The 144,179-nt window shown below is 37.3% G+C and overlaps 2 protein-coding genes across 2 annotated transcripts; one reads left to right on the top strand and one right to left on the bottom strand.

Annotated features, from left to right (window-relative positions):
* Nucleotides 1-45,099: 45,099 nt before the first annotated feature.
* On the bottom strand, nucleotides 45,100-107,444 carry AHR (aryl hydrocarbon receptor). Its single transcript, XM_054639574.2, has 11 exons — nucleotides 106,960-107,444; nucleotides 99,038-99,225; nucleotides 68,512-68,627; nucleotides 64,870-64,959; nucleotides 62,952-63,075; nucleotides 58,627-58,757; nucleotides 57,573-57,775; nucleotides 55,836-55,945; nucleotides 53,477-53,618; nucleotides 51,422-52,700; nucleotides 45,100-48,213 (listed from the first exon to the last, which is right to left on the bottom strand). Exons 1-11 carry the CDS (start codon nucleotides 107,013-107,015, stop codon nucleotides 48,058-48,060), a joined length of 2,595 nt encoding a protein of 864 aa, XP_054495549.2. The 5' UTR covers nucleotides 107,016-107,444; the 3' UTR covers nucleotides 45,100-48,057.
* A 457-nt stretch (nucleotides 107,445-107,901) lies between these two features.
* Nucleotides 107,902-126,151, top strand: LOC143691902 (uncharacterized). Its single transcript, XM_077175366.1, has 6 exons — nucleotides 107,902-108,123; nucleotides 108,256-114,580; nucleotides 119,057-119,205; nucleotides 123,414-123,553; nucleotides 124,359-124,638; nucleotides 125,560-126,151. The coding sequence occupies exons 1-2, from the start codon at nucleotides 107,902-107,904 to the stop codon at nucleotides 108,976-108,978; spliced, it is 945 nt and encodes a 314-aa protein (XP_077031481.1). The 3' UTR covers nucleotides 108,979-114,580; nucleotides 119,057-119,205; nucleotides 123,414-123,553; nucleotides 124,359-124,638; nucleotides 125,560-126,151.
* Nucleotides 126,152-144,179: the final 18,028 nt, after the last annotated feature.

The following is a 144,179-nucleotide window of genomic DNA, read 5'->3' as shown; positions in this document are numbered from 1 at the left end:
GAATCACATATTATAGCTACCCATAGCTAATTGCTGTTTAGATGAAACATGTGCATCTGTTTTCAGCAATTAGTGAGGAGATCAATAGAAAACATATATATTTAATTAGGCATATGGTTCATTTTACTATAATTGGAACCCCATGTCACTTCTGGCTCTCCATATGCAGTATGGTCTAAAATGTTTTCTGGGGTATGTTTCCATCATATGGAAGGTGAAGCTCAGACACCAGCTGATACTCAGACCTCATTGTCTTGTGGTGCTGTTAAATGTAGGCATTTACGGTGATTTAACCAGACCAGAAACCAATAAAACTTTGATTTTGAATGTCATTTAACCCTTTCCCTGATGACTGACCACACTGCAAGTCTTGTAACAATCATAACTGCTAACACCACATCTGTTCACCAGTATTTGAGCTTACCAGTATTTTGAATTAGGCCATTTCACAAATCACTAAAAATTAAAGAAACTTTATAACTTCTGAGAAACAGATGCATTCAGAACAAGGAATAACGGTCATGGAATTATGAAATTTTACTCACTGAATGTCCTTTATTCAGTGATTTCAGTCAAAAACTCAAATCAAGCCAAAAGAAAAAAAAATTGCAAAGATCTTCAAGCAAATTCTGAATTGACAAACCTACCCCAGCTCCCCAAATGTGTGCATTTATATAATACTTGTTACTGTATGTCAGTCTCATATATATTAAACTGTAAATGAGGGGAAGCTTCCTCTGCAGATACAAACAGCAATAGAATGCAGGAGGGAATTAGTAAAGCTTATTCTCAATGCCCATATTTTCTGTAAATGTGTGATATCATAAAATGTGTTCATAAGCATTTTGCCTGTTTTGAAGCTTTATTCAATGGCAACAATACTTAGAAATCCCCATTAATAAGGAGCATAGACACTGGAGATACAGTGTCTATCCTAGACTATTTTATTTGCTCATTTAAATATTCCAGTATTGCTGACCAGATATTTTTAATAATTTAGCAGATATAAAATGAATTAAACTGGAACAATTTAGTGAAAATCAGATCAGTTCTTGCTCAGAATGCCTCACATTGTAAACATCTGCCTGGCACAGGCTAATGGATCTATTTTAAGCAGAACTAGCTAACAGACAGAGCAAGAAAACTCTCTTGGAGGGGGTAAGGGAAATGGCAGACGGAAAGTTGCATCAACAGTAGTTGACTTACATGTTAAAAATTCTGTGCTAGGTTTAATAAAGGATGCAGACACCAAAAAATGCAGCAGTGAAAGTACTCTTTGAAAGACAAATGGGTATGTATGACCTGTTTAATGACCCCACATCTAAAGCATACAAACAGAAACTAAGAGCTGAAGTAAATCAGATCTTTCATCTGGATGAAAGATTTCAAAACCCCATATCGGGAGAGCAATTTTGCAACCAGATATGGGATATTCTGGGTGAGGGAACTTCCTGGTTTAGTGCTCTGATAAAGTCAGGAAAGTATTGCAGTTTCATGCGCAGAGAAGATGAGAAAAATCATTAAAGTACTGTATTTTAACTTTGGATTCCTTATATCTGCATTTTCTAAAGTGAAAAATTCAATGTGCATAAACCATTTTGTTTCCAAGAATGGTTCAATTCAATGTGCATAAACCATTTTGTTTCAGGAATGAGTATCTTTGAACCAAATGTTATAAACACTGGAGTCAAAAATTATTATTTCCTCCCAATGCACTTCACTAGAATATTTGACCACATGCACTAAAAATGTTACTTTTCAGTCTAGCATGAGTATAAACAAACAATGGCTTCACTTTTCCTTAATGTATTTGCCTAAAAACCTCAGCAGTTGCTCTGCAGCCTTTTTTATATGAGGTAGAAGACACAGATTTCACACTCCTCAAGCTGAGGAAAAATGTTAAACTTTCTTTCCATTTCTCAGGGAAACATTCTAAATTAGTATTAGGCAACATTCACTATTTTTGAAGTGAAGTCTGGTTTTGCCAGAGGAGGTCTGGGAAATTGTTAATCTCAGGAAAATTAAATTAAAAGATCTCCCTAATTAATCTGGGGACAAATTAGACAAAACAGTCTTCAAAGCAGAGTAAGGTTGGATTTTGAGTACCTGAAGAATGTCAAAGAGCAAAGCAGTTGTGGATTTAGAGCAAATTTATCACAAGTTTCTAGGCTGCAATCTTGGGTACAGATCCTGAAACTCTGTCTATATCTCCTTTAAAAATTTAATTCCTTTTCTTTTTCTTATACACATCCCTCTTCAACTATACAAGCTCCCTAAGATATTTTAGGGCTCCCTTTTCCCTGTCTTTATTCACTCTATATTGTTAGAGGAGTCCATTGACCCAAGAAAACTTTCTTCCTAAGGCAATAGCTGTATAAAGACATATTTCCAGCAAACAAAGGATTTGCTTTTTTTTTTTTTTTGTCAGAGAGTTGTTCTTTATCTTAATTACATAAATGGGCTCAGAACAGGCCAGCCAGAGAACAAGTGCTAGGAAAGCCAAGGAATATAATGTAGTTTCTTTCTCATGCATTGCTTCAGAGATCCACTTTGTCCCGCTTAATACTTTTTTCCTTCTTGACCCTTAAAAGTGAAAGTGTCCAGAACAAAAGTATTAGTCTTGGACTCATGCCTATGTATATTGCCAGTAATTGCAGGAATTAATGGGAATTTTTAGGTATTGTTGCCATTGAATAAATTGGCATCATTGTCTTTGTTTTACAAGGGGAAATTTCTCTCATCAATATCTTGCTTACCTCATGCTGCCTCGGATATTGGTACTGGACAGGGGCCTGGGCATGGAGTGCACTGAAGGCCAAAATAAAAAGGAAAACAAAAGAAGCAAAAAACCCACCCCCGTCCCTCTAGAAATCCATTGAAATTGAAACAGATTATGAAGTTTTGTTTTTGCAGAGTTGGCAGAAGTGTGGCTGGTTCAGCCAGGGAACAGAGGGAGCTGTGCTGGACTCTGCTGTGATGTCTCATCTGCAAGGGGAGGATAGGGACAGCTTGCATGACAGTACCAGTCCACTTTGTGAGAGGTGCTAACAGCTGATTTCATGCTTCCCTGCTTTATTCAAACTGGTTGCATAACTCAGGATAGCATCAGACAATTTGGCTGACAAGGCCAGGTTTATTGCAGGGGACACCTGGGATACCTTTGCACCAAGGGCATGTCCCCATGCCCAGTATTTGCTGGGCTGCCCAGATGCATCTTGGCTGCACAGTAGAATGTATCCCACAGCTGGTAGACATTATAAAAAAGCATAATCAGGCCAAGATACATGAGCAAGACTGTTTTTTCCAGACCTCAGGTGGTGACTACCTCAGCGGTGTTGATGAAAGCACTGCATTATTTTGGAAGTTGTTTCAATAGCAAGCCATTTGGCAAGGCAGAAGGGCAGTTTCTGTGTGAGCAGCACTGCCAGTGTCTCTCTGTATCTGCCAGGAGCCTGGGCCCTCCAAAGACTGGTTCAACACCTTCTGTAGCTTACCACTCACACAGAGATTATGCCTCTATTCAGACTAAAGTGATTATGTTTTATCCCACACTCTGCCACGGAATAGGTGTTGGCAAATAACTGATTTTTGTGCCTAGCCTTACTCTTAAGAATCAAAGAGAAAATAAGTTTAAATAAAAGTTTGTAACACAGTCATGATTTTTCACATTTCATGTGTGAATTGTAAACTTTATAAGGGGTAATGAGCTTATCATCTTCTTTAAACTGATTTTAAAGTCATTTTGTCATCAGGAGAGTAGGACAAGTCCAGGTACATGTTTATGGACATAACTGCATTGCCTGGAGATCAGAGAGCAGTACCAGGGAAAGCAAAACCCCTGCTGGCAGCTCAGTGAAAAGCCCACTGCTTGTAGCCATCTCACTAGCAACTTCTGGAAAGTCTTAGCTGCTCCAGGGAAATGGGAAAATGCCATCTCCTCCCAGCCTGCAGTTATTTCAATGTTCCAGTGTCAACCAATATTATACTGCTTTTATATTTTCTCCATTAGACAGCTGCTGGATCTGCCTTTATGAGAAAGCCACCCTTGAAGTCACTTGACCTCTTGGTGCCTCAGTCAACACAGATGGAATACTGAATAACACCAGGATGTTGCTAGAAATCATATGACTCACTTGAACCAGGGAGGGAGGCATTTTTGGGAATTGGTTGGTTTTTTTTCCTCCTTGGGCAAATAAGAGTTTGGCTTATCTAATTATATGCAAAGGTACACAGATTCTGTTTTGCAAGAATGTATTTTCACAGTCCAGCAGTCATCTTTAAAAGGTCAGCAGTTGTATAAGAAAAAGCAGCACACATTTTGATTTGAAGCAATATCCTGTACTTCTATTCAGATCACTGGGCCACAGGATCACTGCATGGGAAGTATTAGCATATAGATGATACCTGCTTTATGTATCAAGTCAAGACTTATTTTATAAGTCTATTTAGAAGCATAACTGAATTATTGTTACATATAAAACAATTTAAAAAATGGAAAATACAATTTTTTCTTAGAGTCAAGATGCCACAATTTACAATGATGACTTTTTTTGCTATCATGATCCAACAGCCTCCCCAAAGAGCTGCCAGCAATTGCCTGGAGGTCATGAGCTTGTTTCCTTCCCTTTTTTTCTGGCCTTCTGCCAAAGCAGATTTGTTCAGACATCAAAACCAGCTCTACTTGCTGCTTCAATATACCAGCAATACCTAATAATCATCCTGCTCTGCCAAATCATGGAGTGGATTTACTAAAGTACCATGGGAAGTAGGACTAAAGATACCATGTTGTAATGATAGTCATTCAAATCACAAGCCCTGGCAACACAGGTGGAAGCAGTAAAGCTTGAAACCTCAGACTGGAAAAATGAGTACATTATCTATTAATCCATCAGAAGGACAGTTTTTAACTGTTTTCTTCTCATCTTTTTGATTTATATCACTTAGGCATTTCATTATAAAGTACCTTACTGCAAAGCAGAGGCATTTGAATATTCAATTTATATGAAGCTGTCAAACAGTGAGCAATCCCAAGAGGCTGAGTCTTGCATTTAGTTGTTTGCAATGCAGACTGAAAAGGAGTATAACAGGAATTCCAGTACAACCTCAATTTTATGTATCTGGAAACATAATATCTCTGCTTGCAAGCAAAGATCAAAGTGGTTTTGACTGGAATGCAACATTCTACCATTCTTTATTATTGTGACACACTGCTAAGCAGCGCATGGTCAGAAGTTTCCCTCTCAGGATGCCACAAGTTCTTTCTTTTATTTTGGTGAAGGGAGCCTTTTTCTCATCACTCTTGATATTTTTATTTAGCTTTCACATTTAATTTCAAGATCAGCAAAGGTTACATTGAAACCATGACATTTTTACAGCTGCACATGTCTTTTAGGACTACTAATACATTATGAAAGGTTTGTGAGCTTAATGGGTCAGTTGATGGCCCAAGTCTGCACTATCTTCTGAACAGGAATATATCAAATGAGGATGATCTCAGGATACCAAAATATCTCTGATGCCATGGGCCTCTTAAAATTCTGACATCCATTTATTGGGAGAAATTAACTCCGTAAGAATGGTAGTAAAATACATGTCTGCACACACACTATGAGAAAACTACATATACTGTGTAACTTGAAAGTTCACAAAAGCAGCACAGAAGAAACAGATGCATCAGTAAATCAGGAAATAAAGGGCAACAGTCAATTCTAGAGGACGGGATACAAAGGCAGTTTAAAGACATGGCTGGAAGCCCAAATTATAAGAGAAAGCCTTTGTAGAAAGGGTGACATTAGTTAGCATAGCTATAAAGTAGGAGTTGTGTTCAGTTGTGGGGTCTACTGGTTTCTGCTCACAGAAGGTGTTGATGGTGTCACTGAGAAGGGACCAGCCCACTAAGGGGGACAAAGAACAGGCTTGCAGCTGGTGCACACTCCAAGTTCACACCACAAGCTCTGGAGTCCTGGGAAGCATTTTAATCTCGCCAAACTCCTTCAGGGAAGGTGTAACTCAAGATGGAGCTGTGCCTAAGCACAACAATTAATCTCTGTCTGAACATGACAGATAATCTTTAAGTTAAACATGCAACACAAATTGTAAGGATAAGGCTGCTTGTTATTTACAGTGCACTCCTCTGAATCCCAGCTTGTCTCAGTTAGTGATGTGTCCTGCTAAGTACCCTATTCATAAGGCAAATAAAGTTATATTGACTATGACCACGTGTTTGTTTCATAACCCGTTGCCTATTGTGTAGCACTGGTAGAGCTGTGTAATCCAGAGACCTCCCTCTTGACCTACTTCAGTGATAGCTGCTTTTTGTTCCATCCTTTGATAAACATTATTTCACATCTGGAAGACAGCCCCAGATATTTTAGTATCTGTAACAGATGTTTTGTATATAATTTAAAAATAGTGCTTAAGTGAAAGTTTAAAGAGCTGCTGCATATCAGTTTTATTGTTGTTCTTATTTAAAACAAATAATTTGTAAGTTTGCTTCCTCCATCACTACAGCAATAGAAAAGTACAATGAAATTCATTTAAGTACAATAGATTTTACCAGCCAGCAAAAATAATTTCAATTTATTTTTTGAATAACACTATTATTAATCAGCAATGCAAAATCCTGCTGCAAAATTACATCCCACACACATATTAGAAGTAATTATCTCACACTGAATCTCCTTGTAAGTTATTAAAAGCATTTGTACTCCTCACAATCTGTAGGTAACCAAAAGTAACTGTTTATTTACAAATTTGAAAAGCTGCTTAAACTCTGATGTTAATACTGTTACAGGGGTATTTTGTGTGCAGACATGCACTCTGGACACATAAAACCTCCAGCAGATTTCACTGTCCATTCTCTTTCATTTATATTGTCTCTCACTAACTTTTAAACCCTTTTTTTATGATTTTGCTTCAATTGTTATCAAGGTATAACAGAAATCATGCAGCAGATGATGCCAGCAGAGCCTTCTGTTTGAAATCTCAAGGATGGGGTAAGTGTGGAACAGCAGTATTATGACAGACCTACTTGCTCTCCATAAACCACAGCTGGATCACACTAATCAGTGGCTCTGTTGCTTCTGCTCTGGCTTTTGAAAAGAGTTTCAATCCTCAGTGTGCTATAGGTGACAGGCATTTTGAGTGAACTTTTGAGCAAACTCATTCTCACCCAACAGCATAAGAGTCAAGAAAAAATCCTCTCTCCATGTTAGAAGCAGCTAAACTTTGTTACCTTAACACCAAATAGGTTTGTTCCCTTTATCTGCATCTCTGTCTCCACCCAAACATATCTCTGCAGAAATTTCTGGTTCATAAAGTTGCTGCATTTTTCATTGAATTAGTCAAAGTGATTCTGAACTTTATTGCTAATGGGACTGAAATATTCACAATCCAAATATTGACTTCCTCAAAAAGAATAAGAAGAATAAAAAAAAATCTTAATTTTGCAACAATAACAGCATGAACATATGCTGGGAATTTTATTACACTATAAATCGCTGTTACAAAAGAGTTTTCTTTGGAACAGTTATAAAATAATTTAAAAAGACAGAGTGATTCATATGTTCATGTGAACTCTACTAAGCTACTTATGAAGTGAATGAGGATTAGTGGTTTGTAAAAAGTCTCTGCTTTCTTAGCTACGAAATTTTGGTGTTTGACAGAAGACTCCAATTGAAAATAATGACCTCATCCACTGATTTACAATTGGCCATTCTGTTATTAGGGATATAAGGAGGCTTTCTGCTAATTATAGTTTATTTGGGCTCATTAGGTAGAGACTGACATTTCTCATACAATAAGAGGGTATGCTGGAGACATGAATGTCTCAGCTATAGTCTGGAATTCTGGTATCATTTGAGGACTGCAATTTTGAAAAATAACTGGAGACCTCATGGGCTGCAAAGAGGAGGAAGCAGACAGTATAAAGGCTGGGCACAGTGCCACAGTAAATACAGAAGTGTTTGCCATCCATCACACCACTGGTCTGGGCAGTACCCAGAGAAATGTCTACAGGCCAAACTCAAAATCAGGTTTTGTGGCTCTCAAAAACAGTTAACTGAAATAGGTATTTTTTTAACCCTTTATTGCTCATGGATCTTATATGAAATGTGTCTGCAGATGAACAAAATCACAGGTACTGATGGATATTCATGTAAACTAAGAAATTGGAGTGCAGAAAATGTTCAGATTAAGAGCTGTAGTGATGAAAAATGTTTCTTCCTACATGTGGGAAGACAGAGTTAAAAAAGCAGGAATATTGCAAAGAGCCTTCTAGAATCTATTATAAAAATGGTGTGAGGTTTTCTTTTAATCTTCTGATTTCATAGGCTTTTTGACATACTTCCAAAAGTTCTGCAAGCCCAGTGAAGTCAATAAAGTTTCTCAGTTATAACTGCTTTTAAAAAGAAATCTTTTTGAGCTCGGTCGTGATTTCTCTTTTGAGAGTAAACATAGACAACCATGATTATCAAAAATTCCTGTCAAACTATTTGTATATTCAAATGTTTTTGTAATAGCTGCAAACAACTCTGTGAAGTTTTGGGCCTTATTTTCTTCTGATGTTGAGGAATGGTGCATACATAAGGTACAAATGTATCTCTCCTTCCTTGCTTCTGAGTAAAACAATGATTAACCATACATTCCTTTTCCTAACTGTGTAGAAAGAATATCTTGGCAGATTTCCCACCTTCAAGCATTTGTATGTCTCAGAGGAGGCATGTGGTCTGAGAGCACCTTTTAATGTTAATATAAGCCTTGCCATAGCAACGTGAGTGTTGCCACAAAAAGGTCACTGCAATCACTTAGAAAAATAATTTGAATTACTGTGGGGAAAATTACAGATTAAAACCAGCTTTCCAAAACTGTGTAGCACACAATTGTGTAACACACAATTGTAGTTTCACACTCTGGCTCGGTTTTGCATTCTCTGTCCATTTGCAAGGAAACATGGCTTGATTTTTCATTAGATATAAATAGAAAGGAGTAAGAATATATAGGGCTCTAGCTTTAGTTGCCAGTAATTTGCAGCACTAAGGAGTGATTTATACTGAATACAGATAATCAACAAGCTTTTTAGGCCCAGACCCTCAGAAGATGTTCTTTCCTGTCATGGCAGCTCTCAGGAAAGTGTCTGTAAGGGTGGTAAACCTTCTCCAAGTGTTCAGGGCTTTGGTGAAGGAAGGAAAGAACTCATCCCTCAGAATGACTTCAGTCACATGCAGAAATCAACTGGTTGCAATTGTCACTGCTTTAGGCTGATCCATCTGATCCACTGTAGGACACAGAAGACAGAATTCATAATAAATGGAAATTTATTGTGCACCAACAAATCTACCAGTGCAGAGCTGAGATTTGTGGCAGGCAACAGACAGTTCTTGAACCCTCTAAGTGTACCTGATTTTCTCCTCACATGAAAGCAGGGGACTGATCTTCTCCTATGTGAGTCTGGCCACGTTTCCATTACAAAAGCATTAATTATAGTGGAAAAGGATAGCACAGGTAGATAATGAACAGTTAACATATTTATTTTAATCTGTCCCTTCACTCACTGTTTGTTCTGTAAATCACTGGCACAAGATTTTCCACAGGAAAAGTTGAGTTAATAGGCAAACTCCTTGACTTGAAGAAAAATACACTGAAATTTTCCAAACCATTCCTAATCACTCCTAGATACTCTGTGATCTCTTAGTTCAGGCCAGAAGACAGACAGAAATAGAATGAGAAACTATCTCTGGTTAGGCCACACTGTCATCCCTTCTTCAGACCACACTGTTACTCCACAAGCTAAAGTAATTTCAAAGGAATATCCACTGTGCTTTTGTCTTAAGTTTGACCATGTATTAAAAACAAGAGCAGAGGAGATATAAAAACCCATAATGCCACTCCAGCTGTACTCTGAGATCTTCTGCTCTGAGGAAACAAGTCTTTTTGTGCTTTTTCTGGGAGAACTCTAAAGAAGAATGAACAAACTTGTTTTTAAATGAGATGCACCACACAATTCAGCTCTTTTTTTTAAGCTTTACAAAAACTCAAATACTTTCATAAAGAGAGAAAAAAATTCTGGGCTTTTCATGTACAGAGAGTAGATTTAGATTAGTTTTTATGAAAAAATGTTTCACTGCATGTGTGGTGAGGCACATGAACAGGTTGTCCAGAGAAGTTGTGGATGCTCATTCCCTGGAAGTGTTCAAGCCCAGGTTGGATGGTCTTTGAGCAACCTAGCCTGGTTGAAGGTGTCCCTGCTCACAGCAAAGGGTTTGAATATGATGATTTTCAAGGTCCCCTTCCAAATGAAACCATTCTATGATTCTGTGAGTCTATCCCCATTGCTGTAGTCAGCACGATGGAAGAGCCAATTGTAAAAGCATTATTATCCAAGGAAATATGTGGAGACCCTCCTTTTGAGGGACCTTGGTGTTGAAAATTTTCCTAAAATGACCCTCAAATGACTAAAAGAAAGCATCATCCCGAATCTGTTATAACACATAATCAAAGAATCACAGAATAAATTAAGTCAGAAAATACCTCTAAGATCACTGAGCCCAGTCTATGACTGAAAACCACTGTACCAACTAGACCATGGCAGAGTGCCACATCCAGGCTTTCCTTAAACCTCTAGGGATGGTGACTCCACCATCTCCCTGGGCAGCCCATTCCAATGTCCAATCACTCTTTCTGTGAAGAAATTCTTCCAATTATCCAACCAAAACATCCTCTGGTGCCACTTAATGTCCTCTTGTCCTGTTGCTGGTTACCTGGGAGAATAGATCAACCCCCACCTGGCTACACACCCTTTTCAGGCAGTTGTAGAGCGTGATAAGGTCACTCCTGAGCCTCCTTTTCTCCAGGCTAAATTGTCAGTGCTCCCTCAGCTCCCCCAGCTGCTTGTCATCCAGCTTGTGCTTCAGACCTTCTCCAGCTTCACTGCCCTTGTCTGGACATGCTTCAGCACCTCAAAGTCCTTCCTGAACAGGGGTCCCAGAATTGGACTCAGCACTTGAGGTGTGACCTTACCAGTGCCAAGTACAGGGATAGAATCACTTTCCCACTCCTGCTGGCTGCAGTGTTCCTGGTACAAGTCAGGATGAGATTGGCCATCTTGGCCACCTGGGCACACGCTGGCTCATGCTCAGCTTCTCTCTACCAGCATCCCCAGGTCCTTCTCCACTCAGCCACTTTCCAACCACTCTGCCCCCCGCCTGTAGTGCTGCATGGGGTTATTGTGTCTCAAAGTTTTGTCCTGAAAAACAAGCAAGCTAGAAAATGAGTGAGCTGTGATGTTATTAAGGATGCCAAATGAATCATGCAAAAGAATAATGTGAAACACACACATCACCACTGAGTACGGTAACAGGGATTTTAACAAACTAGTTTAATTGCTTCCAAGAACTGATGACTTGACAAGTGTACAGGATGGAAATGAAACAGCTCTGCTGAAGTCCAGATCCTCCAGTCAGTTGAGACTTAGGGGCACAGAGCTGCCTGTGCGCTCCTGCTTCAACTGAACTGGGAAATATACTGAGGTATCCTACATAGGCACTATGGTCCTAAGGAGTACAGAAAAAAACAATTCTGTCCTGACTAGAATTTAAACAGTTTAGAGTAAAAACACTAGGGACAATACACAGAAGAAACTGATTTTTATAAACCAAATTACCATTCATTCTGAGCATAGGACAGGGCAAGGGTGGTCCAGGGTCCTATCTTGATGCATAGGCACAAAAAGTTGGATTGTTGTCACAAAGATAGCCCCTAAGTCTATTCCCTAACTTCTGAATTATCTAGCTTTAGATAATTTGGTTTTTCAAGATAGGCTGTGTGTTTATAGTTTTACTACAGAGCTGCCAAAGAATTCAAATGAGCAGATACACCCTTTCTATAAACCTGTGGAGAATTTTTCTCTTCATTGAAACGCACAAGACTCTTTGCCATAGTTTTTTGTTTGTTTGTTTGTTTCAGTGTCAGTTTCTCACTAGAGAACATGGCTAAATCAAGACATCTTTTTCTGCTATATATTGAGTCTGGGAAAGTTTGGAGAGATTGATTAAACTTACCTTTCTGTCCATTCACCTCATACTCCTCCCTGACTTGCCTTTGATACTCACAATTTCCAGGGCCTAAGTTCTTGCATATTTCTGCCTAAATCTTGACCTCATAAAATGAGTCTGTAACTCACGACTAAGCTGTAGCACGTTACAAAAATATCTCAGTTTGCCTTTTGTCTCAACTTTTAGGACTGTGAGTGATTCTTTTCAAACAAAGCACACTGATTCAAGTCTGTGTCTTCCCCTGTCATTCACTACTGAGAAATCAATGTTGGGAGGGCTTAGGCAGGGTGGAATATCCAGCTAAAGATCTTTCCTCTGTCTGATCTGTGTATAGGATTTATTTAAACCTAGGTCATCTAACCACTGCAAAGCAAAGCTAGATGTGTTCAGTTCTGATATCCTCTCAGTCTCTCTTGTCCTACTGTGCAAAACCACTTAATTATTCATTGAGCTTAGAGAGAGTGTAAAAATTACTATATTTAGATCACAATCTCTGCTCATACATCTACTAATGTGTGTGTCAAGTGGATCACCTTCAGCAAACACACACTTTGCTCAGTTTATTCTAAGTGTAAGGCAGCTCTCTTGGGAGGAAAACAATTTTATTTCAAGGTGTTGCCCTAAATCAAATTTATGGGGACTTGAATTTTGGGATTCACTGCTTTGAATTCAGCTGGGATAAGAGACTTCCTCTTTTGGCTTTTTTTAACATGCTTTTGCATCTACCCTACTTCTGGAATTGATTTGTAGCTGTGAAGAGTTTGTTAACAGAATTCTCTGCCCCTCTATTAAAAAATCTGCAGAAGAACTACCTTTTAAAAGAGAGCTAAATCCTGCTCTTGCCTGGGAATCCCTGTTGGCCAGCTTAAGTTACCTCACATACATCTGGGTGTTTTTTCTGAGCCTCCTGGCTTCAAATATTTAAATGCACTCTATCAATTGCCTGGCACTAATTTGGCTGGTGAGAATTGCCCATTTGTACAACTGGGATCCATTTCCCTGTGTGCTCAGGCCAAACAGGGGGAAGGGTGATGGCTCCAGGGCCTTTTGAAGGCTGTGGGGACAGCAAGAGGGACACTGCCTCCTTGGTGGGGTGGAGAGCCTGGAGACACTGGGAAAGTTCCACTGGGTCCCAGGCCAGGGGGTGGGCACAGCCAGCTTCTCTCTGTGACACCACCTGGGGCAGAACCCAGCCCTCAAACTTCAGGCAATTGGGCAAAAGCCCAGGAGAAAACATATGGAAAGAATGAAACCAGGGAACCTTATAAAAAGACTGCACTTAGAAAGAGGAAAAACATGGAAAACAACCTGAGAGGCTTTGCCTGAAGCAAAGGCTGTGGGTACTGCCAGCCTTTTTCTGTGCAAATAGAAACCCTTGGCAAAGATTTGAGGTATGAGGTAGTTGTTAGCAATGTTATGGTTAACCAGTATCAGATTGGTACACTTACAATATTCTCACTTTAGAAGGCTGAGTTTTAAGAAATGGAGTGAGACTTCCAGAATTTCTTGCACTTGATAAATCTAGTGAAAATAATTTGGATTCCTCAGAACTGAGGAATTCACAGTTTCCTCTCCTGTACCCATCCCTTCACAGTCCCATAACAAACTGTGGTTTCCTAAATAATTTTCCATATGAAACCTTCAACTCAGCCCAGGTAAACTCTGTCAGGATATTATATCCCTGTTTCACTTGTTATTTCTCATTCCCTTTATTTGAAGATTGAGAGGAGTGTGTCCCCATGTGTCTTGCCCCAGGGAAGCTCCCCACCACAGTACAGCAGACAGACAAAACAATTTGCTGACCCATCATTTACGGCGGTGTGTCTTGCACCTCTTATGGTGATCACTGGCAAAATAAGAGATGACAAATGCAGTGTGCTGTTCATGGCACATGGGCAAGCACAGCCATCTTCCATGTCCATGAATGTTTTGTTCTGTGTGCATATTGCAAATATGGGTGAGGAAGTGTCCTTCTTTGAATATGATTGTTTGTCATCCTTCAAAGCATAAAAATGTTTTGGGATGGAGTAAATTGTAAGCATACAATTAACTGAATTATTTTTTTGCAGCTCAGTTGCTGGTGGGATTTCATCCATGCTTATATTGCACAGGCTTTCATTATTTTGCTTCCTGGTTTACCTTTGCTTTATGATCTGTAAATATATCACAAGGAAGACTGCTGCCAAGGGATACATCAAACTAAGAATTTCTAATTAATAAATTAAGAATCAATAGCAGGTTATACCTAATCTTTCTGAGAATTTGACTTGGAACTTTTAAAGTTGGCAAATGCACAACATCAGCGAGCAAAGCTAACAATGATTCATTCTCCTCAAATAAATCGTGTTTCTCTTCCATAGGCAAATGTAAGAACTTTGCTTATATAATAAGAACCAAGGAGAAATTATTTATGAAAAAAAGATTGGTTTTTGATAAAATACCACACACAGATTAAAAAAATGAACTCATAAATGAACATATGTTAAAGAAAATGTAGATAAATTACACACTCCACCCCCGCTTCTCCAAACTATTAAAATTGGTAATAACTTGTTCAGGCCAAAATATATTTCAGTCCTATTCTGTAGCAGACTCTAAAAGAACTGGGTAGTGTCAACATTCAGCTTTCAGCTGTTGCACCTGAAATGCAGAAAAAATATTTTGCTATTATCTGTACCTGTCTGAACTTGCTGTACTTGCTACTCCAGGGCTGCTTTCCACACTACTATGTCTGATCTCTCTGCTCTGAAAGAAGCAGCCTGTGTTGTGGGAAATAAACAAGTCTGTGGCACACCTACTTAATTCTTTTGTTATGCCTGCATAATTGGAGAAGGAATGTACACATTACAACCTGTCCTGTTCTATGTTAATGTAGAGTGACTATAGAATTCTTTTTGGATTACTCTGCAATCTGCAAGAACAAGCAATTACAGTAGGTACCAAGTATTACCTTTCAAACACCCTGTACCTATCATGTAAGCACTGAAGGCTTACATGATAGCCTTACTCTGTTAATTACTTATCTAAAGCCCTGTTAAATGTTTTAAAGACCCTTTCACAGGGTTCCCCACCAGTATAAAAAAAAATTTCAGGAGATGATATGTCACAGCCATATTTTTAGCAGGACTGGGCTCTGAAAAGCATGAAAGATAATGGTTTCTGAGAGAGGACTACAACAACTCTTCAATTAAAAGCACAGTGGCCATTCTACTCACTCAATCAAACTAAAACAAAAACATTTGCATCAATAAAATAATTAAAAACATTAAAAAAGGCAAGTTAGCAATCTAAAATGAATGCAAGCCATCTTTGATTCTCAGTTGGACAGTTTAATTCTGATCTAAATTATACTGGGACACTTATTTTTTGTACACTCTACTGTTTTTTTCAATTAATTAAAAATAGTCATTAATAATCACTTTGCATGTTGAAAGCTGAGTGTTTATTCTTGCTTTATAGCCAAATCCTTATTCTCGAGAGAACTTTACCATTTATGCTGCTGACCCTTTGTTGAATTAATATTAACTCATTACCTTTAAAATATTTCTCAAAGGGTATTTGATTATTTATAGGCTATTCCATGATTTTTCTCAGCCACCTGAGAAAAAGCAATCATTCAGCAATCATATTTTTGTACATATATTGAGATATGTCTGATAAATTGAGCTTAATTTTCCATATGTTTGAGATACAAAGAGTAGTTTAAACACAATGGACAGACACGGGGCATGCACGAGGGATCAGACACATGTAAAATCATTTTTCTGCTGTCCTAGGAATTGTCAGAGCTTCTTCTACATTTGTAACTCTTTAGAGCTGGGACTGACTAATCAGTATGTCTTCACACAGGTGTATGTGCTCTGGGACTGGCAAAGGATTGGGCACAAGGAACTGAAAGATGTTCAGACAGAGAAGAATAGACTGAGGACAGTTTATCACATTGTCAGCAGCTTGATCTTGATCTTGATCAAGCTTGATGGAAAGCTTGATCTTGCCCAAGGAGTTCTGTGTCCCCTGTAAGGTGCAGGCATAATACAAAATATAATGAAAAAATGCATAATTTTCAACAGCATATGATGCATAAAATACCTATTCTTGAGACTCCATTGCATAAAATCCTAAGCTCAGATCTCATCTTTATCTCAGATGAGATAACATCTGTCTTTCATTATCTTCACATACAGACTTCCCTCTGACGTGTTTGTGAACAGGTCTTTTTTTTTCTCTGATAAACCTAACATTACAGGACTCTCACTTACATTAGAAAACAAGGGTTCTTTTTGTTGAATTACTAGTAGTGGGTCTTTCAGAGTTATGTTTTTAATGAAAGTTTCCATAGATGGTGGATTTTATTTGGATGGCATTGCACTTCCATAAAAACAGTAGGTCTTTATTGTTTCCATGTATACCTCTTATAGCTGGTTTTTGACCTGGTCACAGGGAAAGCTGATGTCATGTAAAACTTCTATGAAGGGACCCTTCCAAAATTTTTTGGATCATTATCACAGACACAGAATCAAGAACAAAAGTTTCTGAGAGGCCAGAGGAATTTTTACCAACCCACCTTCCTCGTATTGAGGTACAAGGCTCAGCTTAGCTGTTCTTGGCCATCCTTACACTCACATGAGCCACAGAAACACCAGTGAGTGTGGTGTTCTCTAACCATGATTAATTTTAGGGCTAGGATTTAATTTCACCTGTAGTGTGAAGATCTCTACATATAAAACTTCCAGTCATCTACAAATAATTATTTCTGGGACAATGTTGTTATGTTTCTAGCACAAACATAACAGAGACCAAAGTCCCATCAATTTCCTATCCCCTTGACTAATCCCAGGATGAGTTTCAGTTGAGCACTAAGTGGGTGTGAACTCAACTCCATGTATCTGGAGAAGATATTGAAATGGTTTCAAGAGTTTCTGAAGATACTAAAACAGCTTCATAACATAATTTTGATGTTATTAGGCAAGGATAAGAATTGTCACAACAAGCTGAAAAAAGTGACATGAATGAGACAAGTAGAAATGCTGAGTATACCTTTTCCCTATCCTTGAGATGATGTTATATACATAGATAAATATGTGTATACTTCAGCAGGAGTGTTCATGGTACTTTGCAGACATAAGAGAGCTCTTTGAGATTTTACCATTTAAGGTTTTTTGTCATTGCTTTACATGAAACTACTAAACTTGGCAGGATCCATATTCTTTTCTAACATTATGAGGGATAAAATAAGCAGCCAGGGATCCCATAGACTGAGTAATGCTAAAAGAAGGTGTTTTATACTGTAAATCTGGCACCCTCCACTTTGTATCTGGGTGCATCTGGTCTCAAGATGGGCTGGAGTGGAAGTGGACATCATGGTCATGTAAAAAATTCCTCTATCTCAGCTTGAGAACTTGGCTGCTCCCAGGCTGCAGGTGGTCCTCTGCTGGGGACACTGTCTCTTGCCAAGAGCCCTTAGCTGAGATGGGAGAAAGGAAAGCTCCAGAGTTTCCTGTTTTTTTGAACTGAAGTGTCAATGACCATTATTTATTAACTGACAAAGGGGCCTTTTTTTCCTCTCTTTTAATTAGAAACTACAACAACTTGCTTTTCAAAGCTGAAAATACTTGAAATGATCCCAAGTAATATTCCAAAATACTAGCCTAAAGCTGGCAGTTAGAAACCTAATGAAATTTGATCGACTGGCTGAGCCCTCCTTTTCCTACACACATACTCACATGCACACACACACTCCCCTTGCTCCAAAAACACAAAAAAAGACCCCAGACAAGGCAAGTGCATTCCTTTTTAACAGTCATCTAAATTTGTCACACATTTATTGGACATTTTGGGATCTCTCCAGGACAGATTACACTAACTGCTTTGAGAGGCAAAATCTCCTTCATGAAACTTCCCAGAGCAGAGTAAGAAAAGTACATTCATTTCACAGGCTATATTTAATTTCATTCCAGGCTCATCACAGGGCTTTATAATCCTCTTCTGTGCAGAATATCTTCATGGTTTGAACTCCTCTTTAGCAGGATAGATTTAGCATTTGCTGTGGGAGGGGGGGGAAATCTAAATGAAGCTGTGCTGAGTTGCAGCAGCTGCTCCACCACAGGTTCTCTTCTTCCCCATTTAGCATGATCTCTGTTCCAGCTCAGGCCTCTGCAGCACACACAAACACACACACCAGCTCACAAGATGTGAGGGTTTTGTCTTTTAATGGCAGAGTCTGACAGGCAGCTTGCTGCTGAGGTTCAGCCAGATACAGCTGGTCAAAGCAATGCTGCTCATTTACATCTGCCTCCCATGCACTGAATTCTGTCAGAGTTTATTTGTCATGGACGGAGTTAATTGTGAAATGCTCAAAACTGAGAGAATATGGAAGATACAACATAAAAAAAGCATCTGTTCTGTGAGAAAAATGAAATGCTGACACAAAGCAGAGCTAAAGCTCAAGCAGTTTTAATGGTTGCATAGGTCTCATGTATTTGAGGGCTCCAGGATTATTTAGTCTGTCTCATTCAGTCCCCTTCCTAGTAAGTTCTTCTGTCACACCCTGCCCACAGAAACAGCTTTTGAGTCTGTATTTGCACTGTTTTGAATCTCAAGATGGGCTTGAAGATTGTGATTGGACAGAAATAATTAGGACTATGTCACAGGTGTATAAAGAGCAACTAGCTTAGAGATGCTGTATGACTGAAATGGTTTGAGGAAGGAGGACTTGGGATGGAGAGTGGGCAGAAACTGGGGAGCTGGGAGACACATCAGTAGTGCAGATGTGTAGGGGCTTCTTAAGTTTGGCTTGAAGAATGCCCACATCACCTCAGGCCTGTCTGGTATTGCTGGCCTGTGCTTCTTTTGCAGAGGAAGGCCTGTCTGCAACGTGCTGATTTAAACTCATCAGATCAGCTGTGTGTTGTCCACCTGTTTCTCTCCAGCAGCAGCACTTGTTAGCTGGTCACAGAGCCTTCATGATATATTTGCCACCAAGCAGAAACTAATGTGTAAGACTTTTCTGCAGACATTGTGGAGCCCAGAAGTTTGCACTGAGAAAATACTCATCTCTCTGAAAACATGGGAAAAAAACTCTTCTCTATAGATCTTCAGTCAATGACTGCCTCCAGGAAATGAAGTTGTGCAGGAGTATAAAACTGACATGTGGTGCTTTTTACGCAGTATAGAGACTTTTTTCAAAAGAACAGATATTTATGAGAAATCATGTTTCCTTTCCATTTGCACAATGTTTTATCATGTGTTCTCTATAGCTATGTTTGTTTACTTATTTGATGTCTCCTCCCATGAAAAAAAATCTCAAAAACGAAATTTTCAAGGGTAACCCTACTCAGTATAGTTGGGATATACTTTTTCCTAAGCTAGCTTTTATATAGGCACAGGAACATCAGTGTTTTCAAAATATTCACAACACATATTGCAAATGCAAAGAGATACATTTAAAGCCTGTTGATTCAAGAGTGATTTCAGCATTGTAAGTTAAACACACACTTAAACTCTTTTCAAATGGTGCTTCAAACACTTGCTAAAATCTCCCTTTTTCATACCAAAGGGTCATAATAACTTGGAGCTAGTGCTGCCACTCTGAGTACTTTGATCTGTGCAACAAACTCTTGTTGTCTGCTGCCCATCTGTTCATCTCCTCACCCTAGTTGCACTCCATGAGAGCCTGTGGGCTTTCTGAAGTCTAACTCATTTAGGTGGGATACAGCAGAAATTCAGTCCTGATCCACCAGGAAGGCTAAAACATTGATGCTCTTGAGTCAGGAGTTAGAAACTGTATCAAATGTGAAGAGGAACAAACTGCAGCTAATTGTAGAAAACTATCAATCTGTGGGAAGAGGCAGAACTCAAACAAGAAATTCTACAAATTTTGGGAACCTCAGAATTCCTCTTCCCCGTGGTGTCTTTACAGTCTTTCTCTAAACTCGTTCTCCTGTCCTTTCAATGGCCAGTTAGCTAGCCCTTTGCTCCTTTTGTGTGTATCATCCTTTGCCTTTTTTTTTTCACAATCCCTTTCCCATCCTCCTCCTTACCTCCAAAAATATACAAACAGATAAATAAGCAGTGACTGTGACCTCTCCCTGACTTTGCTCTGCTTCCAATAGAAACATGGTGCAGGTCGATGCTTGAGCAGAATTCATGATAATTTTAATCCTTTTGAAACAAATGTTTCAATGTATTTGTCATCTGGAGCCCTGGGATAAACTTTGGAACAAGAATTTTCTGTCTATATTTGTTTGCATAATTTTCAAGATCTTTATGTTTATTTGGTTTTTATTTGTATACAGTATGGCGTTCACTACCAAACAGAGACAGTGGAGTCTCTGTGGAGTCATAGCTATCTGAGGAAAGTCATTCAGAAATTTGGAACAGTCTTCCATGTTCAGAGTCAGACCACTTCAGTAGATCGGCATCAGCCTCTTCCAGGCCATAAAAAGCATTATTAAACCCGTGATGATCACTAGCTTTTCTAACAAGAAAAGGTTTGTCCTTTTTCTTTGAACTGTCATCATATGGAAGTCTGTATAAAGAGCAGATTTTATTTCTAAATTTTCCCATTCCTTTATGTCAACTATTGTCCATCCTTTGTATTTATATTTCTCTTACATCAGCAGTTCCAGAGCAACAAAATCTGCCTATTGATATGAAAAATTTTGCTTTTTCACATCAATCAAGCACTAGATACATGGTAGGTAGACAGTGCAAAAGATGTTATACACCAAAACCCTGTGAATGAGCAAAAGGCTACACATATTTCCATTCTACACAATTCAGAACTTCATTCCAAATGCAATTAGTAACTAGCTTTGGACAATTTGCCATGTGTTTTCCAAAGGAACTTATGGATTGGCCTGGAAGAAGTGAACTGAATTGCTAGACTATATAAATTATTGCTTTCTATAATCCTGCGTTGGAGTCCACATTGTGAGTCTATGCTTACAGGTTCTGCTGTAAGATAAAGGAAGGCTAGGTCTCAGCTTGTCCAGCTGGTAAATGTCAATATTTACACCTTTTTGTCTGCATTAAGAATTCATAGCATTTTCATTTAGAGAACTTTAATGTAGGTACCCAATATGTACTGATTTCTTTGGGCCCATAAATACCATTTATTTTAAGAAAACGGAAGGATTAAATAAATACAAATGTATAAATGTGTTTGAATTTTCCCATGCTTGAATAGTTGAAGAAAGAGCTTCAAACATGTAGTTATTTCTAGGATTTGCAATACCAAGTCTGAGATTAAGCAATTTTAAAGAACATAAAATTTATTGGAACCACATTGCGCTTGTTCTTAAAAAACAATATTTTGGCTTTTTTTGTGGGAAATTAATGCTCACTGCTAATAACTGGATACCATTTCTAAGAAATCCAGGAACAGCCTTCTGATAAAAAATTAAAGATCATTTGTGAATTTATTGCATGACCCAGATTTAAATTTGATCAGGCTCTCTACTGTCTTCATTTGCATTATTGAAAGTTAATTCTAGAATTAAGTGGCTTAGTTAGTTGCAAATTTTTGAAGGACAGTGATGATGTTGATCATTGTATGAACAAAGCCTAGGATTTTTGAAGAACTTAGGGGAATTAAAGACCCGGCTTGCAGTGGAATGTAGACACCTAAAGTTCCTAAAGCTTATTTATATTATGACTAAAAGATGTTTTGTTACAGAGTTACCTCCTTACAGATTGTAGCGCTAACTCTTGGTTTAGTTTTGACCTGAGACCTCTGTTGTAGGCAAGAACATGAGAAGTGCATGGCCTGCATGTAGCACCGCTCTTCTGGGCCTCCAGCCACCACCCATTAACAAAAAAATTTCCAGGCAAGGCAATGTGAAGAAATATCCTGTTTCAGGGAAAAATCTCCTTTTTTTCACATCATGCTGTCTTAATAAATCACAGATATGAGCAGAACAAGGATATCAGAGAAGATGAAACCTCATGGTAATGGTCAGTGGGTGAACATGTCAGTTTCTGCCACTTCAGTAATGGTGTTAATAGTATCAGGTTTTAGAACATGTTACTGATATTTCTCCCATCCACCAAGAACTGCCTCAAAAAAACCTTGGGATGAGATAGAAATGAGAAAATTACTAGTTTAAATAATTAAACATGAGGGACTGTATAACAAAAAGGCCTTCAATTTTCCCTTTTCATTTGACATGCCCTTGTGAATCCTTAAGTGTTTCTTTTAGCTGAAAACATGGCACTGTGCAATCCTGTGTCTTGGGTATTTAAAAAAAAAGAAGGTTTTTTTTAATATCAATTTTAGCCAGTTTTAGTAAATCAATCTGTGGCATTTCTGTCTGGAATGTTACTGCAACAGCCTTCTGCACACCAGTTTGTGGTGCCTTTCAAAGCTCTAAAACACCATTCTCCTAAACTGTGCTGGCCAGGGCAGTGGGAGATGCAGGGTCTGGAACCTGATAATGGCTAGCAATGCATGTGATGGACAAGACTAAAAGAATAAAGGTGTTCTTCCAGCTGTTCCTCTGAATCTTGGATAGCCAAGAAGAGACACTGCTTAGGGAAGTTCAAGGTCAGGCAACATTTCAAAATGTGGGGATCTGAAGTAGAGAGGGAAAATTACTTCCATAGGAGAATAAATTTGGTGATTGCAGGCAGGAGTGTGAGATGAGTCTTCCCACTGCCATTTAGTATAAAACTTTTTGAGGAGGGCAAGCTGTGCAATGTACTGCTTACTGCATTAAATTTAGTGCTTAGGTTCACTAGGATATCATATGTAAACTTATGGTATTACTCAGCCTACACTCTCCCATAAAAAGAGACTTTTTTTAGGTGTAACTAATAATTATAGAGCATTAACTTGGAGTTCCAGATGACAAGGATCTGCTAGCAGTAGCACCTTATGATTTGGCCTGGTCTGTGTTACTGACTGAAAGAATGAATAGGCACAACCAGTGTTTTAGACACATATTTAGATCATGCTTGGAAACCTCCAAAATGGTTAACATACACGCTCTCACTTCAGATTATGTTTCAAATGGAACTGACACCTCTGTCTAGCCATTTACTTTCAGAACAAGTAATAAATCTTTGACGTCTCAAATGAAAAACTGGCTAGCCCTATTATTTTTCTTGAGATGAAAAAAACCCCACAAAACAAAACCTAATTGCCAAAACAGAACCAGTTTAGTTGCAATACAATGAACTAATTTTTTGGCTGTAAACCCTACTTGTGATGCACTAGAGTATGCCAATAACCTCCTTGGATAAGACAAAAATGTATATGGTTGTTCTGAAGCATATACACACAGATAAAGTCCCAAACCTTATTCATTTTGGCAGTATTTGTGCTTATCTAACCATAAACTATGGTTAAAACTATTTTGGCAGTGTTACAGTGCATTATATAGTTTATTGCTTTTTGTTTTGGAAACGGAAAGCTGCTAAGATATTGTGGTTTGGAAGCTGCTTGCAGAGCATATACAGTGCTTCTCCCAGGCACACACTTTCACTGTATTTTTGTTTTGTCAATGGATTACAGACATCTCATACAGTTAGGCTTTTATGTACCTTTTCAAAGACCCTTAAAAAGCATAGGTGGACTCTCCACTCAGTTTAATTTGAATCACTCCTATGGTATTAAAAGAGTTATGTGTTATATCATAGTAAATACAATAAAAATGCATTACACCACCCCAGAAGTTGTTGGTTTTTATGGACTATTGTACCAGCTTTTGATTTCTTACTTGCTAACTTAATTTTTATTCACTTTGCCTTTCCTTAAGGAAGGTTTCCTACCTATAAAAATATTTCCCTTTCTGAAACTTATTGAATAAATAAAAGAGAATGGAATTCCACACTCTTTTTTTTTCCTGTTGTGTGTACTGTCTGATGCCAAGACACACACAGAAGTAGTAAATAGATATGTAGGTGAATAAAGAAAAGGAATTAGAGGGGAAATGATGTCAGGGGTGTGTGATGGGTGCTGATTCTGTGGGATTGCAACAGCAACAGCAGAACTAGGTTTTATATTGAGAAGGATCACAGTGTTTATAGTTTACGTCATTTTTTGAGGACACTGAATGTACAGAGAGATATGAGGGCTAGTATCAGGATAGAGGTGGTGCTTAACATTTAATTGGAATTGAGAAGTTTGTTGAGTACCTTTTCACATAGAGACACTGGGGCCATCAGAGTTGCACCAGTCCTGCTTTACCTGGAGACCTGAAAGGTGGCCTGAGGTTACCACTGCAGTGTTGATGGATTGTATACACTGTTCTCACCAGTACTTTCAGCTCTTACACTTGTGTTGTAATTACCTGTCATCTTTAAATCAGGATTGTTCCTCCATCCACTGTGCTGGGTGGAGATGGAGAAACTCCTCTATTTTGCTGAAAATCAAACCAAGTGTGATGAGATTGCAAGGATTATTAGGGTAAAACCAAAGCGTTTCTGTCTAAAGGTTACAGCAGAGATACAAATCCTGTCAGGGGTCCATGGGCCAGATCTCTTATTTCCCAGTATTTTCCCAGTGGTAATTCCTAACCTGACATACATAAATAAAATTTGAGGAAAGTTTCACAGAGATTTCTGTGTTTCCTCCCTTTTACAAATAAAATGGCGAACTATCATTTAAGTCTATCTCAGTGACTTTTTCATCCTTTTTACCTTCCACTTGTATATCACTATGAGAGGAAGAGTAGCTTAAGCATAATTAACAGCTTTTAAAAGGGATAAAAAATTTCTTTCTTTGTTTACTTTTATCTCTGGACAGAAAGGCTGATAGAAGTACAAGGAAAGAAATGACTAACTTATTAAAGTGCTTGTCAAAGAGAAGAGGTTCCATTTTGCGTGGTCCAATATGTGAGCTGAGAGGAAGTAGGGAAATATTTTACTAGTGGAAAAATACTGTCTCCAAGTAGTCATGACAGTGAGCAGAGGCTGAGTGGTGCCCAGTTTCCATCATCCTCCCACCACAGCCATGTCTCCCAGACAGCTTGCCTGGCTATGCCTGGCACTGTTCAACCCAAGCATGCTGGGGCAGGCATCCCAGATTATGGGCTTCAGGTATGGCTGGAGCCACATCTGCAGGCACATGGCACATGGAGAGGAGTCTGGCCATGAAGAAATGCCTGATGCACAACATGCACAGAAATTCAGAGCTAGAGGAATCAACCTGAGGATACAGGTTAAAGACCACAACACATGGTGAAATACAGACTGCATTTATATGTGGTGAAGTAAAGCACATAGTTTATAAGATAATCAAGGAGCTATTGCAGCGACTGTACCCAAAGTGGTTCTCACACTATTCGTTTTTTATTGCCTTCTGTTACTTGTAATCATGCATTGACTTACAACAATGGTGTAATAAATATTAGGATGCTCTCATTTATGGCATGCTGCTGAAGGGACTAAAATCAATATAAAAAGAGATAAAAAAGCAAATTAAAGGCTGAAGCTATAAATTCAACATTGTGCAAAGTACTGGTCAGATTGATTTCATGCTTTTACTGTAAAAATACATAGCAATAGGAATTGGCTTGCATGGGACAGAATAGCAGGTAGGGCACACAACCATATCTTTGATTTTACTGCCAAGGTCTGCCCCTGACAACACAACTGTGCTCTGACTTACTAAAGGTCTCCTTTTTTATATTAATGTATCTTCCATCACCCTGACACCTCACCAGGGTGGGGGTCCCTGGCTGTGCATGGGGGTCAGCAGAACCCTGGAGACTGCAGAGAAGATGGCCTCACAGCAGTGCTTGCAGGCCATGCTGCCAGGCTGGTTCACCCTCAATTTCACAAGAGCCTTCTCCTCCCTGTCTCCACCATGGTGTAGATGTCCAGATTGCTCCAGGTCTGTATCACACACTGCTCCAGGTGAGGCTTCTACAACCAGTGGGGCCCACATACTCCTACAAACTGGATGCAAACTTATTTCCAGCACCTTTTCCAGGAAATACAGTTTTCCTGCTGACTTGACTAGGAAAGATAAGTGTAGGTCTGGGTTCCCAGATCCTGCAGATGGCTGCTGGGGATGCAGAGGTGCTGCTCTGCAGCTGGGGTGAGCTCTTTATGCCCTCAGCGAGCGAGAGAGCGCTGCCAAGGGCCCCTCCGCTGTGGCAAGGTTTAAAGGACGTGTCAGTCACCAGGGCCTTCAGCCTGCTCTGCAAATGCTTCTCCAGCCACGGGATTTAGGGGGAGGAATGCCTGCATCCCCAGCTCCCAGCTGCTCAGCCCTGTCAGAAATGGGCCCGTTCTGGCCCCGTGCTGAGATGTGAGCCCTGGCCCCAGGGAACTGTGGCGAAAGAGGAAAGCAGCTCTGGTGTTTGTGTGTCTGCAGGCTTCTGCAGCAGCTGTGTGCTCTTATTTGGTGCCTCATGCTGCATTCACCACTCCAATTCTGCTCGAGAGCCCCAGGGTGTTTCTAGGGTCTGGATCAGCCCCACTTGAGGTGCATTAAGTGGCACACAGAGTAATCCCTGCTCTTTCTAAAATGGGCTTTTCTAAAATGGGTATTTTCTTCGCTGTCTGTTTATCTTCCTTTGTCTCACCTCTTTTTGACTCCAACCCTTCACCCAGCCCCTAAACTGGCCCTCCTCTTTTGACCTGCAGGTCTGGTCCCATCCTGACTGGTCCCAGTCCAACCTGCCAACGCCTTGTCCAAACCCAGGTTTTTCTCTCAGCCTCCTTCTCCAGGGCCTTTCTTGGCTCTGGCCAGGCACCACACCTGTGGCTGCTCTGCCTCAGACTATTCCACAAATATCTCCAAGTTTCTCTGAGGCTGCAGTCAGGGTCCTTCCATGATATTCCAGTCCCAGTGACAACAGCGGCTCTTCACCAAAACTGTGGGGCAAACTTTAGTTTCCATAAGAAGAGGATGATTTTATGTGTGAACTGTAGGTTTTTTTTGAAATATTTTTTTCCTTATTACTTTCTTCCTGAAAGTCTTCTCTGTGAAGGTGCCCACAGGTAACACACAACGGTGCATTACATAACCTGGTGCAATTATGTGTTTGGTCTGGTAAACAAACAGGGTGTAGAACCCAGCCAGTTCCCAGATTTCATACTTCCCCCAAATGTTTTCACAGGAAAGAATTCACATTTCACTTCCTCTGTTATTGCAAAGGTTCAAAGCATTCATACTTGGCATATGGTTTTATTTTATTTAGAGCTTTATTTATCCTTGTTTTCCCTGAGTATAGAAGCCACCATAATGAAACTGTTCTGTAATTCAAATATATGTATAACTACATAGTGAAAAAATGAAAAGGGAATTTAAACAAAAAGTAAGTGAACTCAGTACTAAACCACAGCATATTTCCAGATGAAACCCCACAGAATCATTACATTGCCTGTGTGGTGGGATAAAATGAAAATAACCTCCATGAATGTTTTTTGGCAAAATGACAGCCACGATGATATAAATATATTTATAGACATATATATCGATATATAGATGTAACATATAATTGACTAATATCACTTGATCTTTATCCCTCTCTAGAATATTCTTGTTTACACAGTGATTACCTGGAATTTATATCAATCTGAATGAGAAAAGGCATACCTACCATTTACAGACAGTCAGACCGTCATAATCTTAAATATAACCCTGGTAACAAGCATGTTTTCCATTAATTTTTTCTTCTTATATTGAAAGTTTTACTTTGTATTTATCTCTGTTTGGATTTTTTTTTTCTTTCAAAAATTATTCTTATGTGGGAAGATTGACTGAGCTAATTTCAACTGTTGAAATTTTCAAAAGCAGAAAAACATTCATTATGTATTATAGCTTTGAACAAAACAGATGATTATGTCCAAAGTTCATATTTCTGAATTATTTGGAAACTGTATGTAGCACAAAAAAATCCACTTCAAACAAGATCAAAATAGATAATCCCACATTTTACCTTAGATTTTAAATTTAGGGGAGTCTCTTTGTGAAGTGAACTCCATACATTAGAAAGAGAATGGTTTTTGGTTAAAATGACATTAGACATGGGATTTATTAGTGCAGGCAGAGATCAGTCATTTACCCTAGTTATTATTACTCCTTTGAAACTAAATGCTCAATGTAGATTAATAGAATTCTTAGCAGTCACAGAAACCACCACTCTGCAACTGGAGAAGAAAATATTAACAAAATATAGGAGTGTCATAGTTAATCTCATGGAGAACAATGAGTTCTTCAATAAAAAAAAGGGAGTATCTGCACTGCAGTAATTTTATATCCACCATTTAAAATGAAATAATGATCAAACAATTTGCTGTGCAGATGCATTCTCCTTGCATTAATTGTGGCAGGGTGAACAAGTTCTAACAATATGGTAATTAAAACTGATCATATTTCAATCCAGAGCTGGAAGGTTTCAGTAGATATGTACTGCAAGACAGCATCTTTCATCTTTTTGTAGCTGGCTGGAGTAACCCAAAGGTTTTATTGCCCTGAATAAAGATCTGCTGGTCTGTTTTCTTGGCAAAATGAAGGAGCAGTTTCAGTTCCATGTACCAGTGCAGCTCCCACTGTCATCAGGGGCTTTGTGGCTATCCCACCACATTAGCAGGAATTCAGCATTCAGGACTGTGAATTTAGACCTGACCCCTAGGAATATTCAACTGAGGGACAGGTTGGGAGAGCTTGCTGTGGGAATGTCTGCAGGAACAGACAGTATTAAAGTCACCTGGGGTACATTAACATGTGAAGTATACAAATTGTTTCAAATACTTGTACTTTTTTATTTGACATGTTGCCACCTGCTACAGAGCTGCTGCAGACCCGCTGAGCATCTTTAGAGGCTGCAGGAAATGTGCTTACTCTAAGTCACATGCTGCATGATCTTAACATCAAACTGCACAGCATAGGAGGACTCTGCTTTCTCTGCATCTTCTGCACTCTTTTTATTGGTGGGTCTTTTGTAAGAGTTATATTAACACTCAGTGACAACCTTATACTGCTTGTGTCTGAATTTGAACCAGTCAGGAAAATGTCTGTGCTATATTTAGAGAGCAAGCCTCGCTTTCTTTCTTTATTAATGTAAATGATTTTGCTCTGAGTCAAGAGCTGCCAGACTTACAGGAAATGATAAATAGGCCTCTGCTTTACATGCAGGAGAAAAAGGCAAGAGGGAAAACCCCTCTAATTTGTTTGTATGAATGATAGTGTATCTCTTTTGCATAGTGCTCGAGGTAGTCTCGTTGAGGAACTGATGATCTAGTTTTGGAAATAACACTCTGTAGTGAATCTAGGCAGATCTACAAAGACCTACAGGGCTGCTGGCAAAGAGAGGGATGGCAGTAGTGCACATCCCTCTGTGCAAACTGGTACAGGACTCCTGCCTCAGTAAAACATAGTCTTCAACATGGTGGACTGACTGAAACAATTTTTTCACCTGATCTTGAATCGCCCAGGGCTATGTAGATGTTATTGTTCCTACTGAGAGCTTCTCTGTGGGACTGCTCGGGCAATTGCTGAGTTAATGAGTTAAATCTGGGAAATTGAAGCATATAGTCAATGCAACAGAGAGAGTGCAGGTCAGACTCAGCCTGCCTCTTTGAGTAGTCTAGACAAAGAGATATATAAAACCAATTTGGAGTGAGAGGGAATTATTTTCTAATTGTTCTGGAACTAATCAGTTACATTTTTGGGCTGCATGTCTGATACTCATTTTCTTCTAGCTTCAGTTTCTGTAAATATCTTCCCAAACAAACAAGCTTGTATTCCCACAGATCTAAGGATGCATTCAAAGAATTACTGAAAAACATCACTTGTGGAAAGAACTGCTTATGACCCTCTGCCCTCCAACTTCAGTCTGAATATGACCCTGCAAGATTTTCCCATGTGCTGAGAAAATCAGAATGTTCTAGAGCAGACTGCAACTTGCCCTTCTGCTTTTGTCTGTATCACACCACACCTTGTGCCCGAATGACCAAAGTGGGGCGGGGGCTACAAAGTTAATCCTGTAAATAATATATATCTTGCAACCATCACAGGTAGGAGCCTTAGAGACAGACTTTCACTTCTGCCCTTGAACAGTAGTCAAAGAACAGTTTGGAAAAGACGATCTACTTGACTACTTTCAAAGTTCAAAATGTATTTTTGGAGAGTTGGGAAAAGAATAATAATAACTCCAGGAAATTTAATCTTTTGGAATATAACCAAAGCCCTGAAAGTCTTGAGAAACAAAGATGTTTAAAAAAATAAGCAAAACTGATACAGAAATATTTTTGGAAAGTTGTTTCTCGTGCTACCAAAAAAGATAAGAAAATCAGAAAGTCACCTTCTAGCAAGAAACTGCAAATTGATGAAGACTTTTCACTCTGAAGGAGTCTGAAGATGCCTTTTTATTGTGACCACAAGAAACTTAACCTTGGCAGGCACGAATTTGATTATAAGAAAGCTGACTAAAAGGCAATCAGAACAATTAAAAGGACACAAATTAGGACTGTTCTTGCTGCAAATTAACCACATTTGAAACTCTAATGGATTCTGGTTTGTCCATAGTGTTGTGAGCAAGCTTGAATTGTAGTGTTTTATTTACATGTAATAGCTCTTACAAACCTAACATGTAATGGTAGGTTAAAGTTATGTGTTTATTAAAATAAAAGCTACAAGGCTCAGCCAATATATGATTGTCCTAGATAAAAGCTGATTCACTTTGGCCCAAGGGCAGAATCACTGGGCTAAATCCTACTAAGCATTAAAATCAGAAAGAATCAAAGCTACAAATCTGGCATGCAAGAGCTTTAATCTAGAAGCACTATATACATTGTGTTATAGTTTTGATTTTAATGTACTCATTGCTTGAGGAAAAACCATCTGCTTTACATTATGCCTGCGGCACAGAGTGCATAGATTTCATCACATCTCTGTACAGAATAACAATAAATGGACTGTGAACCATTCTTCAAATATCTTCTTTAAGAATATAACAACCAGTATAATATTTCAAGGTATGAAAACACAAAGAGAATGAAACAGAATAACTGCAAAAATTCACTTTGAAAGAATGTTTCAGAATGGTCTTGGTCATGTTCCCTTCATTTTATTGTCTTTTTTGACAGTTGGCCATCTTCAGCTGTCACTGAAAAGATCGATTCAAAACTTTCACTTTATTCTTGCTTTAGAGATAATAAAATAATAAAAGAGTTATTATACTTGGAAGATATATTTATCATCTGAAACATGAAAAGGGCTGGACATGTTCTGTGCTTTTTTTTCCCCAAGAAAATTATTAGTTAAAACACTAAGGAAAAAATGTACAGTACTTCAAATTTTCAAGAATAAATGAAGACAGAAAACTTTTCTAGGCTTTACAAATAGCTGGGTTTAGTAAAATTATCAGGTTGATTTCTGGAATGGCACTTCTATAATAAAATAAAACAACCCAAAACAAACAAAAAGCATGGTGCCCAGAAGTATTTTCCAAAAGAAGTCAGTACCCTGTTTTTACACATAAGTAAATCTAACTATCAGGAACTGTCAGAAAAGCAGCATAGATGTGATGATGATCATAATGCTACACAAGTGTGCAAACATTACCTACAGCATAAAGTGACATACATGGTCATTATGGTCAGCACAAATAAAATGCAAAGGATGAAGCAATGAGGTGAAAGAAAAAACAAGTCAGCAGTGCAGTTTTCTGCTGTTTTGGTGAAGAATGTACACTTGCTCCATGCAGTGCAAGGCAACAGTACTACAGCAGGAACTCATCCAGAGCTGATGTCAGGTAAGAGCCTGAAAGATCAATAGCAGCCAAAACAGAACTGATCTGGGATTATGGGACTGCATGCTGAGAGGAGCAGGCCCTTAGGTCCTGTTGTTCCATCACTGTATGATCTAGATTCTCCTGCTTTGGTGGATAAATGATCATTGCCCAACCACAGTTAGGCCAGTAATTAGAAAATTTGTCCTAGCTATCAGAAGAATGCAGTGGTGCTTGATAAATTTTTGTATGGGATGACATGACCATATTCCTTTACCACCAAAGATCTAGTGCTGGTGACCTGGAAGTCCTTCTCAATTGATATCAGACAGCTGATTACACCAGACCAGACTCCAGTGTCTGAATCACTCTCCAGACTTCACTTGACTGTAGGTTGAGATCTTTGCTGATAATAATAATTGAAGTACTGACGAGTTCACAAGTAGATTCTAAAATTAGGCTGGTGCTGACTCCACACCCTTTCAATCTGCTGTTGTTTCTGTTGCACTTTTTTAATGTGTGAGTCAACATAGAGCTAAATAATGGCCATGCAGACTAGGTGGCACAGATCATTCTGATTCATCCATGAATCTGTAAATCAAAAGAAGTTTTAAATGCTCAATAAAATAGTCTCACTCATATGCTGAGGTCTGCATACATGGAATATGAAAACATTTTTTTTAACTCAACTTTAATTAAATGAAAGGGACGCATATTTAAGCAGGGACTCTAGAGAGGAGGTACATTTTATCACTGGGGTAATCTCCCCCGCTTTGGGCCAGCCCCATTACATGACTCAGTGCTTCACAAGTGAGCAAGCAAGAGTGCAGGTCTCCATTTCCATCGAGATCTAGTCACACTTATGGGAGAAGGGGAATGGATCACTTTGGAACAAAATCTGCCATTGCAAAGGCAATACAAGAAAACAAGTAACCTTTTCCATGGGAGCCCACTCATTGTCCATGCTCAAATCAGAAAGGTCCATCTCTAGCATCTTCTATGATTGCATCTGACTGTGTCAGGGGAGAATGGACCAGTGCTCTTCTGTGAGTACATCAAAGAAGTTACATTTCTTTGAGTCTATTTTGACATATTTGCCAAGACAGAAAAACCAGGAAATACATAGCAAAAAATGAAATATAGGAAATGGGACTCCAAACTAATTTACATTTACATTTATTTTTTACATTTTATTTTGGTCTGTGACTGAAAATTATTTGGATGCAGGAGATCATAGAAACATATCATATCTCAGGTTAGAAGGGGCCCATAAGGATTATGTTATACCCTAAGCCTTCATTTTTCCTGTTTGTGGACAAAGTACACTTCTTCCACTGCAGTAAGCAGAGGAAGTGACCATACATTCTAGTTCCCTTTTTGGTACCTAAAAGAAGACTATGAAACTAAATGAAATCATGCTAGCACTTTGTCTGATGTGACATTGTGTATATTCTTTTCTTCCTCAATGTAATTCAGTGGTTCTCAGCATACAGCAGAATCCAATTAAACTTAATAAATCATGATAAACATAGATTCAAGTAGGAAAGGGGACTTCCCCAAAACTAATCAAAGCAACAGAGAAAGACTACTTAATGGGTCAAGGGAATAAAGAAAATATTATGCTAAAATTATACTAAATACAAAGAAGGAGTCAGAAGACCTGACCATAACTGGCATATGTTGGGACTCAGATGTCAGAACATATCTATAATGTTCTGCAATGTTTAGAGTCTGGCACAAGTGGTCAGTGGCTCTATGACTTCAAATGACAGTCATCCCCAAGCAAGGTAAGTTGTACAGGAAAAAAACCCTTAAGTAAATGACCTTTCTGGGAAAGATCATGTTGGTATTTCAGGTAAATCAGACCGTGTTTATAAAGAAAAATGCAGTAAAACTTTAATGAATGCCTCTGCGTTTGGCAAAAAGCCAAAGAAAAATGCTGTACCATTGCTTTTCAGAGAAAGTGAAGTTATTATTCACTTCATGGGTGTGGGATAATTGTTCTGCGCTTCTTTGAAGCCAAAGTTTTTCATAGGCAATTTAAAGCATCAACTAAATTGCATGTGTTTTGAAAATAAAATACCTCTTCTATTGACAATACAGACATTTGGCCAGGAGGAATCTATAAAAGGAGCAGATTTATTAGAAGAAGCGATAGGAGGGTTTTCTAAAGATTAGAACTCTATAACATACAATTATTTGTTTTTGTCGATTCTTACTGCAACTATTCTAACAAGATTATTTCAGTGGTAATTTGGTTCCTATGTATGTATGTATGTATGTATGTATGTATCTAACTATCTATCTATTTATTTAAAACTGCCTGATTCCCCTATTAGCCCAGACCTTGGAAAAAGATAAGTCTCAGCCTTATTCACTTCATAGTGGAGATCCTCAGTACACCCCTTGAAACTTCTCTGCTCATATTTTAGCTTTATTTAAAGTTTACTTTTGGATAGATAGTCTGAATGATTTAATCACTTGCAACAACTAACATAAGAGTTTACATTCTGCACATGTCCCAGGTGAGTCTTTTCACATAGTTCTCAGAATTTTTTGATCAGTTAGTTTGTAAAACTATGAGGAATTGTCCACAGAATTTTTGGCCTGGTCAGCAAGCTTGTCTTTAGCCAATTACCTCATCTGCAAACAGAAAGTCTCTTTAGAATGAGAAATAGGAGATAAGAAGGGAACAGTTATGGCACAGGTTCTATTGGAAAAGTGGATGCATTATCTGTGAAAAATATCCAGCACTGTCCCAGCTAGCTGATGCTGCCCAGAAACATGCAAGACATATTCTTAAGGGATTGCAATCAGTTTTAAAAGACTTTGCTTGAAAAATACCTCTTAGAAAATATTCTTCCTCCTCACCAGGCCAGAGATCTGAAGAAAAAACAGTAAGCATAGAAAAGTAAGCTGAGTGCCAGCAATTCCAGCAGAGCTGAAGTGCTGGGATCACTGTATCTGGCTTTCATGCCTGCCTAAGGCAGCCTGTGCTGATTGCTGTAACACCCACTGGTACTGGCAGACAGCCTCATCCCTGTCACTGTGAAAGCTTTCTGGTTGACTTTCATATCCCCTGTCACAGGGAACAGGCAAGATGCCACTGGCAGCAACAAATGGGTGATTCCCAAGGACTTCTGCTCACAGAATACTAAGAAGCAGGATGCAAACTTGCTGAATGTGTTGGATAATTGATACAGTGAGTTTATATCGAAGGTTGAGCACCAGAGGCCAGAACAGATATGCTGTCATGGGGTCATATTTGGACATGAATTCTACACTTTCTGTAGTAAGAGGAGATTGGCAGTTTCTTGTACATAAAAATATAAGTTGCTTCTGCATTCCAGATGCTGTGGTGATACAATTAAGTCTTCCCAATTTTAAAAAGTTTTATCACAACAATATTGACCAGCTATGAGCACAAAAGGACGGTGACCTGGGGGTGGATTAGAACTAATAAGAAATTAAATTCAGTTTTGCCCTCCTGATTTCCATGTCTATGAGATGGTTTGTAAATCAAACTGATTGCCTATTAGCATGTTAAACAAATCCACATGCTGATCATGTCAGAATGTAAAAGGAATGTAATTTTTTATCAACTTTTTTCCTCCTAAGTGCTTCTCAACAACATGCAGATGCCTCAATGTGGTGGTGATTCCTATATCTGTAATAGGCACCAATTTCCCCTGGCCTACCAGCTGCTTCTGTAAAAGTCATGGAATTGCTTATGTAGATATTTTGGATAGCCTATAGCTAAAATGGCACTAGATGTCTGTGTTTTAGTCCTTGAATATCTTCCAGTGTGTCATTCATTGACATGCATAGGAGATTGAATTTAAGAGTTCCGAATTTTAAGATTTGTGTAACCACTAGCTATGTGTACTCTGAGTAATTAAATAGCTGATCTTGATCTTACACCCTAGTCATGCTCTTGATATTCTGTAAAATACAGAATAAAGCTACATCTAGCATTACATCTGGTAACAGATCTGCTCCATTTCCAACAGTGAAGTATTTCAAATAGTCACTTTTCATTACTCTGAGTTAAGAGTAAAGTGGATGATGACACTATCGCTGAGTGAGGAGGAAAAGATGCATACCAGTAAGACTGTGTCAGTAGATTGTGAATTGCTGTTTCAGCAGATTGCAAAGGTTTCAATTTCTCAGTGAAGGACAGGGATTACATTCTTTGAAACTACACAGATGCCAAGGAGAGGCTGAATGGTTGAGAAAAAATAAAATAGAAAGGAGGAACAACACAAAAGCTGATTTCTCCACCTGTAGAAAAGATAATCTTCCAAAGGTGTTTAGAAAATAAACTAATTTTTTGTTCTATTGCCTCAACCTCTTAAAATAGTATATAATCATTTATGAAAAACATCTGCCAATTAGTGGCAGGAATGAAATGTGGAAAGATCTGTGGTTTTGTGCGATTGTCATTATTTTCTACCTTCCCTTCTTTGATGCCAGAATAGTTACAGCACAGGTCAGAAAACTAAGGTTAAAAAAAACCCCACAGTCAATGTTTTCAAAGCTATAAATATTGATTTTTAAAATAGGCATAAGAGCTTTTCCCTGTTTTGCATGAATGACAATCATCTCCAGCTTCAGAGGCAGTAACCATTCCTGCTGGGATGAGAGAAAAGTTGGGAGACCCAGAGGTGACATTCAGAGCCAGAGACTGCCAGAATTGTTTTAGGTGTATATGGACAGTACAGCTATTTTTGCAAATACGTTCTGTATTTTTTCTACACGAACAGGCAGAAGTGATCTCTATCCTGAGGCACAGAGTTCCTGAGTAAGGTAGGCCACTTCTAAACTGACCTGACAACTTTAAACAAGGTAATTTTCTTACTTTGCAGACTGAACTAAATCCACTGTGACTGGGCCTCCAGGTGGAGAAGAACAGTCAGGGTACAGACACTGCCAGGGATAGAGGGGAAGACAGAAAGTAAGCGGGTAAATTTATACTTATCTTTTTGTTTGTTTCTCCCATAGGCCGAAAGGATTCCACAAAACATTGTCAGAAACATTTAGAAGAGGCAGATACAGGATTTCCCTGCAGTTTTTGCAAATAAGCTCAGATAACTTATGCTGCAATTTGACAAGTTCCATAAGGTAAATGAATATCATGAGCAAAGAAATATGTGTGTTCAGCTGCTGTGAAAGCATCTTGATGATAGCTGAGAACACCTGCTGCAGGCTGAGATATGACACACAAAGGCTGTCAGCTAGGGAGTAAACACTTTCCTTCTCCAATTCTTCTGGATGGATTTTGAAATATTTTTGTGAGTAATTTCCAAAGGTTTTGTATGAATTTCAAAAACACATCAAACCAAAAAGAAAACTCAATTTGGCAGGGAGCTATGGGCCCTTTAAAAGCACACGAGCAAGCTTCCACTCTTGAGCTGTGCACACATGTTTCTCCCACAGAATGAAAGGCCCCAGTCATGGACCAAGCAGAGTCATGAATAAAAGATGGGAGAAATCCAGTAAGTTATATAAATTGTTTGCAGAGTACCAGCTAGCTCAGTCTAGATCTGAGTGACTGACACTATGGCACCTCAAACTAACTCCCAAGGGCTGGATGTCCTATTACTCCCAAAGTTTCCTTAATATTTTAGTCTTTCTTCCACAGTTTTATCTAGAAGCTCCCTGTTGCCTCCTCTTCAGTCAGAAGAGATCTCCCTTTTTATCTCATTTTTTGGGAAATGCAGACTGTCAACTCTTCCAAAGTATGAACAAAACAAGGAATTCCTAGTGATGGAGAAAGAGACATTGGATAGGCATTTGACATGAGTTTTCAACATAATGTTTAGCAAAATCAAACCAATATAAATCTGGCATGCATAAGGAATTACCTCATACAAAAAGGAGGCAAGAGATTTTCCCATATATGTATGTCTCTAATATAATAAACAATAAATTCAACTAATGTCTCTTTGTCCAGTGCTGACATAATGGACTACATTCACTTTGAGAAAAAAATAAAAACAAAAACCCCATCCCCGCCCCCCTGCTTGTTGAAAGAAAAGGATTTCAAAACGCAATTAAAACAATGGGCTTGTGTTACAAGGGGAGGTTTTTATTGAAGAATTATCTTGTCAAGAAAAAAATAACAGCCGGTGACCCACCACTTCTGCTGGATCATTCTATTTCTTTTTTACTTTTCTCTTCATACAAATTATTTTATAGCATGGTATATGGAAATACCAGCCCCTGAATACAAACTGTTCCAATTGACCAAGGGTGATCATCAAGAAAGATTTTGTGGTGCGCCTCTCTGAAAGGCAGCTTCTTGAGATAACTATATAAAGACTAGAAGGAAGAAATAAAGAGGAGAAAAATAATAGGACAAATGAAGGGAAATCCTTCTCACAGGGAGAGCTTTTACAGGCCTACTGAGGTCTTGCATGAACAGGGTTTATCACAATCATGTAATCAGACAGATGAAGCTTTTCTACAACAATGAGGAATCCTGTTCTGTCAGTGCGAGGAAAGAGATGATGTAAGAGATCTTTGCATCATTCTGTGATCCATTAGTAATATTTCTGTTTACTGATGCAGTCGATGGAAGTTAATCAGATTATGTACTTCAAGCTCTGTGGTGAAGTAGCCATTTTGAAGGTTCCTGACTGATAAGCAGAGATTGAACAGTTTGATCACAAGCTATAGAAAACTCTAGGTTCATAGCTGTTTATGCAGCTCCCCAGGAAACACTCAGCAGAATGATGACATGACTTTTCATGAGCAGGGGAAAGAGCACAATATAGCTGTAATTCACAGCACCAGACTATTTTTAGTTTCCAGTGCTTAAAAAGCAGGCTTTGAGACATTAAGAATCAAAAAAATCAGAACAGGATGCAATTTATCCTGCGAGGCCAAAAATGTTAGCCTAAAGATCTCTTTAATGTGATCTTAATGGCACTGTACTGACATTCATCTGATGTGAATGATTTTATTTAGGCGGACTAACAAAAAAAATCTTGAAAGCCACAGAGCCTTCACTGTGGTTACAAATGAGTATGATCCCAGAAGCAGATAAGTAGCTGATTTGCTCCCAAATGTGCAGGATCTCAAAATACATTAATGGTGTGTGAGACTTTTTTAATCTCCAGCCAAGAGTTACTATTTTTTCTCCTTCTGCTACCAGGCAAAATGTGCCTGGACATTTTACAGTGTGTCATAAATTAAAGAACACCAAAGGGACCTTTTTTCTTTATTATAACAATCTACAAGAAAACCAGTCTGATTTTTTATTGTAAATAGAACAACATATCTGGTTTCTAATTCCAGCAAGCTGAGCAGCTAGTTGTTAATGTGGCACTGAAAAAGCATTTCATGCATGATTTAAGAAGCTGAGTGTAGGTAATTGTATCTGAAATTATACTGCTAAAAATATAGTATGGTAAATGAAAGGTCAAATACTAGCTCTTGAGGGATGGAAGAAGGGTCCTTCATCATTTATTGCATGCAATTCTTAAAGAAGTGTTTCTCAAGTTTTAAGTTACAACTAGGAAGTTATAAAAGGCTTCAAAGACGTAATGGGTGGAAGAAGTATGTACAAGTTGTATTCCTCCAATGTGGGGAGTGACAAGGGAACATGAGTGGGCTGTAATACTTGGCTGGGTATGTTTATCTTAGCCAGGGAATTGCTACCTACCTCTCACTGCTGGCAGTGGCTTGATTTCTCCTGGGCAGGAGAACTGACTCAGGGCTGCATGAAGATTGACAGCCCAAAATGTTGAGAAAGATTGCTTTGAGGGAAGATGTGACTCAGAAGAAACTGGAAAAGAGAGAGCACAACTACGGCCATGTTCTTAGCATGCAGGGGGCAGAGGAGGAAGAGTGATGACAAGGGACGATCCCAAGGCAGGTATCCTACTTGCCAAGTGTGTTGTAAGACAGATAGTCAATGCCTAAAAAAAAAAAAATCAATCTCTCCACTAAAACAGAATAGAGGACGGATATGAAACAATTCCCTTTCTGCTGCAAAGCAGGAAAAGCTGTTTAAGCTAAAACACAGAAACATGAATGTAAGTTATGTGTGTGATTTTCAGGGCTCTGAGCTGCTGTAGCAGGAACCACTCACTAACATGCCATGGGTAAAGACATCAGCTGCCAGAGCAAGGAACAGAGAGCAATAAGAAGTTGCAAAGAATGGTAGCAAAGAGGTTTGGAAAAACTACAAAAATCAGATAAGCAACTTAACAGCTGTTCAAATTGGGTCATATTACCCAATAGATTTTATCAATTGAGGGCTGCTGCTTAAGTCGTACCTCAAAGTGGACGAGAGCTGACCTAGCAGTTGCCACATCAGAGAAAAACAGATTCTAAAATAGTGTGGTATTTGCTTTAGGCATTAGGTGTTATAAATCATCCTGTTTAACCAACTTGTTGGAATTTTCTTTCTCACCTCCCCTCCCCCTTCCCCCTTAAATAACAACGGCTTGGTGATCTGTGTGTGCCAGCATGGGAGTCAGCTCATTTGGAACATCGAATAATTCCCATCAGTTATTCCAAGTTCCTGGGTGGAAGCTCAGCTGGTCTATTTGTTGTGAGGATCCACATTTGAATGCAGTCCTTCCTGCTGCCAGTTGGGCCCTGGCAGAAGGCTCATCCTAGAACAACAAGGCTGTTGCATAAGAAGGAGTCACCAGTCAGACAAGTCTGGTCTAGGAGCTTACAGTTGGCTCTGGGCCCTGTGGTGTGAAGAGCACTTAGCACTGCAGATCTCCCTGCAATGCCTGTTCAGGAGTTAAGAGTCTTGGCAGCAATTCTGAGCCATATTTGTCCTTTGTATATCCTATTAGTAACTTCAGCTACTGTGCAGTGCTGCTGCAGGAGTCTGGATGCTTTGTTCTCTGACAAAACAGGCAACTGCTCCAGCCATGAAGCAACTGTTCTTGCTCTACAGACTCCCACAGGCTATGTTCTTCACCTGCCTTTGCCATCTGTCAAAGTGATTTCAAGAATATACTTCAGCCCTTACTGCAGAAGCTACACAGTTGTCTTCCTGCAGAACCGGCAGCAACTAAAAACTAATATCTATATCTAAATAATATCTAAACAATAAAATCAAATCAGTCTCATTCTACTGGTATCTCTTGGAGCAGGTTCTGTAAGATTTATATGACCCCTGAGAGTGGGTAGGTAAGTGTGTCCATTAATACAAAAATACTCTAGTTCTATAAATAAATAAAAGCAATGAAAAATGTTCCAGTGGTAAATCCAGTCAGATCTGGATCTTTTGCCACATATTTTACTTTTGTCCAGATTCTAGCAATGGGCATGCTGACTTCAAAGCACTTTGAACTTCTACAAGTTTTGAAGTCACAGCTGAGTCAGAAAATCTGTGTATTTCTCATCTGTAGCAAAAAACATTTTAAATGCTGGTTTTAGATATCTGCAAAAAAAGGAAGGACTGGAACAAACTTGACAAAGTCACTTCAGAGTTATATTTGAGGGAAAAAGCCAGAGCTTAGAAGCATTTGATGAGGTTTATCTACATTCTTTAAACTGATCATTTCCACATTTTTGCTGCTTAATAATAATATTCTTGGTCTGAAGGTCCTACGATTGTTATTTTACTTTGCAATATTAAAATTGAAATACAAAGTTAGCAAAACTTTTCTTTGCCTGAGAACTTCCCTTTATTTATTTTATTAAGAACTATAGAGGGACTAAAAGTAGACTTGAGCCATAAAGCTAAGTACATAAAAGCTCATGTAGTGATTATAAATCTAGGTCTGAAGTTTAACGCAGATCCTTCTTTATACTGAACGAGGTGTCACAGGCTCTTATTAGCCTTTCAAGTTCTGATTAGATGCCAGTATAATTAAAACATTCTTTGGCACATGATCATGTGCCTTCACGATCACAGGCTGCTCTGTGTGCATGCATGTGCACGTTACACAGAGCTGCTGCCACCACCCACCAGGGACTCACAAATGCTGCACCGCTCTGTTCAGCAATTTTGGGTACTTCTGCCAGCAAAGGACTGCTCTATTTTTTATAGCGATTGGCAGTGCTGTGAAGTCCTGACCAGCTCTTGGCACTGCATTTGGAGCTCCACTGGCAGAAAGTCATTCTGCACTTACTCTACAGTTCCATTTATAACTTGGAAGAGCAACTTGCATGTTCTGTAAAAAAAACTTCTGGGAGACAGCTATGATCATAATGTTGAAGAGAACTTTCAATATTTGTGCTTTTAAAAACATGTATGTCAGTATGGACAGCTAAAATCAAAGAGAATAAACTCTCCAATGAGACCATGTGTAACAGATTTCAGTTGCAGAGATCCTTCATCTACTGCAGATGTAAAACCAAGTATGAAGCTAGCTTTTTTTTTTGTTTGCAGGCTTTTATGTCTAAACCTCCATCCAAAATTGATTACATTTCTCCCCTCAAGAGAATGAAAAAGATGTTAATGACAAGCTGAATGAATGTCCTAATTGCTGGGCCGCAGACTATCCTGGGAATCCAGCACCTCCTCCTGAGGAATCCAATTGTCTTAAGTGCATGTCCTAGATCCTAGACCAAAGGATACATCCCTTGCTCTCTCGCTCTCTCCGTTATTCATGAACTACTTAGTCCAAGTGGAATGACTTTAAAGGAGAGACTTTTTCATTTCAGAATATCCTGCGAACCACTGTGGAGACCATTTCTTTCACATCCAAACTCCAAACAAGGTAGAGGATGGAGCTAACTTGTTTTGCTTTCACATTAGCTCCTTTTGGCAGACTTTCTGGCTGCTTTCTCTTGGACAAATTTTCTCGGTATGTTCTGAAAACCCTTGCAGGTTTGGGCCCCACAGAGATGCAGGAAACACCTGACATGCAATTTTGAGGGCTTGGTAGTCACGTAGCTCAGTATTGCCAGGATCTGAGCAGTTATGGAATAATCAAGGCAGCCAAGTAAGGACTCTGAAGATTTAAAATTTGCTCTTTAAAAAAATATGGATTATAATTTAGAAAGTAGAAAAGAATACAAATACCTTTAAACATCTTTTAAGTCCACTGAGAATGACACCATCCTTTCTCCTCCTACAACTCCCCCTCAAAACTTTAATGACAAGTGTCACAAATTATTTTCATAGTTTCTTCTAATTTAGCTCTTACTTTTACTAAAAAGGAGTCAAGTTCTTCAAGTTGTTCATACCATATAGCAACAGAAGCCCACTACTGTGTGTTGTGGGAAGTCTGAATGTCCATAACCAGCAAAAATGAGAAAATTTGATCAAAAATTTTCATTCTGTAAGAATGGGAGGAACTTTTACATTTATTATTATTATTCCTATTATGCAGCATGAAGGATTCCCATTAGTACAAACATCCCTCAGGCATCCTCTACTGTTTTTATAATTTTTTTTCAGTAATGAAACTTCTCAAACTTATTTTTTATAGATTTCAGACATTCAGATGATTATGATCATATACAGCCTTCAAAATGTGTAAAAATATCTGTTGAAGTTATTAATTTTAAGTTATTTTAGTAATTAATACAAGTTATAAGCAATTACTTAGTACTAATACTTATACTAATACTATTACTTAGTACTAATTACTTATATGTTTATTTGCATCCAGGCCGATTCAAATGAAGATAAGAGCCTGTTAGCTTCAGCATAAATCATAAAAAAGTTTAATGTTGAGGGAGCTCTCCTTTTCTCAAAGACTGCCTATTTTGGAAACTAAGTGTATACATCTTTATTTAATACTAATAACATTGTGTGTTGGGCATCAAATAGAAAAGTCAGGTTATTAAGAAGAAAACTCATTATCTCACATGACTAATCACATCTTTGATTTCACATATTTGGTTGGATCTTCGAAATTTTCTCACTTAGATACTGATGCCTTAATACTATAGTTCTTTTTCACTTGTCAGGAAGACAAACTTGAAGAGATAAGAGGATTTATAGAATGTGGGTTCACCAGAAAAATCAATGCACCAGAACTTACTAGACTGAAAGAATGGATGTCTCTCTGTAGACCTGGCTCAGATTCATTGACAAGCAATCAAAGCAAGCATTGCTTCCTGAAGGGAGCAGGAATGAAATGGGTGAAACTGAACAGTGCCCCGCACTGGAAATTACGTGTTGAGATTGTGCAAAGTATACAATGGGTGGAATTTCATCTTTAGTTTTAGATGTCAACTTACATTTTGGATGTCTAAAGATGTTTCGGTCTTGTATTACTTAGTTAGAACTACAAGTGTCAGCTAGTAGGGAAGGATGCCTGGGCAGAGAGGAAAGAAGGCAGGAAGATAATTTGCTAAATTAATAAATGACAGAATGAAAATATTAGAAGTAGAATCGGACTCTTACTCTAGATAGTAGAATTTACTCTACTTAGAAAGCCAGTTCTCAGATAAACAAAACCACCTGAGAATAAAACAGCTCTCAGTTTAAGTGTGTGAGTGGGAAACATGGTTCTTCACTAAGAAGATCTCCAAAATAGCTATTTGGAAAAGCTCCCCTCTGACAGAGCCTTGAGTAAGATTACGACTTCTGTCAACAAATTGCCTGAGATTTTGATACAGTGCCTACTGCTGGTTTGGTATCACTATGGTTGTTAACCTTCATGCTGATTACAGCAAAGAAAAAACTTCATAAATCTTTAAGAAAATGGCTTTCTGCAGAAGAAAGTATCTCCTTCCTTCAAACAAAAGGACAGTAAGGTCCTATACTGCTGGGAACAGGTTGATATGTGGCTTGAAGGTGTACTTTTAATAAATGCAACAGACTACAAAGAAAAGGATAACCAGTGTTGCTTATATTATTGCTTGATTATTTCCAGATGTTACCTTATAGATTTGCAGTCTTGTTGAATTATCTTGTATCTTAGCATGTGTCTTTGTGCAGTGCAAGAAAAGTAAACAATAGTACTGACATACAGAGTTCATAGCCTCGTATTGATTCCGGATAAGACATTTGTCTTAATACACTTTACAAGACAATGGTGTAGTTCCAGCCAATTAAATTATTGCCCATCATGTCACTAAACTGAAAAACTGTTGTAAATTTGGTAAACTGCATAGGGAATTACAGTGCAACATTTGATTTAGCATTACAAACAATTTAAAAGATTATCACGCAAAGCCAAAAGAGCACACAGGAAACAGTAATATTAGCAAATATTATTAGAAATAAACAAATTGTTTTCTTAACTTAATGTCATTTTGAACTAGCAATAAACAGTAAATACCAGTGTAATGTACCAATTGCCAGCTCCAGATCACAAAAAAGAACATGCTTCTTTTCAGCAGCATCAATGCAGAAATCTGTTCCTGCCTCAGCACTGTTCAACTGTTAATTTACTGTGAGTAAGCAATGAATATAAGAGCCTTCCAACTACTAATTGTGGCTTGCTATTTACAAACTTTATTTATAAACTCATTTTCATGCAAGTATAAAATACTAATTCCATGGACAAATACACATTTGTTCACCACTCTAAATTATATACATTGTATTTGCATCTAATATTCAGAGAAGTGCAAAGTCCACAGTGACGTAAAGAACAAGTTTTGTAAACTATTTTAGATGACAAGCTCTCAAAAGATATTAGTAACCATACAATAAGGTATTTTTTGTATACTGCTGAAATCAAATATTTTTGTAGTAAAAGAACATACATTTCAGCTACATTCAAGTGAATATTTTATTACCATGTATTATGTCTTACAAACTTCAGTGGAGATGAGCAAGAGCGCTACAGAACCATACCTTAACGCAAGAGGTGTATTGCATGGTATGTGCAGGCATAGCCAGGGAGAGAGGAGGACTGGAAAGGAAAACAAGGTAGTAAAACTTGTACAAAAATGGACAGTAATACTGACTAACACTGGGTTATAATCTTACTTATAACAGACCTGAAGGGGTAATAGAGATCCAATTCAGAAACACCTGTGCACTGTAGGTACAGTTTGGTGCAGATCAAGAGTGCACTAATACAGTCAACGTTGTACGCGTAAGATAATGCACAAAATACGCTGATATGCATATAAACAACTAACTTGTTTACATTAAGTAGGGCAGCACTCCTGTAGTACTGCATCCTTGGCACTTAGTGATAGGACAACATGTATTTGGTTTAACTAAATTCATAAACAGGATATATAATGGTTTGTAAGATGGAACACATATATTATCCCTTTCAACCTGGTTTTACAGCATTTTTCCAATTTTCCAGTTCAAATGCAAACATGACACACTAGCTAGATATGGAAGACATTTCAGATGTTGGCTTAAAACACCACCTTCAACTAAAAAAAGACAGAATCAAGGATTAATTCAAATTATAGAAAGTGAATTTGTTACTATTGTCTTGCGCAGAAAACAAAATCTGAAACATGGGGGAAAAAAGTGGCCTTATAAAAAAACCGACAATGTCTTTATGGGCTTTTCCTGAATAGTAACTGCTTCCTTAATGTCCCTTTCATATATGCTAATTTCACTTAAAAGAACTGCTGAATTTATTGATCCGAAAAGTTGTAACTGAGATAGAAGTTTGGCATCATGTATCATATCACATAGAATGGAAGAAAATATGCTCTTCTTCAAAGAAAGCATGTTTCAGCTATGAAAGGATTCCAATTTTAAGTGATTGTCCTTTATTAAACAATATTAACAACTATCTGGAGGGAGCCAATTTACTTTTGCCTGTTTCAAACAAACTGGTTAAATTGCCATTTTACATTATATATAACAAATGTAATAAAATTGTTCTTAACATATAACGATGTAATACTTTAAAATTAACTGTTTAAAATATTTTACAAAGACATTTTATTATATATGAACTATACAACACACAAGAGTATGAAATATTTTGAACATATACACATTTCTGTATTTTTCACGTAGATTATTATTTTGCACCAAACATTGGTGTCTGCAATTTTACAGTCCTCAGTTAAAAGTAAAACAAAACCCCAGAATGTTTAGTGGATATGCTTACTTTGGGTTTTTTCCTGAAAATAAAGACTATTGCAAGGAGAATTTCTCTAATGATTTTTTTCTTTCCTCAGTTTCATAGTTTGCACAAAGCTTCCCAAATGGATCAACATACACAAGAAGCATAACCTCTCTGTTCTTTGCAGTGCAATTTGCCAGGGATAAAACTGAAACCAAACTGATACTTTCCCCACTATTAACATTGAAAATTGCAGTCAAAATAATGTCAATGCCAATCACTATTGAGATTCCTTTACCCCTTTCATTGAAAATGCAATCCTTTTCAATATCCATTTTAATGAAAATATTTGCATAGAGCAGCCTTGTATTATTTCTAAAGAACATTATGAGCATTTTAACACAAGATAAGGCACATGTTTTTCAGCATTTATAATCTAAAACTAATCCTGAGGATCTGCTCCTCCCCCTCAGCAAAATCTGCTTTTTTAATATACCCTGTATTACCTGAAGAAAGCAGAAAAGCAGTATAGAATAAACTCAAATTCTTTAGCTGAACTAAATTCAGAACATTAACAACTCCTGATAATAGTGTAACAAATCCACAGATGAATTAAGTCACTTTCTAAACAAATAATTGTTAGAGGGAAAGAAAAAAAGATGCAGCCAGTAGCACTGTTGATGTTAGCTAAAAGTTCACATACTAGAGATGACATTTATAGTGAGTTTTGCTAAAATAAGCTCCCATCAGAAACAAGGTAGCTAAATTGTGAGGCACTTAAGGTTGACATGAAAAGGAGGAATGCAAGGGGTCTGTTTCATAGAAAACCTGAAGTTGCATATCATATCCTTGTATTAAGCCTTCTATTAAAGTGCTAGAAATGGAGACTTAAAACAAAAGGATTCAAATACAAAATAAGTGATTACAGAGCTTAGTATGCATTAAAATTAAGTGCTTTTGATTCTCATGAATTTAGAGCTTTTTAATAGTTTTTAAAAAATAAAGTCTGGAAATAATCCACATGTGAATCACCTTCCTTGTGCCATCAATGCTATTTGTAAAGTGCCCAATTATTTTCTAAACAACAAAACCATTTGCCTTATCTTATGTTGTACAGCATGACATAGTCTGTAGTATGTATGTAATCCATACTGCAAGGACACAGTCAGCCTGATGGAAAACAGCACATGCATACTTTAAATCAGAAGATTTAATTCCGCCTGTCATTCTAAGAAGCCAGGTCTTAAATTACATATCCACCCGTATATAGTGCAACCAACCTCATATTCTCAAAATGTAATTTAGCTGTTCAAGTCTGACACTCAAAGAGAGACATATCAAGCTTTTCCTCAGAGCAACCTGATGCCCAGACAAAATCACAGATGGAGCTCTAGATCTGAATCACATAAATCCACTAGATGCCAAATCTGAGAAGGATCTGGGTTCTTTTGGATGATGAAGAGGCTGAAGATGTGTGGCAGTCTGTGCATTACTGATCACATCTAACTGAGAGGGATATGATTCATTTACATTTCCTCCATTGAAACCATTTTGGAACTGGCAGGAAAAAAGAGAATATAAATGGTTAGTATAGGAAACTAATTTATTAATAAGTATTTAAAAATCCTCCTAAAGACACACTGGATGAAATAATCTTAAAATATATTGATTAGCTTTGTTTTTTTAATGATGATTAATGATAATATCATTTGCATTAAAATAGGGACTGAATCATCAGTGAACTTTATCCATGTTGAAGTCAATGGGAGCCCTACTTCTGGCTAAGCAAAGAAATAACTCTATTATCTAAAGTGCAATAGACTTTCTATTTCTAGAAAGTACAGTTTGAGAACTCCTCATTGTCACATCCAGCTGTTACATTTTAAAAGCAACCTATTTACATCTTTCCGTGCCTGCAGTGGGATCCAGACATAACAGCTCCTCCAGGAATGCACATGCAGTCCTATCCATAAGCTGAAGCATACTGTGAGCAATCCACTGCCTGAAATGTTGCAGGGTGGGCTTTTTGACAGTCTTCATATTGACAGTGCCAAGCAAAAGCAATGAATGGCTTTCATCAGTCTTAACATAATTGTTCATAGGATTATTTTAATCACCTAATGTAATGCTTCCTGTCATGCTGTGGACTTTATCTACAAAATACTCCATTCGGTCATGCAAAGAAAATACAACAAAGTATTTTAAACATTTCCATCATCTCTTTGGGAGTAGCTTATATCATAAGTACTCATTCCTTCAAGGTTTGTCTTTAAGAACATGTCTTACACATTCATTCATCCATTCATCTATCAAATTATGCTGGGTATTAGCTCTTTTTTCTTTTTTCCTTCTATGCAAGCATTGAAATTTGACTATGTGCACAATTCTTTGACTGTGCACAATTCTTCTAACTTTTTAACAACAAGGCTATAGCCATGTGAATTTTGTTTTTAATCAAAGCTGACATACTTTTAAGAGTACACACAAGGATTGTTTCTGACAGAAGCAGGTTATTTCAATATTCTTCATTAATAAGATGACCACACTCATTAAATTTTTTAAGAACGCTCTCAACATAGAATCAAGTACCTAGGAAGGTTTCTCCTGCTTAATAAAGGAATACTGATCCTAAACAAGCAGCCAAATAATCACAAGCCTTTCTGTTGTTCTCCATCACTGAAAGGGATTTCAGACTGCACTGGCTATGCTCCTACCACAATTACAAGATAGGCAGAAAGTCAAGGCACATGACCACAACAGACCCTTCTGACTTTCTAATTCCATTGTCTTTTCATGGAGAAATCAATGGGAGTTAGAAGTCTGAAAAGATACCAATCACAGCTTACATAGTGACATCTGTCCTCTCTCTGGACTCCAACCACTGACAGGGATGTGAGTGTGCTAAACCCAGCCACCAAGACAGCCCTGCTTTGGTTTGGCTGTGTGAATGTGGGCTCAGACAGCAGTATCCTTCCTATCTGCTTAGTCACACAGGGCTTCTGCTCATGCAGTGCTACTCAGCCCCATGCTGCACAGGAATACCCTAACAAGAGGGGCTGAATTTGCCTCTGAACAACTTAAGTAAGCACAATTTTTCCACAAAGTGGCCTTTGATAATTTTGTTTTACAACAAACTAAAAGTCCTATTACTATTGCATCACAGCATGCTAGTAAATAGGAAGTAATAAACATCATTTTTTCAGAGGTGCTGTCTTAATCACTAAACTTTTTATAGATAGAAGTGAAGTAAATGCAGGGAAGAAAATAAAAAAAAGGATCCTAACAAAAATTATTAAGGAAGTGTAACAACAAAATAATCTGCAAAATAAATGCAATTAAAACCAGCCATTAAAAATAAAAAAATGGAATTGAAAATGTAACATTTGTTCAAAACTATGCATCACATTAGTGCAGCTTTTGTGTAAAGAGTAATGCTTTGTTATTATAAAGAAAAACTTGGATGGCCCTGGAGCTGCTCTGAAGCCCTATTAAGAAGCACTGAAAGACTAAACACCGAGCACAGCCAGGCAAGGCACAGCCAAGTCGTGCTCAAGTTTGCACAGTGCAGTTTCTCAAAGTCACTTCATGCAATTTCAACCTCAGGGAGAAGCCATTCATCATGCTGAACTGTGCTATAATTTAGGTAAATTTCTGCAATTCTGCAATTGCATTCTTTTCAGCAGTGAAGCAGTTTTAAAAGGGGAATGTTTCGTACTTGTATTAAGCATGTTAAAAATGGATATGCTCTAATTGCATTCCTCACCTTTGTCTTGCATAGGTTAAATGCCACTTAATACTTTAATTCTGTAAATGCTTATGCATGTGCATAAGCATTTGCAGGATCAGTACTCCAGAACATTAACTCATTGAGATAGAACAACAAAAAATAAGAATCATGAGTCTGTACTCTAGCAGCATTAACAGATATAAAGGGTACCACAGAAAGTACTTCAACAAAGATTATTCAGAATCAGGAACTAGCAATTGAATTTTGTTTCTAAGTTAATTTTACTAATGAAGAACAGTATTTACAACTGCAGTCTGTGCTCCAGCCAGGATCCTCTCTTCTATGACTTTTATTGTGCATTCTCTTGGGTGAAAAAGGACCAGATTATTTTACTGTGACTATAACTTTTTCCAACTCTTTTTTCTTCTGCAGTTAATTTAGACAGCAGCTTGAGGAACAAGCTGGCTTTCACTCATAGCAATATATAAAAACTTGGGTTTTGCAGTAACATTGTGTATAGGAGTGAAACAGTTCATATTTCAGGCCATTTTTATGATACTATAATCTAATGCTTTCACTAATCCTAAAATCATTGAGGAATCTGAGTAGCTAGACAATATTCACACTTCAAAACCATTTTTTTTTGGATCCTTACAACATATTTAATGAAAACAAAATGATATAAGCAAACTCAATTCCTCTATAAAGGGTTTATTAGCAAATTCCAAAACTTGGAATTTGCTAATATATTTGCTTCTATCAGGAAAATTACTGGTATAGTACCACAGACTAGTTAATTCACTCTTGATAAATACTGCTAAAGAGAGCTATGAGACTGCAGGTACACATATATATACACTTGAACAAATACAACTCTCTTCACTCTAAGGAACAAATAAAGCAAAGACATCCACACACTGCTAAGCCAGCCATGTCAAACTCAGCAATTCAGTCACAAACTCTGCCCCCCAGCAGTCACCCAAAACAATATAAACTCGATTCAAAGTGCAAGCAGTGCAGCAATGCTGTTTACCATACCTTGTTCCCCAAGGTTTGCTGCTGTTGATCTGTCATCACAGGATCATACTGCATTTGATCCACGCAGCTGGGCTGTGCCTCCTGCGTGCACGGGTACATGGAAACAGCGCCTGCATAGCATGTTTGAGGAGTCAGCATAACCGACTCAGAGTTTATCCCACACTCAAGGTTTTCAGGGACTTGCTGCAAACAACTGAGAAAATCCTCAAAGTTGGAAGAAGCAGAATAGGTCGATCCGTCAAAACCTGCTGCAGAAAAATCCATCTGAGAAAAATTAGAAAGCTGTGGCATCATCGCTGTGGGTTGCTTGTAAGGAACAAAGTCTTGCCTACACTCATAAGGGGAAGTGTTAACTTCTGACTTGTAAGAGAACTCAGATGTACTGGCATGCATGCCAGGGAACATGTATTGCTGGGGCTGCTGCTGTGAGCAGATAAGAGGCATGCCAGAGCTCCAATTTGTGAACATCCCATTGACTTGCATATGTTTCATCTTTTGACACAGCTGCTGTTGTTGCTGCTGCTGCTGCTGTTGTTGCTGTTCCACAAGCTGCTTCTGGTGCTGATGAAGTTGATGTGGATCTAAGTCTTGCTGTACCATGCAACCTTCATTCTGGACCAAGGGCTGCTGCTGGTTACAGTCTGAATATAAGAAGTCAGATTTATTTAAGGAATCCTGAACATAAGTCAGGATTTCATCAGTTATGTTGATGTCCCCAATATCATCCACATCAGATAACTCAGTTTTAAAAAACTCTTCATCCTGCTGAATACACTTTAGATCTTCAAAGTCAATACCCAGATTTTTCATGATGCTGTACAAATCACTGGTTTTGTTATCCTGAAAGAGGGCTGCACTGTCTTCAGGAAGTGGAACAGTGCTGTCCTGGGAACACTCCATCAGCTCCCGTTTGAGAATGTTGTGATTTCCCGCAGGTAGGAGATTGTCTGTCCAGCCACTGCTAACAACACCACCCAGTTCATCCCTACTGTCTGCAAAGAAATTCCGCTCAAAAGAAAGTTTATGTGAGGCTGGAGGGCAGAGATAAACAGACTCATCTTGCCTTAACATGACACCTAGGAGGGAGTTTGGATCCACAGAGTCATCGTGTAGCGCTGCTTTGGCTCCTTTTCCCACTGTGCTTTTACTCTTCGGTTGAGAGGGGTCCATAAGGCTCGACATAGGGAAAGATACCTCATATAACACAGCCTCACCCGTGGCAAACATGAAGGGCAACTTCATGTTACGCTTCCGTAGATGTTCTGCCCCTTCTTCATCTCTGAAAATAAATCAGATATGTAGCATGGTACTGCAGTAATAAACAGTTATTCTAATCTTTTTGTCCCATGGAATTAACATAAAAAATGAACTATTCTATTTGTAGGCATTTTTCGAATTCCTACCTATTCCAGCTCAACTTAGCTGAGTTAAACCAAGAGGCAGATTATGAAATAAGGAGCTTATGACTGTAATACCACATTTACATATTACATTTGTAATTAAATCTAGACAGCATACACCATTTTCTGTGCATTATGGGCTGAAATGAAAACAAGTGGGCTTTGTTCCATGCATTAAGCTTTTCTTGGTATAGCAAGTAAATCAAAACTTGAAGTATCAGTTTTTCTCCATTTTACAGACTCCTTAGCAAAAATGATTTAATCTATTTAACAAGGCTGAGTTCAATTGATGCAGAACTTTGTTCAGTACTAAAATTCAGGACTGAATTTGTTATTTGTTACTCCTACACAACTGCAGCTGGATTTCTCAGGTTTTGCTCATTGGGATTGAATGTGGTGCATGGAACAACTTCATGCTTCTGCTGCTGACCTTTTTCTTTCTAAGAAATACATTTGTCTGAAGTTTTATGCAAAAGAACTATGCCACAAGTTCTGAAATACCAGAATTTTCTACATGTTTGTTAGCAAGAAAGAATTTGGGGAAATTGGAATATAAAGGGTAATAATTTAAAACCAGAAATGCCTTTGTGAATATAAACAGCCTCAAACTACTTTTTAGTTTGGAAGCATACTACTTTATGAACTGGTGACTTACGTAAGAGGTCTTTGCGTGGCAATGATGTAATCTGGTCTTCCATTTTTGTAGACAAGCCGTGCATTTGCCTGCACCCAGGCCCATCGATTTTCTTTGGTTAGAAGCCTAAATACAGTCATTCCACTCTCACCTGTCTTCATCACTAAAGAGTAAGCATACTGTTTACTGTCCAGCAAACAAATCATGAAAACATGCATGTCATGAAAGAAATCCCATCTGTAGAAAAATTTTACAAATCTCATGTCCTCAATCGCCCAATTTGGTGTGGCACTAATGCATTCCCAGTGATTCAGGATGAGTGATCACTTCAAGATGTCTAATTTACTCATAAAATAGAAGTCAAAACTGCAAATATATCTGCTAGAGATTGGTAACTTTCTATATGGGGCTTTGTCCATTATTTCTTCAATAACAGAAATTAATAAATACTAAAACACGTAAATGGCAAAAGCCCAAGTCTCTCTCACCCTCATAAAGCGGCTATTACTTTAACATTTACAAAACACATTAGTTCTGAATGCAATCCTTTCACATTTTGACTGGTTTATGCACAGGTCAAATGTGCATAAAAATGTAGTTAAAAATCTTATGTTTCATTCCCACTACCACTAACAATGCTTGATAAACATACTCAATTTTCACAGTACATTTCTGTACTGGGTTTGTGTGGCCAGGTTTTGGTAATGACAGGAGTGCTACAGGGGTGGCCTCTGTAAGAAGCTGCTAGAAGCTTCCTCCATTTCCAGCAGAGCAAATCCCTAGCAGCTCCAAGGTGGACAGGTTGCTGGGCAAGTCCGGGACAATTTGTGATAATGCCTCTGTGATAACATTTGAGAAAAAAAAAAGTTACTGTGTAGATACAATTGTGGCCAGAGAAGAGCGGGTTGAGAATATGTGAGAGGAACAGCTCTGCAGACACCAAGGTCAGTGAGGAAGGAAGAGCAGGAGGTTTCAGAGCTGAGACTCCCCTGCAGCCCATGGTGCAGAGGCTTTGCCATGCAGAACCATGGGGACGCAGAGATTCATCCACCTGCAGTCCATGGAGAAGACCCATGCCAAGGCAGGTGGATGCCTTACAGGAGGCTGTGAACCCATGGGAGGCCAGTGCTGGAGGAGGCTCCTGGCAGAGACTTGCAGACCCATAGAGAGAGGAGCCCATGCTGGAGAAGGTTTCCTGGTGGAAACTTTTTAAGGCCTTATTTTACTTCTCATTATCCTGCTCTTTTGTTAGGAATCAATTAAATTAATATGCCTAGATGAAGTCTGTTCTGCCTGTAACAGTATTTGGTGAGTGATGTCTCCTGTTCCTTATCTCAATCCATGAACCCTTCATTATATTTTCTCTCCCTTGTCCAGTTGTGGAGGGCAGAGATGGAGAGGCTTCGATGGGTACCTGGCATGCAGCCAGGGTCAACCCATTAGAGTCATTTTGGTGCCAAAACCCAGGATCATGAGGATGTTGAGATAAGGATAGCAACCAGGAGAGGCAGGAGGCAAAACAAGTACTGAACAATCTTAGAGAGTAAAATTATAATTGGAAAGTTTTGTTGTAATTGTGGTGAAGGGATGGGGTGAATTTTGTGCAAATTTTCCTTTTTGTTCTGTGTTGTGATGAAGTTATCTTGGTTTTTGTGTGGGGAGCTATAGTTTATTTTGTCTGGTTTTGTTGTTCTAAGTGAAGGTTGTGTGATCAATGTGAATTTTAAAGATAATTCTTAAATATGTGATTCACAGAGGCAAGAGGTGGAAGTAATACAATTGCTCAAAATCCCTGCACTTCTAGACAGAAAAGCTAAATAAAATGTATTAGGAAAGTCTAAGAATCTAACAAAAAATCCTTGCTACAAAACCTATCTTTTTAATTTTAATCTTAGCATAAAAAATGTAGCAAAACCACTTTTAAGACAAAGTTTCAAACCATTCAAGTTTCATCTCCTTCTACTCTGGAAGCATCTCTTTTTCTTTTTGAAAGAAAACCACTGATAAGCAACGGTGACTGAACTACACCTGAAGCAGAAAATGTGTTTAAATAGGCTGAGAACAACCTGCTGAGGGGCATTATGCAATTGTCTATGAGGGGATAAGAGAAAAAAATTTGAACTTTTCAAGAGAAGTCAGTAGAAAAGAAGTAACATAATATTCTGAAGATGATTCTGTAAGTTCCGAAAATAATTCTGTTATAACTAGCAGCAAAAGTAAAAAACAGAGTCCCCTAAATAGTTATACATCAGATAGCTGGTGCTTATTTCCTCAACACTATACTTCTTTCCATAATTGTTACTTAAACCAGCTCAAGCTGCCAAGAATCAAACCCAGAAATGTTTGATGTTACAGCCTTTTTTTAGGGGATGAAACTTACTTCGGATGTGATTTTCAGCACAGTAAAGCATGTCAGCTGCATGAATAAACTGGTATCCTGTTCCTCTCATACACAGCTCTGCTTCAGTGTATCCCAGGACAATTTTTCCTCTGGAAGATAAAACCAAAAAATTGCAACATGGCTGATGAAGCAATTCACAGAATGAGCGTCAGCAAGTTAATTATGGCAAGAATATTTCAGATGCAAGTGCTAACTACAGTTTGTTGGTATAGCAATTGTACACGGAAGCAGAACAGCTCCAATAAAAAATAGAGTCAACAAATCATAAAACTTTAACTAGTCTGCCAGGTTGCCTTCAGTGACTAGGACTGGGTTCACAAAACCATTAGATCATAAAAAAAGAGTGGATGCCTACAGCCAGACTCTCAATTCCATACAACTGAACATATTCATTCCGAGCAGGCAGCTCCCATTACTTCCAAAGAAAGACACTGTTTTCTTAGCCCTGCTTCTTATCATTTACCTATAGGTGCTTGTATGCAGAATTAAATAGGGGTTTAACTTCAGTCATTTAAAACTTCTTGCTTGAATTAGAATTTTTAGTAGCTTAATGTATCTCAGAACTACATCCCCTTTGCTTTTGAGTGGTATGAGACCCCTGTGTTTGCATTTAAACAAGGTATGACTCAGAGGACCACTAGCAAGAGTCCTGTTTGACCCTGCAGCTAAAATTAGAGTACTTTACTAGAGGCTGGGGGGATGAGACACTTAACAGAATTCATGTGATCACTGTGCGATACCTGATAAAAAGACATAGTCAAAGAGAGATTTATTTAAACAGGATTTGAAACAAAGACATGGAGATGCAAAGACAAAAGGTAAAAAAAAGGGGGAAAGTAGAGATGAGGAACAATATACATAAAAGTATTTTTTCAAGAGAATAAAAACATCAAACAGAGAAAATAAACACTTGTGTTAACATTTTTTTGTTTTTTACTTGTATCAGCTTAGAGAAATAAAACATTTTGGTCTCTCAGTTGACAAAACACCAAGTAATTTAATCCTATCCTGTAAGTAGGCATGGAAACCCATGTGAGAGACTCCACTGAAAATGAAAGAATTGTCGGTCAAAAATAGGAGGGAGAGGAGAAGGAAGGAGACCAGAGGCTCTTATTTTGATAAAAAAAGCATCCTAATGGGTTTCTTGCTGTGTTGAAGCATAGTAACATTATTTTGATCTTGTACTGCAGAGGTGCTTCCAAATTTTACATAGGGAAAAGAATGGTTTGGATGTGGGTAAAATCATAGTATAAAAAAAAGTATTTAAATTCTGTTGAAGGAAAATACATTTCTGTTGTATTTTACACGTATTTGAACTGAAGGAGAAATGTGGAATGAAATTAAACACTTGCTCTATCAGTTTTAAAACCAAATTTCAAACCAGATTTAATGTGAAACTTTTCTTCTTCCCTAATTCATTAGTATGCCGTCTTTCAGTTTTTCTATTTTGCATTGGTTTTGCAGGTTTTTGCTTTGTTTTTCTAACAACTGAGAGTCAGAGAGCTGCATGCCATTTCAAGGAAATAGACTATGGCAAACCCATTTCTCTTTACCTGATAGCAGGGCTGGAGAGAAAAACTTCAACAGCTTCTAAACTGCCATCACTGAAACAGTTTATATACCAAAAGAGTAGCCTGCTTTATGTTTCAAATACATACCTGAAACCTATTTCATTGGCAAATTATTAGACAATTACAGAGAATAATTTACACCTACTTTGCATCACAGCCAGTGGGTGTGAAATCCAGTTTGTGTTTAGTTCTGAAGATGAAGTTTTTGGTTCGTATCTCAAGGATGGATGGTGGCTGCAGGGGAGTAGCTACTGCAAACAGTGCAAGCTGAGGAGACAAAGCAGCACCATCCTTCCCTTTCTTGTTTTGTCCATGGAGAAACTTCAATCGTCCTTGAAAATTCATAGCCTTAGGATGAGGAAAAAAGCAATTGTTACATGCTGGAGATATTTAAAAGCAAGATATTTTTGTTATGATGTAAAATATGTATTTTTAATTTCTTTTAAGATCCATCAGATTCAGTGTTATAGGATGGCATACATAAAAGTTAGCTAAAAAGTACAGAACACTATTGTTATACTCTTGACCATGTCACTTCAATATCTACTAATAAACATACTGAAAAATTAATTAATGGGAAGATTATTCTGTAAAAAACAAAAAAAATAAACATATAGTATCACATATCAGCTGGGACTTCTAATATTCTAATGAACATACATGCATATAATTATATCATTAGTTCTCTTGCAAATTTGTATATTCAATTTTGCAATTCTAAAGAAATCTATTTTGTAAGATACCACACAGGGGGTGATAAACCCTTACATGTTTTAAAATATAAATAATTTACTAACAAAAAATGCATTAAAAAGAGCAAGCACAATCTTTTCCAAATAAGGAAAAACTATGGTCATCTTAATTATCATAATTTATTGCATCTCAAGATACTCAACTTGCTACAAGAAAATACTCTTGTAATGCATTTTAATCTACAAATCACACAGCATTTTACAAAAGCAGTTGCTTATTTGCATTTCATTGAGGAAACTTGGCCATGAGAGAGAATTTGCACTTGTGGTTGTGACAACAATCTTAAGGGGGAGACATTCAGTTCACTAACTGAAACATTGTGGCTCAAGCAGACCAGATAGCTTTGGAGACTTACAAATAAACTAAGTTGCTGCCCCTCTTGTTAAGAGGTGCAGATTTCCAACTTTTAAGCATATGTGGAGGTATTTATGTAACTCCATACTCACCAGGAATCCAGATGAATTATCCAGGAGGCATCGTAACCTGCAGATGAAATTCCTTTCCATAAAGGAAGAATTCTCTGGAGGAAGTTGGTCTGGGTTATAATAGGTTGCTGGCTGTGAAAAGCCATTATCTCCTGCAGGAAAGGATTATTTTTAAGGATTATTTTTAGAAGAACACCTAGAGAAGGCTATCTATAACAAACGATCTTCCTTCTCATAAACAAAGCATTAGGTCGTGACCTGAGCAAGAACAATGTAAACTGGAAACATCCTCACAACCCATTATTATTGTAACACTGAGGTTAAACATCAATTCTTCTGATGGGATTATGTTTTACAGGCTATGGTATTTAAAAACTGAATGCAATTTCAGGTTTTGGGTTTGTTTTTTTTTTACATTGGGGCTTTTGTTTGTTTGGGTTTTTAATTCATTCATTATTTTATCAACAGCCTAGATTCTGGATCAGTTGCAAAGAGCAGAGTTCTCAGCAGAGAACACACCAGTGTTTCTACAATGGTAGGATCTCCAAAAAGGCACAGCAACTGCAGGAACTTCAAGTATTCAAAAACTCAGTATCAAACTGTGAAACTTACTTTCCAGACAGCCAGGTGAAAGCAGGAGTAATAAATAAAAATCAGCAACTTTAGGAAACCACCACAAAAAAATCAGCATTTTTCTCCAATGAAGGCAAAATGAGCCTACTAAATAGTGAAAATATTTCTGGGCTCTGCTGATCAAAACACCATAGCTACCTCTCCAGGTGTACCTGGAGTTCTTGTGCTTTGCAGTTGTTTGTTTTACAAAATTCTCAAAACCATGATTGTTAACTAGGATAACAACATGGTATCCTTCCACCTTGTCAGGACAAGCATTTGCTAAGTCATATTTACAAAACAAACTTAAACATTTGGAATATAAAGTAAAACCAGAAGGTAAATCAATAAACCTCTGGTAAAATACATATGTTCTACATGAGACTATACACACAGAAATACCAGAGCATGACTACTCACAGCAAATTTAGCAAAGCAATCTTGTTTGCAATACATATAAAAAACCAGCCATACCCTAGGAATTCATACATGCAGAAAATTGAGAAAAATCCAGCTTAAAAAGACATTTTATAATAAAATAATCTTTAATTTAAAAAAATAGTCCATGTACTCTTAGAGAACTGATTATTCAGTATGGACAAAATAATACTACAGACTTTAAGAACCCATATTGACTTTTCAGACATGGAGATGAGGTCAGGGAGAGCATGTCACTTAATAACACATCACATTATATTTTCTGGAATATAATTCTGTCTCATGAACAGCTGGAAAAACTTACAGATAGGCTCAGAGGTTAGTATACTGGCAAAACAAACCCAAAGTTAAACAAATCATTACCAAAAGCCAGTTCTATTTAACCTCCTATGAATTCAAGGGACTGCATTGGAGCCAAATGAGATTGCTGATATCTTACCAATAGGCCTTCCAACCTAAGGCCATCTAAATCCTACAAGTATGCTGAGTTATCTAGCTTTTCAAATAAAATCAGGAGATATCTTTTTTTTTCTTAAAAGAAATGCTATGCAAGGTCAATTTTTGTTGAATAAATGTCAAGATATGGAGAAAAAGAAACTTTTTTCTGTTCTAGTTGGTAGTGTGATGAAAAGGGATAACCTGAAATTACAGCCAGATAAAGAACTGTATTGGCCAGTCACCATTATGAGCAGATCCCACAGGCAGACAAACTCAGGTATTTGTAGTCCAAGTCAGTTATCATATAACTTTGAAATTACAAAATAAGAAATTCCCACACTTGTCATATGGACAGTTCGCAACAGACAAAGCAAACTTCCTTACTTGCTACTGCTGCAGTTTTTTTATTATAAATTGCTTAACTGACAGTGAGAATTTTCAACACTTCTGAGATGGTCCTTCTCTAGGAAGCTCTCTGAAGAAGCAATAATTATGAAAAAAAAGCATGAAGGAAACAGTATGCAAATCCTAAATAATATTTCAAAAATGCCAACTCTGGGTGCAGAGGTAGTACCCAATAAGCAGTGCCAGGGTTTCTGCTGCCATCCTTGGCACTGTTAGGTGTGTCCTTCAGCATTTCCACCACAGGAGAAACTCAGTGTTATCCTTTGGGTAAATATAGAGATGAAATTTGAAGGTTCAGCAAGTCCAGCTGGCTGCTGTGGAGTTTGTCAAGTTCCATAGTAAAATGCAGAGCTCCCAAGAGTGAGCAAAGCTGTTGTGAAAGAAGTGACTCCCAACAGGAGGGGAACAGAACTCAAAACAGGAGGCAGTGGGTTTCAAAACTGAGCCTCCTACACTTGTGAAAGCAACACTGCTGCACTTTTCCAGGCAGACAGAAGGCAGGAAGGTTTTACTGCCAGGATCTTGAAGTGACTCACTGTAAGAAGGCAAAGAATCGTACAGAGCATCTACAATCCCTAGAGCAAAACTAGCAGTTAACACTACAGGGATTAGAAGCCATATCCCTCACAAAGTTCCCACCAGATCTCATCAATCCCATGGAGCAACGTGCAGAACATGCAGTGCATTAAGTGCTTGCCTTTAAACTCAAGACCAGCTGGTTGCGCAACACACCAAGTTCAAAAGATAATCCAGACTTAATGCCCCAAAGCAGATATTTGGGACTGAAAAAATCAGAATTTTGCAAACTTCTCTGGGAACAAGTCAAGGACCGGGAGGCATGTCTGGGAAGCACAGTAACAGCTGAGGAAACCAGTGGTCTAGCAGCATACCAGAGTACTGAGTGAGAAATAACTAGCCCAGGCTAACTGAAGCAGAATCAGTTCCCAGACTCAGGATGGAATCTGTGTCTGAGTCTGAGATATCTATAAATATCTACATAATGCCAGCTGAATGTATTAAAAAAGAAATGGATTAAATTAGCAAAAACGGAGGGGATCCTTACAGTCATAGCATTATCCTTTGCTATAAATCTGAATTCAGTTTAAAATCTTCAACATCCAAACATTTTATGCCACTTGAGGCTCAAAAGTCATCATTGAATCATAGAATGGTTTGAGATAGAAGAGACCTTGGAGATCACCTAATTCCAACCCCCCTGCCAAGGACAGGGACACCTTTCACTAGACCAGGTTGCTCAAAGACCCATCCACCCAGTCCTTGGATGCTTTCAGGAATGGGGCACAATTAGCAGCTTTTAGCAAGCTGTAAACACTACATACAAAACAAAAAATTGTTTGTAATCCTGCTCAGTACATCCTAATGTTCAGTCAAATCTGAGGCCAATCCAACCTGGTGTCATTCTTTTCAAATAACTTTTTCTAAATTCATATGCACTTGCTTAAGGTCCATAGAACACAATTTCATTCTGAAGCAAGCAGGATGAAAATTTGGTTTCTGAGAACTGTACTCTTTGCTGTACTGAACTCTACTCTTACCTAGCTGTGCAGTGGACCTGAGGAGATTGATCTAGAGATGATGTAACAACGCTGACTGCTAAATGAAAAACTGAAATATACTGAGGTATGTTACAAACACAGTAATCTTTCTCTACTAAATCACAGCATTTCCATGCTCTTTTTTTTCAATTACTTAAAGATTTATTTTAAAATATGGACTTTTTATGGATTAATAAATGCCCTATAATCACGTCACAGTAACAGAAGTTTTACCTACGTGTTTAAACAACTGTTGTGCAAAGGGAGCATTAAAATGGAGCAGTTGTCTCAATGGCTTTGTTGTCATTGTGATGCAGGCACATGCTTCCTGGATTACACATAACCTGCACCTACACATCTTTGCTCTGACACACATGCAGTATGTTTCACCTTAGCTGTTTCTCAATATAGCAGCTCACTTAAGCATCAGCTAGTAACATGTGACAATTCTGCTCTAACATGCACACTTCTTGATCTTAAAGGCTCATCTATTTAATGTTTTATTTCTCTTCCTCTTTTATCTCCAAGAGAAGTGCTGCTCTATGTGGCAATGAATGCACTATTCCCTACAGTAACACTGTAACTAGCATATTCTTGGACTGATCAGTCTAAGAAACATTGTCACTTATATGCCAAATTAAAGTCTTCCAATTTAAAGTATAATTAGTACTTTAATGCTATGAATAACAGTGCATATTTAAAGTGCAAAAAATAGTAATTCTCACTAACTTGACTAAATGTGCCCATAAAATTCAAATAAATTTGAAAGATGCTATTTCTTCCTTTATTGGTCTAAATAATTATTATCTATTTTTTTTTTTTTTACATAGACAAATTAAAAAAAGCCCAAAAAGCAAACAACTAATCTGACAGGCAAACAATAAATTCTGTTTTCACCTTGTACACTTGGTCCAGAATCTCCTGACTGGGCAGGATTTAATGCCCAATGTAGCTGTCGTTGAAACTCAGGTCTGTCTTCTGTGTGAATCAATTCAAATACACTCTGGTGTATAATATCTGACTGTGAACAAAAAGAGAAAGGTGAGAGACAACAGCAATAAGGAAATTATATCACAATATGGTACAAGTTGTCTGATCAACAACACTGTTATGGATATAGCAAAATCCATTTTGCTCAGGGATAAATACATACAATCACATGTAGGCAGCAAAACTTCATGAAACGATTTTTAGCAGCACAGAGAACAGCTCAATTACACACATGACTATGAACATGGGAAACTAATAAAAAATATTGCCTTAGAAAAAGAAGTTACATTATGTCAACTATTTCTTTACCTTCTTCTACCTAAGAAGGCCTGGAAATGCTATGCTTAGGTTGTGTTTAAGTTATTTAATTTCATATGGTAAATAAAGTATTTACCAGGCAGTACTTGACTTGACCCACTATAGGTGCTACAGGAATAGAAAAGGAGCTAAAGACTCTGAACCAAACTACCAAAACTAAGCCAAGCAGATTATAAACAGTGAATTTGCTTGCCTGAAAGCTTTGTCACTTCCTAAGGATGCACTAAAACATGTAATTATGAAGCCCTTATTCCAATACCAATTGTGTGGTTAGGAATGTGATCTAAATGGCAAAGGCTCAAGAGCAAGGATTAGTGCTTAAAGGAATTTAAGGTGGAAAAAACCCCATCCAAAATAGTCAAGAAAAGACTCAGTTGACTGACAAGAGTTAAGATCCTGGTTTTTGGCATGTTTCAAAAACCCAGCCATTATATAAACAGAAAATACTTAAATAAAACATAGATCTAATGTAATTGAGATGAACTGCCAGAAGCAGAAGCCTAGGTCAAATTTTGCTATGACAAATTTCACAAAACAATCAGTATTTTCCAGAATAAACTGCCAGAAATGCTAATCTTTCTAACTTTACGACTTTATTTCTATATCATGCACCTGATTTACTAGCATTACTTCATGAATGTTACGCCCAATTTATTTTCCAAGCTTTTTTCTTTTTTTATTCCCCAGCACTGAAGTAATATGTAAACCCAGGAATAAAAATGGGGTTTTTTGAAGTATTTTCTTTTACACAAACTTTCCCCAATCTTTTATCAGTTACCTGAAATTGCAGACCAAGCAAGGTTTCTTGCTGTTTTGAGACAACAGCTGAATCTATCAATATGCAGTATTCATGGATATACTTTGAGAACTATAACTATCATCTTCATTCTATCATCTTGTCAAAAAGCAATCCCAGGAGTTTTCTAACAAAGGCAGAATTTGCCTGCTATGCCTCAGTCTTTAGTACTTTGGCACCTGGTTTTCAAGCCAAATGAAATCAGCCATATGCGATCTGCACCATAAATAGTAAAACACAAATGCTTGTCTTGAAATTAATAATTAAATAAATAAACATGAGCAAGAGGACAAATTCCAAAAATAGCAAAATCAGCCACTTGATGTTTATAAATCTCAAGCATATGGAAATAATTTTTCATGAAAGGTTTCTATTAAAATAATTACCTTCCCACTGAATTATGTCTCACTCAGCATCATAAACTGGGTAACACCACAGTATAAATTTCAACCAGTTGTTCCAGTAAAGAATAATTAAGTGTGAAAATTTCCTATCTTGCCTAACTCAACTTTGGAAATTATATTCCTGTTGTGCTTGGCCTGACATCCTGGCTATGGAAGATGATAGAAAATATGGTTTCAAAGTAATTCAAGCTAAAGTACCTAACTGAGAGTTTTATTACAAAAAAATTTTAAGACCCTAAATATGAACACTGATGTTCCCTGAAATTAGGCAAAACTTTGAAAAAAATAGAAGAAAAAATAAACTTACTTGTTGGAATCCCAAGTAGTCTTGGATAGTAGAAGAGACATAAAACACCAGAGCATCTGCTGTAACAACTAACACAAATCCATTTAATGCCTGGGGAAGAAACACAGCAATCTGTCAGCTTCAGAGATAAAATTCCAGATAATTATTGTGTCTCTAGTTCTACCTATACTGTAGTCCCCCAATAAAATGTGAAGCATGCAAAAGCACATCATTATCTGACAGCACAAACAGGATTCCCCATTGCATCTCTCTACAGCCTAAGTGTTAAAATGAAGAAAACTGGATCTAATTAAAAAACCCCAAACTTTATATTAAAATTCAGTGGAGAAGACAATACGTGTTGATGACTTTTCAATACCCTTGATTGAAGAAGACAAAGGACATATATGAAGAACTATAAGTTTATCTAACATCAACCACAGTTCACAATGTTTGTGTGGCTCAAGCCTTGGTTACCCCCAGCTGCCCACAGCAGAAACAAGAGCCATGTCACAAACCCAGTCCCAAAATCCATTCTATTCATAGTGCAGACAGGCCACTGTGGACAGGAAATCAAGCTATCAAGATCCCCTATATAGTCCAAGAAAACATTTTATAGTTTACTTAAAATAGAAAACCTCTGCAAAAGCAGACTGTTGCAAGTAAACAATGTTTTTGAAGAGATTTCCCCCTCGGTGGAGCAGCAGACCAGGTGGCTCCACACTCAAAGTCACGCAAAGGGCATTTATCTGAACTCCCAATCAATAGGGTCCACGGCAATTGTTGTGATAGCAAACAGTACATTTGTGACTTGGCAGCTCATCTGAAAGGTGCCGATTTACTTCTATGGATCTCAGTCAAGATTTAACAAAAGGCAGTCTCTAGGGGCTGGATTGAGTATATTGTGCCACTTAATTTCCTCAGCTGCATTCAAAGGCAAATTTGGCCAGCATACTCAAAACCATTTTTTAAAAAAAACCTCTTAATTTATGCAGAATTTTTGTACATAGAAAATGTGAAGTAAGTGAAGGCTGTCGTATATCTTACTGCAAAGTAATAATATACTATAATATAATATATTATTATAGTATAGTATACTATACTATAATATATTATTACTACAAAGTAATAATATATAAATGAAATATCTTGTTAAATGACTGGTCTTTAAATGCTGTGAACCACTCCAATTTTATGAGTAGATATTATTTAATCTACTCTAACAAACAACTGTTAGCTCTATAAAAACTCCTTACAAGTTTAGTAAATTTTACATGAATAAAGAATGAGATAAAAAATCAATAATAATCTGAAATGAAATAGCATGGCCAATCCAAGAAATGTCGAGTGGTTACACAGAACCCTTGGTTTAGATGAAGCTCACAGTAATTCCATGGCTGCAGAATGCCGCAGTGGCAGGTGCTCGTGTCCTCTGCTGACCTGTTCTGCAGGGCATCTCACCTCAGCTGCTTGACACAAAACATCTGCAAGCTGCACAGCATCTAACTTTGTCTCAAATCTTAAAATTGGTTATTCTGGTCCATTTCATACAGAGCTACCTACACTTTCTGTGCCTGGAATTCAATCATATTTTGCACTGGCCCTGGTACACAGTTCATCTCGAAACAGGATTGTTACTGAGATAGCAATATGCATTACTAAAGCCAAAAATTCTGTAAAATGCATATATCTGGATAGACCAATAAGTGGGACATGAGTTCTGATGGAGGTTTTTGCAAGATGCAATCCAAAAGTAATTATCTGAAAACACATAATGAAATTTCTCAGTGAGTTCATTATTCTGGAGAACTGAAGATGATATTTGCGCCTCTAAAAATACTCTCAATGCTCCAAACTAAAGAGGTAGTTGCAAAATTTTTCATTATTATTGAGAATTAAGTTTTAAAAATTTCTTAAAAGTCATCATTTTTCTTTCACTTTTATACAATAAACTTGCTTGGGCTGCAATGGACTTTGTATTTAAAATAAGAATTTTAAATAATTTAAATAATTTTAAAGGAAATTTAGCTTGCTTTTAAGAAAGGCACATTTATGTATTTGATCTCTGCTTCCACAATATATTGAATTGGTAAGACTGTTTCTATGTTGGAAATTAAAGACAATTTTCTGTTTGTTAAGAAGCAAGCACGAACAACTGATGAATAAATAAAAGCAAATACAAACAATAGAGTGTTTATTCATATCACCTTGGAAAAACCAAAAAAAAGTAGGGGGATAATAAAAGGAAAACATTCATCATCAGTTATCATTTATTCACCTGTGTAATGCAAAATACTTCTGAGCAGAAGTGGAAGGGAAGGACTTTGACAGCATTTACAACTTACTGCTTCCCACTATCTTCTGGAAAATTCCCAGATTCATCACACTCATGACTTGTTACATAACCTAAGAAAACTCTATCTACATATTCATTCTCATAAATTTTTTCACATATATAAAATATTTACAAAACAAACTCATTTAAGAAATTTGGTTCATTTACTTCCCAAGAGGGGCAGAATTTTCAGTAATAACTATATCACCCACTTAATTTTTTTGCTGGAAAAGAGTTCCCTCATATAACTTCCAGTCAGAAGTCATAACCACTCCCCACTATATTTCAGATTAAATAGATGCCTCCAATATAAACCGTATATTTTAGCTTTTTAGCTTCTTTCCTGTTTAAAAGAAAGCTGCTCATTGGTAGTAACTCCACAACAGTTCTTTGTCATACTTTATTAAGGTTAGAAAATGAAATAAATGTCCTAGTTTTTTTCGTTGGTTAGAAAACAATTTTCAATTAGCATCAATTTAAAATAGTTGTTTTGTGGGATTCTAAGAACCTGTTTTCATTTCTAGTCTTTGAACACTCAAATTCGTTTTGTTTGAAGGAAACAATTGGCTCTGACTGAATGATTTGCCACTTTTGATAGATACATCAGTGAGGAACCTGTGTAGAAGACAGACTAACACCATATTTCAAATGGAGCTGCAGGTCTCCATAAAATCCATTCTGTGAAACTAGAAAGAACATAGTAATACCTATATTGGTAATTTCTTGAGTTTAATCTGGACTGGATAGTATAGAATTATCCATAAGCTTTGACACTCTAGGATATTAAAACAGGCTAGACAATTTAAAAAAACCCCACAGTTTTTAAATAATCATTTTCCATTAGTTCATATAAAAGCTATTCAAAGTATTTTAAAATTTGTCCTGAATCTACACTACGTATGCTGAGTTCTTTCAAACCACTGAGGAAGCAAGATCTTTCGGCAAGCCCAAGGTCTTTGAAGTTAAAAATTGTTTCTTTCAGACAATTAGTCACCAAATTTACAGTAAATCAGTAACTTATCTGTCCCTTATACAAACTGTTCCTTTATATTAACATATTTACTAACAACAGATGCAAAGACACAGGAACCCCCCAATAAATTACTGAGAAACACTGAAGAGGACCCCATATTCTAACATACACTCTAAAGTCCCTACTACCAAAAAAAAAAAAAAGCAGGATAATATTACCCTAAAGCAAATGAGGAAAGAATTTCACAATAAGAAAACTTTTTCTATCTCATCACTGAGCATCTAGTATGGTAAATACAGGTGTTTGGTTTTATAAAATTTAAATCTTTGAAAAATATGTCTATTGCAAAACATACCTGCAAGAGGAGTTCTCCTTCCAGGATCTGCATCCCTTCTCCACACTTTCCTGTTCTAGAGGTTTCCTGAATGCCATTTCTTTCTGGTCTGGTAGAGCTAGATGATTTCAGAGCAACTAGAACAAAGAAAAGAAAAAAAATTGAGTGATCTTTGAAAGGCTCCATAGAAATTTAGGTAATGATCTGCTATTTTGTGTAAGAAAAAAATGTATTTAAATATATGCATTTTTATATATTATAAATACAATCTAATGAAAAATTTTTGTTTCCATATCAAACTTTTTCCTTACCTTAAGAGTGAACCCTCCAATTTTGTCATGTTTCTCTTTTCTATATATAATACTTTCACAACAAAATCATTATTCTTGCAATCAACCCAAGTCTCATTATTTTATACCTTTTCTCCTTCTTGTCCTTCTCTTGACTATAAGACTCACTTCTAGTTTGTCACTCATGTGACAAATAAAGGACATTTTTGTTTTCATAGACCATCCTCCTATGACAGTAAAAACTCTGTGTTAAGGTAGGGAAACACTTGCACTTATTCTTATCCCACCTAATTTCAGACATCAAACTATGGTTCATCAGACAGGTAAAGCCTGCTCTAGACCTAAGGCTCTCTTCAGGGAAAGGAAGGAAAGAAACATGAACCCTAAATTCATGGTACATAGTAAAAAATCCCAACAAAACAAAGAAAGGTATTTCAAACAAAAAGATGTGGGTATTTTCTGTCATAGTTAAATTTTAACCTTTTAAACAACTCTTTCCAACTTCAGATAAAATACTATAACAATGAAACATCATTATTCAGATCACAAATATTTCTAATTGAAAGAAAAAATTACCCAATATCTAAGAAATGAAGAATCAGATCATATTGCTGTGAAGTTCCCAAAAGACATTCCCATCTCTGCATCCTTCTAATAAAAAGGATGCTGTCAAATAAAATTACATACTCAGAGATCATCCATAACTCAGAATTTTCTTACTCTTCACTGCTCCAAAAAAGAGGAGGAAAAGAAAGAAGTCTTCAAATCTGAAATTAGTCTGAGTAGGTCTGTAGTGTCTAAACAGCTTCAAATTACTTGAGCAATTGTACCTTAAACCTTTACCATAAAATTAAAGGCCACCACCTCCCAGCCCCAAAATGCCTATGATGCAAAGCAAAGGGAAATTCATAATAGAATAAACCTTATAAAAACAACTGCACTTCTGTAAAATACAAGTTTCTCATGATGATGGGATATTCAGCCTAAATTTCAAATGTTTTGAATCTGCTGAAAACCTTTATTTTTCCCTTGTTCAGAACTTTATTCAAGAATCCTGAAGAACTTCTGTTCACTCACTTTTAAATTACATTAAATTATATTTTACACCATATATATATTACCTGAAGATAAATGATGTCTTTCCCATTTTTTTAAGCTATCATGGTAGCTAAGAACTTTCAAGCCAGACAGTTTTCATTAAAATATACCTCAAAGGCACCACAGAGGAAAAATGTGTTTTAAAGAGACATCAACTCATTAATCAGATCAGAAGGTATTTAAAGGTTTGCTTTGAAATTAAAACCCTAATGCTGTTTTTCCTACAAGGTAGTAAAAATGTCCTGCAACAGGCCACAGGGAGGTACAGTCACAGCAAATTCATGTGAATACATTACAAAGCCATTTTTTTTCTAGCATTATTTCAAAAGTATTTATATATAGAATATTCACTAAACATCCCTGAAGCCAAAAGGCAGTAGAAGAAAATGTTTTAAAATGTATCATATATGATTATTGAACAAGTCCAAATTTAGCTGTGAAAGCTGCAAGTAAAGATGCCTTATCACCCTTGCCATTCTTGAAAATACTATATGTTATTAAATACAAGTGAGTTTTTTCTTTTATAATGTCTGATAGGGTAAAATACTGTCTGAGAGATAAAATCCATCAGGGTTCCTGAGCTCAAACATAGCCAATGCGTTGGTGGCCACATTCCTCCTAACTTTCAAGGTGCACAAGAGGTAAGTGTGAATTTAAACATTTTCCTGAATTGGTATCTGCACCTTTTGCAGAAATCAGAATGTGCATGGAATCAAGCTGTTAACAACTAAGGCACATGGAAAATCGCCAATTGAGATTAGTGAAAATGGAAGATACAGTGGAAATTAGAGCTGTATATCCATAGTTTGGTATGCAACTCATGAAAAAAATGAAACAAATCCAAATTTTCCCTTTTCTGACAGATAACTCACAGGCCTGTCAGTGCCTGCTACAAGCCACCCAAGTCCCTGGCACTGAACAATCCCAGATACCAGGATGCACACTTGCAATGTGTGCTTCTACACTGTCAAAATGAAGGCCACCAGAAACAAGAAGCCTTTTATCATGGGAGGACCACCTTGCTAAGCAGCAGTTCTGAACAGACTTAGCCAGACAATCAGGTGGTCTCAGAAATACCAGCTAGAGATATAATAATAGGTAATGGAAAGGAGAACTAAATCTTACAAAGCATAACTCATCAAAAAGTAATTTTGATGAGTTATTCAACATCATTCAGCTTAAAACCAGCCATGTGTGTTCTGCTAGTTCTCATAGTCTGTCTTACTCATGTCATCAGACAAAATAATCTCAGTAGTTCATTACTTTATAGTCTTTGAATATCTGAATTAAGTAGAATGCATTGTGTGCTCTCCTTGCTTAATTTTCCTACACAGGAAATTAAAACATGAATACCCCACAGAGTAAAGAGGAAAAATCTGTACACATACTCTAGATTATATTCACCATCAAATTACTTCTCAGAATTTCCCATTAATAATTTTAAAGCATCAAAAATACAGCAAATTTGCTTAAACTTGTAAAAAAACTCAAAACCAAATGAGCAAACGAACAAAAAAACCCCAAACCAAAAAAATATCAGTTACACAGCTTGAGCAGGAAGGTTGGATTGTAAGCACCTGCTTTTAAAGTAGGTTAATGATTGTCATTTAATCCTATGTCCTGCAATAAGTATTATTTCCATTGCCTAGACTTCCCGGATTTGAAGTACAAGTTAAATCTCAAAGACAACTAGATAGTGACATTTAATAGATTTTTCTAGACATAAATATATATATATATATATTCTGATACATTTGTTTTATGATTGTGAAATGCTTTAGAACACAAGCCAGCAAATGTACAAGACAGTTACTTTTACCTTACATCTACAAAGATAAATTCAATAACAATGGTTACATCAGTATTTACCAGCTTCTTATCTCTGACTTGAACCGTTACATTCAGGTGATAAGAGACTTATATGGAGATGCAGTGTACTTTATTACACTAAGTATGGAGTGGGGGGAAAAAATGTTTGACATACAACTACTTCTTCAGGTCTGAAACAGAGTTCTAGCAATTGAGTTCTAACTACTGACAAAATCCATCTTTTATTTTAAAGCCATAAAAGTACTCATTAAAAAATTATTTACATAAGGACAACAGGTATTAGGTGATCTTCTTTCCAAGGACCACTAGTCAGTATGAGAAATTGCATGACTTATAAGCAGTTTGCTGAATCAACTAATAATTCATGATAGATTAATTTCATCAATTATCTGCTAAGATATTTAGAAAGCAATCTAATATGAGGAAAATTATTTTAAAAATAAGTCTATCTACTGCCTCATTTAATCACTATGCTGTTCTTAAAGACTGCCTCTAGTCCAAGATGAAAAATGTCTTTTTCACCTTCAAATACCTGATCTCTAGGGTTTATACTTGGTAGGTATGCTCCCCTCAAGCTCCAACCCACAACCAACATCCTCTTCCTTCCAGGCTGTCACTCCTGCTCTCAATAAGAGCCCTTGCCATGACTTTCTCACTTGACAGGCTGCTGCCCTGAAGTCCCAGCTCCACAATTTCACCCACCCCATTGCAAAATCAATGACCAGGCAGCCATCCATAGCTTACAGAGCACCTTCAACAGGAATCTCGTAAATGATGATTCCATATTCTCTGACCAGAAGTTAACAACAGCAGAGAATTGCAAAATTGTCACAGAGCAAGTTCAAATAGACTCTAACTGATGTAACTGAGAGGCCCTACTTGTGCTAATTGTTGCAAAGTTAATAAAGTGGAGATGCAGAGAATTCATCATAAGGCATAAGGCATCATGTTAGCAATTTTCTAATGATTATTAAGTTTCTGAAAAGCATCTATGCAGAAAGCTGATTTAACACATACATACTTGAACTGTTGAATTTACTATTACTTTAAGAATACAATTTAGATAGTTAATTTTTCTTAAAGACAAAGGATTCAAAAACTGTTCCACTTGCCCCGTTCATAAAAGTGACAACCTACAGCACTTACACAAATATTCAAAAGAAATATCAATAACAACAAAATCTAATAAAAATACCTTTCACCTCAATGTGATTAATATTTTATGTAATAATCAGTTGCCTGTCCATAAAACAACATACTAGCATCCATCCAAAATAGTGGTATGAGGACACTGTCAATACTCAACTCAGCCAATCCAAGTTTATTATACTGTTTTCCTCAAATCTAGAAACTACTAAATTGGGAAAAAAGTACCTTTTTTTTTTTCATGTCATCAGAAAGAACTAAGTAAATAAGAAAAATAACTAAAAGTTCTTTTTTTCTGTTTTGAGTGAATAAAGAAGCTTTTCTGACACAAATACACATTTGCTGGTGTTCAGCTGTGAAGTCTGGAGAGATTTTTCTCCACTGAAACCTGAGCATTCGCACACCAAATGTCTCTTATTTGATTATCAAAGGAATGAAAAAATGTATGATTAAGCTTTCCATCTCAAAATTCATCTAATCCAGCCACGTGTTATTAGAGCACTGAATAAAACCATTTCAGCAACTACTGGCTGAAAAGCTTTATGGAAACCATACCCCAGTAGAATGTGTTTAGAACTTTTTCCTACCTTTTCTTCCCCAAAGAAAAAGCATAGCAAATTGTTTTGGATGAGCAAGGGTAGCTCACTACTGAGAGGTGTAAAGAACATAATATCAAGATGCCAAATTTTAAACAGACCTTTTAAAATCATATTGAGAGTCAACAAATTTCTTTGAATCAGACTTGAGATAATTTTTACTTTTAGGTGAATGATCTGTACAAGGCTAAACCTGTATTGAAGCAACACTTGTCTAATATTGCAAGTATATCACTAGCACATCAGTCATGCAGTGCTGGAATTTAATCTTAAAGAGCTTCCCAGAACTGCTTTAAATCAAATTTTGGCACAGTTTCCAAAATCTGGCCAAACAGGTCAAAGTTTGCAGTCAAAGCCAATTGAGACCGTTTCATAACCTTTTCAGCAGATTTATAAATTCTCCTTGTCTGTTCTAGATTACTGTACAATAACAACAGCTCTCTTGAGGGGGGTGGTCTTGCTCCAGCCACAAATGCTAAGCTTCAACACGAAGGTCACCAGCTAACACAAGACAAGGAGGGCACTACTGAGAAAACAGTAGTTTAATATTAAACTCTTGCCTAAATCATTAACATAAGCTAAACTGTTTATACTGGTGAAAGATCCATTTTAAGTGGGAGAAAGTGTTATATATACACATCCCTGTATCCACATGCAACTTTATCTATTTCCATTATTTAAGATTATATAAAACATTTTGCACCTGCCATCTCTGACACTGTCAAGGCAAAAATGTTTATGAAAGTTAAGTAACATGGAAAAAATGGAACTAATTATTTTTCTAGGAAGATAAAAGATGCATTGACTGCATATTTTGTAAATAGCTACACTTTTAGATAGCAAAACCTATAAATTTTAGTAATAAAATTTGCGAAGGATTGCTCTGTATTTAGAGATACAAGAGAAAATAAAATTCAGAATTATCAAAACTAGTACTAGTCAGTTATGTTACATGAGGCAAGACTGACTTCTGTGTAGGCTCCATTTACAAGCAAAACACATTACATATAGAGGAGGAAAAGTTTTCACTGTGTTTTGCATCCTTAAATTTTCCATTTCCTACCTTTTCATTTATGATTCTGAATAATTGTCAAGATAGATTTACAGTGGGTCTTCTTGCTTACATGTGTGAAGATGAAATAATTTAAGAGCAGTCTTCCTGGTAAATGTATTATAAATTACAGGTCAGCTTCTAAATTACAGTAAACTGTGCAATGTATGTATATGCATTATAAATTATAGGTCAGCTTCTAAGTGATAGTAAACTGAGCAATGTATAACAACTTGTGTTCTCCATTACTACTGATACTCCAAAATGTAATAAATACATTAATAAAATATAAAAATACATAACTTTTCTGATGTGCAGACCAACATCAGAAGATTTCAGAGCAATATCAGAAGAAAACACCTTACAAAAGTAGTCATGGAAGTTGAATAACCAGATTTTGTAAATATAAGCAAAATGAGGATGAAATTGTACATTTGGTGGTGACTAATAACAAAGGATACATTTTTTACCCCTTAAGCATCAATGAATGAACCTGATTATGACAATACTGGAACTGTTTTCAAATAATACATTTTAAAGCAGAAAAATTACCAATAAAACATACTTAGGAGCTGCCTTTACTTTCCAGAAAAAAGCCCAATATAGTTTAAAAACTAGTTACAACCAACCTTCAGCCTCAGAAGCCATGGTACATTGATTCATAAGCATATTTTCAGCTAATGGGGAAGCATATAAATATGTTTACATATTTAGGAAAAGCTACTGAAAGAACCAATAAGCCACAGAAGACAGGTATTCTTGGTTTGGCCTCAAAGAAATTATTCATGGTTCAAGAGAGAGAAAATGCCATGAAGCAGCTATCACAAGAGGATAAATCATAATTATTTGTGATACCATGAATACTTTAAAGAAATGTTAGTAGATTATGGTTGGTGAAAGAAGAAAAAAAGAGACTCAGGGGAAGTCAAACTTCAATAAAAAGTTTTAACTGAAAAATTATTTCCACTACTTAGAAAAGGAGAACAGAACGTGGGTGAGTGGTCAGGTTCTGGGCATTTCCTGGGCTTTTGAGAGTCAATAACTTAACTGTTGTACAGATACAGATTGCTTAATGATGTTACAAATCTCTAGAAATCAAATATTTCCAGGTGTGCAGATTTTGTGACTGCAACCAGAGCGAGCCCAGCAGTGCCCCAGATGCACTGCATGCACTACAAGCTCTGTGGATGTGCACCCCTCCATTTCCAGTCATCCAGTACTTCCTTCCTAGCCCAAATTCAAACCAAATAAAATGCATACTCATCAGCTATACGATCAGACACAGCAGAGAGCACAAATCTACCCATCTGTGACAATGTTCAAGTATAAAACAAATTTTATTTAAGGGAGGAAGAAATGTAGGACTTGCCCAAAAAGGCTAAGAACAGGAAAAGGAAACTTTCTTCTCCAAAGCAGATTATTCCAAAGGTTAAAAGTTCCTTAATACAAAATTTTTCAATAGAAATTGTTGGGAACTTACAGTGGCTGTCACCAAAGCACCTACTACAATATAGCCATATGTATTTGCTAGACTATGGGGAAATATTTATACTTTTTCCATAATCAAGATAAAGTAATTTCAATATTAAGTTTCTACTAAGAATCCTATTTGAACATTTCAGAGACGATGGATAAAAACAGACCTACAAACCAAAAATAAACCAGTAAATATTTTGTCAGCATTGGACTGAAATTACTCAAGGTACAGCTCCAGAAGGCTTCCCAAGGGCCCTGCTGTACTTACACTTCAGACATGTCTTCATACATATTTTACACTCAACAAGAGAAAAGTGCAGAAGTGGTACACATTACTTGAATTGCTGCAGGAGTCTAAAATAGTCTCTTCATTGCAATCAATATATAACAAATATACATGAGGAATAAAAGCAGCACACAACATTTTTCTCAATACCAAGTACCACGATATTTGAAGGTGTGATATTTCAGACTGACCTAACAAAACCCATCTAAATTTAAAATGACCTTGTGTTTGCCCTACTATACAAAAAAGGTCCAAAGTGAAAAATACTATTTTTCATTTATCTGTGATCAAATAATACACTTAAATAATTTAGCATGAAAGCTATTTTTGGCATGAGGAAGTCTGTTGCTTGCCCTTTCAAAATTGACATGTCTGGAGTTCAAATCAGTTCTACTTGGTTTCCAGGTCTATGGCAAGGATATGTTTCCAATGTTCAGAGTTATAAATCATAAAACTGACAAAAACTTGGCAGGAGTGTCACCTTTCTTCCTACCTAAACTTCAATCAAATTTCATTGGCCAAGACTCAAAGGGAGCCACAAATTTGCCAGAAATTACATTTCTGAATCACAAGATTATTTATAAGATAGTAAATGAGTACGCTCATTTGTTCTACTGGGGGAAAAAAAGAAACAATCTTTTCTCTAAATCTAATTTTGCTACTTAGTAAAATTTACCAACACTAACAACAAACAAAAGCAGAACAAAACCTTTCAAAAAGTTTCTAAATCCTACAGCTTTTGTTGATAAACCACCATATCCTAGAAATACCGTAGCATAGTATTTTAATTCCTCTTACTTTATGATATTTTATACTTGAACATATTATCTGAATATGTATCTTCTGAAGAATAAGATTTTAATTTACATTTGCAATTTTTTTCATTTAAATAATTATTAAACTACATATGTAGACTACACATATACTATACTATAAACTACACATATAGTATTTGAATATGTATCTTCTAAAGAACAAGATTTTCATTTACATTTGTAATTTTTTTCATTTAAATAATTATTAAACTACATATATAGAAAGAAAACATATAAGGCCAAATCAGGTACTTTTCAAAATATCTTGAAATTACAAAAGGTGAACCAGCAAGTTGATAACTTATCTGCTGTTTTACAAGTTCTGGGTTTAGTGGACCACAATTTAAATCCTAAAACTCATTTATAATAAAACAAGAAGATATATTTTAATAGTTGGTTCTACTGAAAAGTTATTGTTCTGCTAAATGCATGACTACAGGTGTAAATTCTAAACAGGAGGAAAAAAACCATAAACTTTTCCTTTCTAGCACCTGAAACATGGGAAAGCCTGTATGAAACATCTCTAACTCTTCCTGGCATTATTTTTATACCACCAAAAAGCCTCTTAGAAGAAATGAACTCTAATCTCGGTCTCCTATGGAAAGTTGAATAGGTAACAGCAGGTAACCAGGACAGGAATTAGATCTTACCTAATGAGTTTATTTATGATGGGCTAAATGTGTAGCAACTTCCTGAGCCAGAATTTGGACAAGATGCTGGGTCTCCACTGTTATTTTGGAGAAATATCTAAAACCTCATCTTAATATCCTAAAAGAATGATGCTTTAACTGCAACAGCCTGCAAAAGTGGCAGCTGTCTTTCTCTATGGCTTCAGTCATGGCAACACTTTAAGACAGCAGAAGTCTACACCCAAAAATGAGGAAGGCAATAAGTCTGTGGCTTAGGTACATTTTTCACACAGTACCAGTCACTATTATGCTTTTCAAGCAAATATGGGATTATAATATACAGTACAGCATATAAATGGGGCAGGCTGGGTGGTAGGCAGGCAAAAAAGGAAAAGACTGAGAGGCTGAAGACAATGAGGAAGTTATCAAAAATATGCCTAAAAGTTGAGAGGAGGAATGGTTTTGTGGTTCTGACATCACCTTCCTGTGTGTTGTGATGGAAATCATACAGGCACTGTACACTTTACTTCCTTAACCATGAAACCAGAACAGGAGCACTTCAGCTCCACCAGCACTGCAGGAATAAATGCAGGAAAGATTTGGAAGTTCAGATTCTCTAACTGGGAGAGATTTCAGTGCTCCATGTAAAAATCACATTAGATGACACAAAGCCTAAAGCTTATGATTGCACAGTATTTCAATATCATCTTTCCTGACAATTTTGGCTTGCTATGTTGAACTATGAAGTTTATGAATTAAAGACCTATCCACATAACTAACAAGGTAAAATTTTCAATGGCTTCCTATATAGAAAGAACAAAAAGGGAAAAAAGGTCAGACTGGATTTTTTCCCAGACACTTCTATTGAAGACTGTGCTTAGGAGGTTGCACAGGACAGAGGTCTGTGCTTCTGATCTAGCAGAAATACAGAAATAGCAACAGCGAGCGTTATATAACTTATGTTGCTAAGGGTTAGGCTGTGACGCAAAGGAAAACTATATTTTATTCATTACAACCCCAAAGAGGAGGGAAATAGAAAGGGAAGGAATGCTGCAAAGAAGGGGAACTGGAACACACAGACACACTCTGGAAGAAGAGGACTTGGGTAACAGGAACCTCTGCCTCTGTCATCTGCTCTGCCCCACAGGGATCCATTTCACAGAGGGCCTGTTCAGGTCTGTCCATAAGTAAACTTGATAGAAGCAGTCTGATACACCATGGTTTTCCTGTGGTTTTAAGTTTGCAAAGCTTATTCCGATAATTCTAGCCTTGCAGGACTTTATATAATAAATATTTTAAATATTTAAAACTTCAAATATTGAAATACACCCTAGAGACTACAAGTATTAACAAAAACTTACTACTGGAACAACTTATTTATTCATCTTTCAGAAACAACTGCTCAATTCAGTCAGATGTGTATAACAGTAAATCTAAAGCAAAACAATATTTTCATGAATATTTTACTAGGTATGCCTACAAGCTTTCATACACAGAACCTTTTCTTCAATACCATAAAATATTTTAACATATTTTATGGTTTTAAGATTCTAAAATTAATATAGAAAATTTTACTTATTGTTTTAAAAAAACACTCTAGTAAAGGTTTTATTCCCAACAATACTAAATACAGAATTGGTATGTCCCTTTCATAGCACAAGCTTTTAGCACAAGTAAACCAAAAGGTACACAAAATTTTCTTAATATTTTAATGTTTGCAGTCTACTTTTAATAAACTGCTTCAGAAATCAAGACAGATACTTAAATGCTATTTATTAAACATCACCACTTAATTTTACCCACAGATACACATAAACACAGAAAGCTCCTGCCTTGATGAGATTGCCCTGGAGGGCAACCACACACACAAAGAAAGATGAGTGATAGTATCGTATCAAGATTTCAGTTTCTTGTTGCTTGTTCAGTTTCTTCTTCAGTTTCATACTTTAGAAGAATTATGTGGCTTGTGTGGACTGGCAGAATTTTTTCAGTTGGGGAGGAGAGGGGTTGGGGGTCTTGAGAGTTTGGGGGGTTTTGTTTGTTTTCTGTTTGTGCTGTGGAGAAATTTTGTTTGTTTTGCAACTGTCTAGAAATACAAATATTGTTCTGAGAATCTGACAGCAAAAGGAACCTCTCTGGAGCTGTGGCACTACCTGGCCACGGAGCTCAGAGATACCCATGGTGTGATGTTGCAGAATCTTGTATCTCTGAAGTCAACAATACTACAGCAAATTCAAAAGGGATTTCCATCTGCTTCCACATAACTAAGTTCCACAGCTTTACAGTAAACATGAGACTTTGCTAGATGCTCAGAAAGAATTGCTCCTTTCACTGACTCTTCATTTCACATGCATTCCTTTCTTGTTTAGGAATTCCATAAATTCTTATTTCTAAAGAAAATACAACATTGGAAAGGCTGTACATAGTAATTACCATTTCCTCACAAAATGCTTTTTGAAACATGTTCAACTTTCACTGCACCTGAAATGCCATTCAAAAGGTAAGTTGGAAGATGCAATGTCTTAAAGGGGACAAAGCAACACTTTAAGGCAATAACTGCTGCTACACTGCATCACCACAGCAAATATTTAGTTAAATCTGAATAATACTTACTTCTTCCTCCTTTTTTTTTTTTCTCTTTCTCCCCTCACTGACATTCTAGTAAGGCTTTCTTTGCTTATTTTACTGGAAATCCTCTAATCCCCGGTGACCATTTTATCCCATCCAGCCTATGTCCTCCTGTGATAACACTGCCCATTAACTTCAACAGCTCTTCTCCCTTTTTTGTATTACCCTACTTGGTACATCCACAGACAGCCATGCTAAACATGACAAATACAGTCATCTCCTCTAATGTGTACCCTCTAGGGCTTCTTTCTTCCTGTTCCTGTGATATTTGTAAGACCCTAACTTGATTTGACAAACTGACTGACAATCTCAGATGTTCTGGAGAATCGCAGTTGTTTTAAACTCTGTGATAAATGGAGTAACCCTGTTCTACAGGAATGTACCCTTCAATACTACCTCCAAGACTGCTTCAAGAGGATCTACCAAAATCTTCAGAAGGGAGATACAAAAGACAGCTAAGTCCAGATTAATAAAAAGGCTTCCATGTCACTTGTTTTAGTCTCACCAGAAAAGCTGGGACTTTGAAAATGACTACAAGTTTACAAAAATACTTACCAGTATTTATTAACTGCAGCTACTGAAGTGAAAAAAATTCTCAATATTTTAGTTTAGACAGTTATTGTCTGGCTCCCAGACTCCTGAAAACAGTCATATAACAGGAAACATGATTTTAACGTGCACAATTGCAGCAGAGATGGATATGGCTATAGGCCAGAGTAGTGCACAACTCCAGAAGGCCAGATCCATATAAAGGACCTGATACACGAAATTTGGGGTTCAATACCCAACATACTATTTAGGAAACTGAAGTACATATGGTATTTAAACTGGGAGTTTTCTAAGTTCCACTGTAAGCCTCAGCCTGCAGAGCTGCTGTACCTCCCTCTGGATGGGTAAGAATGGCTTGCCACCCATGTCACCCTGAGCCTAAGCATGGTGCAGAAATGGATTTCTCCTGACTCTTCCCCAGTATGGCATAAATCCAGGTTCTTCTGGCAGCTGGTAGTCACTGATTCTTTTACAGGTCTGAAGAAAATTACATAGTTCTTTTTTTCAATGTCAGGATATAAACCCAGGTTTTATTCACTCCTCTGCTACAGGTGGTTCCACTCCTTCCTTTTCCACTGCAGAAGAGGTCTGAAAGCTGGGGGTACTGCAATACCTTACTCTTCCTGCTGAAAAATATCTACCATATATAAAAGAAAAAAAATGTTTCTCAAGTCTGAAATACCAAATCAGAAAGCATGTTCCATCTGGGACACTGACAAAAAAGGGCAAGATTTATCTCTGACCCAGTCCCCATTGGAAAGGGACCACTCTGTTATGGGATGAATGTTTCATGGGAAATGCATAATCTAGTCCAGACAATTCCATTTTCAAAAGACTTTAGGTCTAGTAAGGTAATGAAGAAAAATCAGAAGTCAAGTAAATAACAGCATACTGAATTAATCTTGACAGAACATTTTTAATGTTGTAAAAAGTGGTTTTTTATAGGGTAGGCTACATTATCATTAAGGCTATCTGCCCGCAGAGTGGACACTGCAATGGAGAATTGGCAATCACTGATATTGGCCTCCCCATAGAAAAGAGAAACAGAAACAAGCTTAAAGCCAAAATTTGATTGCAGTTTTATTTATAATAAAAGGAATAATGTGCACATATTTTCTTGTGAACACCTGCATGATATTAAATTTGTTTTTACAGTTACACAGATTGTTCATGTTCTTACCAAGATAAATGTACTTTGCTTCAAAATTTCAGTTACAAGTTTGTGCCATGCCTTTATCAAGCATATTCAGATTCATATTAGAGTAAGCACAAATCAACTCATATTTTAATGGTGCCATCTGTCATATTTTTTGTATTCTACTGCCAAAGCAGCGAAAGATCAAATGAAATAAAACCTAAACATGAGGTTTCATTTACTCTGCCACAAGAAATAATTTTCAAGGTGGCAAAGACAGAGCTGTTTGATAATTACATATTTTCTGCTAAATTGTTCCATATGCTTAGAATATTTGGGATTTAGCCAAGAAGAAAAGCAAAATCACTTTTCATAGTTGAGCAGTTCCTCCCAAAATACACATCAAGTTATCCTTATGCAGTTGATTCTTAGGTAAAAAAATTACATTAGCAATTTATTTTACTATGTTCATCAGAAAAAAACCAGAAAGTTACAGAAATATATGCATTTAGTTTAACAATTTAAAATGTAAGCTAAAATAGTGCAAAAATACTTTGAAGCACTCTAGTGACAATTTCACTCAATTGACTCCATCTGCTCTACTAAGCTATTTGAATTATTCATAACAACACTTACAAATATGTTCCTTTGACAGCTGTCATTAAAGACAAGATATATTTGTATATAAAATAATCCAGTTGCAAGTATTCACCATATTTGTTTAATCTTTAAATAGAAACCAAATTTCACTTCCACATTTACTTCAGTTCTAAAATTAATCCATTGAATAAAAGCTTTGATAAACCAGAATGAGAATCTATTATTAGTTTTAATGTGTTAGTGAGGGAGATGCACATAGGACAGATGAAAAGATGACACGGAACTCTCTGCAGGATTCAGATGGTGACTGTTAGTGAGACAAACCCCACTTCCTTCCTGCATCCCAGCCCTTTGTGCAGGAGGATGCTGAACTCACCAAGAGTGTTTTAATTTGAGTTTATAAATTATGGCATATTCTGATAATAACTTTTTTTTTCAAATATACTGCTGCTATGAATTGTTTTGCGGAAATAAGTCCAGACTGATTCCAGGCACAACTTCATACTTATTTCCCTGACCTTACAGCACAAAAGAAGGAAGAGCAATATGAGCATTCTTGGCAAAAGCTGTACACATCCCCCCCTCACTGCCTTGCACATCACCATTTTTGTAACACTACTGCAAATCATAATTTAAGGATTTCATTTTGCCATTACATTTAATACATAAATTTATAAAAGGACGTAGATGTTTCAATTTCTAAGCAGTTTTCATCTCTGTTGGAGAGCAGCTTGCTTACAAACACATCCTGGATATAGTTTATTAATTCTGCAGCTCAGCTACAGATACCTGCATTCCAAATGAATACAAAGTTGAGTGACCCTCATTCTTGCCACAAAACACAAGTAATAAAATGGCAAGAAATGCAATGGTTTGAAGAACAGAAGACTTTGATTTAGAAAGGTGAGACAGCCCTCAAACACTTTCCCCCAGCATGCCTTCCAACCCAAGAGAGCACATGGTTCACTCCACAGCTTGGATAGCTTTAGCAGGGAACATATTTGCCTTTGAGTTACCACAGCTCACAGCATACAGTGCTCAGGTAAAACAAACCCAGTGATTCCTCTTCCACACAGTGAGCAGTAAATCACAGAGCTCAATATTCACCACCACCAGCTTCAGCCAGGGCTGCCAAGCTCAACAGCTAAAACAAACCTGGAGCCTAAATAAAATTTAGTAGAACATATATGATAACACATATAGCTGCAACCTCACCATTTTATAAGCCTCCTTTCCATACATCAAATATTTTCAAATGTGATGGCCAATTATTAAATGTCACTGAATCTAACATTACATTTAACGGAGTAGAAAACTATCACTACAATCTTTTCACTGCAAGTTTTAATATTCCACAACCAGTTCTTAACTCTTTCTGACCCAAACATTCAACTAAAACAACAAGGCTGTGCAAGACTATTGGAAAAGTTTGATTTATGTTATTTTACCATTATAGGAAAAGTGAAATGAGTCTATACTGTTTCAGCTCTGTGGTACATATGCATAAGCTACTCAGCAAAATAAAATAAAATTCACCCTGCTAAAAGCATTACTGGTTTCTCAGGTATGTTTAAACTGAAAAAACTCAAGTGCAAAAGGAAATTAAAAAGGCATATTACTGGTGATGACTATACTAATGTATGAGCAGAGGAATGTACTGACCTGCACCAAGATAAAAAACCAGGTGGGATAGACATGGTCTGTTTTGTACAAAGTATATACACAGCTTCTGAGATTTAACTGAAACAAAAAGACTGAAACCAAATTGCTAGGCATTCCTTCTTCAGGACAGCTTGGCTTTGCAGAGAAGATAAAAAGTTAATCTTTCTGTGAGCTTTCCTATTCTATTTCTAGCTCTATCAACAAAATAAGCTATTAAAAAAGTAGTAGTTAATGTATCAGATTTATTTTCCTGCTCTTCATGCAGGCTGTGAAAACTATGATATTCATCTCTCTCCTCAAGCATAATTGGAATAATTTAGGGGTGAATTAAAAATAAGCTATATGTAATTCAGTAATGTATTTCTCATTAAAGGAACTATGGGTGTTTAGTCCAGTTAGGACTGTAGTAATTTACAGTTTTTGCTTTTAGGCACCAAATGGCATTTCCATCCTTAGATCCTAGTGCCAACAAAAATCTACTATTTCATTCCAAACATTTAGTAGTATTACACTTTGCATACATAAATGTATAGCTGCCAGCCTCACAGAATAAATTCAAGTAACAAATATTTTACATTCAATCTGGAATCAACTCACTCTGCAAGCAAAACACCAAAATCTTCTGCTATAAGCAATTGATCCTGCTCATAAAATACACAAAAGAATCAGAAGTGATTGCAACTTTCACTGTTGCTTGGCATAAAAATACAAAAAACAACCAGCTTTTATAAAATTATTTATTATTTGGATCTCTTAGTTCCATTTATCTTATGCATGTAACTTTCTTATACAGAACCTTTAAGTGTGGTGACAATCTCTAAATTCAAGTAACATGTAGTCTATTCTGAAAGTCTATTCTATTCTACATTCTGAAAGTAGACAGCAACATTTCTTTTCAGAGATGTACATACAAAAGGTGATCTTGCAGCAATGTTATATTTGCACTTACTGCATCAACTAACAATTTACCAGGCTGAGATTAATTTTTGAGTTACTAGAAATTACACAATTATTATTTAAGTGTAAATTTCTTAAGGCTATTATCAATGTCTTAAGAGGAAGAAAGTTCAGTGGCCTTAATATAATCTAAATGAAGCAGATATCCCATTAGAAGGATTCTTTTAATTATTATTATTTCCTAGTTTGTTTTTACAAAAGAAAGTGGCATTTTGGGAAACTTATTAGTTCTTTAGCTCCCACTGATTGCAATGTTCAACATCAGAAAGAAAACCATAAAGATATTAAAATACAGAACTGATTCCCTAAACATCTCTCAGGTGCTGCCACATGAGCTACATCCTGTTAAGCATTAAGTTTCTAATTAGGGAAGATTAAATCGTCCGGTGTGATATCTTGGAAAGTGATAATCTTGACTGCATATCTTCCAGAGAACCTTCCAATACCTGTAAGCATGAAGTACAGCTTTGCACATTAAATAGTATGTTTCACATTTTAAAAGTTCCTTGAATGCAGAGCTCAAATTTTTGATGCAAAGAAGGTTCATAATAGCACCACTGGGTTCTTGCATCAGAGAAGACAAGCAAAGGAGAGAATTTAGTCATGACATATAAAAGTCAGTAAACACCTCTACAAAGGCAGGGATTCCCACCAGGGAGTCCTAGAAGGATTCCTGTAAGAATAACATAGCTGAGCATTCAATGCCATCATGAAATCTTGAGTCAGAATAAAGTCAGAATATCTGAAAATGTCTGAAATGTAAGTGTATTCTTACTTCAGTACCTTCATAAAAAAGTGAAAGAAACTGAAGCAATTTCTTCAAAAGTCTCTTGCATTTAATTTATCATGTCTCTACTTTGACATTTACTTTAATACAGCCATAGAGTGGGGTTAGATAATGCAGACAAAGAATCTTCAGAATACTTTAAAGATACCTCAAGTATGAAAATATTTATATACACTGTAAATTCCTGTGTTTTATTTTCATTTTGAATGAAAACATGACCCACTTTATGAACATGGGCAACTGTGGGCTTGGGGGGCATTACCAAATCCAAAGGGAGACAAATCTTTTCCTGTATGATTTCACCCATACAAGAGTTAAAAGCAGCACATGGCTTTGCACAGCACTGAAAGAGTCTGCACAAGTAATTTTCTCCCAGATGGGTTTAGAGCAGTAGTCTTTTCTGAACAGTTATACCACCTAATAGTATATCATCAGGATCTGTCCCCTTCCACTTGATACTGCCTCCCCTCCCCATTCATTTATGTTCCTTAATCAGACAAATCCTCTCCAAGAGATTATAAAATAATTTACGTATGGGTTTCCTGGGAGAGAAGAGGCAAAAATGAACGTGGCTATATTCTTTTCTAGGACACCTAGGAGCTTAAAATAAGACAAAGGGTTAAAACTGAAGGACAGTCTCAGCTGCTTAGGTTAGTCTGGTCAGCTTAGTCACTAACAGTCAGGTATCCTCAGTTAGAGGAAGGCACAAAGGACAGCAGATATTTTTCTCTTTTAATGGAGAGACACTATTTGAAGTGCAAGGGTGGGAGCTCTTCCAAAAACATGTTATTGTACATAGATGTAGAGACTCACTTGAGCCATAGTATTCCAGAGAGAAAATGCATTTCACAGCATTAGCTCCCCTCAGCACTGCTCTTGACCCCATGAATGGAAATGTAAGTAAATATGTGCACAAGAAACACAAATCCTTTGCATTATACAAACACAGACTGGCATGGATGTTACAGGTGACGTGAAATGAAGGCAAAGTAATTTGAAGTTGAAAGGCATGGAATGAAAACACTTGCTAAGGTTCCTCTCAAACATAGCCATGGTTCCCTGATTTTGCACAAGTTTTTATTGCATTCCTCTGTTTTGGTCTAATTCAGATGGATTCAAATCCTGCAAGAAACAAGCTTATAAGACTGAACCAGCATTCTTGCACGCAACAGGTGGAACCTAATTCTGTCATTAGGATCTCTAATGCTTTCTTCTCTAGTTACAAGAGGCACTGTAAGACCCATTACATTTTTCTCATTGTCCATTACATTTTTTAGATTGTTAGTAATCCAATCCTTTGCCTGAATTATTTTTTCCTATATAGCTTATAATATTTATTACAACATTCCACTGTTTCCCAGGCTTCCTAATTGCTTAGTGTAAAATGTTCTTCTTTGTTATTTTAACTTTGCTTTTAAACTTCTCATTTGTGCACACTGCTTTTATAGCTTTTTCTCTCTTTTATGAGATGTGCATCTTATTTAATTCTCTGATATGTATTCTAATGATTTTGTAAGTGTTCTCTATTTTCATCCAGTCTTGCATGCAATTCCATGGTTTTTAAACTCTATTTTATTGGGAAAACAAATTAGGAAGAGGTCAAAAATACAACTGATCCGTATCACACATTCATGACTTTTGAAAGCTTGCCATAACTTTTAATTTCTAACATATCCTAAATCACACATTATGATGAGTAGGCAGCTCACAACCATTTGGTGAAGGGTGATGTGCTTGCACACTCAGGCCCACTCAGAATTCTTTTGTTTGGTTTTTTTAACAATCAAGCCTTTTTATTGTTTTCAAAAGTTAGCCTAATTACTTGGTCTGTCCAGCAAAACCAGATTTTCTTTTTTAAGCCTATTCTCATTACAGCAAGCACTTTTAATTAAGTAAGCAGAAGTTGTGTCTGAGAAAGAAACCACCTAGCACAGCATAATACTCATAAGTCCAGACAATTAACCACCTTTTTTTTTCAGCATTTTCTCAATCCATATTCTTTTCTGTATCACTAATGCAAAAACATTAAAACAGCAACAGAAACACACAACCTTATCTTGAACTGAAACTGCCCAGCAACCTTTTCTTCCAGTAGGGTTTCAGAGAAGCAAATGTCTATTTTGGTCTTGAATTCTAAAGTGAGTTAAATATGTAAGCAGTGGTTATAAAATGTTTTTAAAATATAAAAATCAGACTAAATGCAATTGTAAATCTTGTCGACAGTGTTCTGCTGAACTACTCCTAATTCAGCTCAAACATGCAAATCTCATAACATAAGCAGTTTATCCTCAAAAAATTTCTTGATTAAGATCTCTTGATTTTTGAAGTAGCAGAAACATCATGTCTGAAAGTCCACATTCTAGTGCTAGACCCACTAAAATGGAAAGCTAGCATGAACAGCAGTAGTTTAATGCCTGAGCTCTTTATGTCCAATTTTCTTCCCGCCCAGACAAATGTACAAAATGTTGGCTAAATCTCACTCCTCAATTCACAGCCCTTATTGTCTATAAAATTTACTACTAACAAATAGTAAATTTGCATTGCCAACTACAGAAAAATTATTAAAGAAAAAAACATGCTTGCTGCATGCTTAGAGCAAAATGCTTTGCAAAATATTGGTGGTACAGTAATTGAACCCTTTTCCCTACAATATCACACCCCTGCAGAACATGTTTCTTCTAAAAGCATTAACAGTAGCTATGACATTCTTAAATTTGGCTGAAGTAGTAATATTGAAGCAACACACTTACTGGTTTTAGAAACATTTTACCAAATGAAGATATTAGATTTTACTAGAGTTGCCTAACATATATACCATACTCTGTTTTAAAACATTCACCTAACCCAAGAACTTGAAGTTTAACCAGATTGTGTGTGGGATGATTTTCCTCAGCTTTCACTGTATACTTTCTTTTGAGCCATTCCCAAAACATAGCTCAGCAAGTCCTAAACTGCTTGTTGAACTAGATTGGTGTTTCTCTTAAGACCAATAAAAGATTCAAATAAATAAAATATCTGATTTTAAAGAGCTGAAAAACCATTATATACCACAGAATCACTCACAACACTGATTAAAACCAACCCAAGCTCTGCTACAGAGGTCAGCTGAACTCAGGTTTTTATACGTTTTTAGCCTGTTTAATGTTGCTTTTTAAAGAAAGAGTTAACAGCATTATTAAGCGTGGAATGTTAAGTGTTTATGCAGTAGTCTCCCTTAAATGGGGGACATATCCTCAGTTGCTACAAAGTGGTACTTCATACAACTCTGTTTTCTTAAGCAGAAGGTAAAACCAACAACTAAGCTGTGTATATTTTTTTCCTTAAGTGACTGATACTAAACTCATTTCACAGCATGATAATTATTCAGTCCAGAAACACCACACTAAGTCAACATGCACCAGCCTACAAAAATGAGAGTTCAGTCACTGCACTTGGAAGACTCAAGCCTTTGCTCACACAAACAGTTGCACTTCCTATACCAGATGTCCCCAAACTGTGCTATGCATTAGGAGCCACTGCTCCTGATCTGGGTGTCAGAATGAAGTCAAAATAAAAAAGAATAGAAAAATAAAAATGGAGTCATAAATGGAGTTATAAATAGTTGTAACCACTATGGAATAAATGTTTATTCCCTTAAAGCCTAAAAGCAGGTGTGTGCATCTTGCTCAAAATACCCCTATCAGCCTTCCAGATTCAGAGAAGGTAAAAGGAAGGCAAAATGAGATTTCCATGGGAGCTGAGAGGCAGTTTGCCATTTTTGAGAGCAAGAAGTGGGCAGGTTACAGGACCTTGTAAGTGTAGGATCAGGAGTATTATGTCTTTGTCAGAGAGGGTCAAAAGTGGGTGGGAATTTCTACATTTCTAATCCATCAGTGGTAGTTCTCAACTTTAAGCTGAGAAAAAAACAAGCCTCAAGAATGGCTGCATATGAATATGTATAACGTAGGAGGAACAGAAATAAGTGTTAGTCAGTTTTATAGTTAGTCAGTTGCACCTAGTCACCTGATAAAATTTTATTCAGATTTTTTTTTAAAACATACACAAGGAATAAAACTTCACTTTTGCTTTTATCTTGTACTTAAAAACAGAAAAGTAAATCTCAGGAAGCATACAGTTGCTCAAATTTGTAATCTCTCACTTGAGCTTTGAAGCTTAACAACCACATAACAAACTGTATACTGCTTGTGGTTTCCAGACTCAGAGGCAATGAACTCTTGTCCCCTAACTATCACAGAGATGACAGTCACCAGCTGAATCACCAAAACCATATCCTGGCATGCACACATTTCTTCTGAGCTATTTCCCATTCAGTTGCTTCTCTTGGTACATCATCTTTGCTTCTTCAGAAAGAAAAAAGGTCAGCAAGAGGTGCATGGTGGTAAATTGTAACTTATCATCAGAGCTATTGATGTGATACTGCTTTAGCCACAAAAAGGGATGGAAAAAGGGCTTCCTAATTTTTTTGAGATGAGGCACAAAAAATCAAAGATGAAAGTGAAGTAATTTAATTCCTTGTGGAATGAGATCTGTGGGAAGCTGAACCTAGAGTAACAGTTTCCTACTTCTGAGCCTTTGGTTCCTAAAATCAGAGTTCTCTCTTCCTATAACAATTTTTCAATATGTTAGAACAAAGCAAAAGCGAATCAAATATTACATATTGTTTAAACTGCCATTTGTTAGGCTTTTGGTTTGTAGAAAAGAAGACAAGTTAATAACAACTAGAAAATTACAATCTACTACCAGAGATTTTTATTTTTTAATAAATCACTAGTTCTGAAATGGTTGAAGTCTTTCCTTAAGAAAGAAAAAAATCATATTGAAATAACTGTTCCTTTTTATACATCAGTATTAATTTTTATCATAAAGCCTAGGAATCAAAAGTGTTTTTTAAATTCCCTTTACAGTTCCCAGTTATTTTCTTATCCATCAGTTTTATTAGGCAACTTACCTCATGCAAACTTGGAGCTGGTGCTCAAACATTAACTCAAATTCTTTTTTTTTTCCCTACTGAAACAGTGTCTTTATCTTCACTGAACTGATGGCTCAACAGCAACTTCATAGGATTTTTGCCTGGGGAATTTCTCTACCATTTTAACTGATAAAACGGAAACTGTCAATTATATTCCATACATGAAAGACGACAGTTTATTCTACTGGTAAAATGCAATGTTGAGTTTTGCAACTACTGCATTAAAAGGATATAGAAGTGGGTTTGGAAGGTTTCTTTATAGGACCATTCAATTCCAGACCTTGCTATATAAAAAAATATTAATGAATAAGCACTTTCTAACAGAAATATCTCTTATTTAACTTGAGAGAGGAAAAAATGCATTTCAGCAAAAGAGATGAAGTTGTATTTTTATACCAATCCATAACTTCTCAGCAACTTAGCAGAAGGCTTTCTGAAATGACTGAATTATAGCAAGGGAATCAAGTTGGCTTTTGGAGGGTTGCTTCCTTTCCAGACCAAGGCTGTCTTTTCTCTACTTGGGATACAGGAGTCACTCACAGCTTATTTCACTGCCAGAGCCCATGGGCTTATCTTGTGAAAAGCCACATGCATGTCTTTGGTCTGGTAAAAGTAAATGAAACAACAAATTGTATAAGCAAGGAGGAAACTGGGGGCTACCCTTATTTTTCCTCTAAATAAGTAAAATACAACATGCTAAAAAATGCAGCATAAAGAAAAGGATCAATAAAGGAAAGACATCATCCTTCAGTTTGTAGCTCAGATGGAGACACCAAGAGGAAAAAGGGAATTCATTCACAAAGCTAGTGTCTTCTGGTGGCCCCAGGAATTTTACTGCTGAATATGTGACAACAGAGTTTGATTGGGGAGTCAGATTATTTGACCAGTCAGGCAGTGGACTTACTCCAGTAATCCCTACTTTATGCAATAGTTAGAACTTGTCTTGAGGGGCCAAGGATGTATATATTTCAGCTCATTAGATGTTATACAATGCCATGCACAAAGTGTGCAGTACTGTGCAATTCAAAAGGCACATGGGTTGAATTTCAAGAGGCAATTATTCAGTGGAAAAAAATGAGCATCTCTTTGTTCAATTAAAAACAGAGTTTAGCATGCATCAGTAAGGACAACTAATTCCCATTTGTAGGTCCCTTTTAATGTTCACAGCTGGCAGGCAGTAAACCTACACTTTCTTAAGGAGTTTCAGATAACGGCTCATTCTAGTTCTTACAGTTTAGTTCATTTAAGTTTCTAGAATAACTATGGTGAAGTTTTACCATTACCAGAATACCTTCTTAAACATGCACAGATTGGACATAGCACTGATGAGCAGGAACTCCTGAGAGACTTTTCCCAGGAAACATTTATCAATGCATTACCTGAAACTTTGAAGAGCACATTTGAAATTCATTATTTTTTGCCTCTTTAAAAAGAGGTAAGTTATTTAATTTAATTTATTATTTTTAATAATAAATTAATAAAATAAACAATTACAATGACCAAGGTCTGGTAAATAGAATTAGCTTCCGGCTGGATCTCCAAGACCATTCACAAAGCAATCATTCTTTAAGCGAGTAGTTTATGAAAGCATGTACGCAGCAGAAACTGTTCAAACAGAGGTGAAGCTTTTGTTTACTCAGGAAAAACAAACAGTGTTAGAACTAGCTAAAACTGTAAACATCTACAGAACTCAATCATACATGTCTTATTTCCTGTTTGACTGTATCTGTATTCTGATAAGGCAAAACTAGGGCATTTCTCCCATTGGCAAACACACACAGGAGGAAAACTGCTGAGTCACAAACAGCACAGAGAGCAGCAAAAACCATTCCAGTATTAACAGATTATTTGTACACATTTTTAATTTACATTCATACTGAAGCCTTAAAAAACTAGGACATATTTCTAAGGTCATAGTCAAGCAAACCATACTTCTACAAATTCAGATGGATGAATCATGAAGCCCATGGAAGACAGATGTTGAGAGCCCAGTTCAAGCTCTAGTTATAATTCTCCACTCAAGCTGTCATTGGAAGAGGGAGCAACAGTTGTGGTGATTTATATTACAAAACCAAAAAGCTCCAAATCACTTTAATTTTAGGTGCTACAGTACAGCAATAATGTTAGAAAAGATAAAAAGACCTGGAATATACAAGGCCAGAGAAGCAGAGGTACTTCCTCAGGCTAGGCTTTTTATCTTGCTACCTGTTCTAGGTTTCAATGTCATACAGCAGTGTCAATCTCCAGGACACTGATGTTGCTAGAATAGGATAAATTATATTTTAGGCTCTGACCTTGCAAACAAGAGTTGGGAATCCTGAGTAAAGCGCAGAACAGTATGCTTAAAACTAATCTCCCTATTAACTAGGCCTACAGAGAAGTAACAAATGCTCTGCATACTGGGACAGGGTTTTTAAGTAATTTTACAACAGCTTTGTGGAACATAAGAGGCTCCTACACTGACTTTTCATATGCCTTTGATTAAATAGTACACACAGGGCAGAGAAGAAGAAATAACCTTTCATTTCTCTTCCTTGCAAAGGGAGTTCCAACAATGATTAACATCAATCACTGAAATACCAGAATGTAATAGGAAAAGAAAATCCAAAGAACATATTAACTGTTAGCATTTGTCTCTGGTTTCTCCTCTTATACTACAAATACACTAACATTTTAAGTTCTTACTTTGTTATATAAACAGAATTTTCAATCTTAGATATTCCGTTTGGGTTATATTAAATTGCATCAATCCATGGGGGTATAGAGCTGCCCAGCTGCATCAGATGCTTAGTGACACAGCACTCCTAAAAATAAAAGCTAAGATTGTGGAAACATACATATTTTGAGATTTAGAGTGATGTCACAGCTGCATGGCTCTAATCATCATTTTTGAAGATCAGAATTTAGGACTTCAAAGCTTAAATCCCTACTTATCATCTGTTACGTAAAATACAGGCTAAAATAGTCTGTAGCAGACAGTCCCAAATGGTCAGTGTGAATCTCAGGGGATTGGAGGGAAGGGGGGAGGTCTGGAGGGAAAAAAAAAAAAAAGACAAGCAGTGAAAGAAGCAGCATGGATTAGAAAATAACATGAATGGTATGGTAGTCTGGTACTGAAATAGCTATACAATTCCCAGGTTCACATTTTGTATTAATTTAGTATTTGGGCCAGGGCGAAGACAGTACAAAAGGAAACAGAGTTGGTTTGTTTGGGTTGGGGTTTTTTTCCCCCAATATTTTTTTCTCTCCAACTCTCAGACAAGATTCAAAGAAGTGCATTCAAAACTGTGAAAATTACTTCATGTGCATGGTATAAAATACCAGATACAGGAAAGTAATTAGAGAACAACCAAACTATGGGGTATTTTCTACCTTGGGTGTAGAAAAACAGCTCAAGATAGTCATGAATCAAGTAATACTAACCAGGCCCACTAGAAGCTACTGGCAGCAGCAAATTCCTACACAGCATCTACAGAAACACTCCAGAGCAGTAAGTGCAGCCTAATTCCACTGCTCTACAGGGCTGTAGCTTTTCCTGGTGTGGAGATCAATTATCTATGCATGCAGCAACAGGAGCAGGGAAAGGAGGTATAACTTGAAAGGGAAGTCACACCTTCAAAAAATACACGAGGAAAACTGCATTAGACACACACAGCAGGCAAAGATGGTAAATGTCTAAAATAAAAGCAAGTCAGGACTGTATTATCCTGGTCTTACTGGGCTGCACTTTAATAATTTTTGTGCTTTCAGGTTTCTGTTCCAGACCACCACGTGACACTTGGATGAAGGGCTATCTATATCTGCTAGACTGGCAAAATGTTGCTGCCCTTCTCAGTGTGACAGAATAAACACATTGTCTCCCACTTTGCCTGTCTTTCCCATTTCTACATCTTAGCCATACTCTCCAGAACAGGAACCACATGCAGTCTGTTCTCTCCAGCACATAGCATGATAGAACAGTGGGCATGACAGGAAAAATACATTATCAAAAAATATATTCTATGTGATGACAATGGCTGCACTGCAAATTTAAGCCATACGATGCCAAGGAATGTGTGTTAATTATATTACAAAGTTAAAGAAAAAAGGCAATGCAAACTTAGTGGAAAAAATAAATCTTAATTATTTTGTTATTGCTGTGCTTGCCAGAATCCCTAGCATCCCACATAAGAAACCAATTCTAAACTAATTTTGAGCGGAAACTTTCTTCTATAAATGCAAAATACTGCCCAATAAGCAAGAAGGGAAAAAAACCCAAATACTTTAAACCACAGGAATTCTTAGCGAAATGGATGAAAGGACAATTAATAAGCAACATGTTGAATTTTGTTTCTTATGTATTGATACACACACATAGCACAGCTACTTCATTTTAGATTCTGCAAGCCTCTCCTTTATTCTCAGTACACCTTTAAGAAGAAAAATTAAGCCCCTAACATTAAAAAAAGTGATCAGTCATATAAACTCTTTTAACCCTTTAATCTGTTTCACCAAAATCCCAAGAACAATTATGAATGATTTTCTTTACCACAGTAAAGTACTTTAATGACTATCAATTCATCATATAACCAACGACCAAAGCTAGAGGCAAAAGGGCTTTTTCCTTTAGTATGGATGGGGAACACAGGCTATGCCTAAATGATTGTCCAGTTGTGCTCCAGATGCTGAGCTCACACTAACCTGCATCCACACAAAGAGCTGTTGTCCCACATTCTACTTTATATTTTTCACTGCTGAATGCACACATGCATGGGCACTTAACAGCAAAATGAACTGAAATAATACCAGGACAACACAAAAAGGCTTTAGTGATTGTCAGCAGACACCTGCCTGATTCATCCCAGTCTCTTATATATAAAAAGCTTGCCTTAAGCCACTTTCAGAAAGTATCTTACATGCACAAAATAAACACTCCAGCAGTGATTTAAGCTAACCTGCTTGACTTTGAGGACTGCTAATCCACTTCAGTACAGCAGGTAGAAGTGCACAGCTGAGAAGTGACACCACCCTAAACCACTTTTTAGCTTTGACTTGCCGCACAAGACTTTATATAAAGAAACAGACTTGAGACTCACTATTTTAATCCTACTACTACAATTTCCTCCTTGAATAAGGTCAAATCTGTACATATAAAAGCATGCCTGACATGGGCATACAGAAAGCCTGCTGACACCATGTGGACTTGAAACTACCCTGATCACACTAAAGTATAGTGTATGTAAAGAGTCACTTAGCAGCACAATAACTTCATTAACAAAAAAACAACAATCAAAAGCCACTGCCCAACAGAATACAATCACCAACACTAAGATCTTTTGAGGCTGTGGAAGAGTAAAATGCATACAACTATTTCCTACAACCTGAAATACTGCACGCGTGCAGAGGTCTACCATATTTCAGTAGACACTACAGAAAAACTCACCTGTCTTTAGCTCCAGAGAACATTCTGTACCACTCTACCATCTTAATAACTAGGGGAAATGAAACCCCTACTCATTTATTTTTTATATATATATACACATATATATAAACACACACATTTAGCTTTTAAGTAACACCAGAAAACCCTGTAGATGTTAAAGTGAGTCACATTTATTCAAATTGATGTAACTCTTTGAGATGTCTTTCACAAAAAGAGTTCTTTTTCTCCCTACAGACTTCCGCCTTCAGAAAACAGACATTCACTCTAGATTATTTAAACTTGGAAAAATGCAAGTGTTTTCTTTGAAAAAAATATCTATTGTTACAGCAAAAACTTGGGTTTCCTTTCAAGCAAGATCATATGATTACGCGTTTATATTTTACTTTCCGCAGGAATTTACACACCCCCCATTTGCATCCTGTTATTCATTTAGCGTTTCCCTTCACTTCAGCATGCTGCGTTAATAAAGTGGAGCCTTGGCTCAGCCTGGGCACTCAAGGTGACAATCAGTGCTCCCTCTTACATTTGTCAGATTTATTCTACAGGGTTTTCCACATGTATCCAACCACACAAAATGCTCTTTCAAAAAAAACCATTCTGAGAAGCACAGCACAGACAGAGCATGAAAATCAAACCTGGGGCTTTTCAAGGCTTTTTTGCCAATTCTGTTCTTCAAAGTACTAATTTTTCTTTCGGAAGGTGAATGTTACTGAAATAGATTCCATGTTATTTAAGACTACTAAAATAGTCTAAAGACCTAATTTTCACTCTTCTGTCAGTCACAAATTGGTTACTTTTGTTTATCTTCACTGAAGTCATCAACGTTAGTCTTTAAATACCTTCAGATGGAGACTGATACTAACCTGATTTGTAGGTCCTACAACACAAAGATCTGAAAAGAAGCAGCAAAAAGACTTTTTCTGCTAATAAAACCCTTTAAGACAGCTTCTACTGAAGGTATCAATTCTTTTTTTCCCTGTAGAGAAATCACACCTTAAACTTTAAATCATAGCCTTAAACTTTATTCCAGGACCTTCAAGAGCAAACTGGGGGGAAGAAGCAGGAAGAATAAAAATTAAGCAGTCCCATTCCACAAGAAATTGGAATAAGAAATTAAGATTTACTATTATCACTCCCTCCCAAGTAAGACAAAAACTTGAATTATTTCAGAAAACATCATTAAAGCAACCACAACAAAACACATTTCATTGAGATGAGAACTTCTTCAATTCACCAAGAGAACACAGATAGGTAAAATAATTTCTTTTACAGCAGTCTATCTGAGATAACCTTTTGCAAAGATTTTCATGAAACTGAGGTGCCAAGAGAACTATCATTTGATGGGAGAAAATATTTGCATTTGAAAAAAGCACAGCTAGAAATATTTGGCCAGCTCTAGCTTCAGAGGTTGAACTTCATACTAAAAATTGTCCTGAACAATCACAGAAATCAAGACACTTGGATATATTCTTCAAACAATAAAACAATATAAATTCATAAGCACTAATAAACTGAAGCCAGTTGACACAATAAATGAAAACTAATATTCTGTATTCCTGCAGGAAAACATGGAACTGTTTTAGACAGGTTTCTTGAATCCTTTCATCCATGTTTGGAAGGCTGAGACAATCTTAAACTGATGAGGACAGAGTTTATTATAATGTCAAATAAAACTTGAAATTTAATATCAACTTCATTGCAATAAGATTCTTTAGCTACAGCTGATTGATAAGATTTCATCTTCAATATAATAACTGTAAAATCTCAGTGACTGATAAAAGAAAAGGACAATTAATTACATACAAGCTCCTTGCTTCATTCCTGCAATGAATAGGATCAGACTACTCCTGCCTTTTAGGATACAGGCAGGAAGCCAAGCAGTGCATCCCACTCTACAGAGCAGCTCAGGTAGTGAAGGGGAGAGAGAGAGGGACAGGACTCCTTGGCCAGCTCGGAGGTGACCAAGGACACACATTCTGACCCCATGACTACTCTGAGTGCTGCTGTATTGCCCTGGCCAGGACTGGGGTCAGTGCACACCTGCTGTGCAGAACATAACTGCAGAACCTTAGCTGTCATTTTAATGCCTCATGTCCTGCATTAATCAGGGCTTGGACATGGGAAAGATTTCGTATCTATCCTTTACAAGTCACCTTTGCAATAAACTGTAGGAAGGGGCACTATCAATTACTTTGTATCAAAGCAAAGTCATTTTTGATGAATCATTATGCAAAATACAGCTGGATGGGAAGTCCTATGACATATTTTGAAACAGTAATAGTTTTACTAAGGCAATTTTCTGAGGGGGAAAAGAGAAATCTCTTGGGCATCTTTGACAGTCTGATGAAAAGGATTGAAGGACTCATTAAGGGCAATATTACTTCCAAATGCAAAGCTTTGAATGACTGGTGACCTAAGTGAAATGTAAGTAGTTACATTTGGTTTCAAGAAAGTGGAAAGCTTACTTTACACAGTTACATTGTATATATTAATTCAACTGGAGGTTCCATTAAAATGCAGATAAATTTAACAGTTTTAAGCACTTAAACAGCTGAAATCAACATACAGTATAAACTGAATTTTACAAGCAGTTCAAACCCAAATAAATTCCCAATGCTTACCATCAAAAAAACTTTTTGCTCTCAGGTAACTGACGCTAAGCCTAAGCACAGACAGCTTATCCAACTTGGCGATCACGTCCTGCGGGAAGGGCAGCAGGCTCGCCAGGCGGTCCAGCTCCGCATTCAGGCGGTCCCTGTGCCGCTTGGAGGGATTGGATTTGACTCCTTCAGCTGGGGACGGCTTTACACTGCGGCAGAAAAACAAACACAATGTAAATGCCAGCTCCTTTCCAAAATGAAGGCAAATATTTGCTCTGCCTAATATTATGTATTGTCTCAAACTGTAACAACCAAAATGTTTTTGTTTTCCCCAGTGACTTTGTTTCCCATTGGGGAAAAAAAAAAATAACCTAAAATGGCCTAATCTCCCCTCCAACACACACATTGTTAAATGAAGCAGTTTGAGCTACAATGCCTACTTGAACTTTTGAATAACCTTTTAGATACAGCAATTTTTATAAAAATCTTCCTATGCTTTCAGTCAAATATCACTTGAGTTCTCCCAAATGTTAGTATTCCAAATATACCGATAACTTTCAGTAATATTTGTGTACAAATAAATTTGGCAGTACGCTTTTTCACTTCAATAACAATTTCTCACAGATGTCCTTAATTTTATCAGTTTGGAACAGCCTAGCATTAATTGAATATAACAAAAGTTTTAGTAACTTCCTAGGCATCCAAAACTATACTAAAAACCATGAGATATAGCTCAGCCAGCATGTAAAATTTTTGCAGGAAACACTGGAAGCTCATCACTTAAAGCATCTCACAGTTGAAGGCACTTCATTTGAGTACAGCACGGCAAAACTGTGCCTTCGTACAGTACACAGAACAATTTAAAAATCTCTGTGTTATGAATTACATAATGAAGTTTTTGTAAACTTGCTATTTTCCATTCATATCCACCCTGAGCTCCAATTCCAGATACTTGGATACTCACCCCTTCCCACATACCAGAAGTCTGTGAAAAGGGTTAGATCCCTACTCATTTAAATTACTACTAGTCATTACAAGCAAATACCGAAACCAAATAATTTATCTGCCTAAGCCATAGTACATTTTATGTTCTTTATTAAACAGTCTTCCAATTAGAGAGTGAGTCATTGTCACTTTTCCAGTACTGCAGTTCTACGTGAGATCTACAGCAGTTATCAATTTGTGCTGCTCTCACAGAAGTGTTGGTTCTGCAAGAGGCATCACTCAAAAATACTGAGCAGAAAGACATTCAGCAGCTAATTTCTTCAGTATTTCATTTAATCTGCTCCCAACTGTCATCCTTATATCAATTACATGGTGAGCAATTGCAAAAGCTCCAATAGTTATTTTTGCCACTGCTGGAATTAAACCACACAGAAAAGTAATTTCATTTTGTATTTTCAGTCAAATGAGTACTGATAGAGTGGACAGTCTTATTTTTAGCTTGCTTTTACTTTATGTTTCAATTACACCTCTTGTTAGTTTAAATCCACGCCCTTCTTTTTACAGCCATGGCTTATTCAATTGTTACTTGTCAAAAACTTGCCACTTCAGCCTGGCTGCCTGCTCCCCAGCACTACAATTGCCCTTTTCCACATTGAAGGAGCCTTATGTGGAGCCTGGAAATGCAAAGATGCCATAATGCAAAATGTTGATAACAGACAGAAATATAACATATCAGCAGAAATTACTTCCCAGATGGATAAAGTTAAACTTGCTGCAGAATAAATATTATAAATTAGTAATGCTTTAGCCTAAAAACATTTGAAAAGTGGGCAAAACAGTTGAAGCAAGAATTAGGAAAATTCTTTCTTTTAAAAAAAACCCATAGGTTCATCATCATTGTCAATGGATGACTAACTACTTGGTTAGATGGGTGCTTCAGTCACAAATTATGACTTTGACACCAGCAGTTCACCATATTCCCAAGTGAACATTAAATAATTTAGCAAGGTTTTCTTCATATTCTCTTATGCTGGTAGAAAATTAATTTGTACAAGCCATATAATTAGCAAAACTTACATATAGCCTTTAAAAAAGAAAGTTAAAAATCATCAAATCTTAGCAGCAGCATTTAAGGGGTATTTCTTTAATATTTTTATGTATTAGACTGTTTCTAAATGTAGAAACAAAATAACCAATTTCAATTAAGCATGTAACAGTTGTATAACAACCAGTGAACAGCTAACTACTATCAAATCAAAGTGGTTTGCTTCTGAAAAGCAGAGGACCTCATAGAAACCATTTAAGACATGCAAACTTTACAAAATATATCAGCACTAAGTAACAGGCTTTTCTGTCTTAACAACTGTACCCTGCTTTGAAGTTGCAAATTGACCAAGCAGTTAAAACTATGTTTAACTTGCAGTCATCTAATCAGATTTAGATGTGATTGTTTTTCTACTTTGCATTTACTATCTAAAGATTTCTCTTACTTTTATCTAGCTGAAAGCATTTCTGAATACTAAGTTACCAGTATTTGCATCATAAATCTTGCCATATTCTCTCCCCCAAATCAAACACTGATTATCCCTAATTTTCCCCTTTGTCACCCAACTAAAATTCATTACATAAAAATGGATCCTTCAGTGACAATGGGAATGAGGGCAGAAATGCTGGGGGCATAAGCAGCAACTTAACCATTTTCCATCCATTTACAGAAGCCCTTGATGCTAAAGACAGCCCAGATTCAATGCAGAAAATTGTCTTCAAGGCAAATTATGTGCTATGTCAAGATTAAATCCATGCATGTGTTTTATTTAAAAGAAAAAAGAAAGAAAAAAAAAAGACTAAAAGAAGGAATGTATTTAAGCTGATCTTTCCATTCTTAGTCTTCTACCTTTCATAGAAAATCTGAATTCTCTAACCAAAGGCCAGAGGTCTCTGTACACTCGCTGCCTCTGGACTTATCTACAACCCTTGCCACCCAAGAGCTGCAAGACAAGCAAGAACACTTAATTTTTTGATTTAACAATTTTAAAGCATTTCCATCACAACACCAGCTGACTGCTGTTTTCACAGGTCTGCTACAGCATACTTAATTAGAAGTTTTCACTACACATGCTCATCATGTACACCTTTATAGGAATTAACCCCAAATGTTTAAAAAGAGCACAATTACCTGAGTCTTAATTATTATCAAAAGGCCAAATTAAGTTTCAATATTTACATGCTCATTTGTATTATTTTAGATGGAAATTTTAGTAGTTTCTGAGAAAATGCAAAGAGAGAACAAGTTTATTTTGTTCATAACAACATAAAACACTGGGGGAAAAAAAAGTAGAAAAGCCAAGCACTGAAAAGCATGATATCTTACTAACAAGACTGAAGTGTGAAATGAAATCAGAGAATAAATGAATGTGCAAAAAGAACACTACAGAGATGTATTAAAAAAACTAATTTATTAAAAAACCCTAATTATTAGTTCATCAGGGAAAGAGGGATAAGGAAGGGAAAGAGGGATATAAGGAAAAACATACATGCCACCTAACTAACAGATTTCATCTTCTCAGTTTTCAATATTTTTCATCTCATATTTAATAATACATGCAATAACGTATCTTTTTCCTATGCAAAGGGTTTCATTCAGTGGAGGCCAGGTATATAAAATCAGTTATGAAACTAAGCAAGAAATAGAATCCTAAAAAATATATCTTTATTTACTTTAGCAACTAAAAAATACTTCTAAGAATTTACTCTTATTTCCAACACTGAATTTGCAATTACTGAAAATTCAGCTGATGATTTCTTTGGAAACAACAGATAAGAATTACTGCCTATCAACCTCTTAAAGTTATTGTCAACCAATCTTAGAAGGGCAGAGACCCTTTCATGGCTCTTTCAGGAGAGACTGAGACCAGTCAAGATACAAACTGCTGAAGGGATAAAGTTGTTTTATTAAAAAAACCTCAGTCAGTGACACACTACTCATCTGATGCTGGGCTACTATTTTCCATCCAGTAGCAATGGTTAGTTCAGGTTGGTTTGGTGCATTAAGGATTCAACCACAGTGATAGAAACATCTAGAACACCAATCAAGGATGAAAGTCTGACACTCAGTTTTAACATATTTCACAACTTTCTAAGATAACAAGCCAGCATTTATTGGAAAAAAAGAAACAAAAAATTATGTTCCTGCCTACTGACCATGTTATTTATATACGTATACCTTCATTTGATATAGATTCTCCTTCTTAAAAGTACTCTTTTGCAAGAAACATTAACCAAAACCAACCAATCAAAAAAAAACCCACAAACCTTAAAACAAGTGACTTTTAACAATAAAGTGACTTAGAACAGTGATTTTACTATATGTAACATAGAGTTACCCCAAGGTTGACAAATATAAATATATATATATATACACACATATAAGAAGTTTATTCTATGTAAGACAACAGTCTTACTACCTCCATTTCAAATAAGAGGTACAGACTGCTTTGTGGCAGATAATTCTTTACACAAAGCAATATTTCAATGATTATTTTTCTTTTCTGATGAACTTCCTTTTTGAAAGCTTATTCTGGCACTTTTTGTTTGTTTGCCTTGAATGAACACATAAATAGTTCAATTTTTTAAATTAAAATGTGTGCTCTGCTTTCTAATACTACTAGGACTACTCATTACTAAAGATCAATCAGTCAAAACTCTGGAGTACTTAATGTCCCAAATACATTTAAGATAACAAAGAAGAAAACCCTATCATATTTTTTTTAATTTGATCTACTAGATAAACAAATCATTATGCTTTTTGTCTCTGCATAGCATGAAACATTTAGAACTCCCCACCCCATTCCTTGTCTATTACATTCATCCAGTTATACGAAACAATTCTTATCCAAACACTGAAAAAAGAAAAACAAACCAAATCAGAGCTAGTAAGCAGAAAGACCTAAAAACTGCAAGTTGGAGCTGTACTTTTATATAATACCTTTCATCTCACGTTAGAATCTATCTGCAGTAAACCCCACTTCCATAAAACTTGCATTTTTTCCCTACAACTACAATGCTTTTATATTAGTTCCCATAATAGTCACTAGACAAAAGAAGTTGAAGACTTGGAAAAAAAGACAAAAACAGAAAGCAGGGGCCACACATTGCTCCCCAAGCCTCAGTGGGGAGTGGAACATCCCCCAGCCCTGCTGCCACCAGGGGGACTCATAGGGTTTAAACCCTAAAGAGGGAGGAAATTGAAAGACTCCAAGGTATTGGGAAAGTGATTTCTGTAGCATATCACAAGCAATGGCAGTACATGTGTTTAGCATCTTTTTCTTCTCTCCCCTTACATGACAAGATAACAAGAAGAATTGGAAGGAACAAGGAACAACTGCCTATTATGTTCCCCCACAACTGTGTTTCTTTTTCAGCTGCAGTACTGTAATTCCCAACTGAATCAAAAAAGCACATTTCAACATTTGGCACAGTCAGACCAACAGCCTGTGATTCCCTCTCAAATTCAGCTCTCTACAGGGCAATAGTAGAAACTGGGAGTTGAGTTGTAAGAAGGAAGTTTCTTAAATTGTTACAGAGTTATGACCATGGCTTTCATGAGTTATTTGTACCTGAAACAAGAAGTATTTCTTCTGTTTAATTTTTTTCCCATGGCAACTATGGCATTAGAGTTAGACCTTCTTCCATTTCTACAAGCCTCTACAGATCTTACTAATTATTATGCTCCATTAAGAGGTACATATATGACAAATAAAACGTTAGAACTATCAACAGATATAATCTCTTCTACAAAAGATATTAGTCCCAGTAATGTATCACCTCTACCTTTTTCTGTTCTCTTCTTTTTGGTTTTTTGTTTTTTTTTTTTCTGAATAACTGAATTCTACTGAGAGGAGGAAAAATTGAATTCAAACAGATTAAAATGACAGTAGTGTCAAACCTTTATTAGCCAGCACCAAGTACTTCTTTCCTCTCTCTTGCAATCAGTTAAAAAAGGTTTATTGCCTGTGTCACTTTTTTTTGGCCTAAAGGTGTGGTCTGTAAAGGTGTGGTTTGTATTTAGTTATGTGAGAAATCAGAACCCTCTGACCCATTAGCAACATTCTCCAAGACTGGCCCAACAGAAGCAGCAACCAAGGAGCATAAGGTATTTTGAGAAGAAAAGAAACACATGAACATGATAAGTGTGTTAAAAGCAAGATAAATGTCTTACATAAAAATAATTTCCAGTAACCCAAGCAAGGTGGGTTAATAATTAGCCTCCATTTCAATTATAGGTGGACAAACTGTTTCAATATGAATGTGTTTATTTTGAGAAGAAACTTCTCCCTCTGATCCTAAGGCCAATAGATAAATAGTTCCCATTAGTAATAAAGATTCAAGTTCAACTAATCACAGCAGTTCAGCCAACTTACATAACAAGAAGATACAGGGAAAAGGATTACTTACATAGACACTACAGTAAGGTAAAACAAAAAGATTTCACATCCTCTATCCAAGGCTAACCAAAATTTAATAATAAGGAGATCTTACCAGCAAGCAGAATACCTCATCATTCACAACCAGAACCTCTTGCCTTTAGCTATTAGTAAACTACAAATGCCACCGGTACATTTCATTTCCTTGTGAACAAACACTGATTTCATTCTTAAAAATTGGAAACTACAGTGTGAATTTAATTAGGTACCTCTATATTTTTTATTTGGAAATAAATGGTCAAAAAAGCAGGCACTGGTATTTTCATAATTAATACATTTTTTAGCAGGTGAATTATATATATATATACACACACACATATGTATATACACATAGATACACATACACAATTTCTCAACTTTTTTCCTAATTTGTGGGATAAAAATCCAAGCTATGTACATGCATTCATTCTAACAACTCCAACCATAAAGAAGCAAGCACTCAAGCTAATTCCCTTCATCCCGAGACTGATTTGTCTGCTGTGAATCTAAAAACATATCATTCACAACACGATTTGATCAAAAATTTTCCATTCTCTCCTTCTATGCTTTTGTAGCCCGTGTAGTTATTTTACACCTACAGAAGTAGCCCACAGAAATGCACTTGGATTTTTTGAGCGTTGCTTATTTTTCTTGCAACTCAGTAGTTTACCTTTGCTACTTTTTATGACACAGAGATTCTTGACTTTCAGTTGAAAGTGCAAGTTAAGCATCTCTTCTAGCCTAAAAATTCCCCTCTCACGAGAGCAACGTTTTAGTGAATCATATAAAACCTAGGATGCAAACCTAAAGCAGGTGCAGCAAACAAAATTATTTCAGCACTAAACTGGTCCCACAGTTTCAAAAATATAAATTAATAAACAAAAAGACCCTATATAGCCAGGTGTTTGGGGTTTTGTTTTTTTATTTCTTTCCTCTTCCGACTGGTCTACAGCACTTGGGTTTCTTTGACTCTTCACAAATAAGCGCATCTCATGCGGTACCGGAGGATTCAAAAGGAGGGTTCAAGCCGGAGGTCCAGCACTCCTAGGCAGGCCCTACACAGTGGGAACCGGCCAAGCCTTTCCCGACTCCGACCCCGCGTTCCCCGCAGAGACACCTGAGCGGGCCGGGGGCCGCGCGGTGCGGGAGCGCGGGGGGAGCGCGGCCCTCGCCCACGGCGGCCACCGCGGCGGGGCGAGCGCAGCCACCGCGCGGAGCCGTCACCTCAGATGCCTCCCAATCTAGGTCAGCCGGCTGCGCCGCGCTGCCGGCACCGCTCCCTCCTTCCGCCGCCCCGACCCTCCGCGCCCCGACACTCCCTTCTTCTTTTTTATCGGGGTGGCGGGAAAATCCCTAAAAGCGGTAAGAGTCCTGCCGGCACCCCGAAGCGGCAGCAGCGCTCCCGGCGCCCCTGCCCCGTACCGCCCCCGCCGGGCCCCGCGGCGCGGTGCGGGGCAGGACGGCGCGCCCCCGGGAAGCTCCGCGCTCGCTCTGCCCTCCTCGCCTCGCTCCTCGCCCGCCCGCGGCGCCGCTTACATTTTCTGCACAGGTTTCCGCCGCTTGCGACTGGCGTAGGTGACATTGGGGTTCATCCTGCCGCGACTCTAGCGCCCCGCGCCGCGGGCGCCGCCGGCCGGGGGCCGCCGCCCCTGCTGCCCGCCGGGTCCCGGCTGCCGGGAGCGGGCGAGCCCCACCGGCGCCGCAGCCCTGGCCTCGCTCCGCCCGCGGGCCCCGCTCCTGCTGCCCGCGGCCGCCCGGAGCTCGCTCGCTCGCTGTGGCGGTGGCGCCTTCCCCGGGCGGGCGAGGACGGGAGGCGGAGGCGCTGCGGGGCGGGTTCCCAGGTGATCGGCGGCGGCTACACCCACTCGCCGCCCCCGGAGGGCACAGGTATGGGGGCGGTCGGGGCTTTCCAGCGCCGCTCGCGCCGCGTCTCCCCGCCAAGGCGACGCCGTCTCCCCGTCGGCTCCTCTGCGGCGGTGGGAGGGTGCGCGGCGGGCTCTGCACCCCGGCGCGGCCGCCGTCTGCTGGCCGAGCGCCTGTCAGAGTGCGCGGCGCCGGGACCGCCCCGCAGCGCCCGGCCCGGCCCCGCGCCCGCTCCCGGCCGGGTCCCGCCCCGCCCGGCTGACAGCCGCCACCGCCCCCTCGCCGGGGAGGCCCCTCGCGGCGGCGGCGGCGGGCGGAGGAGCAGGGGCGGCCGCGCCGCCATGTTGGGAAGGTCACGCCAGGAGAGGGAGGACCGGCGCGGCGGCGGCGGGAGCGCTCCGGGGTGGGCACGGGGATGGGAGACGGAAAAACCCCCAGCCTCTGGTGGCCGGGGAGCGATGCGAGGGGGGCTCCCGCGGCCAGGGAGAAGGAAGATCAGCTCCGAGCGGTCATGTAGCCCCGATAACAGAAAATAATCGGGGGCGGGAAGGGGAGAGGGGGAGAATCACAGCGTTAAAGTTGAAAGACAAATGACACCATCTCAGTGGCACCGTGATGTCCGTGTCTGTCACTCCACGTCCCCCGTTCCCCCTCCCTTCCCGCCTCCGCCGGACTGACACCGTCACAGCCGCAGGTTGCCCCAGCAGGGAAGCCCAGAATAACAGACGACCGCCCAAAATAGGGGGTTACTGGGGGAGAAGCGGAAAGGCACCGGGCTCCACCGAGGACAAGGACAGCAGGACACCTGGGGACAGAACGGGAATCACTGGGGGCAAGGTTGTCGCTCGCCAAGCATCGGGAGGACCGGCGGGTCTCAGTGACCGGGGACGCGGCTCATGTCCCATTAGGTGACGAATCTCTGAGACATTGCGCTGATATTTTCGGCTAAACATTAGTTTCAAATGAAAGGAGCTGCATGGGAATGTTACTGCCAAATTGCTGACGAGTAAAACTGTCCAAGGAGACCCCGGTGCCGGTCTGACCCGCCGTCGCTTCCCCGGCCCGTTCTCTCCCTCCGATCCCTTTCGCCGCCTCTGCCCAAAGCATCAGAGCTCTTCCCTCCCCTGGAATAACCGCAATAAATTTTATCTCAGCGCTAAACTCGAGAGCCCAGGAGTCGCCCTGTGTAAACACAGGTTGTTCGCGGTCAGGCTGAGACGACAGTCGGGAAGAGCAGCCTTTTCTCCCTTGCCGAGGCACCCGCGCCCCGTGGGGACGGCCCTGCCCCGCCGCCGGAGCGGGACCGCAGCTGCCGGCTCGGTCCCGGCCCCGGCCCCGCGGCGCGGTCCCCGCAGCCGCCGCTCCACTGGCGGGAGGCCGAGGCAGTGTCCGTGGTGCTGCTCTGGCTGCCCGTCCGCAGGGCCAGCCGGGCTGTCGGTATCGCACCCCGGCGCGGGGCTCGCCCCTTCCTCCGCCGCTTACACGGAGAGGAGCCCCGCTTACACGGTGTTTCTGCTCCGCCCTGCCCGCGGAGGAGATAGCGGTGGTCCCGGTGTTATCGTACGGCAAAAACCTGGGGCAGAGCGCGGCGCCCGCCCCGCGGCCAAGCGGCTTCCCCGGGCGGTGCTGTCGGTCCCGCGGGGTCCCTCCGGGCCGCGCCGTGCCCCGCCTGGTCCCTCCGCGGGCATTTAGGCGCACTTGGTTATCAGCTTAATTGCTCGGGTTTAGCTCCCTGCTATCCTGTGCCAGGGGCAAAGTGCACTGAAGCCACAATAGGCAGATAAAATTAATTTGACTAGACCTTAACGATGCTAGTGGGCTTGTCAGATGCCAGGGATTTGTCAAATTATGTTTTCGAAAAATAAGTCCTCAGAATACAACATTTTTGGAAAAATACAGAAAGAGGACCTAATGCCTTATGAGGTCAATGCCTTGCAGTCACAGTCTGGCCAACTTTCTGACCTAACATTTTTGCAGAGGATGCCAACTTTTTGGTAGCTTCATTCCCCTGTCCCTTTCCTCTTCACTCTCATCTCTCTTCAGAAGATCGTACCAGCATCCTAGAAAAAACAAGTGGATAATACAATGTGTGTTTTACTTCCTTCTCTTTTCCTGTCCCTTTCTTCTTTTGATTTTAGAGCTGAAACTGAAATTCATGGACATTCTTCACTCCAAACATATTCACCTATGGAAGCACTCAGTTTCTTCCAGCCCAAACTTCCCAGTCCCTTTTAGTGCTCTTTTTAGCCTGCGACTCTTCCTATTCACTGGTTTATTTCTCTGTCAACACAAGTGGGCTGTGATCACTCCATACAACATAAATTGCTGCTCTGCTTTCATTCTTCTCTTCACTCACATTATCTTTCTGTTGAATGGTTACAGTCATTGTTCATGGCTCCTCTTCTTCTAATTTTTAATTAATTGCTTTCAGTCCTTTATTTATTCACTTTGAGATTGAACAAAGATTTCTTATTCTCTGCTAGTGTCAAGACCATAATGCTTTCTTGCTCTCTTGTGCTACCTAGGTAGCAGAGAGACACTCATGCTGTCTCACAGGCTACCTCCAAATCTCTGGGCATTACAAGAAGGAAGTAGCCTCCCATGATGGGCTGTATCTCCCAATTCCCTTCTGAGGCCATGGGAATTGCATAACACTATCAAGGTACTGTGGGTACTCCTAGCTCCCTAATTTGGAAATAGAGAGTAAGGTAAATTCATGCTGCTAGGCAGAAGTTGCATCTTCTGTTCATTGGAATGCCGATCCACTGCCCATTGTTACAAATCCTCTTCAATGATGGAGATACCTATTTAACAGCAAATATGAGATTTCAGATGTTCAGCACACAGAGAATTGCAGAATGCATGGAGAATGTCCTTATACATCACTGGGGCCTTTTAGGCAGTTAACTAAAAAATTCTAAAAATTACCCACAGCTTTTGCAAATCAGTCCTCATCTGGTGTTCTTATAGCCCCTTTGCTTAATGCACTGTCTCATTATTTTCTTTTATATTTGATAATTTGGGTAGAGATGTTGCCTCACATTGAGTGTAAAACAAGAAAAACTATACAACTGTGATTCAGCAGTCTTAGATACACTCCTTTATGGTGTATTATTTTTGTTGGACTTTTTATTATATTTCTTTTTGAACTTGTATTTTGTCACGTTTAACAGCAGGTTTGGTCTTGCAAAGGATGACTGTGGTTAATATCATGTGGACAATTAAAAAAGGTTTAGTTCCTATGGAGATCACATTCATGCATATAGTACTCTCATCTCTCTCATTTTATCTTTAGGCTACTACCCAGGTGTTTTACTAGTTCTAAACCAAGGAACAAATTTTCCTGGAATAAATTCTCTCAAACAACTAGTAATCACTTTTCTCCTCCTACTCAAAGCTAGCATTTTTGCCCTTATAGATATGACTTGTCATGCCAATCAGTGATGAGATTTTTAAGAGAAATATGTTTGTGCATGTAGTGAGCTGTGCCTTTCCCCATCCCCAGGATGTGTGAGGTCCAGAATCCAGTATACTTTGCAGCTATCATCCTCTGGAACTTCCAGAGCTCTTACTTGTCAGCAGTCACACCTGTTGCCCTAGCTTCAAAATAAGCTCTATCGTTTTGTTCCACACATTCCACATTCTGCCCCACTTCTGCATCTCCTGCCCTGAACAGTTCCCTCCTAAGCTCTGTCTCCTCTCCGCTCACTCATTTCATAGGGTAGGGGTTATTTGGAAGAGGGGACTTTTACTAAACAGACAGAAATTCCTGAGTGAGCTGGAGATTCACAGGGTCACTATGAGACGAACAAAAATCTTGTCATTTGGGAGGAATTTATAAGAACTATAAACACTGCTTGTTATCTTAGGGTCATCTCTGACTCATTTCTAGCTTTTACCCTACTCTTTCTGTCCGTGGCCAAAATTTTACTTCCGTCAGCTTAATTCTGTGTGCTGACTTGTTCTAGCTGTTTGCAGTGTAAATAGCACAGAAGAAATCTAGTCTTGGTATCTGTGATTTCTTCTTTTCTTCCCTGGAGACATGGAAAGAAGACTGGGATTTAAAATTGTCATTTATGCATCTCAGGTTTTGTTGATATACAGAACTGTTGCTGATTTAGCTGTTATTTTCTGTGTTCTACTGAGAAGGAATATTTATGGTAACTCAGATAAGTCTTGTCCTCCTCGTTTCAGGGAAGTAATCATCTGTAGAAGTTGAATGAGAGTTAGTGAATTGCCTATATATATAGGCAATGATTATTTGGTGATTGGAAAGGACGTACAAACCTATTACTGCAAGAAACGAGGATTGTTGGCAGAGATTCTACCCCACTTTTTAAAACTTTAACAGAAGTAATTATATAGAGAACAAAGAAAGTCAGTATTGGGATTAATATTACAAAAGCCTCACTTTAAGGTACTTATTGAACTGTCTACAGTTTTAATGAGAAAATGGGATTGACAATAAACTTCCTCCTCACCCACCCTGCTATTTATATTTTTGTCAATATGAGACAGAAACACCACATTCTTATTTTTTGCTCCCATCCAGACCTGCCTCCCTGCTCTCACTACCCTTGCAGGTGCTTCTGATGTGTTAGTGTTTAAAATCACCCCCAGTTTCTATTGAATATTTAATTTGGGGAGCATTTCCAGAAGTTGAAGTGCCATATGAAGGATGAAAAATATGAAATATAATTATTTGGGAAAGGAGAATATAATCCTCACATAGAGGTTCCTGCTGATAGGTCTTGGTTAACAATGGTGTTTTAATTATTTTAAATTCATTGACTTGCACTAATCCAATGTAATCTATAATCTTAATTGTTCCAACAGAGCCCCCAAAAATTATTGAGTAGATGAAAAACACATTTAAAGACTGTGTTCAAGATTTTTCAACTTGGAAAAAGTTTGGGAAATTAGTAAGAATCATCTTTAAGGCAGGATCATGATTCTATTCATATCCTATGATATGTAAACCAAAAATGCATATTGCACTTCTTAGTACAGGGATAAAGGAACAATATTAGTATAAAATAAGAATAAAAGGCTTGGTATTCTTAGGTTTTTTTCTCCTATGCAGAAACAAGTAGAAGAGAACAAATTTATACAGAAACTGCCTCTTTGCTCAAGATAACTCTTTTTTAATCTGAAACCAAGAGGTTCTGAAGAGCTATAGATATATAGCAAGCAACTTAAATAAAAGTTGCCTGCCTAAAACATTCATCAATCCTCTTTTTCCCCACAAGCATTGAAAGTAAATATTATATTATAGCTAAATATTCTTCCATTATTATGCCCAAGGACCTTTGTTTTTGTCCAGAAAAGTAAAGAGACACTCATTTTCATCCAACATAATTGACTCCAAATCAAGTACAGGAAGACATAAAGCAATCAGTGATAATAAGTTATCCTTTCCCAATGGCAAGTCAGGATGACCCCAGAGAACCTCTTAAGCAGGACACCAGCAGTTAGACACCAGTATGACTGACAGCCACTCCTTCCTCCTCCCCTCCTTCCTCGTTGATGGAGTAAGTTTATGTTTGTTACGTGAATATACAAAGAGTTAGGTCTGCAACTACAAACCTAGAAAGAGAAAAATACTGGCTTTGCATATACTGTATTAAGTTTCCTGCAGTCAAAACACCGGGATCAGCAAATACATTATGTTCCCAGGATCCTTCCCTGCCGCTGAGGCTCACTGGTACAAAAGGAATCAGATCCAGACTATTATATTTTCTTAGTTTCCAGATTAAGGTGATTGCATGCAAACTGCAAACTGCCTGTGCTAGCCCGCAGACTGCCCCTGGGAATCATGTGGGAGCATGTTGAAGCTGTCTAAATGATGATTCTAACAATTTAAATCTACCAGTGATTGTTTTAACATCCTGGAAGTTCCACAACACTTGTTCAATTTACTAATACAGATTGAGCCTCAGAAAACATTTGTGATGCTTTTGGCAGCCAATGTTCCAAATAGCCTACAATCACTAGGATGAAGGAGCAGGAGAGTTTTGGTCACAACAATAAATGTGACCAAAACTGACAATCAGCAAATGTGGGCAGCATATGATCCAGCTGCACCACAAATACAATCTTGTTGCACCGAGACCTTCTGTTCTTACACACACCACAAATACATGAAGAGCTGATCATTTACTTCTCCTTTACAAACACTACTGCACTCTGTTCATTAACAGGACTTTGTTGTTTAATTGGCTTATAATTTTAACAAAACCTGTGGTTTGAGAGGTCCTGAAACAAGCTTACAATTATGACAGTTGACTCAGTAGGCTGCAAATTCTCTTTCTGCTCTCATTAAGAGAGAAGGGTATACACAAAGTAAGACTAATGAGTAAAAAACTTATCTAAATTAGACATGACAATGCTGTTTCTATGCTAGAGTTTTATTTCTGTGAAAAGAAACTTGAGCTAACTTTAATAAATAAATTTAGGTGTCATGCATTTTAATTTAACCTTATAAAACCTTACCATGACTAAAATGAGCTACAGGTATTGTATCAATGGCAATTGTATTATTTCTCATTCTAGGGGACTTCCTGTTGAATCGAGTGGGTATACAAAGACAAGAATATAACAAAAATAGCAAATAGATACACAGATATCTAAATGCCAAAGACCAAGGCTAAAACTAATATCAGATCTGTATAATTACACAGAGATTTCCACAAACATACTGTATAATTAACAACAGACAAGAGCAAACAAACAGGAAAGCCCAAACACAGTGATTTTAATACCTGCTCAGGAAGTAGCCTGCCTGAGAATAAAACTGTGGTCTGTGTTAGTTTCATTCAAATTATTTTCATTGACGTGATACAAAATGCAGTCATTTCTTGAGTCCATAGTTCTCTAAAGCATAGTGAGCTGAATCTGTGTCATCCCTATCAGTTAACTTCCCTACCCATCATTTACTGCCTTCTGTCACAAGGACACTGCAGCCTCCCCAGCTAACGTGCTCAGGGCATGCTCCTAGAGACTTTTTCTCATTGAGCAATTCCATTTTTATAGGTTTTCTAATTTAGACACCTAACATACTTTCCCATCCAGAGTGACTACAGTTTTCTGTTATTCCAGCAATATTTTTTTTTTTTCTTTCATCTCTGACTGAGCCACCTGAGGAAGTGAAGAGAGGGGAGAAGACAATGCATCTTGTTAGGGCAGGAAAGTAGGGAAACAACTGCCTTTGAAGAATTAAAGCCAGCATGGATCCTGAGAGCTACCTCATTACATGGAACAAACAATAACACTGGAGAAAGGGTAACAGGAGCAGGTATTTTTGCAGTGGGAAAAACTTGAATGCTTTTATTCTGCAAATAGTAGTCATGGCTTGTTATTTCTTCTCAGCATTAATGGAGAACATGCATGTACTGAAAACTGCCCACAAACCACTTGATGTATTGTTTGCTTTATCCTTTCTATTTTTTCCACATTATACTGTTAAGTGTCCTAACCAGACTGTGTTTACATGTATCCCTAAGCAAGCCACAACTGTTGCTAGCTACATATCATCTTTATAGTCTCATTATCTCTGGTTCTCTGAATTCTGTCTGGCTCACAGACTAACTTAGTATTTAACACTTGCTTGTAATGAGTCTTCTCAAAGCCTCCTAAATCAGTGTGCCCTGCATGCAAGATAAGTGTTTAGCTCCTCAGTTATAGTGACCTGCATGTTCATTTTCCCAACTAGCTATCTAGCATCAGCTTCAGAGTAGAGCCTCGGGTGTTGTCTGAAAAGTAAGATTTTAACAATCTGAGCTATGCAGAAGCTGTCTCTTAAATATTTTTAATGTTATACACATGCAAAAGAACCACAGACCAATGTCTAGCGTGTTCTTTTGCAGTTCAGAACATTCTTTAAGTATTTTTCTGTTTACAAAAATAAAGATACTGAATAATGAAGATACTGAATTAGAAAACTCTCTGTCCAGTAGAAAAAAGAAAGCTATTCTGTTTCTTCTAAGGAATACTGGCAATACTGCCTCATTTATAATTTGTATTTTGGATTATATATATATATATAAATAAAACATTGTAAATAAATGACAAAATACTGGAGTGGATAAGAAATGTCATGGGCATTCTTTTCAATAAAAGAGAAGTGCTTGTTTTTTAGTCTATGTATTTAATCTTCTAAAAAACACTAGATTAAATCAACTTTGAAACCTGCTCATTACAGTTTCTTATGTCAGTTTTCTTAGCAATCCTGATGATCTCAGCACAATAGTGTCAGAACTGTTTCTTCGGTGTTTTGCACAAATATTTTTATTATCCTGGCACTACAATAGATTGCATCATCAAGATACCATGAAGTTTTAGAAGTTCACTGTTTTCCCTTAATAGTCAATGGATCTATTATCTAAACTATCTGCCAGAGATTAAAAGTTGCTCATTTCAGAGATATAAAATACTTCTTGTTATTTCTGAGGGTGTATACCAGAGCCAGTTCACAGCTTCTTTCATAAGGAAGACGTAACAAAAGAGATGTCCTAGAGGCAGCAAAACTCCAGCAAACATAAATTTTTCATCCAGGATTCCTTTTATAGGAATTCCCTGAGTTCATACTTGGTAAGTTTGAATCTGGGCTCTTTCATCTTACAAAGTTAGGGGTGAGGTTTCCCTAGTAGTGTGCAGCATGATAGATGATCCTTCAAAAGTCATTGACAATCCTTTCAAGGCACATATGACAATATTTTGAAGTAGAGTAGGGTTTGAAAAGAAACCAAACAATAAGCACAGAAATAGGGTGAGATGATCTCATCTATGATAAGAAAGACAAGCAGTGGCATGTTGGTCTGTCTGAGCCTTTCAGCTGGCCTTCAGGCTTGCCTTTGGGTGGCTTGTGGTCTGCATAATGTCTCAAGGCCAGTGTGATATGTTTTAAGTGAGTTTCCAAAGATGAAAGAAGTAATTCCTGTACTTGTTTCTACCTCAAGCCTAGAGGTAGAAACAGCTGAAGGTTACTTCAGTTATTGAAGTTATCATATTGAATGAAATGCAGCAACTGTCAAATTTTCTATTTTCTGTTTTGTTTGCTTTTTTTCTTAGTAAATATTCCTACTATATCTACTAAAAATATAAATAGTTATAATAATATGAAGTGAATTGAGTCTATGTTGCATTCAGTTCCCTAATTCCATCAGATCAGGATATCTGGCATAGTGGTTTGCAGGCTAAATAATAAGACAACACTGTGTTCTTGGTGCATTTATTCATTCCTTATCTGATAGAAGTAATTAAGCATCTCTATACAATTTTGAGATGTTTAATAACAAAAAGTCTTGGGACAATTTATCAAAGTCACAGAAATGTTTCAGTCTTACTTTCTGAAAGTGGGATTCCTACACTACTTTTCTAGAAATGCAACCAGAATAGAACAGGAAGGTAAAATTGATGAAAAGCAAAGAGAATAAGTACAGCAAATAAGGAAATCCAGAAATAACAATAAGCCAGTAGTTAAAAAGGTGGGTATTGAAGAGAAAACTGAAAATGGATATGGAGCAACTTGAGATCAAAAAGAAGACATTAAAAAAATATGAAAAAAGAGACATAAGAGAAAATTTTTGAGTTCCACTAGTAGCTCAGAGAAGCATGGAAGCTATTATTTGTAATAGCTCATTTAGAAAAGTCACTGTAAGAACTAGTGGTCAATATGTTGTTACATTACAAAGAAATTTCTTAGAGCTTTTATGCCATTAGTTACAGTGGCAGAGAACCATACGAGGAATTATACAAATTTAACACAGTATGTATGTCTGAGCAGCAGTGTCTGGGTCATTGCCAACATCTAAACTCTATTTAATTTCCTAGGTATGTTGCCTTTCACACTCATGTTCTAGAATTAGCCAATCCAAAAAAATGAAAAAAGAAAGGGAATGATATGGGAATAATCTTCAGCTTGTCCCCATAGAATCTTCTTGTGCCTTTTGGCTCCATAGAGCATATTGTGGATTTGCAATTATTCTTCCTCTGTGAAGCCCTCAGGGAAAGGCACACACAGGGAAACCTCCACATTCCCCATCACATGATCCCTCTGCAATAAACTGAAAAAAGAAAGCCTTTCTAAAAGGAGACCTGAAAACAAATTTCTTTGGGATATTAGTCTTCCTGTCAGAACATCTCCCCAGTAAAAATTGTTTCAGCAATCCATGTGCCAGAATGTTATGGCTAGAAAGTATTTGTTAAAGATGTATTGCTACCCTTGTATAAAACATTTATTTTATTCCCATAACATTCTCAATAAGTAGCAAATGTATATTTCTTGGTCCCCATTGTTTCAGGCCAAAATTTGTACCAAAGTCATGACAACATTTAGAATAGACACAATGAGGCAAATATCTTGATCAGGCCAGAACCTGGTAGATACCTGTGTGTGTTTTCCCCTTATTTTCCTTCCCTCTGTAACTATACAGATGGAAGAATCACAGCTCAGTGGGGTTTTTTCCCCTTAATTTCATTTTTTCTATTGTAGGCCGAGAAGAATAAAGAAAACTGCCAGTTTAGGATTTTAAGCCTAAAACAGTACAGTTCCTGATGATTGGAAATATGGTTACCTTAAAATCATGGCTGCAGGTCACTTGAACTGCATTTGTAAAAATGAAAATAACAAGAATTTCATATATATTTGTGCCATTTTACTCCTGTTGTGGTAATTGATGCTCTGACAAGGCTGAGTTTGTTCCTTTAACACCTATGTACATTCTATCCACAAGCAGCTAAATAGTTGCTTAGTTGCTTCCCTTACATAATTCACACAGAATGGCATTAAACCTGAAGATGATGTTCTAGATTGTTTAGGCTTGTGGTGGCTAGAACCATCTTCTGTGATCCTCTCCAAGCTTATTACAGCTGCATTATATATATATATATAAAACTATCAAACTATCATACAATTATATGTACCTATATATATATACATACATATATATATACATACATGTATATATACACAAACATATATATATATATATATATATATATATATAAAACTAACAAACTATCATACAATGATTTATATGTACCTAGTCAGATAAAACAATAATTTCTTACACCAAGCTATATGCAAACCCAGAGCAGAATTTTACATAAATTAATAACCACTTCTGGTTTAAACCACAGTGTATCATGGGGAAAGAAAAGGAAATGCTATTATATCCTTTTTGCTGTTGAGTTAATATTGTTAAGACTCAGCCTTTCATGGAAATTTTTGGTATTCACATGGTGTAAGAACATCCAGTATTTGCAATATTTGAAATATTCATTTATTTGAAGTTCTTTCACACAATGTATTTGCATGTATCCAAACAGCAGACATAATATGTTTTTTCTGAAATACTTGATAAGGATCACATAGAATAAGAATAAGCTTTGGAAAGTACTCCATATTTTAAATCACCTCTGTTTTCTTTATGAAATAAAACATTACTTTGAGTAGCTAGGTCATTTCCATCTATAAAAAGCAGAGAAATCAGTGTTTTGTCTGATAGTATTTTGCAATCCCTTCAATCTATTTAGCTTAACAGATGTACGAATGCACATGGATGGAAACAACTCAATCTTTTTCAAGCCTGATGCTCAAGAAAATAATCAGGGTAGTGAGCTGGTGCTGGTGCTGATGCTGATTCTATGCCTTGTGTTTTTTGTAACTGAAACTATTGCAGAGAGGATATTGGAAGCAAAAGAGTATTATTTTTTAGAAAACTATGGATTTCATGTTGGTTATCTAATATCCAACCTATGTCATTCCCAGAAATCACTCCAGTTCAAAAGACGTGGCTGTCCTACTCAACTCTGAGTGTCATGCTGCTTCTGCTGGAATTAATGGTTCATCCAAACTGCAGGTGCTGTTAGACCCTGAGCCTAGGTGCAGGCAGTGGCTGCATTCTGTGGTGGAATAAGGTGAGCTGCAATTCAATATAATTTTCTCTCTTCCTCTATCTTTATTTTCTGTACTCCAGTTTAGACTGGAAGATGAAACAGCCATAGGGAGGAAAGTCAGTGTGTGCTGTGCATCAGGATAGCTGACCTGCAGGATCAGTTACAAACTGCTCAATACTGTTAGTGTAAATGCAGTCCAGGGAGAGATATTAATGAATATAAATTCAACAGAATATAATCAGTGAAGGCTACTTTTCCAATTTCATCATACTTTTGTAAGGAGTGATAGGATTCAAAATAAATCTCTGATGGTGCTCCTTGGTTTAATGAGCAGCCACCTGTACTGCCAGATGTACAGATCCTCAGGCTTTTCTACCTTTCAAGTCAGTATTCTGCAATCTAGTCACTCCAACCAGCAGTCAGGTAGCAAACATTCAGCATGGCTCACTCAGGAATTTCAGCTGGGATTTGGACCCTACAGGACTTTCCTTGGGGGAACTTGTCACAGCGTGTTTGTGCTGACACAGGGTTTTAGAAACAAAGTAATTTATATTACTTTTTGCAAGGTAAAAAGCCTTTGGGAAAAGTAATAAATAAATAAATCCTCTTTGTGAGCAAATCCCTCCACTGAAAAGAAAACAAACAAAAAATTGTCCTCTTGTTTTGAACTGATATCAATGGCACATTTTGGATGGCTTCTTCTTTCTTCTCAAGCTTCCAGCTATTTGCAGGATTTTTGATATTTGTGGTTTCCCCTGATCAGAGATTACTGACTTATCTATGTTTTATTCCTGCCAAGCACCCTTATCCCAACCTACCCAATATTCAAACACTTTTATCTATTACTCTGAAGAGGTAGAGGGAATTTGTACCAGTATCATTATTGTACCTTTCTATCTCACTTTTTAAAGTCTTCCTTTATTGCTCTCCTTTATCTAATGCCTTGCTGTTGAGCAGACAGGCAACAATACAAAGCCAAACACATTAGTCATTGAAAGTACCTCCCTCACCCTTCATCAGAATCTGTTTTGTTTCTTCTGCAGCTGTATCTTACACAAAGACACATTCATGAAATCACACACAACTTTGATTATTTTGAAGACATGGAAAAAACAAGGAACGGGAGAAAAACAAGCAAAAAATCCAGAAGTAGAAATATCTTCTTTAATTGCTTTCATACTGAAATTAAATTATATTCTACAAGAAAATGCTCAGGATGTCTAAACCAAATACTTGGGAAGTGATATGAGATGTAATGAAAACAAGTACTTTTTTTTTTAATAGTTCATCTGAAAATGCTTACATGCAATTTTACCTACAGTGACACTTACTGTGTTGCTAGACAAACACAGAGGTTGAAATTAGTAGATATAAATCATTCTGACTTATAAACACAATGGAAAATTGCAGGTTTAGTTGAGACCTGTTCTTAAATATAGACTCTTAGTTTTCAAGAGGTGAAAAAGAAAGGTGGGAGAGAATAAGAGAAATTATTTATTTGGGTTGAACAGAAACAGCAATAATTCAGACTTACTAGAAAAAATGAGAACTTCCACATCTCTGAGTTTTTTTTACAAAAGAAAATTCCTCATTTGAGCATGGGTTAAGGTTTCCAGCCTTTGGAGTAAACACTTTAGAAAGCACTGCAATCTTTTTTTTTTTTCAATGTCAACTGAAACAAAGTCAGGATTAGTGCTCAGTGGATTTTCTGAAAAAGTGAGTCTCACACATAAATATACTCATTGGATCCAACTCTACTGAAAATGGTTATAAATTTGCTTCATGCACAATGACTACAACACAATTCAGGCTCAGATTTTGAATGGAATCTCAGGCAGATTTGCCATGTGTTATATATTCCACTTGAAGCTATCCAGATTGAATAAATAGACATCAGTTTATATTCTGCATAGTAACTAATACAAAGATTTGAATTATCCTAAGAACCTGGGCCTTGAAAATTCAGAATTAAATTGACCATCCTGCCTGAAATCTAACAGTTATGGAATACCGTACATTCCTTAATACACCATATTACAAACACAAACACAGTTAACAACAGTACAGGTAATAACAATATCAAAACTTAGTAGCAATATATTGATATCCAGTTACCAAATTTCTTCTGAAGAACTGTTGTTACTCTCTGGAAAACAATACAAATCACGAGAGTTCCCAGGGAAGTGCCGTTAAGGGATCATTGCTATTACATGGTTATATCTCAAGCAAGCATATGGATAAAAAAAGCACTAATTTAAAAAGTATTATGGAGGTCATGAAGCATAAACACACTGCATAAGCCCTGGTTAGGCAAAACCCTAAGTTTCCCTGTTTTCTTTCATTCCATATTTTTATCCTGGATGGAAACAAAGTCAACATTCTCTCTCAACTCTCCAAATAAAACTTCCAGGAATCAGGTGTTTCAAGCTCAACAGAGGCGATGAGAAAGAATGAGGGTGTAGGGTTATTGTAAGCAACCACAGTAGGAAATTCACATCTATCGTTTCAAGCACTGTAGTAAGTATTTTAAAACTTCCCTAACGGTAAGCTAAGATTCACAAATCCATATTGCTTTAGTAATAAGGGAAGTTCCAATGGCTCTGGTTCTGCAATCATCACTGTTATTAACAGCTGTTTGTTCACCTCAGTTTGTGGAGAAGGAAAGAGATCATTATTAATGCCAATGGGAATTCTTTTTATGTATGGTACAACCAGCTAGTTACAAAATAAAAAATTACAAAAATAAAGGGAGAGAAAAATCCTAAAATGTAGTGTCTAGGTAATGTTATCCTCATGGAATTGAGATATATGGTGGGAATGGGCCTATAAATATTAATAGAGATAAATAAAACAATAGATAATATCAAATAAATATAGTATAATATCAATAAATTGGAAAGAGTAGCCTGAAATAGCACACAAACTGTTTCCAAAATCAAGTAGAACTGCTGTAAAGCTTGGAGGCAATGAAGCCAAAGAGAGGTTAATCTGATCATGCAGCAATCCTTATGACCTCTTTATGTTGATAGGATCATTCCTCTTAAGCGGAATTAAAACTTATGGAGGAATAAATATGCTAAACTGTGCTGAGATGAAAATTATTATCAAATTATATATTGCTGAAAATAGCTGTGATGTGAAGGCTGCCCGTGAGACAGCACTTGCCATCACTGCGTCACTACCTGCTCCTGAAGGCAAGGGGCTGATTTTGAATAACCTGCTTCTGCAGGAATCTGTTGATTTGCCCAGTGTTGCTTCATTACTTCAGCAGTCTTCTCTCTTCTCCAGCAGTTAGCAGACCACCATGAGGCAGTTATGTTTTACATTTGCTTCAACTGAAAATAATGCTAATGAAACATCAACCAGACCATTCATGATAGGTCTAATTTTGGCAGACTGAAATTAGTAAGTGCTATTATATTTTTTGTATCACAATTCATACAAAGACCTGGATGTTTCAAGAAAAAATTAAACTAAGATGCCTATCATTTAGCATTTTGAAAGAAATCCAACAAATCCAAAATTTCTGATACAGATTGTGAATGCAATATCTTGTGTAGTGTGTATAAACACTGAAATAAGGTTAAAAACCTCAATCAACTTCCATACTTTAGAACATCTGGAGGTCAAAAGACATTTTTAAAGGGATGGCAAATGAACTGAATAAGAGGGAAAATAGATTTAATGAAAGTGCTTAAGAAAATACTTTTCTTTAATTCAAAGTATTACTGTTAACAACATTCACGTCAAGCTTTTACCTCATTGCAATTGTGTCTTCCTTTGGACACAAGTAATCAAATTGTGTCAGTATAATTTAATTCTTTTGGGCATAATAAGCTTAATGCTTTATATAGCAGTGCTAAACCTAACAAGTGCACAGAGTCCTGTAGGTGCAAAGAGCAATCCTTCATTGCATAAACCATCGTGTGCAATCATCCCAGTTCAGACAAAGCCATGAACACCTGCAAGAACCATTTCAGAGGGGTCAGCACCTGGCACAACACAAAACTATTTGTGCAAGAGAATTTTCCAGCCACTAAAAATGTATTTACAAAGCATGGATGCTCTTTTTTTCCTTCATTTTGCAAGACTTCATGTTATAGCAGAATATGCACTGCACTCTACACACACTAAATGCTCAGATGCAGTTTCAGAAATATTTTAATTAAAATGAGTTATCAATTACTTGAAAATAATTGCCCTCAAATGTTTCCTTACTCTCTTTACAGGTGTGAAAATTTCTGAATAATAATGCTTTCGGGGAGCAAGATGGGGGAAGGAAGACAACTCATATCATAGATTCTTTTTATTGTAATGCTGAAGGCTATGTCTGTAGTTGATATGTGGCATATAAAAAGACAAAGTATAGGTAGGTCTGATTATCTTTTTTTTTTAAACCTGAGGTGACTTCTGAATGTAGACAAATCTCCTATGGAAAAGCAGCCAACCTCCTATTTAAAATATAGAAAAATATTTTTGCATAAAATATATAGTTTTAAAGTTGTGTTTAACTGTAAGGATCAATATTTGAATTGATATAATGTGATTAAATTAGCTATTTCTTTTGGAGTATAGCTACTCTTATTAAGATACATACATAATATCTTTTATATCCAAATTTTTTTTCCTAAAATGTTTTCCTAAATTTCCTTAAATTGCAAGTCCCCTCTCCTTGACTACTATAAAGCATCATTCCTGGCAGAACTATTTAAAGTATTTATTTTAAAAAACTTGCTTCTTATGCTAAGTGTAGACGTAGCATGTGAATTATTAGAAACAAAATACAGTTCACCTTCTGTGGTATTTGCTGTTGGCTTTTTTCTAATTAAAAAATGTCTTCTAAACCAAATCAAAACAAAACAATCAAAAAAAACCCCAAACAAACATAAAAAAGCTTTCTTTCTTTCTCTTATACAGGAGAAAATACCAGAGTCCTGAACAGACCTCAGCATTTCAGGATTTGGTACCATGATGTATTCATTTAAGTTTGTGTGTGTGTGAATTATTTTCCACGAATGTGAAACTCTTTTGTATGTTTCTCGTGGTTATGCAACTTACTGAACTGACATTTGAAAAATACATGTGACTCATATTGTCTCCAGTTTTGGGGAAAACTTCTGGATTCCCCCAACTTCCAAAAGAAGGAACTTATGGAAACCTTTTGATTTGCCTAGGTGGTGTGGCCAACTTCAACCACTTCTTATCTTCAAGCAAGACACCAGTTGTCTCCCCTCTGTTGCTTTTGCAGCAATTGGACACTAAATTTAATACACAGGAGAAATATTGAGCTTGAAGGTGCTTCCAGGGAGAGAAGCAGAGAAATGGATCCCTCTTTGCATTGTACACTTGAGGAGGCACTGAATGAAGACATGAACCAAAATATAGTCCTAAAATCACTGTAAGGGTGTAAGAATAATGCCATGCATAGGGGTGTCAGCTCTCTTGAGGATTAAGGTAAAAGAAGCAAAGGCTTGCACCATCATGAAAAATTGCCTCTTCTTCAAAGAGACACTGTCCCACTTTAGTAGTCATGATAGTACCTCTGTATTTCACGTACATAGATTTTCATGTCAAACATATGCTTCTGATTATCTAAGACTTCAGTTTTCTTAACTGTTCTACACAGCAAGGAGTGGATTTTTTAAAATTGTACTATAAATAGTCATTCCTGTATTCAACTTGACACATATGGTCATTCTATCATTTTTGCCAAAACAAGGGAAACCAAATAAAGATTTGGGGAAAAAAAATGGGAAGAGGAAGAATGGTGAGGTAAAGTGTTTCCTGCACTTTGTCAGACTTCTTTATTCTCAGAATTTTGTCATCTTTTCGCACAGAATCTACACAGAAACACACTCACAATGCTGACAAGTCCACTCTGTTCAGGTTTACTTCTCTTTTCCCTGTAAGATAATAAAAATCATAACAAGAATAACAAAGATGTTATAGTCCACTAACTTCACAAGAAATTGAAGCAATACCTAGGGTGTAAAGAATAAAAGTTTGACCGTGCACTTCTAAATTATAGCTGTAGTTTTTTCTTAACTTTGAAAAGATCTGTATTATTGCTTCACAATTGGTTCATGAGGGCCATTTTTTTTTTTTTTTTTTTTTTTTTTTTTGGAGCAGCAAGATAAAAATTCTATTTAGAAAGATGGGTAAATGTGGAAAATTGGGATCCAAACCTCAGATTCAAACACTCTCAGGATTTGCACACATTTAAATCCAGACAGAAAAACACCTGTATGTCTACTGGCTCTGACCTAAAAACTCACACCAAAAAATATGGTAAGCTTTTTGGCTAAGGCCTGTCTATATTTAATAATCTTTATTATACATTTGAGAATCTAAATAATTAACCTTGTTTCTTTGCAGGAGATCTTTCTAAAGTTGTGAATGAAAACAGTACCTCCATTCAGGAATAGTGATCCTATACACACTGACCTCTGAGAAAAAAGAAGAAGCATTGTAAAAAAACCAACATCTATATGTGGACTTATACTCCTAGGTGGGGGTAGATTTCAAAATATTTTCAGGAGTTTCTCCAGCAGATGAAATGTCTCAATGAGCATGTAATTTATCTTATCTGTCATGCCTGGTAACATGTAAGACAGAAAACATTATTTCTTTTCCCACCACCCAAGAACATTCTGTATTTTCATAAGAAACAATACAAATAGCAGGCAAATTCTCTTCTTCTCCTCTGTGTCTAAAAGAGTTGGATGTAGTTGACCTGCAGGGCTGGCATGAAGACTGAACACCTGTAACCATCCTGTTTGCACTGAGGAAGCTGAATGCTAAAGCAGAAGAGTCAGCATAAAAACTAAAGGAACTTTATTTGATAATTTTATGTAGAAACAGAAAGAGCTGGTTATAGATTAGATTATTCAACTTTATGTTAATGTATTCCACCAGATAAAAAATAAGATATCTATGTTAACTCTAAATAAATTCACACCAGGAAGAGTCTCCTGTAAAATGAATTGAAATGCAGACAGGAAAATGAACAATAGTAGTTTTGATCCTTATTTTAGGATCCTTATTTTAGGAGTACCTTGATCCTTATTTTAGGGATTATTCAAAGACTTACCCAACACAGGTGTATATGTATGTCACCTATGGGATTTCTCTGAGCTTTTCACTAGATGAATACTGTCAAATATTATATTCTGGCTTTTAATCAATCCTTCTGTGCAGTTCCTGTGACTGGAACAACAGGAGGGATGGCCAGCTCCACAGCATCTTGCTCTAATCATCACTTCTCAAGAGAAAGCAGCCCCCTGCAAATCAGAAGTATTCACTCCTCAGGTGCTTTCCCACAAAATCCTTCAGACGAGAGGCTTAAAATAAGCCCTTAAAGGGATCAGATTGTGCTCCTGGGGAGTAGTTGCTTTTGTGTTCTCTGCTTTTTCTGAGAAAAGGATCAGCAAAACATCTGCTGTAGGATATGAAGTAGTTGGAAAAAAGAGGCTTTTAAGGGTCTAAATTAGAATAAGGGAGATGAATCTGGGAAAACTGATAAGCAGTTTTTGTAAACCACCAAAGATACTTCCATCATATCTACCACTATTACATACAAAAAATATGATAAATTGTAGCTTACTGTAAAGAAGACAGTAAAAATTCTAGCATTTACAGTTGTTTGAGAAACTTTAAATCTTCCTTGTATGTAATTCTTGAGAAATCAGAATAAACATAAAGATCATGCCATGATCATGATCATGTAATTGAAGGCAGTGTTGTAATAGATATATACAAATGCAGCAACATATTACTGGTATCTTTTTCTGAACTATAGAGATTTTTCCTCTAGACTCAGTAATGTGTAGCATTTTACACTAAGCAGTCCTATCTTCATATTTCTCAGTTCTATGACTTATAATGTGTAGGAGAGCCCTCAAGATGTCACCTGTAAGACACCTTGGCTATGGAGAGAATTTTAAACTGTGCGGTAGTTTTATACATTTTTCATCTTCTGAGATAAAATGTTAAAGGGCCTGATAGGGTAGCCAAGAAAGTAATTTCTATGAACTATACCAACAGTATCATATAGTTTAAATAATTTCTGAGAAAAATATAATAAAAGAAGATTACTTAGGACGTAAAAGAAGCTGTTGAAATGTAGGTCTCAGAGATTATGAAAGCCACACACTAGCCCTGCAGCAAGTACTGGCTTCCACAATTACCTACTGCTACTAAGGTTTGGTTGCTCAGCCTTAGATATTCCAGGAAAAATACATGAGAAAGGGATTGAGAATTTTTTGAAATTTTGTGACAGTAGTCACTGATGCCGGGACCGTTTCCAGTAACAACTGCCCTAAGGTAACAGCACAATCAACAGCTATGAAGTCCAAAAATTAGAAATTTGTTTGGCATAGAAATCAGTAATTTTGAGGAAAGGAGCCAACTGAAGAGTATTTCATGCATCTGGCATCTGTTGAGTAGCTGCTCTGTACAGTGTGGAAGGATATTGTAGGAAAATATTTGAAACAAACTGGAAACAAGTAGCTTAAAACAAGCCTTCTGGGGACTGAGAAAGATTCTGTGTTGATAACAATATGGAAAAGATAAAATATGAGGCTTCTGGGAAAAGGGTGAACCACAAAATAGGCATGGCTTGTAATATGACTGAACATAACCCTAAGTATCACTTTCCAAAACCTTAGTTTCCAGAAAAGCTAAAAGCACGTCTCTTAAAAATGAAAACAACTGAGGTTATTAATAAATAATAAACTACATGACAAGTAAAATAAATGTTATTTTTAATTTTCTAGAAATACTTATATTAATCTGTGAGTTCTTAAAACAGGCCATTTTCAGTCTGAGTGAGAAAATTGGAACTGGGATCTACAATAATAAAGCTGCTCTGAATAATGATTTCATACAAGGGTTTGTCTAGTGTTAGATGATAGAAGGCTGTGAATAAACTAATATTCTTTAAGCCCTAATGGGATTAAGGCAGCAACATGATGCAATTTGATTATTTCCAATAAGAAGCTGAAAGCATTTGGCTTTCACTGTCATAATAGAATCACTCTTTTCTAAGCAGTTTTAATTTTGATGGGATATCCAATATAACATTATGTGGATCAGCTTAAAGGCAGTTATGTTTGATTATTTTCCTTTCTTTGTTTATTATGTTCCTACTGATATTTTAAATAAAAGGGTCTCTGCAATTCAAAGGCAAACAGATTCAAAAGCTGTAATTAACAAACTCTAGATATGAGTGACTCTAAATATATACAAATACAAGAGAAATCTTGAGCCAAATCTGAGCATGATGAATAAATTATTCTAAGAACCACTACTTAAGTATCATCAGCAATGCCAGGAGCAAATTTTAAATTGGAAACATGATTTTTTATTTTCCCAGCTGCAGGCAACAAAAAGCCTGACCTGCTTGTAATTGTGCATTCTTAAATCTCTGTTAGAGAACCTTTGACCTCAGGCAAGTGACCAGGCCCACAATTCCCTTTTGTAAGTCCTGTGGCGACATTGGGTTTGGGTTGCTTCTGCCACCACACTCTAGGAGGTGATGCACTTAACCAAATGAGTCTACAAGGCTCCTTTGGCTTTAGCAGGAGCAAGTTCTCGACCTTCTCATTCCAGCTCTTTGTTCAGCTCAGCCTCCTATTTTAGTATTAGCCTCTTAACCCTATGATCACCAATTTTCTTAAGCTTATCATGAAAATGTCTGCTTCACTCATCAGTGGGCTCTGAGAATTTGCACATCAACGTTGCCCTGTATGTTTGCACTGGGTAGGTGCTAATGCTCATCTCAGAAATTCACCTATCTGCCAAAAACAGAAGGTGTTATTTCTATTTTGTCAGATCACAAGTCAGTGGCTTCACATATACAAGAAACAAACGAACAAACAAAAAATGAAAAGAGAATGATGATGTGGGAGACAGTCTTGCTCCATCATTCCCCAAATCCACAGCTTCTGTACAGGTTGAAGGAACTCAAAGGTCTCTCTGAAGTGCAAAACATTTTCTAGTGGCAAAGAAAAAAGGAATTTTGCCTTGGGACATTGCAGTGTAAAGGGCCAGGTCAAAAGATTCAGAGAGCAGAGCTTTTTGCTACTTTCAAGTTGTCAGGTTTAGTTTGTGCTAAAAGGCACCGTGGTCCCTGGTGAAAGGTAAGAAGCTGTTTAGACCTCACAGAGAAAAGAAACTACCATTCACTGTGGTTCATGAGACTTTTCCTGCTGTCAGAATCCTTCATAGTCCAGAGACCTTGTTTACCTGCCCTAGCTCCCAGGGAAGCTCTTTGTGCTGGGGACTCCATTGCCCTCCTGAGGGGGAAAGTCAGACTTTTCCTTTCATGTGCCATAAATCTACCTGAGTGTTGAGGGAATTCTTCCTTCACCTTTCCAATTACACCCTGTTTTACCAGACTGCATAAATAAGAGAAGCATTTATTTCTAAAGCTTCCTTCATTAAAACAATTGCCCCTTTTCTTTGGGAGGCAAGGTGGTTATTATTGTTACATTAAAATTAATACTTGAGTGGATGTATAATGAGCAGAAATTGTTAATCTTTTAAGGCAAATTTGCATTCACTGACATGTTGACACTGAGGTCTCTCTATTGCAGCAAAGCACTTTTGTTTTGGTGTTGACATTTCAATTTGACATTCTTAGGCTCTAAAACATCTCTAAAAGGGCAGCTGACACCAGCCCCCTCTTTTCCTTTTTATACACCCCTGCCACTGCACAGTGTGAATTTGGCTGCATATATTTTAGAGAAGTAAGGCATCTAGTAATGCCTTAAGTGTTACTCTTGTGTTCTGCTCATCCCTTGAATTTAGACAGGGGTTCTTCTCTTACCATTTTTGTCAGAGTTAAACACTCGGGTACATCAGTGCAGAAGTGAAAATTTCTACCATTTATTGACATTTATACCACAGACATATCAAACCACTTGATAGACAAGACCTTTCTATATTTGCTAATCGGATAAAACGACAGAAATCCAACCACAACTGAAGAGTCATGTTTTTATTTCAATACCAGGTATGGATACAACCAAATAGTGAAATATAGATCTGAAACTACATCAATTGTTTCTGAAGGTGACAAAATCTTCTGTGTAATTTCTCCTCCCACTATATTTTTCTGGACTCCTCTCTTTAAGAGGCTTTTTGTGTCTATACAGAGACACTAATGAATCATTTTCCTTCCCAACTAGCCCCATATCTACTAAAAAATAAAGGAAAATATTTTAAAATTGAATAACTGGAGTGTTAGCCATTATGTTGTCAACAACTGAGTAGCATGAAGCTCTTTGCTCACCACCCCCTGCCCATGCTGGGATGGGAAGGAGAATAAGAAAAGAGTTAATACTTGTGGGCTGAGATAAGAACAGCTTAAAAATTGAAATAAAATAGAATGTTATAATATTACAACAGTAATAATAATAATGGAAAGGGAGATAACAACTAAAGAGAGAAATAAAATCCAAGGAAGATAAGTGATGCACAATACAATTGCTCACCAGTTGCTGACCAATGCCCAGCTTATCCCTGAGCAGCTATCAGCCCCTCTGAGCTGATTCCCCCCCAATTTATGTATTGAGAATGATGTTCTGTGATACAGAACTTCCCTAAGCTACCTGTCCTGGCTTTGGTCCCTCCCAGCTTCTTGTGTACCTGCTTAACAGCAGAGCATGAGACACTGAAAGGCCTTGACTAAGAGCAAGCACTAAATATGAGTGTGTTGTCTACATTATCCTCACACTGAGTGAAAAAAGCACAACACAGTAGTACCAGTTACTTGGAAAAAAATTGACTCTATCCCAGCTAAAATCAGGAGCAGTTTGTACAAAAATTAGAAGCAAAGAAACACAACTTCTCAAAATGTCACTAGCAATGTAAGCTCTGTAAAGGGCTTTGAATAGGCCACAGTTGCATGTAGACAACATTGTATGTTGTGCTGAACAGTGTCAGTTCCCTGTCCAAGGGAGCCTCCCTCTTAAGAGCATCTGATGACTTCCATGAAAGAGCAATCCCATTGAGGTAAGAGGAATATATGATTGTCAAGCTTAGCTCAGCTTATTAAAATGTCAGAGAACAGGGGAACACCCACTTTCACTCTATGACTTCTTCCTTCAAGCATCTCAAATCAAAAGCATTCTTTTAGTGCTGGCTAATATCAAGAAAACATATAAGATACGCCTATAAACTGTGCAAAACTGAGCTCCATTTCTAACTGTGAAAAAAGAAAGAATAGCAGTTAGAGAAAATCATGGTACAACATCACTGATGAAAGTTATAACCAATGATGAAATAGTATTTCTTAGAATTACAGCTGAATACTTCAGACTTTGAGAACCATGCTGTTTATCAAAAATAATGCATATTTCTGCTTTTCATAGTAGGAAGCAGCTAAAGAAAAAAAAACAGTCTTGAAGGAGATAAAATATCTGTTACATTAACTACTTAGCTGTGGGAATATATTTTCCATGTTTTAAAGAACCAGACAGGGTATATATGCACATTTTAATATGCCATATTCTCTACAAATTAAATGCAGTTTAATTTTATGAATTAAGAAATGAAGATGAGTTCTTCTGTGGACAAGTGAGCATACTATATGTAACATTGATTTTAAAAACTTATTTAAATGAGTAAAGGACTGTTTTCAGACACTTCATTTTTCTCTCTTCTTGTTAAAGAAGTTTCTCCCATGTTGCAAAACATTATCGTGATATTGGGGAATATTTTATTTCAATTGTGTTTTACATTATATATTTAGCATGGAGAGCATGTACACCTGAGGTATTTGGGGTGGGAGGGACTGTGAAGACCTGTGAAATTTCTGTTAAGTGTGTGAAGCTGAAGAAACAGGAAAAAGAGAAGGCTGAATATGAAATCAGCCATGTAAGTTGACTGGATTATTATTTATCTAGAGTGATGTATGTGGCAAATATTGCAGCATTATGCCTCTGGTCTCAATAATTGCAGTGGAGTTGCTTGCGATACCTAACAAAGCAGATGAAATGCTGGCCTTAGTGTCTGCTGAACAATGGTTATACACAGAAAAATTTGTAATGTTCTAGGAGCTAGCACACTAATTATTTTTTTCTGAGAAGTCACACAAGCTTGGTCACATGAAGGATTTGAAGAGGGCCACTCCTTCTGGGAGTTGTCCCTAGTTGAGAAAGGGAGCAGAGAAGCATAGGGATGCAAAAGTGTGGATTTCCAGTCCAGCTGTATGAACTCTATTTAAAATCTTGAGATGCCACCAGTAGTAGGGAGCTCCTGCCAATGAGTACTCATGTTATAACATGATAGGCAGTTCCCACTTCAGCCTGATAAACTGCAACAGGATAAGAAAACCTCTCTGCTCTTAGAACTTAAAACTGAATTTCCAGCTGAACAAGTGTTTCTTGGGACTGTAAGGAGGCTTTGCTCTATGTAATAGAAATTATTATATTTTATGGAATATCAATTTTGATTATAAAATGTTAAATTTGACTATTTGACTATGAAGACTATTGTAGAAATAGTCTTCCCTGCAACAAGAATAATGTATGCATCTGCAACCTGGAAATGATGCAAATCACACATATATAAAGATCACATGGCACCTTTATTTCTAAATAGAAAAACTATTTGATCATTTATTAGGGGATAATGTGCCAAGAGTGCAACTGTGAGAACAATGTTGTTGCTTGTGACAAGTCTGTCCTTACAGGAGGAGGGTATAAAGAAAACATATTTCATCCACATACCACAAACTATCTACATTTTAGCAGATGTTTTCTCACAGCAGAAATTTCGGAAACAAAAAGTCAGTCTTCCTAACCACAAGGTATGAATCACACTACCGTAGCATGGAAACCAAGATGATGCACACTCAGAAACAACAAATAAAATTAAAGATAGCAGTCTATTGTGATAGCTATAATTCTTAAGAATTTCTACTGGAAACCTTGTCTGCTTTATGAACAAATCAAATTCTATAGTTTACTTATGAATGAGACAGATTAAATTCTTCTGCCTCTGAGTAGTTTCAGTTTATATTTAGTCTCTTATTTTAAATTATGAGTCACTGAGCTTTATGGACATGAGAGGCTACTTGCAGTTAAATTATACAGGAATTAAGAGTAAATTTGCTTTTTATTTCTTGAATCCTTCCATCACTTTTTTTTTTCTCCATATTTTACTCTAGATTATCATTCTTTTTTTCTTGCAGGGAAAGTGAGAGCGAGGAGTCATGACCTGACTCTAATCTGACCATCAGGTGCCTCTGAATTAAAAAATGATAATTAAAAAATCTAAATTTCTGGGCATCTTTACTATTACATAAGGTTTGTTGCATCCCAGGTGCTACTTCTGCAAATGGATGTAGCCTTGCAGGGAGGTGTGTGAGCCAGGTCCAACCCAGCTGTGTCTGCACTACAACACAGGCAGCAAGGGCAGCACCGGTGTCACTGCAGTGTGGTTTGCTGGAGGGGTGCTGGATCAGCCCTAGCTGTGCTGGGACATGTGGCTGTCCCAGCAGCTGCAGAGCTGGCTCCAGTACAGGGCTCTGCTGGGGGCTCTGCACCTCACTGAAGTGTTCTCCACTTCCTTTGTTCTTGCACTGTGTTCAACACTCCCCTCTGTTCCCCTTCACCAATACACTTATCCTGCTGTCCTTGAACACACAGTACTTTTTCTGACTACTCCTGGTAGTTGCTCAATATTAGCATTGTTTTGATGTCATCATACAGTCTGTGTTGTAACCATGGCATAGGTGGGTGAGGAGAGAGGAGAGAGGAGAGAGACAAGGCCCTCGAGGAGATGACTCTCAAATGTAGAGTAAGTTTGGTATGCCTTGTTTCCATGAAGGATTTGCAAACCTGACCTACTTGGGGTTATTATCTTACCTCCCACAGGCAGCTAAACCCTAATATGTCTGAATGTGCTAAAGACATTTGTATGAGGCTGGAAAAGATAGATCAGCCTGTCACAGAAAGTAAATGTATAGATGTAAACCCCTCAAATATATGCATTTTGTTAGTAGTCAGACAAGAGTGATGCAAATAAAATTCATTCACTCTGTCAGAATTATTAGAAAAAGCTCTGCTCTGGATCTATAGCTTGATCTCATCACACATTTTGAGATTTTGGCCTGTGAAATAGAGGGCAGTTTGGTAGAATGAAGAATATGTTTACCCCCCTTTTCCCAGCTCTTCTTCAGCAACTCTGAATTATCTTGCTTTTAAAGACTCTGAATGACATAATAAGCATGTATATATTTAACAAAATCCTAATTGAAATTTTAAAAATTAAATTAATACTAATATCTTTTATTGCTCTTCCATACTGCAGGGCAGAAACTATGCAAATAAATAAAACTGAATGCAACAGAACTCTGCCTTCAGCTAAAGTTGAGATTATTAATGCATGCAGACAGGTCAAATACTGTTGTGGTTTCACATCAGTTTCTTCTGTTTTACTTCCAGATTTTTGAGAGCTTCCCTTAGGTAAAGAAGACATCTGTTTATGTCTGAAAACAATAGATATGCTCAAGCTGGAATGTGGAGGAGGTTTCTCTTCACAAAACAAGCACAGCGCTCTCCTGGCAGGCTTGCCAGAGGGCACAACATAACTAAGAATATGAACTGCTCCACTTACCATCTCTATACAAACACAAGGTTTTTCTCCAAACATGCCCTTGATGATACCAGAGAATGTATCTGAAGCTAACACTGGAATATTCCCATTTATTTCCTGACACTGGGATAAGTCTATCCATCTAATTCACAAAAGTGGGTTAGTATCATTCAGATTATTACAGTGCAAAAACCCAATAACAATAAAGATGCAATGTGCCATATCAGCAATAAACTTATGCATGAGCAGAGCAAAATACTGGCCAGCCTGGAGTAGAAAAGGTTTTGTCCTCATTATTCATGAAATTGTTTAGTGTTTAGCCTTAAATGTCTACAATTGTCCATGCAATTAAAGATGTAGTCCATAGAAATCAGGTCTACATTAACTTTTTTTTTTTTTAATTTAGCTAAATTTTAAAGAATCAATCATAAAAAAGTTACATTTACACTACAAGTAAGAGATCAGTGAGAGGTAATATCTTGGCAATGATATTTCCTTCAAGCTATGATGAGACTAGAAAAACACATTTCTAGTGCATTCATTAAGTTAACATATTCTATAATTAATAAAGAATCATGAGTCACTTTCTGGGAACGGTATTAAAGGAACTTCAGGATGTAGTATTTGAAGAAAGAGAATTTGGGAAGTCCTGTGATGGTGTGGAACTGCATTTCTTAATAGTACAGGAAAGTGATTTTAAGGGGAGGGGAATTGGTGACTTCTTTTAGTAAAAATGAATCACAGAAGTGCTGGAATCTGACAATCAAAATGAAATCTCACTAAATTATACAAGTAACTAGCAATATAGTTCTGAGACATAAAGAAACCACAGGCTTCTGGCAAGTTTTTTCTCACGAAAACTTGGAGCAGTTAGAGAAGATATAAAGCACAGAGCAATTAGATGGTTTCCTCTTTTTTACCAATGAAGATTTAATAGTTAAGCAGATGATTCTGTTAAGAAAGTTACTACTTTTTTATTCATGCATATTTCAATGCATATTGACATATTTTTACATGCTTTTACATATGCTTTTCTTTAAGATTTCAAATAGCACAGTTGTTGAGAAACCAACAGTGAATAGAACTCATTTTAATCCATATGCTTGTTTCAGATGCAGCTTCAGCAAAAGGTTGGAGTAGTGGTCCCTGCTTCCAGGAATGGTTTTGATTTTTTTCAGTGACAATCTAATATGAATGCATACATCAACATGATTTAATATACGTGCACACATGGCATTCTATTTGTGTCCCTTAGCAGGTGTATTTTTTTCTGGCTGGGATGGAGTTAATTTTCCCACAGCAGCTCTCAGAGTGCTGTGCTCTGCCCTGACAGCTGGAGAGGTGTTGATAACACACCAGCAGTGTTTGCACTATTGCTGAGAAGAGCTTGCCCAGCATCAGCTCTGTCCACCATTCCCCCTCACCAGCAGGTTGGTAGTGGGCAAGACCTTGGGAGACAATATGGCCAGGACAGTTGACCCAAACTGACCAAAGGGAGACTCCATAATATTCCAGACCATGTGTCTTCTCAGCAATAGAAGCTAAAAGAAAAGAGGAGGGGGGTGGGAGAGGGGCGTAAGGGGTGATCTGTTATTTACATAATTTTTCTTCTGGAGCAACTATTATGTGTACTGAAGCCCTGCTTCCTGGGAAGTGGCAAGGCATCCATTTATGATGGGAAGCAGAAAATAAAATATTTGTGTTTCCTGTGCTTCTGCATGCGTGACCTTTGGTTTTGCTTTATTAAATTGCCCTTATCTTGACCCATGAGTTTTTTCCACCTTATTTTCTCCCTGCCCTGCCCAATGAGGAGGAGAGTGATAGAGCAGGTTCCATTCTCTTCAGTTTGAAGAGTCCAGTGCTAGCCACTTTCTATGGCAGTATCAATCTTCATCAGACTTAACCTCATATTATACTTCTCAGATTTTCCTGCAAGATTTTGATAAAGCAGCTCTTTCCGGGGCAACCACTGTGAGCAAATGTTCTCAATTCTGGAAATGCTGGTCAGGGGGTGGAAGATCTGACAGTTCTGAAACTTTTAATCTATAAATGTCATATTCAAAGTCTGGCAGTACCTGAAATGGATGAATTAAAATTGAAGTTATCAGATCTTCTTTTCAGCATCATTCAGAGATTCTGCTCTACTTTATTAGGAAATGACAAGAAGTCCTGCTTGTATTGAGGAAGAGGAACTGTATCCTATGCCATAATTTCACACTTCTCTAATTTACTTCAAAATAAAGGAAAAGCAGATTAATATGTTCCTTTCTTTCTTCTCCAGCTAAATTACAATTCTTCTCTGACACTTGTTTATCTACCAGAAGGTTAATAGTAACAATAGTACATTTAATAAATGGTACTTTTTATCAATAAAAACAAAAGAATTTTTAAAGTAAAGTTGAAACTTTAAAGGTAAATGTAGGAGAATGCATAACTTCTCATCTTCCTTTTCCATTCTGATTTTTAAAAGTCTTTTTTCCTGAAATTATCTGTCTCTGTCTCAGATTCCAACTCTCTTACACAAAAACTCTTCCTAAGCCTTTTTTTTTTCTTCTAGTAATTTTTTTCCACCCTCTAGCAGAAAGATGAAAGGCAGGTAATTTGTCTACAGAGTCTCCAGACTGATGAGAAGCAAGAGACTCTGTGCATAGAGGAAGTTCTAACAGTACTAACGAAAACATCCCAGCAATGTGTTTCTCAGTGGCACAATTATTATTTGAAACAACTCATTGATCAGGGCATACACTTTAGATATTGGAATGAGAAAGTAACAGTCTGTATTTTACATTAAAGGAGATTTTTTCCACTGAAGGCAAAAAAAAATATTTTTTGGGAGTAAGAACCAAGAAATTATAATCACATTTTTACAATCTTCCAGAATAGTAGTACTCAATTATCATCCTAAAGGGGAAGCTTATGGGTGTGCATTTTGTAATTATATTATTCTTAATATTTGGAACATTTGTTCTTAAAGAGATAAAAATTTGCTTTCTGGAAGCTAAACACATTGACACATTGCTTTGCTGAGCCTTTTACAAAGTTTAAGGTGCAAGCTGTTATAGACACATCTGTGCCTCTGTCTTTTGATAGAGATTCAGCCTAAACTGTGGAAATAACTGAAGTCAGATTGCTCCTGCAGGTAAAGCAAATAGGTCCTGACATGACCAACAGAAACAGACAACCCAAATTACTTTCAAGAATAATGCATTTTATCTACAATGAGTAGTCCACCTGCTTCTTTTTTTCCTGTTGCTTTAAGACTGACTTTTCATTTGAAGAGAAGTTTTCTTTCCTGAAGGGGAAATATAAAGAATAGGAACTGATAACAAAAGACAACAAGCTTTACAAATGTTTCCAAGAGACAAAAGTACATGGTGTCTTGGGGAAAAAAAAAAAGGAAAAATAAGAATAAGTTATTTACAGATGTTTCTAAATTTTCATCAATGACAATCTCTCCATAAGAGTTGACATTAATGCTCCCCATAACAAATCCCCAAAACCCCCAACCTTAAGAAAAATTCACTCCAGTTCCTCTGTTTTCTTTCATATCTCAGAAGGGAACCTGAGGTATAACACAACAGGTAGTTAAAGAAAAAACTAGTAGATACTGAAGTTTACCATTTCACTGTGCAAACCAGTCTGAGACTTTCAGTGAAGCTCCTGGCAAAGCCCAGGACATTTCCACTGGCATCTGAATGCAGGCATTGGCTGGGACCAGCTCCTGCAGTAATTTTTTTGCCTTTTTGCTCTTTTACTACAGTGACCTGTAGTCAATGCAGGTATTTCTTTTCACACTAAACCCTTTTCACATATTAATTCATGGCCTAAATAACTCTGCTTATTCTGCTTTACCTGACTGCAGGAAATGTCATTCCTCCTCTTTGTTTTTTTTTTCCCCCTTGGTAATTTTTTTTAATTTTTGCATTCCAGGCAATATAACATCTGCACAGCATAATCAGCCAGTGACTTCTTGGGGATGTCCCCCATGCCTTACCACAGCTGTCCTTCCAGCCAAAACTCCTTCTCCAGTCCCTATTCTTTCCCTCTAACCTCCCACTGCTGCCAGTATGCTCTCCTGTTTTTCAAAGGCACAGTGGAGTGTTATGGAAATGTGGTTCAAGGGCTATATTTACCACATAATACTAATGCTTATTAGCTATAAATCCCATGGCAGGTATATGAAATACAGTTGTGTCAGACACCACAACTTTTCAAAACATAAGCATTCTACAAAAACTATGTGCTAAATATATTTTCTTCATTCTCTCTTCAGTTAATAGTAAAAAAATGAAGATAAGGCAGATGACCTCTTCCTTGTTTTATTACATGAGTGATATGAAATAGCCTTTGCTGCCCCAAACCTACCATTATCAAGCATTTAAAAGATGAGAGTAAATGCTCACAAGTGCAATATATCATTGACAGAATTCCCAGGTTTCTGTCCTTTATGTATGTCACAGTCTAAAGGCTCTCCTGAAAACACCTCTGTTGTTTCTTCTTCCTTGCAGTACTTTACTGATGCTGGTGTAAATACCCTTTGTGTCTATCTCTCATCTGGTAATTAACTCTATTGATTAGAAGAGCTTCAAAATGAGTATTTAAGGATCATTCTGTAAAATATGTAACGCCATGGTCTCAGATGAAAGCTTAGTTAGAAAGTTTTCACATCAATCTTGGAGTAGAAAGAATAAGAAGGAAGAAACTCTTGTGCAGGTGAGTTTCTCTACTATCCAGCCATAGTATTTTTAAACCCAGAAGGATTCTCTGAATGCACTGCTTCAATAAGACATAGATAATGCACAGCAAGCAAGCTAACACCCTGTATAGAGTTCAGTGAAAATTCATGCAGTGAGATGATCACATGCATTATAACACCTTGCTGACTCATTGCTAGTATGAGAGAAAATAGTTTGCCCTCAGGGAAAATAATAGCTTATCTCATTTGCAAAGAGAAAGAATAACCATGAAGTCATAGCAAATTATCTCCACCTGTGACACTGATGAAATTCTGAGGTGGAGCTGGCCAGGTGAAACTGCAGAGGTGGAAACTAAAATAAAAACATATGTCTGGAAAAGGTTGTGTATAAAGACACAGGACTTTCTTTGAAGAAGATAAAAGGCCAGTGTTCAGTTATGATTTCTGTAAAGAAACACAATGAGTCAAATAACCACGATGTATTTTGTGACTGGAAGGAAGGGTGGGGATGTGTGTGGGGAGGGGAGAAGACAAAAAGACATCTTCTGTCTGAGTCTGGCATCTATAAGAAACAAGAAGTTCCCTTCCTGGATAAGTTTCTCTTCTTAATAACTTCCTAAACTCCCAAGGTATACTTTTTATTTTGCTCCTTAACTAAGGAAGTAGAAGCCAAGAATTGAGAAAAAATAATTGCTCAACCTCACAAAAGAGATACTGTCTGGTTTAGAGAGGGGTCAGATTAGTCTGTGAAAGCAGAAACTTGGTACTTATGAAATTTAAATGTCAGCATAAGCACTTAGTATATTTGAAAACATGTGGCCACTGGATACATATGTTTGGTTTTGTTTATCAAAACTTATGGAATTTTTCTCACCATTGATCTGGAGTCGGTGCAACTTTACTTCAGTGTGGATTGGGGCAACCATGTGCTCCCCAGCCTGGCTCAGATGAACTGCAGGCATGTAGAGATAGACAGTGTCAATCAGTCCCACTCACTCTGTGCAGTTTCAGGAATTATCTTTATGAGGAATCACTCTTCTAACTCACAGCCTAAGTTTAGTTCTGTCTTGTTATAGTTACACTTACCTGTGGTAAATTTATCTGTGGTGGAGGGGACTCCTCCAGCCCAGCTCCTTCCTTTCCTGTACAGCCACGAGATAGAAGGATAAATATTTGGAGACTGGGAGAGGAAAATCCACTCCATTTACCATAGACGGTTTCCATCTCTTTGGATGCACAGGCTATTAATAAAATCTTTTACAGTTAATTTTGGACAGAAATCTAGCTCTTCTACTGAGGGGATAAGGGACTGAAAAAAATGTTAGAAAAATCAATCTTTTCATGGGTCAACAGACCTAGCTTTCTTTTGACATCTTCCAGCATGACTCAGTAAATGGGAAATAGTTCTTAGATCTCAAATAAGGTCTGAGAACTATTTGGATCATCTGGGGTACTGCTACTGATAGAAATAAAGACAGAATCTACAGCATAAACAGGCATTAATTTTTTTACTAGGGTTCTGCTCTGTGAAGATTTAGTAGGAAACTGTAGCACATGGAAGAATTGTTTGTATTTGGGAGAAGTGAGCTCAGCAGACCATGAAAAGCACCCAGTGAAGCCACATTGTAATCTCTAGAGTGGCTGAAGCCTATGAAAAGTGTAAATCTATCCTGAATAGATGGTGGTATATATTAGGAACCAGGGAAATATATTCAGTTGACCACAGCCTTTCTTACTCAACCTTTGAGTCAACACAACTGCACTTACATCAGTAATTTCAAGCTCAGAGATGGCCCTTTACCAATAATTATGGGCTTCAGTTTCCCAAAGGTTATGGAGGTTTTATTAGAAGTCTGATACTACAAAAGTCAAATTGGACAAGAACCTTGTATTAAGTCAAGCTTAGACTCAATCTCGGTCTAAGTGGGCTACTAGATTCTCATATTCTTATGTTAAAATTTCCTAATTGTTACTGACAATACCATGAACTGGCATGATGTGGATTACATTGTGCTTTTCACTGTACAATCTCAACATTCAAATACATATTTACAGGTGGGGAAAAAATGTTGGAAGTTTTGGGTTTCAATTTTCACCTCTGCAAAGAGATTTATTGACCACTATTCAAGGTAATAGGTACAAAAAAAGAAGCTATTTAGCTCCATTAAAGACTTAAAAAGCTTAGATTTACTTAAAAACATTGATTTCCAAGTAGGCAGGATGTATTTACAATTTCATGAAACAGGAAGAGAGTAATAGTTAAGTACATTGTGTCCTTGCTTTGAAAGCTTTTGCTGGAAGTTAAGATTTATGATTTAATTCAACTTAGAAAGAAAAAGTATGGACTGACCCAACAAGATCTTTCACAGTTGAATATGCTTCTGTAATTTAAAACATGCACCAGAAAATACAAACATTTTTTAAAAAGTAGTGGTGGTGTTGTTCCCAAGATAATAGCCTCCACATTAACCTAAACCTACTCTTTATTCTGCTCTAAGATGACAGCCAGAACCAGTTTAAATTTGTTAATTTTCTCTTAACCAGAGACAAACATTTCACAAAGCATTTGCTAGAGCACAGATGATAAAAAATATATATAAATCAGCCTAACATGCAGCACAGTGCTTCCCTTCTGAGGAAATTTCTCTCAGTAGAAATGCAAGCATATATTTTTGTGAGTCAATAAAGGTACACTTCATTTCCATCAAACCCACACTTCATTTCCATTACACTGTCACTTTGTCATAAACTGTCCTACACAATGTTTTTTTCCTTCAGCATTTTCTTAGTGTAACTCCAGTGCACTATAAGCTCAGGAATGTTAAAATGTATGTATGCAACAATCATCCCAGAGACCTGGCTGGATTATAGCACCTGACCATTGCTAATTCAATCATTTCATAGTAGAAATCAAAACTGCAGCTAATACAATTGTCAATAAATATAAACATTGTTATATATATACAAATCTAGAGATTCCCAGATGGCAAACCTGCAGGATAAATTTCTTCACTTGCTTTGCCAAAATTTGCTCAGGCTCTCCCTGGTCCTGCCTGCTCAATGTGTGCAGTTTGTTATATAGAACAGAATAAGCAAATAAAATGGAGATTAAAGCTTCTGAAACCAGTGGATCCGGTCTCTGTCTGGTTCCATCAGGTGTGACAAAGCACCAGTACCTTGACCTAGTCCTATTCACTGAACTCCTACAGGAATTCAGAATCAATGCAGAATAAACCTTATGTGTACCTTTATAGTAAATGTTTTAATTCATATGTTTCAGTCCATTCAAAACTGACATACTTAGCTCTGACATTGCTTATGAAACTTCTGTTTAAATTTCAGTGCTGATACTGATGATAATGAACCCATGTATGTACATGTATACATACACACACTCTAACTAGACAATTTTATTTTTCCCTTTAACAGCCTGATATTTCTTACTCTCATTTGTGTCATCCTGTTTTAAAATTGAGGGATGTCCCAGTTTCTCAGATTATCATAGCTTACCATTTTATTTTTATTGGCTATCAAAATGCATATATTTATTCACAGTAAAAGCTACTGTAGTTCATTTTCCAGCATAAGATGTAGTACAGTGTGTGCTCAAAGAGATTGAGTTCTTGTAAATTTTGTGAGAGAAATCCAGAACTCTCTGAACTCTGATGAACTTAGTGGTTTTGCTGCTGGCCACAAAGATGTTGTCCTTCTACCCTCATCCTCTCTTGTTCTACAAGGAACCTGAGCAGTTGTTAACTCTGACATTAGCCAAAAGAAACAATAAATGCTGGTTGTTAAAATTTCCTGTTTTCATGATCTTAGAAAGCCTAATGGCAATCAGACCTTAACACACACTTGAGAATGCTGTGAAGTGTTTGCCTTCATCCATCATTTTAAAATTGTCATAGTTTTAGGGTCTAGAAATAAAAGCCAAAAAACAGAAGCAGAACTCTATTAGTGATTCATTGGTGATTCAGAGTGTCTCATTTATTCCCTATTTCTCACCAAGGGAACTTGACACCCACTTCCTATCACATCAGTGTTACAGCCTTGAGCATCAAGCCACAATATTGTTTTGTTGTCATTTTTGGTTGCTAAATGCCAGCTTCTAAAGAAAAACCCGCAAAAAATAGGTTTTCTTAATATCTTCATTAGGTTTTATGTCTTAAACCTATCAGTGGCCAGCTAGAAAGCACACAGGAAGAGAAAAATAAGATCTGTGGATCTGCAGGTTCCCATCTGTCTTCTAGATACTTTTAAATTGGTTCATCTCAGTCATTTGAACCTTGGTACACTCCAAACCTTGAATTGCGTAAGGAGGTTTATGGGGTGTTACTGAAATGTTTTCTTGACTTCTGAAGCCATCTCAACAAGAAATAAGCTAGAATTGGAGATTCTTGAAAGCGTTTCTCTGGTTTGTAAAAAATGTTCTTTGTTTGGTTTGGTTGGTTTGGTTTTGATTTTTTGTGGTTTTGGTGTGGGTTTTTTTCTTTGTATTTTTCATGTGTTTTACATTCAAGATAGATTAAATTGATCTTTTTCAATATTTTCAATGAACTGCAAACTTCCCTTATCTTATTCACTGGCAGTGAGACTGGCATTCTTGTCACCAGATATGTCTGCTCTGAGGACAGGGAAATGAAGTGACATCCAGTACATTTTAACCAAACTTTTTCAGGCTTGAACAATAGACCTC

The sequence above is a fragment of the Agelaius phoeniceus genome, chromosome 1 (genome assembly GCF_051311805.1).
Source record: "Agelaius phoeniceus isolate bAgePho1 chromosome 1, bAgePho1.hap1, whole genome shotgun sequence".
Lineage (NCBI taxonomy): Eukaryota > Metazoa > Chordata > Aves > Passeriformes > Icteridae > Agelaius > Agelaius phoeniceus.
The sequence above is the reverse complement of the archived record's forward strand: the minus strand, read 5'-3'. Positions and strand labels throughout refer to the sequence as shown.

Excerpts from the sequence above, each read along its gene's own strand:
- AHR (XM_054639574.2), bottom strand. The coding sequence starts at position 107,015 with ATGAACCCCAATGTCACCTACGCCAGTCGCAAGCGGCGGAAACCTGTG. Across the intron at positions 63,076-64,869 it reads ACTACTTGGGATTCCAACAA|TCAGATATTATACACCAGAG; the intron begins GTAAGTTTATTT and ends TTTTGTTCACAG. Across the intron at positions 57,776-58,626 it reads ATAATTCATCTGGATTCCTG|GCTATGAATTTTCAAGGACG; the intron begins GTGAGTATGGAG and ends CCTCATCCTAAG.
- LOC143691902 (XM_077175366.1), top strand. The coding sequence starts at position 107,902 with ATGTCCGTGTCTGTCACTCCACGTCCCCCGTTCCCCCTCCCTTCCCGC. Across the intron at positions 108,124-108,255 it reads CGGGAATCACTGGGGGCAAG|GAGCTGCATGGGAATGTTAC; the intron begins GTTGTCGCTCGC and ends TTCAAATGAAAG.